The sequence below is a fragment of the Quercus lobata genome, chromosome 1 (genome assembly GCF_001633185.2).
Source record: "Quercus lobata isolate SW786 chromosome 1, ValleyOak3.0 Primary Assembly, whole genome shotgun sequence".
Classification (NCBI taxonomy): domain Eukaryota; kingdom Viridiplantae; phylum Streptophyta; class Magnoliopsida; order Fagales; family Fagaceae; genus Quercus; species Quercus lobata.
Genome location: NC_044904.1, coordinates 6,363,217 through 6,500,527, shown reverse-complemented (window position 1 = coordinate 6,500,527; position 137,311 = coordinate 6,363,217). Strand labels below are relative to the sequence as shown.

The 137,311-nt window shown below is 33.8% G+C and overlaps 7 protein-coding genes across 10 annotated transcripts; 4 read left to right on the top strand and 3 right to left on the bottom strand.

Moving 5' to 3' along the window:
* Positions 1–4,703: 4,703 nt before the first annotated feature.
* Positions 4,704–13,736, top strand: LOC115976324 (beta-glucosidase 12-like). The gene is made up of 13 exons (XM_031097537.1): positions 4,704–4,936; positions 5,060–5,129; positions 8,299–8,357; positions 9,285–9,360; positions 9,523–9,600; positions 9,687–9,774; positions 10,731–10,986; positions 11,218–11,333; positions 11,444–11,664; positions 11,758–11,789; positions 12,944–13,046; positions 13,175–13,283; positions 13,416–13,736. Exons 1-13 carry the CDS (start codon positions 4,781–4,783, stop codon positions 13,582–13,584), a joined length of 1,533 nt encoding a protein of 510 aa, XP_030953397.1. The 5' UTR covers positions 4,704–4,780; the 3' UTR covers positions 13,585–13,736.
* Positions 13,737–21,002: 7,266 nt separating this feature from the next.
* Positions 21,003–30,217, top strand: LOC115976305 (beta-glucosidase 12-like). 3 transcript variants are annotated; one of them, XM_031097516.1, is made up of 14 exons: positions 21,003–21,351; positions 22,155–22,242; positions 22,365–22,434; positions 23,270–23,328; positions 25,532–25,607; positions 25,769–25,846; positions 25,937–26,024; positions 28,078–28,333; positions 28,678–28,793; positions 28,936–29,147; positions 29,241–29,272; positions 29,445–29,547; positions 29,674–29,782; positions 29,920–30,217. In XM_031097516.1, the coding sequence occupies exons 1-14, from the start codon at positions 21,281–21,283 to the stop codon at positions 30,086–30,088; spliced, it is 1,527 nt and encodes a 508-aa protein (XP_030953376.1). In that variant the 5' UTR covers positions 21,003–21,280; the 3' UTR covers positions 30,089–30,217. The 3 variants fall into 3 exon arrangements, with proteins under 3 accessions (XP_030953376.1, XP_030953384.1, XP_030953368.1); XM_031097524.1 differs by lacking the exon at positions 22,365–22,434 and having other exon boundaries at positions 21,006–21,351; XM_031097508.1 differs by lacking the exon at positions 21,003–21,351 and having other exon boundaries at positions 21,358–22,242.
* Positions 30,218–49,122: 18,905 nt separating this feature from the next.
* On the top strand, positions 49,123–50,004 carry LOC115994341. Its single transcript, XM_031118440.1, has one exon. The coding sequence runs from the start codon at positions 49,123–49,125 to the stop codon at positions 50,002–50,004; it is 882 nt and encodes a 293-aa protein (XP_030974300.1).
* A 10,857-nt stretch (positions 50,005–60,861) lies between these two features.
* On the bottom strand, positions 60,862–69,326 carry LOC115976296 (beta-glucosidase 12-like). The gene is made up of 13 exons (XM_031097497.1): positions 69,158–69,326; positions 68,964–69,033; positions 66,811–66,869; positions 65,950–66,025; positions 65,707–65,784; positions 65,532–65,619; positions 63,792–64,047; positions 63,455–63,570; positions 62,107–62,324; positions 61,971–62,002; positions 61,538–61,640; positions 61,309–61,417; positions 60,862–61,190 (listed from the first exon to the last, which is right to left on the bottom strand). Exons 1-13 carry the CDS (start codon positions 69,323–69,325, stop codon positions 61,022–61,024), a joined length of 1,542 nt encoding a protein of 513 aa, XP_030953357.1. The 5' UTR covers position 69,326; the 3' UTR covers positions 60,862–61,021.
* A 7,619-nt stretch (positions 69,327–76,945) lies between these two features.
* Positions 76,946–92,340, top strand: LOC115976333 (beta-glucosidase 12-like). Of its 2 annotated transcripts, XM_031097554.1 has the most exons (14): positions 76,946–77,473; positions 78,292–78,337; positions 78,458–78,527; positions 81,247–81,305; positions 81,970–82,045; positions 82,207–82,284; positions 82,375–82,462; positions 83,407–83,647; positions 83,986–84,101; positions 84,238–84,449; positions 84,545–84,576; positions 91,553–91,655; positions 91,785–91,893; positions 92,038–92,340. In XM_031097554.1, exons 1-14 carry the CDS (start codon positions 77,400–77,402, stop codon positions 92,204–92,206), a joined length of 1,473 nt encoding a protein of 490 aa, XP_030953414.1. In that variant the 5' UTR covers positions 76,946–77,399; the 3' UTR covers positions 92,207–92,340. The 2 variants fall into 2 exon arrangements, with proteins under 2 accessions (XP_030953414.1, XP_030953405.1); XM_031097545.1 differs by having other exon boundaries at positions 76,946–78,337.
* Positions 92,341–95,873: 3,533 nt separating this feature from the next.
* LOC115994335 (zinc finger MYM-type protein 1-like) lies at positions 95,874–98,378 on the bottom strand. The gene has a single exon (XM_031118430.1). It carries the CDS (start codon positions 98,376–98,378, stop codon positions 95,874–95,876), a length of 2,505 nt encoding a protein of 834 aa, XP_030974290.1.
* An 11,515-nt stretch (positions 98,379–109,893) lies between these two features.
* LOC115976254 (linoleate 13S-lipoxygenase 2-1, chloroplastic-like) lies at positions 109,894–122,459 on the bottom strand. Its single transcript, XM_031097430.1, has 9 exons — positions 121,955–122,459; positions 119,742–120,010; positions 117,296–117,533; positions 114,632–114,952; positions 113,783–113,868; positions 112,518–112,628; positions 112,120–112,421; positions 111,404–111,670; positions 109,894–110,806 (listed from the first exon to the last, which is right to left on the bottom strand). The coding sequence occupies exons 1-9, from the start codon at positions 122,304–122,306 to the stop codon at positions 110,047–110,049; spliced, it is 2,706 nt and encodes a 901-aa protein (XP_030953290.1). The 5' UTR covers positions 122,307–122,459; the 3' UTR covers positions 109,894–110,046.
* Positions 122,460–137,311: the final 14,852 nt, after the last annotated feature.

Sequence of the window (137,311 nt, the reverse complement as noted above, 5' to 3'; positions counted from 1 at the left end):
TTAGATGGTCAAACTTTCAAAAGACAATAAAATTAAAAATCAAAACATTCAGAACCTACAAATTATTAAAAAAAAAAAAAAAAGTCATTATTGCGAGACAATTTCAGTAAGGATGGAAAGCTTTTATAAGTTTTTTTTATCCAATTCTTCCTAATTGATGAAAAATTTGGTTCAAACATTGTCGAACACTTTGAAGGTGCAAATAGTATAGGCTTCCAACATAATCTTTAATTAATAAACAAAGAAGCATGACACCATAAGAGAAAACATAAGATAACATATAGTGCATATACCTTACTCCAAAGCTGTGAGAAAATATCCACACAAAAGGAATTGAAAACTTGTACATACGTCTCCATAAGGTAAAGCTTAAGGTTATATAATCTAAAATAATATAGAATATAGCATCTTTGAACCACACAAAAAGTTAGCAAACTTACTACAATACTTGTAGTTATACTATATATTGTAAAGTACTACTCCATACAAAACAAAAGCAAAAAAAACTAAAAAAAAAAAAAAAAAAAAAAAAAAAAAAGCAATAGCAAGCGTACCAAAGAAATTGAAGCTTAGGGTTTTCTCTCTTAGTAGAGACGGACATAGGAGATTGCTTTAGGGTTTTCAAAGATTTTGTCTCTTATATATAAATATATATATATATATATATATATAAGAGACTCCTGTTAGGACTCTCTCACTATTTAGTTTTAAAAATTAAAATTTTTTTAAATTAAAATGATGATGTGGAAAATTATGGGAGTTTCAAAGGTTTCGGTTTTATATATATATATAGATAAGTGGATAAAACAATTTGAAAATCCATAGAAGAGTAGTCCTATTTTTTAGGCAATATTTAAGTGGAAGTTAGAGTTGTATTTTTATCTAATTATCCTTTTTTTTTTCTCTCTCTCTACTTAAATATAGAGGTGTAAGTGAACTAAAAAAAAATGAGGATTCCAAACAGAAAAACCTCTTAAATAATAATAGAAAAAGTAAAACCTATTGTCTAGTGTCTCTAGTACTCTGCTACTCTACTAGTAGTGCGTGTGGGTTACAAAACCAATGAAAAAAAAAAGTAAAACAATTAAGTGTTTTACTAATGTGTGTTCTGAAGGCATACATTAATAAACCATTTTAGGAAATTTTTTATGAAAAAATAAAAAAGTTACAACCTTTTTTGACAGTTGTTTTTTTAATTCTCCATAAAATGTTTCTAAAAATAGATGATTAATGTGTGCTTTAAGTGCATATTAGAGCACTTTTCCTACATTAACTGGACCCAACAATTAAATACCATATTTCATGTCTCCCAACCTACTTTTCCTACTCTAACACGTTTTTTCAACTTTACAGCCCACATATTAGAGCAATGGCATCAATACCTCTATAATAGAAAAAGTGCATCATTTTAGAGCACTTACAGCAGAGGAGGGATAATGCTATATTGCTAAAATTTAACTTCACAAACACAAAAATCACGCAGCAGCAGTGGAGGCAAAAGCTAAAATTTTAGATGATTTGCTACAGTGCACATCTATATATAGATGTGCACTGTAGCCGAGAGCAAAAAAAAAATATATATATATATATATATTTTATTCGGCTAGTTGATTAAAATAATACACCTTCCCTTTTTTTTTTTTTTTTTCATTCTTTCATGCCTCTCTCTCTCTCTCATTCACTCTCTATCTCTCAAGCTCACTCTCTCAACTCCGGTCACCGATCCACGAAGCTCGACTCAAGCTCACTCTCTCAACTCCGGTCTCACTCTCTCAACTTCGATCACCGACCCACGAAGCTTGTCGCCGATCGGAGAGCTTGACTGGGAAACCCATGGAGCTCACCGCTGATCGGAATGCTTGCTTGTGGATATTGGTTCTTTCACGTCGCCAATGGTTGTATCACGCCGCCGATCAGAGATTTGGGTTTTTTTTTTTTTTTTTTTTTTCTTTGGACTGCTGGTTGGTGGTGTTAATGGTGGTTGTGGTTGTGGTTGTTGTTGTGAGGAAAAAGATGGGAGATTTAGGTTTTTTTTTTTTTTTTCCCTGCTGTGGACTATTGGTGGTGGTAGTGTTGATGGTGGTGGTGGTGGTGTTGATGGTGGTTATGGCTGTGGCTGTGGTTGTGGTTGTATCTGATGGTGGGATATATTATTTTATTGTAGTGATTATATTATTTTATTGTGATGTTTCTATTATTTTATTGTGATATTTCTATTATTTTATTGTGTTAAAAGTTAAAATAGATCCATTGCTGTAGCATGTATGTAGGTAAAATAGATAAAGTGACTTTTTGTGTAGCTAAATAGCTAAAATTTTACATCCACTGTTGTGGATGCTCTTACAAATTTTTGCTCAAAATCTACCCACATTAGTCCTTTTATATCACTATTCATTTTCAAAATTGCCACAGTAATCGTGCATATTTACACGGTTACTGTAGCTTCTATTTTATTTTATTTTATTTTTTATTTTTTCTATCTCATCTCTCGTTTGATTATCTGTCCTCTCTCGTCTGATCTCTCTATTCCCCAACCCTCTTTCTTCTCTTATCTTCTCTTAAGTCCAACAACAAATCATCAAAATTTTCAAACTTAATCTAAATCTAGATCCCAAATTCATCAAACCCTCTCCTATAAAAAATAATAAATAAATAAAAAAAAATCACCAAACCCATATAAATAATCAAATCAAAATTGCAAAAGAAGAAGAAGAAGAAGAAGAAGAAGAAGAAGAAAATATAGAATTAGTAGAAGAGCAAGAAGATGCCAAAGAAGAAGCAACAGTAATAGTCTAGTGGAGAGCCCCAAAATCACCACCCAAATTGCAAACCCAAAATCACTGCCCATAATCAAACTTAAATAGAATGAGAAGAAGAAGAAATGCAGAAGAAGAAAGAAGGAGAAGGAAAAGAAAAAAGAAGAAAGAAGAAGAAGGAGAAAAAGAAAGAGAGATAGAGAGTGTTCAAAGATATTATTGGAGTGTGTGGTAAGGTGGTGGGGCTGGATGGAAAGGTGTGAAATAATTAAAAAAAAAAAGTGAGAATATATTATTTAAATAAAAGAGGGTGTATTATAGATAATCTGATGTGGGTGTTTTTGCAAACTAATTGTATAAAATTGAAAAAGTAAGTTTTTATACAAGGAATATAGTACACATATTGATGCTAATGCTCTTATAGTATTCCTTTACCTCCACATGTTTTTATCTCCACTCTTTCTCTCTCATAGTTTCAAATTTTCAGATTCATCTTCTCCTTATCTTAGTTAGAACTTTCAAACTCTCAACCTTGTTTCGCAACATCAAAGAATCTTTATCTCAGTGATGGTGGGAATGTGGCTCTCTAATTTTTCTCTCTTTCACGATTTTTTTTTTCAATTTAGGATATTTACCAGTTGATATCAGTTTTTTGACCAAAAGAAGTAACCTTTGGTTTTGGTTTGGGTTTGTGCTCATGTTTACTATTTTGGTTTGGTTTTGGTTTATGATGGGCTTGTGACATAGTGGGAGATGGGGATGAAAGGAAGGGAGAGTTGATGAGGTTTTTTGGGGGAGGGAGAAGGAGATCGGTAAGAGAGTTTTTTTTTTTTCTTTTTTCTTTTTTCTTTTTTCTTTCATCGGGGTCTAGTTTTAGTTTTTAGAAGAAGTATTGGGTGGAGAAAAAGTGTGATTTTTTGTTTTTGTTTTTGTTTTTGTTTTAAATAGTATTAACATGAAAAAATGTGAGAGCTCCAAACCTGTGGCAAGCTTCACGAAGTAAAAAAAAAAGAGTTAGAGACTTCGGTTTTATAGTTTCCGTTTTATAGTATATGGAGTAATTATATATATATATATATATATAGACTAATCTTGGCAAAAATAAAAAATAAAAACTTCTCTTTATATAATACAACTCACACAGGTTTGATAAAGTTACACACGCGCCAATCTTGGGATTAAGTGCTGTCACGTGTAGATTAATGTAGAACGACATCGTTAGATGGCTTTTCTTTGAAAGGAAGACTTACTGCTGCTATCTCTGTTGCAACATTACTCTCTCAAGGACAACAGGTCCACTTCCCTGAGTCTCTCTATTCTGAACTTGTTACAGTGCTCTATCTTTCTTTTCTTTTTTTCTTTTTTGGGAAATGATTCTCTATTGCATTTTAAAATATAAGTTGGATTCAAGTAACACCTGGCGTGACTCTAAATGATATTATACCATTTAATAACTTATTAGTAGATAAGAATTTTGACAAATCTATGCTTGTTAAATTTAACGATAATTAAATATCAATAGTCATGTTATCAATTAATTGTTTAAATTCAAGTTTTTATAGTTTAAAATAATTCATAAAAAATGAGTTTATTGATTACATGATAAATAACATCTGATTGACATGAAAATTAATATATATGTTAAGCATGTATAGAACATGTGATTCAATGATAGAATTCTTAAAATATGAATTTAATAACAAATAGAAGAGTTTCTAAGTATGCGCAACATGCGTGAAAATATTGTGAAAATAATATGTCTCTCGTCAAAAGTCTTTGAACAGACTAATTAATCAATCAATACAGGGAAGAATCTGTTTTGGTGGATATCTACCAATCTACTGACATCGTCAAACAATCAGTTGAAGGACAGCTACGATGACTAACATATTGCCTGTCCTTTTTCCACTTTTTTTTTATCTCTATTTTTATCCTTCTCTAAATAGATAAGATTATGTAGTGCTCCTCTATAAAAACCACCAGATTACACACAAAAAAGAAAAAAAGAAAACGCATAATCAATTATGGCATCTCAAGGCTATCCAGCGATAGGCCTCTTAGTTCTTCTTGGCTTATTGACTAATGGCATTGCTGTTTCACAAAGTCATGACACTGCTTCACTCAACCGAACCAGTTTTCCCAAAGGTTTTATTTTTGGGACAGCAACAGCGGCTTATCAGGTAACTAAGTCTCAATTTCTTCTATGTTAATTTGTATCATAGTTTTTACAGCAAATGCCCAGAGATGTCAAACATAAGATCAATAATAATATTTTGTGCACGTGTGTTCCTTCAAATTTCCAGTATGAAGGTGCAGCATTTGAAGATGGTAAAGGACCAAGTATATGGGACACTTACACTCATGAACATCCAGGTCTCTTTCTCTCTCTCCAACAATGTATAGAATGTAATGTTATTTAAAATTTTGAATAACATATAACATGATAGTCTATAATATTCTATACACATCTAGATTTATGAATCATTATTATTAAATTTAAAGGAATATAAAATTATGCAATTCTGTCATATAAAATAATGATAAGTAATAAAGTTATGTAAATGGTAGACCCAGGTGAGAAAATTCATAACAACCTGCCTCCTTGGCTTTGTTATGAAATTGTAAATTAAAGATTAGAGACACAATTCCCTAAATGGTAGGGATTTACAATTACAACAAAAGTAGTATCAGGGATACTGCAACTTTTACTGAATAAAACTTACAAACTTATGTGTCACCAATTACCAAAACATTTTTCAAACATTTATTTATTAGGTGATTGAAGTCCACTAATCACATATATTATAACATCCATTGATAAATTTTATGTAGTAAAACCTGTAAAATCCCTATCATTTTCCTACATCAAATCAGCTAAATTTGTAGGGATTTACAATTATAACAAATCAACTAAACTGAAGGGATGTATTGCTGTTTCAAATTAAATAATTGAATTATAACGATGGTTTGGAGAGATATTTGAATTTTTCTGTATTTGAATTTGTTGGCCTATTTTCAGCTGTATTTAAATTTGAATTGGACTCATTAATCGCAGTTTTTGAATTTGTCTTAGACTCATTAATCATATTATTGTCAAAATTGATCCATTTGGACCAATTCAAATGAAGATCGTTTTTCTTACCTCAAGAACCAAAAAAAAAAAAAAAAAAAAACACTGTGCATGTTGATATAAGGCAGAAAAATTGAGATAATTATAAGGATTTCAGGAGATTAACCAGATTTAAATCAAAGCATGTGGTATTATTAGGACCAATTAAGCAAACTAGCTTCTCAATTCTCTGTACAAGCAGTAGCATTATAAAATTCTTTTTACTTCTTCCTGTTTTACTCTGGCCTTGACAATTTTTTGCCAAACCAGCTCTTGGAGGCTAGAAAATACACTCTTGCTTGATAGAGTTTTGGTATATTGTGAAAACCTGTAGGCCAAATTAGTATTGTAAAGGTCCGTCTGGAGGCCTACTGTATTGGAAAATTACCCCAAAAAAAAAAAAAAACTACATTAAATGACATACTAATGCTTTGTTTAAGCTATGTTTTCCAACATTTTCCAAAAAGCATTTAATATAAAACTATCTCAGTTCTCTAGGTTTGGCAACAACTTTAAATGAGTTAAAAAATAATTTCCTAACTTCCTTTATTTAGCTTATTATGAGATAGAGTTGTTTTCCAAAAAAATTTAGTAGAAAATAATTTCTAAAAATAAGCCATACATTTTATGTTAACTAAAAATAGTTTTTTTTTACTCATTTTTTATACACTACCAAACACTAGAAAAAATAGAAAAATATCTTTGCACAAGGTTTTCCATCGAAACAAACCAAAATAAGGCCAAACCATGAACATGTCATAAATAGTAATTAAATTAACCTTCTTTCCATTGAAGAACTAGGAAAATAAGGCATTGAGCGTTGTAATTATTGACAAGGCATTAGGTTTGGATGGTAGCCTCCTTTAAATGTGTAATATTTAAATTGAACCATAAAATATTCATTTTCAATTGGGAGGATCATAGTGTCGTGTATTTAGTCAAGAATCTTGTAGCTCAGTTAGTTAATATTTACTAATATTTCCACTGAGATATTCAAAATTCAAATTCTCTCTACCCAAGTTCCCAACTATGAAATTATCAAATAAAAAAATTGTTTATGGTGGTTTATGTGTAGTAACCGATGTTTCAATTTGTCTTTATTAGTCTATGAATAGTCTAATTTTTTTTATGGGAACTTATAGTCTAATTTAGTAATGGAATGCCTTTTTCTTTTGTTTTTTTGGATACATTAGTAAGCCAAGAGGCCCAAGACTTTGTAAGCCAAGAGGCCCAAGAACTGAGTAAAGATTTTTGTGGGGTAGAGTTTTCCCACGTTAGGAGACAGAATAACAAACCAGCCCACCTTTTAGCTAAACACACTTTGGGCGTTGTTGATTTTGTTACTTGGATTGAGGAGGACCCTTGCTTTCTTGAGCAAGCTCTTGCCCATGATGTAATAAGTTTTGCTAGCTCGTAATAAAACTTCAGTATTTCGAAAAAAAAAAAAAAAAAAAAAAAAAAAAAAAAAAAAAAAAAAAAAAAAAAAAAAAAGAGGCCCAAGACTAGCGTATGAGTTGTAAATGTGGAATTTTTGAATAGAGTAACTAGCTAGTGTCGCATGAAATTGGACGCTGTTGTTAGTGAAAAAAAGTTCTCTCTCTCTCTCTCTCTCTCTCTCTCTCTCTCTCTTAATATATATATATATATATATATATATATAAATAAGGGGACTCAGTTTCTTACTGTGGAATGGTAAATTTATCAAACTTATTGTGGATTAATTTACTAGATTTTGCTACATTATTAGTATGTTAAATAAATATCAAAAAATATTAAAAATGTATAATTAAATATTGTTAAAAAAATTTAACAATAAGTTATTGACAAAACTTATATACAATAACTTATGTGTTGTTCCTTATATTCTCCTCTTAAGATTCTGTCATGTGGTTACTTAACTTAAAAAATACACTTCCATTCACGAAAAAAAGTCACATGGCAGAATCTTAAGAGAGGAACTTAAGGAATAGTACTTAAGTACTATATACCTAAGTCTTGCTCAATAGTTATTTATATTTTACTACAATATTAATAAGTTAAATAAATATCAAAAGTATTAATATTAGTGTTTATTTAAATATTAATGTCCTAACATTATCTACAGATTCTACACCCTTTAGTTGGTTTTAACAAAATCTACGGTGGAGTTTGAGAATACTTCTCCCCAATTGATATTTAAAAAGAACAAAAAAAAAAAAAAAAAAAAAATCACAACAACGACAATGTAAATAGTTAACTTTCATTGGTATTTATTTTTCTTCAGTTTTCCCCCTGTTCCTTCCTTTCTTCCATAACTGACCTCCAAACTAGAAATAAGTTGTATATATGTTATGGTTGGGTGTTTTAAGTACTAGTTCAATTTTTATTATGCCTCTAATTACAAGTTCTTAAATAGTAAAAGGAAAAAAAAAAATCCCTTCAATGAAATTGCAGAAAGGATAAAGAATAGAAGCAATGGAGACGTAGCTGTCGATCAATATCATCGCTACAAGGTAAATATGTTGATCCCTGTTCATAAGAAAAGTTGGAAAGAAAACCACTCATATTAATGAGCTCAAAATTACCAAGAATCTTGTAGCACAATTTTGTTTTCTTTATAGGAAAAAGCATTTAATAGGAGTTTTGCAGAAACTAGTACTTTGAAACTTTTTTAGGACTAGGGGGGTAATATCTCCTCGTCATCGTCTCTCCATAAGTTATATATTTATATTTAGGGCTAATTACATTTTCCTCCCTTATGTTTTGGAAAATGACACTCCACTCCAAAGTTGAAGGATAAAAACACTTTCCCTCATTGACATCTGATTAATTAAAATTTATTAAATAAATAATAAAAATATTGTATACTAACCTGCCTTTTACTTAAGAGAAGATTTCCAAAATTATCTTATTTCTTAATTAAAATGTTTTTAAAATATAAATTGTGAATTTAACTTTTTTGCCCTTTTTCAACAGGTTATGGATTAATGTTTTGGTACTAGATAAATTTTACATTTTCTTCTTATTAATTTATTAAAATTTTTTAACTAACCAAGGTTAAACTTTTGTAATGATATTTTTTTAAAAAATAAATTGAATATTTCATTACTAATATAAACAAAAGGGGCGAGTATTAATTTTTTCGAATTTCAAGGGAGGGAAGTGTTTTTTCCCTTCAAGTTTGGGATGGAATGTTACGCAAACCTCAAGGAAGAGGAGTGTATGTATACACACACACACAAACATGTTAGCTCCTAATTAGCTGTTATTTAACTCATGTTTTTACTTCTTCTTTTTTCACATTTTTAGTGTTCAATTATGTTTTCCACATGATTTTTCCTAATTATTGAGTATATCTAATAGTTTACAAGACAATCAAAACATAAGAAATCCTTAGTTCGAAATTTTCCAATAATATTCTTTGTGTTTATACATTGTAGGGAGATGTTCGACTTATGAAAAAGATTGGCTTAGATGGATACAGATTCTCAATCTCATGGTCTCGAGTATTGCCAAGTAAGATTATCCTTTTCATAATCCCTTAAAAGGTTAGACCCATCCAATGACAAGGACATAAAAAATGGGTACATCAAGTACTCATCTTAGATGAAATAGAATGGCTATTGTTTTGTGACCAAATTATGTTCCTGATAATCTCATTTTTGGAATTAATTTCAGAAGGAAAACTATCTGGAGGTGTGAATAGGGCAGGAATCAAATACTACAACAATCTAATCAACAAGCTCCTAGCCAATGGTCATGAATAATTCTTAAATTCCATCACTTGTCATCAACTTATCATGCACTATTAATTCACTGTTGTTTGCTACAATTGAATGCAGGCATACAACCCTTTGTGACTCTCTACCACTGGGATCTTCCCCAGGCATTGGAAGATGAGTATGGTGGTTTTTTGAGTCCTCATTTTGTGTAAGTGGTTAATTTACATCATGATTGACTATTTTATTCATCTAAATTCTAATTAGTATACTTTCACAAATTTCATTGTGATTATGATGTTTAAAATTTAAACTGATGACTCATTTTGAAGATAAGGAATCAAAGGGGGGCCATTTTGATTATTATTATTTTTAATTAATGACTTATTTGTGAAGTTGCTAACTCGTTGCCTTACAGAATTATTTGGTTTGATATCATTTGTTAAGAATTTATCAATGATTTTTTTTTAATGTAAGATCATGATGTAATGCATTAAGGTAATATTAACCTACAATTTCAATAAGACGTTTCACTGCCTCTTGTCTTTAATATAGTCCAATAATGAGTTATTTGACTTCTTTTTGTTCCCAATGTAAGTATATAAACCTTCTGTCGAATTTGCTCCACTAAAATGACATCTTTTTGGAAAATGAAGATTGGACAAAATTAGATTGAATGACTAAATTGAAAGTATATTAAAGATGAACGATTGAAAATTGAAATGAGAAACATGAAATTTACAAGATTGAATTGAAAATTAGTAAAAGTTAGAAAGTGTTCCGTTAATTTCTAAGATAGTCACTATATATATCAATCACTTAGTATTATTATTATTATCCATTCACAAATGTATTACACCAACAAAGAAAAATTTTAATCTATATAAAAGCTTTTTGCTGTCATGACTTTTATGGATCAACTGGTTGACACCTCCTAGTATTTTCATTAAAGATTGGAGACATTTAGGTTCAATTCTCCCTTTCCGCAGCCATTGAATAAAAGGAAAAAAAAAAAAAAATTAAAGAGCTTTTTGCTATTTGGATGGATAGGCCTTCTAGATCTATAACTGAATCTTGCTATAAATAACGTGCTATGTACAAATGAAAAATTAATTACTGTAATGTCAATTATTAAAAGTTGGGAAAGTTTTGCATGTATATGTTTAGGGATGATTTTCGGGATTATGCTGAGCTTTGCTTTAAAGAATTTGGTGATCGTGTCAAGCATTGGATCACACTAAATGAACCACTGAGCCAAGCCTCTGGTGGTTATGCTGATGGGCTTATAGCACCGGCTCGGTGTTCTAGTTGGCAAAAGTTAAATTGTACCGCTGGAGATTCGGGGACAGAGCCGTATTTGGCGGCACATCATGAGATTCTTGCTCATGCATCCGCTGTTGAAGTGTACAGAAAAAAGTATCAGGTTCGATGCACCAAATTATTTTATGCTTATTTTACTACCCTTTTTTTGCTTGAAAATTGTACTTCATTCAATAGATATGGTTGCCTTGCACCCTCCTTTTTTTTTGAGACTCTGATTCAGAGGTTGCCTTGCACTTGATACAAGACAATATACGGTACTTCATTTACAAATTTGCAGTGAAGATAAACTTAGATAAATTTGCAAGTTAAACTTGTTTTTCGCTATGTGCAGAAAATACAAAAAGGCATTATGGGTATATCCCTAAATTCAAACTGGTATGTACCATTCTCTAACTCAACGCACGACCGTGAAGCTGCGCAAAGATCCCTTGATTTCAAGTTAGGATGGTAAGTATACTAAAACTACATGACTCTTTCTTTTGGACATCTATTGCACAATTTGCTAGTTATTTACAAAGAATAGAAAAACAGACTTAAATTTTCGTTGTTTGTGACAGGTTTATGGATCCCCTAAGCACTGGTGACTATCCACATAGTATGCGAGCTCTTGTTGGTGACCGGTTACCCAAATTCACGAAAGAACAATCCGAGCTAGTAAAAGGGTCATTGGATTTTCTGGGGCTAAACTACTATAGTTCTAAATATGCTTCCAATTCACATCGCCGCAATCCTGGAAACGCAAGCAGTTACTTGACAGATTCTCATGCTGATACTTCTCGTATGAACTCAAACATTTGGAGCCGTGATTTTGATTTTCTTATTTAACTCATAAGTACTAACAAGACTATGTTTTTTTCTTTTGTTGTGGTAGCTTTTCGCAATGGGATCCCCATCGGACCAAGGGTATGTATGAAATTGAATATACATAAGATTGATATAGATCTTAAGATAGTTAAAAGTATTTGAATTAAAAAGAAGGAAGAGAGAGAGAGAGAGAGAGAGAGAAGGAACTTTTTATTTTTTATTTTTTGAGAATCAAGACGAGAAGGAACTTGGTAATCCAACTTAGAAATTGTTTCCAAATAAAAAAATTTCTAAAATAGATCATTAATAGGAAATTATCTTATATTGATTTCAGTTTGATTAGAAAAGTCCATAAACAATTTGATGACAAAGAAGTGAAATCAAATTCTAAGGAAGTCCAAAAATTATAAAAGTAACAAGAAATCATACTCTAAATAATTCAAAAAATTATACTTGTAGGTTATAACACTTCAAAAATTGTAGTATATATATTTTTGGAACCCTTGTTGGATATTCTTATAACAAACTTCATTTTATTTAAGTGTTTAAATTCAGTAAGGATTTCTTTCTCAAAAAAAAAAATCAATAAGGATTTGGTTTAAAACCTCCTTTTACACCCTCTAATAATATAATGGCACATCAAATTTTATTAAAAAAAAAAATGGAAGAATTTGAAATACCACAAACACTTACAAATTACAACCCAGAAAAAAAAAATAATAATAAAAAAAAAAAAGGAAAAACCAAAAACAACCCAATGCTGTAGAAATATAATTGGAGAACTAAACCGGGAACACCAACTAGTAGGATAAGCCGCCAGAAATTCTCTAAAGCTCTAGATTTTGATATTTACATAAATTAACGTCTTTTCATTAGTGCTAAAAATAGACACAGTAACATGCAAAGAAATATAAAAAGCCTTTTCATTTTTTTTTTTTTTTGATGATCTGAAAAGACATTAATTCATGATAACTCTGGAGCTTTTGGGAATCTCTCAGTTCTCTGATGGCTTCTATGGCGTTGGGGTTTTACCTGATTCTTTCTTGTCTTTTTTTATTTTAGTCTAAAAACTGAACAATCAAGATGAATAGGATTTTAAGTTGTTAATTTGTTATTGTGCGTGATATCCCCTGTTCTCCCATTTGTAAAAGAAAAAAAAATGATATAGCATCATTACATTAGAGGGTATAAAGAGAGAGTTTTATACAGAATCTTTATTGAATTTAAACTCTTTCATTGTAATGACATTTCAGGCTGCTTCAGATTGGATCTATGTCTATCCAAGAGGACTTCGAGACATTCTATTATACATAAAGAAAAAGTACCATAACCCGCTAATTTTTATTACCGAGAATGGTAATTTTCTTTTGAACTTTTCGCTTATGGTCGCATAAAGTCATGATGCTGGCCACAGAGATATAAAATTTGAAACGAATGATAGTTTGATTTACATTTGAATCTAAAAATCTGCCTCTATATTATAGGAACTAATGAGTTCAATAATGCTTCATTGCCGCTTAAGGAAGCCCTAGATGACAGCTATAGAATTGATTATCACTATCAACATTTTCAGTATCTGCTTAGGTCTATCAAGTAAGTAGAGAAGACCTCTCTCTTTCAGATCTAATACTAATATGACTTTATTACTACTAATATCAATATGTCGTATTAACAATTATGAAAATTGTTGTGTTTAAAGTGCAATTGATCCATTTTTCGATGTAGGGATGGTGTTAATGTACAGGGATATTTTGCATGGTCATTTTTGGACAACTTTGAATGGGGTGCAGCTTTCACCGTTCGGTTTGGCATTGTCTATGTAGACTATGAACATGATTTGAAAAGATATCCGAAGTTGTCTGCACATTGGTTTAAAAAATTCCTCAAGAAATAAGACGACAAATTTATGACTATGCTCATGTTGAACTATATGGTAGCAATATGCCATCTCAAAAGATAGACTTGAAGATCATTTCTTCTCTATTCTAAATACTGTATGCAATTAATATGTCTTCAATAAATTAAATAAAATTAAATTAACGCCACTATTACAAACTGGAATGCTTCCTTTATATATATATATATATATATATATATATATATATATAATATGTTTGATTTCCCCCTTGGGCGAATCCATGTAGTTACCGAATGCAGTCTAATTTGAGGCCCAAAAGCATAATTTAGAATCTTTGTGAATCATTCATCTGGCTGCTTCAATAAAAATAGGCCGCCCGGCCTTAATTGTTGTCTAACTACAAAGAAGACCTAGTACATAGCCAGTACTTGGTTATGGTTTGAATCACATGACATGGGTCATATTTTGCAGATAGCACTCGATCCCAAAAAGAATCCTTTAGTGTTGAATACATCAATTAAGCTTAGTTGACATTATAATGTTTGTAGGTTGAGAAGCTTTAGGCCCAATCCCTCTCATATTTATAAGTGATAGTTTCGAATCCCTATTATATTAAAATAATGGAAATATTTTTCTACCAAAGTGAAAGTTCAAATAATGTATAAAGCACTATGAACGTTTAGATCCTCAATTTACAAATTACCAATTCAAGCTTAATGTCAAACAATTAATGTGCGGAATATGAACATAAGCTTAAAACAAAATTGATAAACAATTTAAACCAAATAAATTCATATCCACAGCAGAAATTAAATGAAAAAGATTAAGGAAAGAGAGATGCAAACACAAGGACAACACACAATATGTTATCGAAGAGGAAACCGAAACCCTTGGCATAAAACCTCTCCGCCGCCCTCCAAGCGGTAAACAATCCACTAAAGAATGTAGTTGGAATAGATGAACAGCAGAAGACCCTTCAAACCTAATCTACCCAATGTACCTAAGCCCTCCAAGCTCTTACTCCAACGAGGTTACACCGAACCTATTTTTTCTTTAGCTTATCGGATTCCGCTACTTGACCATAACATCAACCATTATGAAATTGGTCCCTTCTTAACTGCTTCTCAAATACCAAATGGCCTTCTCACAGATATGGGTATGGTGAGAAAATGTTTTGGTAATGTACCTCTCAAGGATTTGACAATGGAGAGGAAGAGAGTAGAGGAATTTGAAGAGTTTCTATGTAAAGATTGTAGATGAATCAATCTTGTTTTTCTTTAGGGTTTTTCTCTCAAAATTCTCTCTGGAAACTCTCTACATTTTGTGGGTGTAAGGGTCTATATATAGTAAGGTGAGAAGGAATGCAAAAAGTCAGTTTTTCCCAAACAGGGTGGTCTGGCGACTTGGCCTTGCGACTGGGTTGAGTCATGAGTTCAAGCCACGAGCTAACGGCCTAGCCAATCTAGGACTTTTGTCCTATAGTGCAACAGTTGGCATGACTTTTCAGCTCCCCTACATGCTTCACACGTGTGCCAACTTTGGCGGCTTGCCAGTCGCGAGTCACCCACAAGTTCTAGCCGCGAGCCTCTGCATCCTTGCACAATCTTGAGCATTTCTTCACACTCCCTCACTCACTACCCTTACATGATTCCCACCTAAATACAGGGTTACTAATTGCTAAAATACAAGCAAATTTGGCACGGAATAAAGCCAATAAGATGGTTGATAAAATTCAACCTTACACAAAGTATTGCTAATACAATATATTAAAATTTCTAAACTAAGCTATCTATATTTATTATTTGAGAATGTTTTAAATTCTGTAATTTTTTTTTTCTTTCAAGAAAACATAATGCAATTTATATTTAATCATTAAATAAAGCGAGGGTATTTTGTAGATAATATAAAATTTTGGTTGAAATTTGTTTCTAATACTCCTTACAAAAGATTCGTTAATTGTTTAAATTGTACTGAAGTAAACCAAAATATTACACTAAAATAACTCAATAAGAGTGTACGTAGTAATTATAAATGGCAATGCTACACTTTAGCTATTAGATATTGTATAGATATAAATTATTATTATTACTATTATTATATATGTCGTTGACATGGGTATTAAAAATTCGTAAAGCGCTTGGTTGGTTTACTTTGCATTTGGTTTCATGTATAAGAGATATTTATTGAAAGTTATTTAGAATCTAAAATAGATAAATTTCACCCTACAAAAAAAACATATGTACTATTGGAGAGCATCGTTCTCTTTTCTCTAATTAGATGTTGGCTAGAAAATATATTTGAACTATTGGAAAGCATTATTCTCTTTTCTCTCATTCGATGTTGGCTAACAAAAATAGTAGTGGCACTTCACAAATTGTAATTATGTTTTTTTGGAACATTTCTTTGATATTCTTATAACAAATTCCATTTTTCTTGAAAATGACACTTCACAAATTGTAATTATGTTTTTTTGGAACATTTCTTTGATATTCTTATAACAAATTCCATTTTTCTTGAAAATGACATTTTCAGGAGGCTTCAGATTGGCTTTGTCTTTTTTTTTTTTTTTTTTTTTTTTTTTTTTTTTTTTTTTTGTAGAAAAAAAGAGAGAGGAATATGAGACCTTCTATTATACACAAAGAAAAAGTACCATAACTCACTAATTTATATTAGTGAGAATGTACTTTCTTTTTATAAGGTTGAATTTATTCAATCATGTGATGGCTTTATTTTGTGCCAAATTTGCTTGTATTTCAACAATTAGATACCCTGTATTTAGGTGGGAATTATGTAAGGGTTATGTGTGAGAAAGTGTGAAGAAATTCAAGTGTATGTGCATTTGGAGGTTTCTCGCGACTGACAACTCGCCAAAATGTCACACGTGTGAAGTATGCAGGAAGCTGAAGGATCATGACAGCTGGAGCACTATAGGATAAAAAGTACAGTCTAGCCTGACAGTTAACTCACAACTCAAACTTGTGACTCATTTTAGTCACGAGAGTGAGTCACCAGAATGCCATGTTTTGTAGAAAAATGACCTTTCACATTTCTCATGTACACTACTATAAATACCCTTATACCCACAAAATGTGTAGAGTTTCCAAAAAGAATTTTGAAAAAGAAACCCTAAAGAAAACCATAATTGACTCATCCACAATCTTAGACATTTGATTTTTCAAATTCCTCTACTCTCACCCTCTTCATTGACATACCCTTGAGAGGTTTATTAGCCAATATCCTTATCTCACCATACACATATTAGTGAGGAGGAATTTTGGTACTTGGGAAGCAGTTTAGAAATGACCAATTTACTTGGTTGATGCAATGAGCTTATTGCGGGATCTGGAAAACTAAAGAAGACACAGTTAGGCTTAACCTTGTTGGAGCAAGAAGTTTGGAGAACTTAGGTGCATTGGGTAGATTAGACTTGGAGGGTCTATTTCTATTTGCGTATCCTAACTTTATTCTTTAGTGGATCATTTTACCGCTTGGAGGGCGGCAGAGAGGTTTTTCGTCGAGTTCTTCGGTTTCCTCTTTGATAACATGTGCCGGTGTTATCCTTGTATTTGCATCTCTCTAAGCCTTACTCTCTAACTTTAATTGTTGCTATGTTGTGATTAATTATGTTGTAGAGTTGTTTATTTGTTTGAGTTTTTGCTTGTACTTATTATTCCGCACATCTATTGTTTGGGTATAAGCTTGTGTTGGATAAATTTGAAATTGGGGGTCTAAACTGAAAGTTCAATTAGTGTATAAAACACTATGAACGTTTAGACCCCCTAATTTACAAATTATCAATTCAAGCTTAATGTCAAACAATTAATGTGCGAAATATGAACATAAACTTAAAATAGAATTGATAAACAATCTAAACAAAATAAAATCACATTCACAGCAAAAATTAAATGGAAAAGATTAAGGAAAGAGAGATGCAAACACAAGGACAACACTTGATGTGTTATCGAAGAGGAAACCGAAGCCCTCGGCATAAAACCTCTCTGCTGCCCTCCAAGTGGTAAACAATCCACTAAAGAATGTAGTTGGGATACATGAATAGCAAAAGACCCTCCAAGCCTAATCTACCCAATGTACCTAAGCCCTCTAAGCTCCTACTCCAACGAGGTTACGCCGAACCTATTTCTTCTTTAACTTACCGGATTCTACTACTTGACCATAGCATTAACTAATATGAGATTGGTCCCATCTTAGCTGCTTCCCAAATACCAAATGGTCTTCTCACAGATATGGGTATGGTGAGAAAAGGTTTTGGTAATGTACCTTTCAAGGATTTGACAATGGAAAGGAAAAGAGTAGAGGAATTTGAAGAGTCTCTATGTGAAGATTGTGGATGAATCAATCTTGTTTTTCTCTAGAGTTTCTCTCTCAAAATTCTCTCTAAAAGCTCTATGAATATCGTGGCTATAAGGGTCTATATATAGTAGGGTGAGAAGGAATGTGAAAAGTTAGGTTTTTCCAAACAGGGTGGTCTAGCGACTTGACCTCGCGACTGGGCTGAGTTGTGAGTTCAAGCCGCAAGCTAACGACCTGGCCAGCCTGGGACTTTTATCCTATAGTACAACAGCTGGCATGACTCTTCAGCTTCCCTGCATGCTCCACACGTGTGCCAACTTTGGCAGCTTGCTAGTCGCGAGTCACCTGCGAGTCTCTACATCCTTGCACAATCTTGAGCATTTCTTCACACTCTCTCACTCACTACCCTTACATAATTCCCACCTAAATACAGGGTTACTAATTGCTAAAATACAAGCAAATTTGGCACGGAATAAAGCCAACAAGATGGTTGATAAAATTCAACCTTACATAAATATTCATTAGTGTTTTACACACTATTTGAACTTTCACTTTTGAACAATCCAATTATGGTCACATAAAGTTATGATACTAGCTGTTGGGTTGAAAGTGTTGACCCCAAATAATTTTAATCAATTATCTATGTTGATTAAATTAGTTAAACTATGCAATTATATTGTATTAGGCACAATCATATCGCCAAACTCAATTTCATGCAATGGAAAAGTAAATTTCAAGACACAAAGATATGGTCATAATAAGGAAAACCCTAAAGCAAAAAACCCCATGAGTGGTTTATGGCAACCATCAACTTTAAGAATCTACTAAGAAAGATTGAGGTTACAAATATAAGGAATATACCCAATCCTAAAGTACCTAACTATGGTAAAACATACTGAGTTATCCAACTACAGCTCCAATAACTTTCTTGGACCGGTGTATTAGTGAACTTCTTTGTTATGCACAAATGTGATAAATTATGAATCTAATCATGAGTTCTCATGTGTCTTAAAGTGGCAATTTAAGATCCAGTTGAAGACCCAAAGATTACAAAACAGCTCAAGAAAAATAGAGTTTCTATAGGATCGACTCTAGCCTCAATTCTTCAACCGATTGAGCCTTAGAAGTGAAGTTTAAGTTTCCTTGACTCCAACTCAATTGAGCCTATAAAGTTGTAGAAATTTTTTAGATTGAAACAATAGATAATCATACAAAATTTGAGTGATTTGTAGCAATTGGATTCAACATAATCATGCAAATTTTGGATCATTTTATGGATTCTAATACTCGTCATGTGTTTGTCCTAATCTAAAGTTTTCTGTGATAAAGTAAAAATCATCATGACTTGCTTCTCTTATAATTTTTAAGGGGATTAAAAATCTTAAAATGATTATAATTTAAAATTCTTCATCTCCTCCAAAACAAGAACCTGGTTGTTTACAATATTGGTTTTCATTATGGCAAGTTGGCAACATTGAGCATTGAAGTAATCTTTAAAGGCTAATTCGGTCTTCTTCTCCTATACCTAGCCACCATCACCGTTACAAACTTTCCTTCAATGATAGTCTATCTCCCCCAGTCTTTAATCCTATCACATGGTCCTCTTCTATGCACCATGAAAGCTCGGATTTGTGTTAAAACACAAGAGCTTGTTTAGACCCTCAATTAAAAATTACAGCTAGATTGCTTTTACTCTTACTTAATCAAAGTGCGGAACAAGATTAAATGTGCGCAATGAACCGATACTATTCTAGTGCATAAACATGAACAACAAAAAATAAAAGTAAAGCACAAGAGTAAGGGAAGAGAGATGCAAACACAAGATAACACCAAGACGTGTTATTGAAGAGGAAACCAAAGAACTTGGTGAAAAACCTCTCCGCGACTTTCCAAATCGAAATCAATCCACTAGAAAATAAAGTTGGAGAATGCGAATAACAAAAGACCCTCAAAGCCTAATCTACTCAATGTACTTAAGCCCTCCAAGCTCTTGGTACCAACGGACTTTTTGGAGTCATGTTTTCTCTAGTTTTCCGAATCCCACAATACGCCCGATTGCATCCGCCAAGCCTCATCGGCTTCTTTTGGCAAATCCCCAAAACTTCCCAAGCTCCAAAACACTCTCTACACGCTAAAAAGGTATGAGTTGTGTTTGATTACAAATCTCCTCTCAAGGCATGACAATGGGAGAGGGAAGGAGAAGAGATTAGAATAATTTCTCACTAAGGATAAGTAGTTTTCTCCCTAAAAGATGGGTGTGTGTGTGTTGTAGAAACTGACAACTTGGCATGACTCTTCAGCTTCCAGCATGTGCTTCTCACGTGGCTCTTTCGCGGGTTAGTTTCTAGCGAGACACTCGTGAAATCCACTTGTTCATCCAATACATACTCAATTCTTCATCAACTTAATACTAAACCCAATACAATAAAATCTCACAAAATACAAGGAATAAAATTAAAGCAATTACAACACTTTTGTCCTGGAATAAAACCAACATAAAACATAGTTGTAAATCACAACTTTACACACCATATCATAGTGACATCGAATTCAGCATTGATGAAATATACAACCTATTTTTCTTTGTTGAGTGCCCGTCAAGTTTGCCTGCCTCTTACTCTCTGCAAGGTCAACAGTTCCACTTCCATATGAGTCTCTCTATATTGAACTCTGCTTCCATTTTAATTTTTTTTTAATGTCTACAAATTTGGATTATTTTTACTATTGAATTAGCTAGGATTTCAGTTTATATTTGCTGTCAAATGTTTTTTGAATTTATATAAGTGATTGAGATCCAGAGGCGATTCCAGAAATAGGTTGGAAATAGCAATCTTGAAATAGATGAGTTAAATAATGAACAAAGCTATGTTTAATTTTGCTGTCAAATGTTTTTTCAAGAGAGAAAGCTATGTTTGTCAAAGATTAACAAAGAAAGAAGGCTTATCAAAAAAAAAAACAAAGAAAGAAGATAATGGTTAAATGAAAGCCGTTTGGTTTTTTTCTTACTTAAATTGTTAGTAGTTTTTGTTGAGTGCAAAGCACCGTGTGGGTCCAGCCCACATGCCTTGTGAAGAGCTCATTTAATGAGCATGTGACTCTTGTCTTCGTCAGAAGTCTGACTTAATGAGAAGTGAAGCAAAGCGTGTTGGACACGCTGAAGAAAAAGAACAAGAAGCCAAAAAGAAAAGAAAGGCTATTCGGCCTTGTGGGAAGTTGAAACAAAACGGATAGCCATTTTGGCTACTTTGTGTGAGTTCCAGAATGAGCAAGAAACACAGAGAAAGAGAGAGCTTCAGCTCGAGATGTGCAATCCGAAGAGATAGAGAAATACACTGTGAGAGTGTGAGAGGGTGAAAAAGAAAAATGAGACTTTTTTTTATACTCAAGTTACACACAAAGAAGATAAATTAGTGAAGTTTTCATGGAATTTTTGAGTGCTACAATCATGAAGAGTAAGAGTATTCAGAGGAAGATTTTACTATTGGCTTTGTGGTGAGATTGTATTTGCTCCTTGAGATTTAATTTGTTGTGTATTCAATTTACTGTGAACTCAAGTCTAGCGTAAATTTAATAGTTGTAATCTCTATTTTATAGTGGATATTTTTCAGAGCTGTTTCGTAGTTTTTCCCTTTATACTGGAGGATTTTTTATGTAAGATTTGGTGTTCTTGTGTAGTTGTGTTTACATGGTACTTGCTGAATTTTTTTTTTTTCCATAATATTACTAATGCTTGGTAGTCATTAATTTTAATTCACACATAAATATTGAGGGGATTTAGGATTTTTTCCCCAACAGTTTTAGATTTATTCTAATACCCATGGGTCCAGGCTGTTAAGTTTGTTAGGATTACCTATTAGAGAAGATAATCACAATTTCCTCTGTTTTTACTGTATATATATAAATAAATAAATAAATAAAAATCATTTTACAGAATAATTAATCAATCCAATCAGAGAAATTTTCTCAAGCTAATCAAAGTGACATTGTATTTTGGAGGATAGCTATAGTCCTATGTACAGTGTCAAACAATCAGTTGAAGGACAGCTATGTTGACTAATATTGCCTGTCCTTTTCCTTTTTTTTTTTTTTTTTTTTTTTTTATCTCTATTTTTTCTTTTCTAAATAGATAAGATATGTAATGCTCCTTTATAAATAAATAAAAAAAACCAGCAGATAATACCTGGCTCTACACACAAAAAAAATCCAAAATCGATTATGGCATCACAAGGCTATCCAGTCTTGGGCCTCCTAGTTCTTCTTGGTTTATTGACTAATATCATTGCTGTTTCTTCAAGCCATGGCAGTGCTTATGATACTGCTTCACTCAACCGGACCAGTTTTCCCGAAGGTTTTATTTTTGGGACAGCAGCAGCGGCTTATCAGGTAACAAAGTCACAATTTCCTCTATGTTAATTTGTATTATAGTTTTTACAGCAAATGTCCCGAGATGTCAAGCATAAGATCAATATTATTATTTGCAAATTCGTGTTCTTTCAAATTTCCAGTATGAAGGTGCAGCATATGAAGATGGTAAAGGACCAAATATATGGGACACTTACACTCATGAACATCCGGGTCTCTTTCTCTCTCTCCAACATTGTACCAAATGTCATGTTACTTAAAATTTTGAGTAATATGATAGTCAATATACTTTTAGATTTATAAAATTTATTATAAATCATTATTATTAAATTTAAAGGAATATAAAATTAGCTGTTTTTGTTATTTAAAATAAAAGAAATGCTACGTCCATAATATTTTCATAACAAGTTATAGATAATAAGTTGTTATTGCTTCTAATTTGAATTAACAACTTATATTACTTTTTTGTCCACCTATAATATCCAATAACAATCTACCACATTAGGATTTGTTGTGAATGTACTGTGAAAATGTTATAGACGTAACATTTCTCTTAAAATGATGTTAAGTAATAAAGTAATATAATTGGTGAAAACCAAATGAAAAGTAGTAACAACTTGCATCCTTGGCTTTGTTATGAAATTGTATGGTAAAGATTTGATACTAGTGTTTATTTAAATGTTAATGACCTAACATTATCTACAGATTCTACACCATTTATTTGGTTTTAACAAGATCTATGATGGAGTTTGAGAATACTTATCCCCAATTGATATTTAAAAAGAACAAACAAAAATTCTCAAGAAAAAAGAAAAAAAAGAAAGAAAGAACAAGAAGTCAACAACATTAATGTAATGGTTGCCTTTGGTATTTATTTTTCTTCATTTTTCTTCCTGTTCCTTCCTTTCTTCCGTAACAAATTCCAAATTAGAAATAAGTTGTATATATGTTATGGTTGTCTTAAATACTAGTTCAATTTTTCTTATGCCTCTAATTACAAGTTCTTAAATAGTAAAAGGGAAAAAAAATCCTTTCAATGAAATTGCAGAAAGGATAGTGAATGGAAGCAATGGAGACGTAGCTGTCGATCAATATCATCACTACAAGGTATATATGTTGATCCGTGTTCATAATAAAAATTAGAAAGAAAAATACTCATATTAATTAGCTCATAATTACCAAGTCTTGCAGCATAATTGCATAGTTTTGTTTTCTTTATAAGAATAACCGGGGTTCTTGTCATGGAGCCCATAAGTGGCTCCACATTGAAGTTAGGGTGTTCACAGAACCACCCTAACTTAGGAAAAATGTAATTACTATATATAAATTTTAAAAATTTATGACTTTTTTACCTTTTAAAAAATTTTGTAACCAGCCTAAATTTTTTTTAGGCCCAATATAGTTAAACTTTGGACAAAATTTGGCAATAAACTTGGTTGTAAACTAAGGCTGCAACTTCACTTAAAATATTTTTTTAATGGATGTGAATTTTAACAAATCTACAATTAGATTACATTTTTTTCTTATATTTTCTATGCTTGCAAAATTTCAATAAGATCAAAGATCGATAGTTTTCATCAATCAAATACTTAAATTCGATTTTTGGTAGTCTAAAATTATACATAAAAAAAATAAGTTTATGGATTGAATAGTAAATAACATCCGATTAACATGAAATTTGACATGTGTTTTAAAAACATAAATAACATGCAATTCGACAGTTAGATTTAAAAAATATATAATCATATTAATTTGTTTAGCGAGACAACTAAATTTGTAGTCAAATTTTGTTTTTAAACTTTGTTCCCCTTAACAATATATTAGGCCCTTACAAACTAAAATTTTGAAAGACGTGTAGCTTACAACATTGATAATGATACTAGTATGCAACAATTTTAAAATAAAATCGTAGAAGGAAATTGTAAGATTTTTTATGTATTTGCGTATGTTTTTTTGGTCAACGTATGAAGTTCTTTTTTTATTAGATTTTGTATAATTTAGGTTTACCCTAAATAAAATTCTTAGAATTGCCACTGATGGAGCCAAGATTTCAATTTAAGGGAGCAAAATGTAATGAAAATATTTTTCTTTAAGAAGATAAACCAATTATATATGATCTTTTTTAGAATTTGATTCAAAGTCATTATTATGCTCAGGATTCTCTGTAATTTCAATTAACTACAAATATATATTTCATATTAAAAAAAAAAAAATCAATTTATAGTTACTAACAATCAAAGAAATATATTAATCTAAATACATAAAGTTTAGATATCTAATTGAATTTCTTAAAATAAATTGAGAAAATAAATTAATGTATAAGTGTTGAGAGTATAGCATTATACCTTTAAAGTTATGTACATGTCTTTTGCCTTGATTGCTTTAAAAATATATATATATATATATATATATATATATAGAATTCAACCATTTTGTTCTCTATATTTAAAGTATTTAAATTCGGGTTCACGGCAGAAACCCAGACCCAAAGTTTGAAATTGAAATATCAAGAGATGAATAAGAAAAAAAATAGTGGACATTAGTAAATTTTTTATTATTATTACTATTTATTTTGTATAAAATATAGGACCCACCACTGATTGAATATACATAAATAAAAAAGAAAAAAATGTGGGATAAACATTCGTAATGCCGTGAATTGAAATGCTTAATGTTGTGTAACCTTTTCCCCTTTTTTGGGTATCAGAACTCCGAGCTATTTTAGGGACAGCTTTTTGTTTTTCTCTTACAGTGGGGGCAAACTGGAAAAGCATTTAATAGGAGTTCAGCTAAAATTTGTACTTTGAAACCTTTTCAGAAGTCATTGGAAAAGCATTTTAGGTATTTCTGGAGTATGGTTATATGGTGTTTACTATTGTCACATTTATAATGGATCCTAAGATGAATATAATGAATTTATAATGGATCTTAAGATGAATATAATGAATGGACCCCACTACGAATGTAATAAGAGGAAGCATCGTTCACCATACTCCGGAAGTACCTAAAAATAACTCAGAGTCATTGGGGCAATTCCTCCTTGTCATCATCTATCCACTAGTTATATATGTGTGTGTATACGCGAGCATGTGCTGCTAATTAACTCTTGTGTTTTGACTTTTTTTTAAAAACATTTTTAGGTTCCAATTATGTTTGCTACATGTACTTATAAAAAATAATGTTTTCCACGTGCTTTTTTTTTCCCCCTAATTATTCAGCATATCCAACCAAATACAAGATAATCAAAATATAAGAAATCCTCATTTCAAAATTTTCAAACAATATGCTTTTATTTGATTATACATTGCAGGGAGATGTTCGAATTATGAAAAAGATGGGCTTAGATGCATATAGATTCTCAATCTCATGGTCTCGAGTACTGCCAAGTAAGATTATCCTTTTCATAATCCCATAAAAGGTTAGATCCATCTAATGACAATGACATAAAATGGGTACATCAAGTACACATCTTAAGCTGGAATAGAATAGCTATTGTTTTGTGACCATATTATGTTCCTAACAGTCTCATTTTTGGGACTAATTTCAGAAGGAAAACTATCTGGAGGTGTGAATAGGGAAGGAATCAAATACTACAACAAACTAATCAATAAGCTCCTAGACAGAGGTCATGAATGATTCTTAAATTCCATCATATGTCATCAACTAATCATGCATGCACTATTAATTCATAGTTGTTTGCAATGACTGAATGCAGGTATACTCCCTTTTGTGACCCTCTTCCACTGGGATCTTCCCCAAGCATTGGAAGATGAGTATGGTGGTTTTTTGAGTCCTCATATTGTGTAAGTGGTTAATCTACATTATGATCGACCATTTTACTCATTTGAATTCTAATTAGTATACTTTTCATAAGTTTTATAGTGATTATGATGTGTAAAATTTAAATTGATGGCCCATTTTGAAGTTAAGGAATCGCGGGGGTGGGGGGGACGATTGTGATTATTATTATTTTTAGTTAATGACTTATTTGTGAAGTTGCTAGATCACTGCCTTACGGAATTATCTTTTTTTTTTTTTTCCTGTGAGATCATGATATGATACATTAACGTAATATTAACATAAAATTTCAAATAAGACACTTGACTTCCTTTTGTTTTTAATATAGTCCTATAAAGAGTTATTTACTTCTTTCTGTTCCCAGTATAGCCCTTCTGTCCCCAGTATAACCCTTGTCCAATTTGCTCCACTAAAAGCATTCACATCAGCTCTTTTATAAATGTGTAAAATAAACATTTCGACCACTTTTACACATTTTGAACCGAAAAACACTCCACATCAGTCTGTTTAAAAATGTGTAAAAGTCTTTTAAAGTTTTCAACGAGCTACAGTACCCGTGTAAATTTACACGGGCACTGTAGCATGTGTATTTAATTTTTAAATAGTTTTATCTCTCTCTTGTCTCGTCTCTGCTCTCACTCTCACTCTCTCTCAAGCGCATAGCATAGCTCTCTCTTTCTCTCATCTCATCAATTTTTCTTCCTCCAGCTTCTGTCGATCGCCATCACCGCCGATGAGAACGAGGTCGAGTAAGCCGAGTTGCCAGACGAGTCCATCGCCTACAACACGAACGGAGTTCTCTGACGGGTCTATCACCTAGAATCTCGTGGGTTTTGATCTATTTTTGGATGAGCTTGAGGCCGGCGGCCGTCGCTAGGAGGTGGCGGTGCTGCGAGGCGTCAATCTTGCTTAGGCTGGAGGCCTCGATCTCGCTCCGATCTGTTGGTTGCTAGTTTTTTTTTTTTTTTTTTCTCTGGTTTTTTGGTTGATTGTGGGTGTGGGTCGGTGGGTTTTGATCTTGATCAGCTTGGCTTTTCTGGTTCATTGGTGGGTTTTGATGATCTTGCCGCCGATTGGGTGGGTGATGATTTGGCTTGACTGGGTTTCGGGTTGGGTGGGTGATTAATGGGTTTGGGATTGAATGGGTTTGGGATTGAGTGGGTTTTCCTTGATGATGGTGGTTGGGTGGTGATGATGGTGGTGATGTTGGCTGGGTGGTGATGGTGGTGGCTGGGTGTGGAGTGATCGTTGGTAGTGACGAACTGTTGGTTTGTGAGAGAGAGGGGCAACGAGGGAGGGAATAATAAAAAATTGTAAAAGAATGAATATTTTATTGAATTAATGTGTAGAATAGATAAACTGATGTGAGTGTTTTGTAAAAATTGGTGTGTAAAATAAAAAAAGTAGGTTTTTCCATGTAAAATAGACGAGAATTTTGCATTCACTGATGTGGATGCTCTAAAATGATATCTTTTTGAAAAATGAAAATATTAAAACAAAGAGTGAGATTGGACAAATTTTGATGGAATGACTGCATTGAAAACATAATAAAAATAAAGGATCAAAATGAGAAACGAGGAATTTACAAGTTGAATTGAAAAACTGTTAAGTTAGAAAGTGTTTCATTAATTTGTAACTTAGTCATTATTTGTAGCAATCACTTAGCATTATTATTATTATTATTATTATTATTATTTGTAGCAATCACTTAGCATTTTAAGAGAGAAACCTAAGGAATAGCACCTAAGTACTGTACCTAAATCTTGCTCTATTATTATTATTATTATCCATTCTCAAATGCCAAGAGCTTTATAGCTCAATTAGTTGACACCTTTTGGTATTTCTATTAGAAATTGGAGATATTCAAGTTCAAATCTCCTTTCCCCCTGACTATTGGATTTAAATAATATTAAAAAAGAGTTTTTTCCTATTTGTATAGTTAGGCGTTCTAGATCTATAACTGAATGCTATAAATGATGTGCTAACGTATAAATGCAAACATAGTTAGCTAATGTCAGTTATTAAATAGTTAGGAGACTTTTGCATGTATATGTTTAGGGATGATTTTCGGGATTATGCTGAGCTTTGCTATAAAGAATTTGGTGATCGTGTCAAGCATTGGATCACACTAAATGAACCATTGAGCTACTCCAATGGTGGTTATGTTACGGGGGATTCAGCCCCAGGTCGGTGTTCTAGTTGGCAAAAGAAAAATTGCACTGGTGGAGATTCTGGAACAGAACCGTATTTGGTATCACATAATCAACTTCTTTCTCATGCATCTGCCGTTGAAGTGTACAGGAAAAAGTATCAGGTTCCCTATACCAAACTATTTTATGCTTATTTTACTACTTTTTTTTTTCTTGAAAATTGTTGTCCATTCAATAAATATGGTTGCATTGCACTTGGTACAAGACAATCTAAGGTACTTCATTTAATACTATTTGCAGTGAATATAAACTTAGATAAATTTGCTACGTTAAACTTGTTTTTCAGGATTAGTAATTGAGTAAGCATTTATCTTTTCCATTTGTGTGGGATTGGATTAACTTTTTTGTTGAAAGCATATGAATTAATCTGTCAAAAGTTGATAAAAATACAATTCCACTAGCTTGACTTGAATGTGTCTTTAAATAAGCAAGCTTTCACTATGTGCAGCAAGCACAGAAAGGCTTGATGGGTATATCCCTAGTTGGAGACTGGGTTGTGCCATACTCTAACGCGACGCAGGACCAAGATGCTGCGCAAAGAGCCCATGATTTCAGGTTTGGATGGTAAGTATACTAAAACTACATAACTCTTTGTTTTGGACATCTATTGCACCATTTGCTAGTTATTTACAAAGAATAGAAAAATCCTTTGCTTTTTTAATATAGTAGGTTCAATAAAGACTTAAAATTTCGTGGCTTGTGGCAGGTTTATGGATCCCCTAACAAATGGTGACTATCCACATAGCATGCGATCTCTAGTTGGCGACCGATTACCCAAATTCACAAAAGAGCAATCCAAGCTATTAAAAGGGTCACTTGATTTTCTAGGGCTAAACTACTATACTACTAATTATGCAGCCGATGCACCCAAAGCTGAAAAGCCAAGCTACTTAACAGATTTGCGAGCTAATCTTTCTTGTTCGAACTCAATCATTTGGATCTATGATTTCTATTTTCTTATGTAACTCATACGTACTAACAAGACCATGCTTTTTTCTTTTATTGTGGCAGCTGAGCGCAATGGGATCCCCATCGGTCCAGAGGTGCGTATGAATTGGATTTTAAGTTGTTAATTTGTTATTGTTAGCGGTATTCTCTATTCTCCCATTTGAAAAAGAAAAAGAAATATTGTGGCATCATTTCATTAGTGTGTAAAGAGAGTTTTATACCGAATACTTATTGAATTTAAATTTTTTCTTTAAAATGACATTTCAGGCTGCTTCAAGTTGGCTCCATGTCTATCCCAGGGGAATTCGAGATAGTCTATTATACGCCAAGACAAAGTACAATGATCCACTAATTTTTATTACCGAGAATGGTAATTTTCTTTTGAACTTCTCAATTATGGTCACATAAAGTTATGGTGCAAGCCAGAAATATAAAATTTGAAAGGAATGGCAGTTTGATTTCCATTTGAATCTAATAATCTGCCACTATAATATAGGGATTTCTGAGTTCAATAATGACACATTGTCGCTTAAGGAAGCCCTTGCAGACAACTATAGAATTGATTATTACCATCGCCATTTTCAGTATATTCTTAAGGCTATCAAGTAAGTTGAGAAGACCTCTCTCTTTTGGATCTAATACAAATATGACTTTATATTATTACTAATAATATCAATAGGTTGTATTAACAATTATGAAAGTTGTTATGTCTAAAGTCCAATTGATCTATTTTTTGATGTAGGGATGGTGTTAATGTGAAGGGATATTTTGCATGGTCGTTATTGGACAACTTTGAATGGGGTGCAGGTTATTCCGTTCGGTTTGGCATCAACTATGTAGACTATAAAAATGGGTTGAAAAGATATCCGAAAATGTCTGCACGTTGGTTTAAGAAATTCCTCAAGCCATAAGATGACAAATTTAGGACTATACTCATGTTGAACTATATAGATACTATGGATATACTCATGTTTAAATAATGCCTGTAATCTGTATTCAATAAATTAAAATAAAATAAAATTAATGTCACTGTTTACAAACTCGAATGTTTCTTTTATATATATAATAAAAGCATCTATTGTTTGGTTTCTCCTTTGGGTGAAGCAATGTACGTAGTTTCCAAATGCAGTCTAATTTGAGTCCCAAAAGCATAAGCATAATTTAGAATCATTGTGAATCATCTTATCTGGCTGCTTGCCTGCTTTCACAAAAATAGGCCACCCAGTGGACTGGCCAGTACTTGGCTATGGTTTGGATCACATATATGGGTCACATTTTACATTGTACTCGATCCCAAATAGACTCCTTTACTGGTGTATTGAGCATAGTTGAAATTACAATGTTTCTAGGTCGAGAAGCTTTAGGCCCAACCCCTGTCTCTTCTCACATCTCACCCCAACATTTATCCCACTTAAGGAGTCAGCATTCTTCTCAACCAAAAAAATTAAAATTAAAAAAATTAAAAATAAAAAATAAAAAACTTGAAGTAATTAATATTATTAGTCCCAAACCGCATGATGCAAGGAAAAATTTATCAATTTATTTTAAAATAAAAATAATAGATGAGATTAATTTATAAGTGTTAGTCTCAAACTCTTTTTAAATAATGTGAATATTTTTTAACAAAGTGATATAATAAGATCATTTATTTTTTATTATTAGTTTTTGGATGAATATTATCTTTATTGTTGTTTTATTAATGGCTATAAAAATAATTTTCTTTATTAATTAAATTGTTGAGAACCTTCTATATGGCTGAAACACACAAATTATTGTATTTATATCAGAAAATGTTGAAAATCATTCATAAACCTAAGCTTCTTCAATGGTGGAATGTTCAGTGCACAGAGAAAGAGATGAGAGCAAGAAGCAAAGATTGAAGGAATGAATTTTTCTATATTAGATAATTAGTTTGCTCTGTCTTTATACATCAGAAACAGAGGAGAGAAGAAAAGTCAACTAACTATACAACCTATAGCTACAATACACGTGTCATCTACACTACTAACAAGCTAACTAATTATGTACATTACAAGACTACAGGTCGTTTGCTCACAACTACTACATGTAGTTTTATGTACACACTGATACAAACAAACTAAACTAATCACAAACTAAACAAACTTCAACAGAAAATATATAAACATGTTTTCGCATTTTTTTTTTTTAAGTCAACGTATTGTACGCATACTATGCACATAACGTTCTTTCTCCATTTCCGTTGTTTTTTGCCGACTTTTTAAAATGTACATACTTTTTTGAATAATACCAAATTATTGACGTACGTACATTTACCGCATTATACACGTATCATATATTAATAACTACTTGATATAATATATTATATTTTCTAAATTAATCCATCTATATATTCAAAAGTGTTTTAAATTTTGTAAGTTTTTTTTTTTTTTTTTTTTTTCTTCAAGGAAACATAATATGTATTTGACATTCAATTATTATATAAGGCAAGATAGTTTATAAATAAATTAAACTGTGGTTGACATTTGTTTTTAGTACTCCTTACAAACGATTCATTCTCTAAAACAGTTTAAACTGAACCAAATTGACAGAAATGCTATGCTAATGTGACTTAATAGGAGCATAAGAACAATAAATGCTACACTTTAGCTATTTGGTATTTTTTTTGCTGCTTCTAATTTTGCACAATATTGGTGATTAATTCATGTAACCGGGCTCTAAAAAGTAAAAAACTCTAACAAATTGGAAGACTGCTATGGCTATTAGATGCTGGTTATAAAGTTTTGCAGTACATCAAGAGTTGGGAGGTCAGGGCATCTAGAAATAAATAAATAAATAAACTATCCCATAGTCTCTAGGTCATCAACAGATGCTGAATATTGAGGCATGGCAATAGCTGTTTGTGAGATAACATGGATTTTAGCTCTCTTAAAAGATTTCCAGATTGATCACTCTAAACCAGCTTTGTCATTCTACGGCAATCGAGTAGCACTGGACATTGGAGAGAATCCAATTTTTCATGAGAACCAAGCATATAGAGGTGGACTGTCATGTAGTGAGAGAGAGTCCAAGAAGGTGTATTGATCAAATTGCTACATATTACCTCTCAATCACAATAACCAGACTTTTTAACAAAAGCTCTCAGTTCTCAGGCTTGCTATCCAAGATGAGCCTCATCAATATTCACAGATCTGAAGCTCATATTAATGGCTTAACAACAACCGTCGTCTTTTTTTTATTTTTTATTTATTTTTTATTTTTTATTTATTTTTTATGAACAAAAAGATGGCTTATATGGCACGGTATCGTTACTCTGGCCCATTAAACCCGAATTCTGGGGTGTGAGACCACTGAAGCTACTTGGGCCATCCATGTGGGCACAACATTTTAAACTGAAGCACCACTTAAACCATTTAGTATTTTCCTTGCTTAAATTTTTTGCAGTTTTAGATTTATTTATCCTACAACGTGAGAGGCACATGGACGTTGTATTAATAGTTTAATAGCCGCGGTTCCAAACTGTTAAGTTTGATAGGATTAGTTGTTTGTAACAGTTTAGAGAGAGAAGATTAAGAGAGAAAAAGTTACTTAGAAAAGCTAATCACGGTTTGCTCTGTTTTCATTGTATATAAACAAAGTCTTTGTACAGTCTAATTAATCAATCCAATTAGAGGAATTTTCTCAATCTTGTGGATATCTATAGACTATAGACTATAATTTTACGTACAATGTCAAACAATCAGTTGAAGGACAGCTATGATCACTAACAGATTGCATGACCTTAAATAAATTAGATTATGTAGTGCTCCACAAAAAAATAAAATAAAATAAAAACAGAGTCAATCATGGCATATCAAGGCCTTGCAGTCTTATGCCTCCTAATTCTTCTTGGCTTATTGACTAATGGCATTGCTATTTCATCAAGCTATGACACTGCTTCACTTAACCGGACCAGTTTTTCCCAGTGGTTTCATTTTTGGGACAGCATCGGCATCTTATCAGGTAACTCAGTCACAGTTTTCTTTATGTAAATTTATATCATAGTTTTACTACAAATGTCCTGAGATGTCAAGCATATGATCAATATTATTATGTTCATATGTGTGTTCTTTCAAATTTCCAGTATGAAGGTGCAGCAAATGAAGGGGGTAGAGGACCAAGTATATGGGACAGTTTCACTCATAGATATCCAGCTCTCTCTCTCTCTCTCTCTCTCTCTCTCTCTCTCTCTCTCAATGTATAAACTGTCATGTCATTTAAAATTTTGAGTAACATTACTAACATGATAGTCTATACACTTCGATTTTTAAAATTTATTATGAATCATTATTATTAAATTTAAAGGAATACAAAAGAAGGAGATTATGTCATTTAAAATAATGGTAGGTAATAAAGCGATGTAAGTGGTGAATCCACATAAAAACTAGTAATAACTTATCTACCGCACAGGGGTGTGGCTTGCTGGTAGGAGTCCTCATTCTGCACTCAGAGAGGAGCGGTTCCAGTGATCGCTCCAGTAAGGCATGTGTGGTACATATGGTATTACCCATTACTGTCACGTGGCATGGGGTCGATGAGCCCACACCGGAGACCTCCTTTTTTATTCAGCAAAAAAAAAGTAACAACTTACCTCATCAACTTTTTTGTGAAATTGTATAGTAAACATTACAAACACAATTTAGGGATTTGCAATTACAACAAAAATAATGTTAAGGATACTAAAACTTTTACTACACGAAACTAACAAGCTTCTGTCACCAATCACCCAAACATATTTCAAACATTCATTTATTAGGTGGTTGAAATCCACCAATCACATCCGTTTGTAAACTTTATGTAGTAACACTTGTTGTACCTTTAGCATTTTCCTACAACAAATCACCTAAATTGTAGGGATTTATAAACAAATTAAATCATTGATATGTAACTTTCGAGAGAATTGGAGAGAATTAAGGGAGTAATATATGGTGGCCAATTTTTAGCTGTATTTGAATTGGACTCATTAATTATCTATTACTATCAAAATTGATCCATTTAAAATGAAGAAGATCATTTTTCCTATCTCAAGAACCAAAAAAAGATGATCCAAGCTCTTAATCTGGACAGCACAGATCACTCGACTTATGGCCACATTCTCGAGGATATCCGAACTCAAGTTGCTGCTCTTTCTTCTGTTGAATTTATTTTTAATACTAGGCACTGCAACGTTGTAGCAGATGCACTAGCCAAAAAAGCCAAGAACTGTAGGTAGAGTCGGGTATGGACTGATTTCATGCCTGAGGACATCGCTTCTCTTGTAATCTTTGACATTCATTGAGTTGTTTTTCTTGTGGAATAAAAGCCCAGGCTACTGATAGTCTGGTTTCTCAAAAAAAAAAAAAAAAAAAAAAAACCAAACAAGCAAACACTGTGCGTGTTGATATAAGGCTTGAAAATTGAGATGACCAAGCAAAGCAGGTGGTATTTTAGGACCAAGCAAAATAGCTGCTGAATTCTCTATATGAGTAGTGGCATTATAAAATTATTTTTACTTCTTCCAGTTTTACACTGGCCTTGACTTTTTCTACGGGACCAACTCTGGGAGGCTAAACTATACACTCTTGCTTGACTGAGCTTCTGTATATTGTGAAAACCTGTGGGCCAAATTAGTATTGTGAAGGTCATGCAGGTCATCATCTAGCTTGTGAAAATTTGTGTGATTTTGTGTGTCTAAAGGCTTACTATATTGGAAATTAACAAAAAGAAAACTACGTTAAATGACACACTCAGTAAGGCCAAACTATGAACATGTCAAAATTAGTAAGGAAAATTACCTTCTTTCCGTAGAAAAATTAGGAAAATAAAGGCGTCTGATGTTGTAACTATTGACCAACCATTATGTATGGATGGTTGGCCACCTTTAGATATAAAATATTTAATTTTAACCAAGAAATAATTCTTTTCAAATTGGGAGATCTTATTCTCACGTGTTTAGTCAAAGTAGTTGATTATGCATCGTAAACCCAATGTTTCAATTTGTGGTTATCAATAGTATTTGTTAGTGTGGAAAATTTGGGACCATCAATACTCTGTTTTTTTTTTTTTTTTTGGGTGTGGAGACATTAGTAAGCCAAGATACGTATTGTTGTGCATGAGTCGTAAATATGGAATTTTAGAATAGAATAATTAGTAAACGCATGAAATTGGACATTGTTGTTGATAAGAAAATAACACCCTCTCTCTCTCTCTCTCTCATATACAGGTAAAAATGCACTGCACCTATTGAATTTTTATTTTAACCAATTTAGCACATAAAATAAAAGGGCTCTTAGGGCATTTGTTAATGACCATTTCAGGAAAGTTTGGATACCACTTTTATAGGATATATAAAATAAAATAAAAAATGTAATTTTTTTTTTCTTTTCTTATAAAAATTTGTTAAAAATATTTTTTTTAAACTAATACCCTTAGGGTTATCCATTATCCTTTCCCAAATAAAAGTTAAAGCGGTCTGTTTGTTATAGTACTAAAGTTTATGTATTAAATTGGCTTAAATGACAGTTTAGAGGATATAAGTGCAACTACCTTAAAGACCAGAGGGTATTAGAATAATATATATATGGGAACTCATTGTCTTATTGTGGAAAGAAATTCAAAAACTTACTTTGGAAAGGGAGACAAACTAAACAAGAAACAGGTTGTATGTGTTATGGTTGCGAGGCTTTAATACTAGTTCTTAAATAGTAAAAGAAAAATGAATCCTTATAATAAAATTGCAGGTAAGATAAAGGATGGAAGTAATGGAGACGTAGCTGTCGATCAATATCATCACTATAAGGTACTTAGATATGTTGTTCCACTTTCATGATAAAAATTAGAAAGAAAACCTCATGTTAATTAGTTTCTAATTACCAAAAGTCTTGTAGCACAATTGCATAATTATGTTTTCCTTATAAGGAGAACCAGGGTTTTTATCATCCTCTCTCCAATTGTTTTTATACACACACACATATCTATGCTTGCCACTTGCTTTTTTTAATTATTGAGCATATCTAACCAAATACAAGATAATCACAATATAAGAAATCCTCATTTCAAATTTTTTAAACAATTTATATATGCTTTGTGAATATACATTGCAGGAAGATGTTCGAATTATGAAAAAAATGGGCTTAGATGCATACAGATTCTCAATCTCATGGTCTCGAGTACTGCCAAGTAAGATTATCCTTTTCATAATCCCATAAAAGGACAAATTCATCCAATGTGAAGGACATAAAAATGGGTACCATGAAGTACACATCTTAGGTTGGAATGAAATGGCTATTGTTTTGTGACCATATTATGTTCTTAACAATCTCATTTTTGGGACTAATTTTAGAAGGAAAACTATTTGGGGGTGTGAATAGGGAAGGAATCAAATACTACAACAAACTAATCAATAAGCTCCTAGCTAGAGGTCATGAATGATTCTTAAATTCCATCACATGTCATCAACTTATCAGGCACTATTAATTAACTGTTGTTTGCTACAATTGAATGTAGGTATACAACCCTTTGTGACCCTTTACCATTGGGATCTTCCCCAGGCATTGGAAATTTGGAAGATGAGTATGGTGGTTTTTTGAGTCCTCATATTGTGTTAAGTGTTTAATTTAACTTTTGATCGACCATTTTGTCCATTTGAATTCTGATAATGGTTTTCAGACCTAGGCCGGTCTGACTAGGTTAACTGGGAACTGGCCTAGAGACTTGTTTACATTACACTAAAGTCCATGAACTATCAGTGAACCGTCCGATTTCTAGAACCGGACATAGTTCAAATATAGTTCAGATCATGCTCAATATTTGAAAAAATATATTAAAGTTTCAAATATAGTTCAAATCATGCTCAATATTTGAAAAAATATATTAAAGTTTCAAAAAGTAGGAATAGAACTTGGGCGCACAACTACCAGATATACAAACGTTAACCACCAAGGCAACAAAGCTTCAGATTCACTCAAGTGAAAACATATTAATTCTAACTTAAGTTTGGAAAACATAGATATATTAAAAAAAAAAAAAATCTAATTGTCTGATTATGGAATATATTTTTTGATATATAATTAAAATTATAAATATTTTATTGTGACTAATACATTTAACATTGTTATATGTGAACTATGAAAATCATTTATTTTTTAAGTAATATTTTTATATTTGGAGGATTAAGTGTAATTATACTTTTCATTTTTTTGTGTTGTATTTTTTTATATATAAGTTGTGAAAATGTATTTGAAAATTATTTATTTCTCTATATCTTGCTCTTTTTAATTAAAATTACTCGTTTTTACAAATTTGTTATATTATTTTGCATTTATTAAATTAATTATGACATCATCACAATCCGACCTTAAAAACCTTAAACCCCTTTCTTTTACGTTTTTATAAATGGTCAAAGTCTGAAAACCATGATCTAATTAGTATATTTACACAAATTTCATCTTGATTTTGATTTTTAAAATTTAAATATATGACCCATTTTGGAGCTAAGGAATTAAAGGGGGGACCCATTTTCATGAATTAAAAAAAAAAAAAAAACAAACAAACAAACAAAACAAAAAACAGCAGGGTTATTTGTGAGGTTGCTAGTTCACTGTCTTACAAAATTATTGAGTTTGATATCATTTGTTAAGAATTTATCTTTAAAATTTTTTTTATTTTATTATTATTTTTTTTTTTATGTGAGATCATGATATGATACATTAACGTAATAATAACCTAAAATTTATTTATTTATTATTATTATTTTTTTTTTGGAGAAGAACCTTGACTTCTTTTTGTTTCCAATATAACCCTGCTGTCCGATTTGATCCACTAAGTCCACCTAAACGATATCCTTTTGAAAAAAAAAAATGAAAAATATTAAAACTAATAGTGAGGTTGAACAAATTAGATAGAACTAGTATGTAACTCGTGCTACCGCACGGGAATGGTTAATTATAGTAATACTATTGGTCAATTTCTTTTTTGTCCTTTTGAGTTTATCACAAGGAGGATAGAATTAGATAAAACAATAAAAATATATATTGCATTTTATTATTTAAGTGATGCTATTGGACCTTTTTAAAGCAAACTAAATGTAAAACTTAAAGCAATGGGAAACAAACTGTTTTCCCTAAGTTAATTTTTTCAATCCTCATAAATATTTAGATTCATGATTTTTTTTTTTTTTAATTTGTACTTTCATCAAGCCACTAAACCGCATGATGAAAAAGAAACAGGAATAATAATGAAGTCTATACTGTCATCAATCAAATACAATTAGTTCATATTAATCTTCTCCAAAAATTGCTAAATCCATCAACTCCTTTGGCTTTGAAACTGAACAATGTAGTTAGTGAACCATCCAAAACCCCATGAACCATGACTACCCCTTCCCTTTTTCTTGCTAGCAAACTCAAAGCAAAGTCTCTAGCAAATGCAAAACTCAAATCTCTAGCTATATCTTATGCCCCTCCTGCTGGAACCCCATATACCGTCCGAAAATCAATGTTACCATCAGTAGGAGTACAAAGGGAGTCATCATAAGCATATTCAAAGGGATTTTGAAGTGAAACTTCAATTAAAATATCCTAAACTAATTATCATAATATAATAACATGATATAGAGATTCTATATTAATTTGAAGAAGGCAATAAGACTTATAGCAAAACAATGACTTTTCTATCACTAAGACCCTTTCCTATCTTTATTGCAGCAGCTGCTACTACATCAGATGAAATCCCTACTTGAAACAAACATGCTCTCACATTCACCACAAAATTTGACAACCAAAAGGTCCAACCAGTAGCAACTAAGAACTTTAGAAATTATGTGTTTAACCAATAAAATGAGTAAGGAATTTTTTTAGTTGAGGATTGGAAAAAGGGGCAACTATGGCTACCAAAACTTTTGGAATAAAACCTGAACATAATTAAATCAATGAGTTTAGCATAAAACTCCTAAAAAGCAAAGAAAATAATACTATTGATAATTCGATTCTAACTCTTTATTTAATATCATGGTGTTACTAGATGTGGTTGGTGTATTGGAATCTATTGGAGTCATTGAAATATTCACCTCCAACACATAACAAGTTTTTACACAGTTGCATCATCAAATCTTGTACCTTGAAAAATTACAAAATCCATTACTAAATCTCCTTCATATCATGTTCTATTTTTTATGCATTCTATTAGAGGTAGAAAGAGACTTGCCAAATTTTGTCATAAGCAAAAGAATTGTTGGTGTATTGTGTTGTAAGATAGATTGGTAAACAACCTATTGGGAAGATTTCTGTGATAACTACTTGGGTATCACCATAACCAATGACCCTATGGAACAACAATGGAGAATTAGGAATCAATAATCATAACAATTCATTTTGCAAGGAAAATAAAAAGGATTTTTTTTTTTTTGGTTTGCTAATAATACTTACTGTAACAGCATATATTTCATTCCCTCCAATTTCTCCAATCATGAATATGGCTAAATTAAGTTTCTCAACACAATCTATCAAACACTAAAGAAACAATAAAGAAAAAAAGAAAAAATGTAAATAATAAATTTAACTTTGTATTAAAAGCTTAATTAAAATGATAGGCTAACCATCAACATTGTGATAGACCCCATTGAAATATGTGAACATCCAAACCAATTGAACATTGAGAGAGCTTCTAGTAGCTAGCTATGAAATATTCTTTTTTGCAAGAAATATGTCAGTTATATTTGTTGTTTATGCAATACAATTTATATTTTAGGCATATTCTAGGCATATTTGTTGATAGATCAATTAGGTATTTGTCAATTATATTATAGGCATGTAGTTTATACAATACAATTAAATTTTAGTAATGGCATATTACAAACCTTAATGAAACTAACAACACCTTAAATCTGCTAGGTTTAAAATGGTCTAAAGGAATGTATATGACACTAATAGATTTACTGGTTAATAAGAGAAATCATCGCATATAGCTCAAAAGAACCTTAATCTACTTATAAGTAGAGTATAAGATCTTTTATATACTTAGCAGTGATCAGCAGAATCACTTACACACCTACTAAGGAAGCCTTCAATTGGATGTGGATGCCAAAGATTGATGTACTAATCTAAATAGATAAAATTACATAGAATGTTGTTAACAATTGTATTTGCCAATTAGTTGTACGTAATAGAACTTTTTAAGAACACTGGTAACAAACACGCATAACAGAATGAACACATATTCATTACAGAACAAACAGCATCAAAACTAAATTGCTAAGAATAGAAACTTAAATATCAGCACAATGTTCAATATTATATTGATTTGATCCCAGCAACATCTTTAAGATTAGTTACATATAACTATTTTTAATTCTGTTCATTTACAGTGAAGACCCAAAACTGTAACCAATCTTTTTGTAATTTTCATGATCTATAAAAATGTCTAAGTCTAGCGAGGGAATGGACGGTGGTCTATATCTGTGTCGTAACGTTTTTTTTTTCTCCTTCTCTATCTCTGTATCGCAGTTTTTTTTTTTTTTCCCCTCCTATATTGCAAGCCTTTGCTATGTATTTCAAGCAATTAGTTTTCTTTTTATTGAAAGAACTATAAAACAAAACGGTGTTTTAACATTGTTGTAAGGTTGAATTTAATCAACCATCTTGTTGGCTTTATTCCGTGCCAAATTTGCTTGTATTTCAACAATTAGTAACCCTGTATTTAGGTGGGTTTGTTGTAAGGATAGTGAGTGAGATAGAGTGTTAAATGCTCAAGAGTGTGCAAGAAAACAGAGTCTCGCGGCTGGATCTCGCGGGTGACTCGCAGCTACAAGCCGCCAGAAGCAACTCACGTGCCAAGCATGCCAGAAGTTGAAGCGTCATGCTAGCTGGAGCACTACAGGACAAAATAGGACAACTGGTCGTTCTGTTATCTCACGGCTGGATCTCATGACTCAGTAAAGTCGCGCGAGGCCAAGTCGCGAGCCAGCCTTGTTTTGAAAAACCTGAAGTTTCACATTTCATTCTCACCATAGTATAAATACCCCTTATACCCACGAAAGAATGAGAGCTTCTAGAGAGAATTTTGAGAAAGAAACCCTAGAGTAAAACAAAATTGATTCATCCACAATCTTTACATAAGAGACTCTTCAAATTCCTCAACTCTCTTCCTCTGAAACTGAGAGTGCTTACAATTGTGATGTTTCACAATTTGTACCCCCTATCCAGCACTGGGTATATGAACCTCGGACGTGCCTTGTTTCTTCATGACCTAATCTCTGATGTAGAGATTGACATCTGTGCTCATATCTTTCATGTTCTGTGCAAAACGGTTCTACAAAATGAATCCCGAATATATGTTCCTTTTTGCTGTCTAATTTCAAGGATCTTGAAGCTCAAAGGAATTTATCCAACAGCAGATGAATCTCCTTGCCCAAAACCAAGTCCAATCAACATGCGTACATTCAACGCAAGCATTGGTCATAGTCGGAAGAGAGCAAAACCGGAAACTTCCACATCTCGTAGTGGTTCGCATTTCAGTACTCTCTCCCTTGACGAAAAACTTGACCACATTGTATCATCTGTCTACGAGTTGAGTACCAAGATGTCCGGACTCACATCTACTCTACACCATCACAGCACTCGATGGAATATAAAGTTTACCTCACTACAAACTCAATTGGATCAGATTCAGAGGAAGCTGGAAGAGGATATGTAGCTATTCCATGGCAAAAAGGAGGAGATGATGTCATAAGGGGAATACAATGAAAGGGGGAGTGATAGCTTGATCAGAGGGGGAGAAAATCCTAAGGAGGAGTGTTTCTGCAAGCAGTTTCAATACTTTATTTTAAGTTGTTTTTCAGTTTATATTGTAGTTTGTACCCATGTCGCTTTTGTAAGCTTTTAGGGTTACTTGTAGGCTTTATGGTTTGTACCATGCTTTATGCAGCCTCTATGTTTTTGTTAAATCAGTACTTCTATCTAAATGTCATGCATTTTCTTGTTAAGTACTGTTACTCTTGTGCCCTTGTAGGATTGTTCCTAGATGCATATACTTAATGTATTATGCATTGGTTGAGTGTTGGGCATACAAGTAACTTGCATTGTTTTTGTTAGCTTGTATGTTCAAGTGTTCATTCCAAGTGTGAATGAGCATTGTGATCACTACCTTGTAGTGATTACTTGTTTGATCAAGCCATGGTTTGTTTCTTAACTTCATCTTTGCTTGATCACTTTATGCCTGTTTCATATGCATTTCATGTTTTCTACATACAATGATCATGGTGTATTGTTGTGTTTCAGGAGTTTCATGTTCATATGATTCAAGTGCCTCACAGTTTCTAGAATTAGGTGTGAGTGAGTTTTGCTCAACTGCTCTCAACTCACATGTTAAGTCTAGAGTCTATTTTAGGGTTTTGTCACGGAATAGCCAAAGGGGGAGATTGTAAGGTTGAATTTAATCAACCATCTTGTTGGCTTTATTCCGTGCCAAATTTGCTTGTATTTCAGCAATTAGTAACCCTGTATTTAGGTGGGTTTGTTGTAAGGGTAGTGAGTGAGATAGAGTGTTGAATGCTCAAGAGTGTGCAAGAAAATAGAGTCTCGCAGCTAGATCTCGCGGGTGACTCGCAGCTGCAAGCCGCCAGAAGTAGCTCATGTGCCAAGCATGCCAGAAGTTGAAGCGTCATGCTAGCTGGAGCACTACAGGACAAAATAGGACAACTGGCCGTTTTGTTATCTCGCGGCTGGATCTCGCGACTCAGTCAAGTCGCGAGGCCAAGCCGCAAGCCAGCCCTGTTTTGAAAAACCTGACGTTTCACATTCCATTCTCACTCTAGTATAAATACCCCTTATACCCACGAAAGAATGAGAGCTTCTAAAGAGAATTTTGAGAGAGAAACCCTAGAGTAAAACAAGATTGATTCATTCACAATCTTTAAATAAGAGACTCTTCAAATTCCTCAACTCTCTTCCTCTCCATTGTTAAATCCTTGAGAGGCATTTTACCAAAACCTTTTCTCACCATATCCATTAATGTGAGAGGGCTGTTTGGTGTTCTGGGAAGCAGTTAGGATAGAACCAATTTACATTGGTTGATGCTATGGTCAAGTAGCGGAATCCGGGAAGCTAGAAAAGAAATAGGTTCGGCGCAACCTCGTTGGAGCAAGAAGCTTGGAGGGCTTAGATACACTAGGTAGATTAGGCTTGGAAGGTCTATTACTGTTCATGTATCCCAACTACATTTTCTAGTGGATTGTTTACCGCTTGGAGGGTAGCGGAGAGGTTTTACGCCGAGGGCTTCGATTTCCTGTTCGATAACACATCGTGTGTTGTCCTTGTGTTTGCATCTCTCTTCCCTTTATCTTTGCCTTTTATTTTCTACTGTGGATGTGATTTTAATTGGTTTAGAGTGTTTACCAATTCTGTATTAAGCTTTTATTTCATGTTCCGCACATTAATTGTTTGATATAAAACTTGAATTGGTAATTTGTAAGGGGGTCTAAACGTTCAAGGGTGTTTTTACACTATTTGAACTTTCAATTGTGAAACGATATAATTTATCGTTTTTTAATATAAGCCTATGCACCATAGAACTATGTTAACCACAATATCAAATTACAATAGTTACAATACAACTTAAGAGATGAATGCAAAAGAAAGTAAAGTACACCAAATATCAGCTACAAATCAAGAAGGTAATCAAGAATATATATGCACCTCTCAAAGTGGCTAAGATCAAAACATGTGCATATCTCTAATTTAAGCTTCTATTAAGTCTATCTCAATTGGTAACACTGTGGAAAAAAATATATAGTATCTTCCAAACTTAAGACTGTCACCATTCATCTCTCAAGAAAAAGGAAAAGAAAGGCATGATTGTGTTTCTTTTTCTCTATTTTAAATGTTAGGACATATGCGTTTCACATGTTAAGAACATATGTCATGATTTTATATAAGTGGCTTATCCTTTGACAAAACGCACTTTACTTGTATTTGGGTAGATTTAGGATGTGTTTAAATACTTCAAGAAACGATGATTCCAGATCAAGTGTTGAAGCTTTCAAGTCTGTCCAAGAAAACAAGTTGATAGTGCAAATTCATTAAATCTCGATAGCTGGCTCGACAGCTATATCTATCGAGCTTAAGAAAGCTGTTATAGATTCGGTGTTCTCAACACCTGCTCGACACCTTCTATCTGTTGAGGTTTAAGAATTTCAGAATTCTAATATAATTTTCTTGGGATCTATGAATATGTCTTTGGGCCTTATTTTCTCCTAACCCTAGACATATAAAATGATTATTTTAAGGGCCGTCAAATAGTTCACAAGTTGCACAAGCATTGAGCAAATTCTGTTCAAGAAAATTGTGACTGGAGATGAAGTTCTTGCCCTAGTTCATCTCTTTCTCTTGAAGAAGTTGCTGTGTATATGCACCGTAAGGTTTTGTGACCAAGCATCTTCTTGATCTTCATCGTGTGGATGAACTGAAGAACTTTGCAACCAACAACCTTCTTAGTTGGTGATTGAAGTCGCGTATTGGGATCTGCGCAATTGGTTAGTCATGTACTTGGGAGTCGTGCATCAGAAAGGAGAACTGTCACTACAGAACAAGTCCAATTGGGTATTAGGGTAAGGGTTCAACTGTAGGTTGGTAAGGTACTTGAAATTCCTTTACTTGTAACCGCTTGTTGTGATAATAGTGGAGTTTCGGGAGTGGTGACCTGAAAATCACCCGGTGGGGTTTTTGCCGTTAGGTTTCCCCATTCGTAAACAAATCACCATGTTATTTATTTTCCACTGCATAATTAGTTTATTGGTGATTTGCTTGTGCTACCACGCGTTTGCATGATAAATTAATTAATTAATAACTTGACTAATTAATTAATTAATTTCTATCATAAGGGGTCATTCAGTTTGTGGCCTATCAAGTGGTATCAGAGCAGGCACACTCTGATTAGGGTTTAATCTTTGCTATGTTGATCCATTGACCCCTGTTTGTCATGAATAGAGGACAGTCATTAATCATACCTCCTTTATTTGATGGCACTAACTATGCATACTAGAAAGTATGCATGAGAGCTTTCTTGCAATCTTTAGATGAGAAAGTGTGGCAAGCTGTGGAGATAGGCTGGACTAAGCCTGCAAAAGCGCTAGCCGACTAGGATGATGCTAAGATTAAGGCGGCAAACTTCAACAGCAGAGCATTGAATGTATTGTTCAGTGCAGTCACCAATGAGGAGTTCAAGAAGATATACTCAACTGAAACTGCCAAGGAGGCTTGGACCATTCTCCAGACAACCTATGAAGGTACTAAGGCTGTCAAGGACTCAAAGCTTCAGAGGCTCACTACAAGCTTTGAAGAGATAAAGATGGAGGAGGATGAGTCATTCGATGAGTTCTATGCCAAGCTAAAGGACATAGTGAACTCAACCTTCAATCTTAGGGAAACCATTCCTGAACCCAAGATTGTGAGAAAAGTGCTCAGATCTCTACCCGAGAGATTCCATGCCAAGATTACGGCAATAGAGGAATCAAAGGATATTGACAAGATTCCTCTAACTGAGCTGGTTGGAAACTTGCAGATCTACGAGCTAGGGTTGACAAGAATAGGCAAGTCAGGTAAAAGCAAGAGTATGACACTGAAGGCTAAGAGCAGTGAAACAGATGAATCTTCTGATGATGAAGATTCCAAGATGAAGTCCTACATCACCAGGCAATTCAAGAAGTTTATGAAGAACACCAATGGAAAGGGTTTTGATAAGGACTGCAGGCAATCCAGTTCTTCTCAATTTAAAGGCCAAGACAAAGGGAAGAAGGATGCTAAGGAAGGTGGTCAGTACACTGTTCCCGCAGGACCTAAGTGCTTTGGGTGTCAAGGCTTCGGTCACATGAAGTATGAGTGTCCTACATATATCAAGAGCATTGGGAAAAGCAAGGCACTTGCTGTTACCCTGAGTGACATTGAGCCTGAGGATGATTCCAACAATAAGGATGACGGAATCTTGAATGCCTTCACTGCCATTGTTGATCCTACTGATGGGATTGTTGAAGATGTGGTTGAAGAAGAGGAATTGGTGGAATCAAAATTTGAGAAGATGGATGATCAAGATGACATCCATACAGCCTATGAGAAGTTGTACAAGCTTTCTGAGAAGCATGAGAAACTGTATAGGCTAACCACCAAGAAGCTCAGTGACGTGGAACTTGTTCGTGAGGAGCTTTCCACAAAGTTTAATGAAGTGAATCAGACTATTGGAGCACTGAGATTCGAGAACAATTTCTTGGCTGAGAAGACCAAGAAGCTTGAAGCGAAGCTGTTTCAAGTCAGAGCTCAATTGGAGAGGCCTTTAAGTGCAAAGCTTGATGAGATGCTCAACATTCAGAAATCTACTTTAGATCGAACAGGTTTAGGGTATGGACTTTCTTCCTCTAATACTGCTCCTTCTAGTACTACTATTTTTGTTCCTCCTACTAATAATGTTAAAATTGAGAACAATGAGATTAAAACTAAATTAGCTAGTGAGAACATAGACAAGGGTAAATCTATCTTAGAAGCACCCCCTAAACTTGAGAAGAAAGATGTTAAAAACCCTAGGGCTAAGAAGGCTAATTCTCAAAAGCCTAAACAAAAGAAGCAGCATTTCTGTCATCATTGTAGAGCTACCGGTCATACTCAACCAAATTGCTACAAGTGGCTTGCCACTCAACAAAGCAATGGCATGATAGCATTTGGGAACTAGAATCAGCTTCAATCCTCTCTTGCTCCCCTTGGAGATCTTCTCAAACCCCTCATGTTCCTTTCAAACTTTAACGGTTTTTCTCCCTCACCGCCGGTTCAAGGGTTTAATCAAAGGAAGGGTTCTTCCAGGGTGTGGAAGGAAAAGGGCTCCAAGTGATTCTATCACTTTTCTCTCTATCTTCTTATTTTTGTGTGTGCATTACTTATGTGTTTTGCTTTCAAGTTTTGAGTCAATCTAGTTTTTATGCTTTGGTTATTTAACATGTTTTTGTTTGGTTATTTTTTAGTTTTGCTTTGTTTTGTTTTTCACATAAAAATAGAAAAAAAAAAATTGAAAAATAAAAAAAATACAAAAACAGTGTGTGTTTTGTGTACATTGGTACTTGTGTGGCTTGGATGACCATTGAAACAAAGTCTTCTAAACTTTGTATCATTTGTAACTTAGATGAGCATCTCTATGCACAACTAAGCAAGTGAGTTTTGTGGCTTGTGTTTGTGATGAGTAAGATTAAGTTGTCTCTTATACTTAACACTCATATCACTCTTTTTTACGGGAAGGACTAGAAAATCCTAAGAGAAAGGCATAAATAACCATCTCACCACTATTGCCCGTCAATCATAATATAACACCTGTATGCTTGTTCACGAAAAATAATCTGCAAGCGCATAGAATCGTAACAAGTAGTAAAGTGTTTTTAGAAAACGAATGTCAAATGAGATGTGAAAGCCACCCCACATACCCCAGTTATCCCAATTTTCTTCTAGATTTGATGACATAGTTTGTGTTCTCAAAATTTTCCTGGGAACAAATCTTTGATTTTTAATAAAATAATAAACATAAAAGAAACCAGTCAACTTTCAACCTTTGTTTTTTACTTTTGCTTTAAAAAAAAAAATCAAAAGGAGTAGTAGGATCGGTTTCTTTTAGGAAATTTAGATGTTAGAAGGTTTACATCTTGGCCTTTAGATATTAATGGGCAATGGGGCACTCTATAATTTGGCTTGAATACAGAATACTGCTGGGGGGGGGGGGGGGATGAATATCAGAATATTGAATATGTTTAGCCTTAAGATCACATTACTTTTTTCCCCCCACTTTACAACTATGTGATTTAACTAACATAGTAACTTAACTTGAACAGGTTCATAATGCCTGAAATTGATATAATCCTATACCACGGTAGTCCGCTTAAGAATGCCAATGCGAACAAGGTATTGCCATTTGAAGGGCCAGGTATAAAGACCTATTATACCTAAATTGATCATAGGTTGAAGACCCTTGACGAATTGAAGATGATTGTCATGGAAGAGTTGTTTGAGAATCCTGCTGTGCATAATATACAAATTACTTATCGTATGCCAATTAAATCCTGAAGCACTGGATTAATTACAAGTATATGGTGATAGAAACAGACAAACATGTAAAGATCATGTTTGACAAATTGGAGAGAATACCTGAAGTAACTAACATTGAGTTGTACATACAGTTGAAGCCGCATGTAGTCTGGCAAGAAGATATCCAACAAATAACTACAAGTTTACAGGTTATAGTTCCGGATGCTTAATATGAGTATTCTACACATGTAGAGGATGATAATGTTCATGCCAATGGTGATGATGACGACGACGACGACTATGTTGATGAGACTACTACCATTAACAATGATGATGACGATGATGATGATGACTATGTTGATGAGAATATTGCCATTAACAGTGAAGATTTTGCCGATAGAGATGAGTATGAAGACAGGATTGACAGAGGGGACTTTGGGAACTTTGAGAGGGACATCGATGACGATGAGACATTGGACGGCAGTGAACCTGATGCAGACGATGTTATTAGTGTCTAAAACATTACGAACACAATCCCTACCTACGCACCTCTTGCGCTGTCATTCTCTACAAATACTTGGGAAAATATGGTTGATCCTTCACATATTGAGATGCCATTTGTGTCTACTTGGAGAGAGGGGATGAATTTGTGCAAAGGGTTGACTTTTGCCAATAAAGTGGAGGTGAAGCGCGTATTAACAATTTGTGCCCTCAAGAAAAACGAACATTTTACGATCAGTAGGTCGATGACGAAAAAACTTTGTGCAAAATACATGCATGAGTCATGCAAGTGGTATGTTTGCGCAATTATGAAGCCCAATCTCCACGAACTATGGATGGTCATCGTGTATGTGGGTCCTCACACGTGTATACCGATTGGGGTGTGAAATGATGGTAGAATGATGAGTTGTAATTTTATTGCATTAGACATCCATAAGAAGTTATGTGAGGATCACACTACCCCAGTTAAGCATCTTAGATCTATGATAGAGACAAAATATAATGGTCATAAGCCTTCTTACAATAAGGTATGGGATGCGAAACAAAAGGCGATTGCGAAGATGTTTGGGAATTGGGAAAAGTCTTACCAAAGGTTGCAAAAGTTGCTAATGGCATATATTGATCAGGACCTGACTACCCAGGTGTTCTATCGTATCACACCCACCAATGAAGATGACAACATATTGTTGCATTATGTGTTTTGGTCTTTTGGTCCATGTATATCAGGATTCAAATATTGCAAGCTGGTTATCAATATTGATAGGACCCATCTATATGGTAAATATCAAGGAAAGTTGTTGGTCGCAATGGCAACTGACGCTAACAACAAAATATTCCCTCTCACCTTTGTTGTTGTGGATTGTGATTCAAGGTCTAGTTGGAGGTGGTTTTTACAGTGCCTCAGAGAAACGATTGGCCACGTGATACCTGACGAAGGCATTTGCATAATTTCTGACCAACATCTCGATATCAAAAACGCCATTGCAAACTGGCCTAGAGGGGATGATGGAAGAACATGGGTATTTCATAGATATTGCCTTCGACATGTTGCTAGCAACTTCAACACCCATTTTCAGAACTTGACTCTAAAGTCAACGGCGTTGAAAGTGAGATATGCTAGTCAAGTAGTTAAATTTGATACCATAATGGAGTCCATTAAGCAGGTGGAAATTGAGGCCATTAGGAATAAGAAGAAGGTGACGGGGAAGGATGGCAAGGAAAAAAATCAAGATTATCTTCAATACACATACTTAATGAGCGAGTCTGTGGATATGTGGACCTAGTCACATGATGGTGGGAGACGTTTTGGGGCAATGACAACCAATATATCAGAGTGCTTCAATGGTGTACTGAAAGGTGCACGGGGCCTTCCTATTGCCGCGTTGGTTGAGTTCACTTGGAACAAACTCGTTGAACATTTCCATGACCGGGACAAAGAATACCATTATCAGTTGTCAGAGGGTAAGAAATGGAGTGAATATGCCTTATCCACGTGGGATGGAAATAAGCGTAAATCTGAGAAACACTATCTCAAGCCATTTAGCAATGAAGAGTTGATATTTCAAGTAGTTACCTAACCCAACATGTGTAGCGCAGGAGGGGGAAACTACAGTTATGAAGTTTGGTTATGGGAAAGAACATGCAGTTGTGGGAAATGGCAAAACATAGGGATCCCGTGTTCACATGCAATTAGAGTATGTGACTATTTACATATTGATTCGACCACATATATTCACCCATGTTATGGTTTGAACAATGCCCTTAACACTTATGAGCATGCATTTGTGGTTCCTAATTCACAGTCATTGTGGAGGGATCCTATGGGGCCAAAGTGGTTGCCTAATCCAGCATTGTTGCGGGCCAAAGGTCAACCAGTGAAGTCAAGAATAAGGAATGAGATGGATGGAGTGAGGAATAAGGATCGAGAACCGGGATGGCAGAGGGAGGACGCAGATTTGATAGAGAGTCAACCCAAGCAGACATGTAGACTGTGTCATGCTTCTGGGCATAACCGCAGAAAATGTCCGCAGTCTCGTGGCCCTTCCACAAGTAGTCATGTTCCACACTAGGTAGGTAGATTGCAAAAAGTTATGCATCGGTTAAATAATTGTTGTTCATTCGATATTTACCTAATGTTTACTATCTTGTCTCCTAACATGATTACTCTACGTTTTTCAGGCATGCTTCCATGGATGACGTTTTTGTCGTGCGGACCGCCAATCTTAGGAAAGTGACTACATTGTATTGACTCTATGTGAACTTTTTGGTTTTTGTTGAATGTACTTGTAATTCTCTATCCAATGTACCTCTATGAAGATTGTGATTTGAGTAGTATGGTTAGAACTACAAATTAAGCATGGTTGGGCATGTTTAGAATGTTAATATATTGAGAATGCCTTTTGCTGCGATGTAAGTGCATTTGCATTGTAAAACTATGTTTATGCAGAGAGCATAATAGTTTCTATAGTTTGGTGCCTATTGAGAACGCCTTTTGATGTAATTTAAGTGCATTTACATTCTTAGCTTCTCTGCCTCTCAATGAGTGTTTATGGATTACATTCTCAGCTTCTCTATCTCTATTTCTCAGCAGGTGCATGCACACATTTCAGTTTCTGGTTTGCCTGCATGTCCAGGAAAAAAAAAAAAAAAAATTTCCCAGTGACAAAAATTTCCCAGTTTCTGGTTTGCCTATTGAGCAGTTTTGCACGTCCAGAGGAAAAAAAAAATCTCAATGGAACTCGAGTCTATGAAACTCGAGTTCCACTGGGAAAAACAGAGCAAAACAGAGCAATCTCTTAGCCTAAACAGAGCATTGAGCAGTTTTGATCTTGAGAATTAAATACTCAAGTTTTTGAGTGGAACTCGAGTCGAGTTCCACTGGGAAAAACAGAGCAAAACAGAGCAATCTCTCAGCCTAAACAGAGCATTGAGTAGTTTTGATCTTGAAAATTAAATACTCGAGTTCTTGTCCAAATATTTTTTTTGAGAATCTCAAGTTTCAAACACTAGAGTTCTTTTCTTTTTTTCTCTTGTATTGTGAACATAAGTTTGATGGAGGTGTTTCAAGGATTAAATCACATCTGGCTGAAGTTATTGATCTTGTTATTTGTAAAAAACTACTAAAATTGTTCAAGAAGAAGCTTATTTTTCTCTCCAAAAAAAAAAAAAAAAAGAAAAGAAAATAAGAGGCTTATCTAGCCTTTAAAATTTAGGTGTGTACAAGATTTAATTATATTTATAATATATGTATGTGCTACAGAGTATAGAGAGAAAAAGACATAACATAATTGTATAATATTTTTAAAAAATTAGAAAAAGCTTATTCTTTTTCATGAAAAAGCTTATTTTTATAATTCTATAGATCCATTTATTTTAAATTATTTGTTATTCTTCTATTGATCCAATTTTACTATCAATTTTCATATTCTAATATTATATTCTTTATCTATTTATTGTAAGGCAAAAGAAATATGGTTCGAAAGAAAGATCGATTTTGAGAGTATGTTGAAGAACTAAATGGTCATTTCAAATGTAAGTTTTGTGAATGTAATTTTGCTGGGGTGCTACAAGGATTAAAGCACACTTAGCTGGAGTTAAAGGCCATGATATTGGTATTTGTAAAAAAGTACCTACAAAAGTCCAAGAAGAAGCTTCTCTAAATATTGGACAGCCTAACAAAAAACTTAAAGGTGCATTGACTTCAAGCAAGGCCGAGGAGAGGAAAATTAGCTCAACTTCAATATCGAAGGAAGACACATTAAGTGGACTCTTTAAAAAGGTGAGTGATGTTTGTAATCAATGTTGTAAATATTTTATTGTTAGATTATATTTGGCCATTATTTTGGTTGAGATAACTAATTCAATTAGTGATTTTAAATGTTTGAATCAAGTAAAACATTATACTAAATTTCATTAATGAATTTTTTGTTATAAGAAGATTGGTGTTTGTGGGGGGGGGGGGGGGGGATGTCAAAAAGTCACACACTTCGACACAACTTAGACATGTGGCAAGCAGTGATTACATTACTTTTCTCTGAGTTCGAATGGTGGACTTATATGATCATTTTCAATTTGGTAGTTACTAATAATATCACTTTATCTTTCTTAAGAACTCGAACCAATCACTATAAATTGTTAAGAACTAAATGTAATCACTTTTAGTTTTAAGGACTAAAATTGCTAATGGGCTAAAACTTATAAACCAGCAACATATTTTGCACTAAAATCGAACTATATGAATGGATATGATTATAAAATTTCTATGGAGTTTTTAAGATCTTAATCCTCTTCTTTTTCTTTTTCTTTTTTCCTTCTAATTTTGGTGCAAGGGGAAAGCTCAATTAGAGAGGGAGTGAGAGAGCAAAGTCTAAAATGGCTATATTATTCTCAGGGAGAGAGAGAGAGAGAGAGAGAGAGAGAGAGAGAGAGAGAGAGAGAGATTGGAGAGAAAAATATTAAATTAAACACCAAGGTTGGATTTGCAAATGCACCACACTACACACTCAACTAATCAAATATCCAATCAAAAACTTGCACCACATTAATTTTGACTTGCAAAGAAAGGCTTAATTGCTTCAATAAAAACATCACACAGTTGGTATTGCCACCATGAATACACAGTACTTGCTACATCTGAGAATTTATATGACTCCAAAGCCACAATAGTTTTGAATATGGCTTTGTTTAATACTGAGAGTATCCATTGACAGCTAAATGGCAAGTCGTCTGGATTTACATTTGTGGGTGGAACATAATCATCCCTAAACTTGGTCATAGAAAATCATACAGCATTCCACAATTTATGGAACTACTGATGATACCGCATCCTCTATACTCTTATATAACCGTGTAACTTGTAACATTTATCAATTGTATGTCCAAGCATGTTGCAGTGAGTGCATAAAGGTCTCTCCCTTTTGTTGTTTCCTTTGTTCCAAGTAGGATTACTAGAGCTACTTCCCTTCGAATTAGCTACATTGCTATTGAATTAGGCTTTGTAGTGTAAGATCCTCCATGTCCTACACTCTTGTGAGGCTCTTCTTGAAGAACCAAGGCATAAATCTTGCTAATCAAAGGAAAAGGCTCCTGCATCAGAATTTGAGTCCTTATAGTCTCAAAATTCTCATTCTCACCCATCAAAAACCTCATAGCATAAGTCTTGTCATAAGAAGCATTTAGGGTTTTGATTGCTCCACAGGTACACTCTGGTAATGACTCCAAATTGAGCAATTGATCCCATAGCTTCTTGAATCTTGTGAGGTACTCTGTGACTGTCATCTGGTTCTGAGAGATGTTAGAAATCTCCTTTTGAAGATTGTAGATTTTGGGACCACTACCCTGTGAAAAGAGTTTTTGCAATTCAAGCCACATCTCTTTGGCAGTTTGACAGTACATTATGCTGCTAGATACATTAACGTGCATGGAGTTGATCATCCATGAAATCACCATTGTGTTGCATCTTAAGTCTTAACTGATCTTCATAGAGAGGAGATTCTAGGTCTGGCTCAACAGTTTTGCCATTAATGAAACCTATCTTCTTCTTGGCAGTGAGAGCTAAGATCATAGCCCTAGACCAAGAGTGATAATTCTTCATTCCAAGCAGTGGTTGTGTAACCAAGATGTTGCTTGGATTTTCATTTGAATTGAGAAAATATGGATTTAGAAGATTTGAAGAATTGATTTTAGTGTTTGGTTAAGAGGTACGATTGGTTTAATTGCTCGATTTAGGGGACGCCATGGATGGTGCTCAAGAACTCAATTGAGGGAGATGAATATCAGAGAGAACGAGATTATTTCTCAAGAAAATTCATTAGAAGTTAAAAGAAAGAATTTTCTTAGGAAAATATCTGATCAAAGAAAGAAAATTGAAGAGGGATTGGCTAGGAAATCAGTGAATCTGTGCTAGCCAAGGCTCTGATACCATGTAAAAAGTGAAGGCTCTCTCTAAATAAAACTCTAAGTTTTATTGAAGAAAACTGAGCAATACAACCCACACAATTGAATAAAATACAATCACCTAGCTTTTATATACAAGAGCTATCTAATAAAACTAAAGAAAAACTAATTTCCACTTTTGAAGGGAAAAGTGGTTACAAGCTTATACTACAACTACCTATGATTACAAGAATTTATATCACAACCTTATCTCCCTAAGCCACGTGGCAGCAATTCCTCATAACTGTGTATAAACAAGTCATGGTAAGGGATGGCTTCTATTGTCTCCATTAAGTAGCTCATGTCCATTACCTCATGCTCTACCCTTGGGATCGTGGTCTTGCCTTTCATTGTACTGGTATTAATTCTAGACTTATCTTCCACATCACTAGCATTAGTCCTAGCATCACCAACATTGAGATTGATCTCATCAAGTTTAACACCCCCCCTCAAGAGCAAAGCTCTTGTGGCTTGATCATCCACAATATACTCTAGATATTGAACTTGATGAGCAAAAATATTAATCAATCCCAATTTCTTAACCATTCTAACATAGTTGTCGACACCAAGTGCCTTAGTAAAAATATCTGCCAATTGATTCTTGGATGCAACATGGAAAGTCTTGATGGTACCATCTAGAACTCTGTTTCTAACAATGTGACATTCTCCTTCTATATGTTTTGATCTCTCATGGGACACTAGATTTGCAGCTATATGCAATGCTCCCTGGTTGTCATAGTAAACCAAAACTGACTTTTCATGCTTCACTTGCAAATCTCTTAGTAAGAATAAAATCCAAGTAACTTCATAGGTGGTGCTTGCCATAGATCTATATTCAGCTTCAACTGAAGATCTTGATACCACTGATTGCTTCTTTGATCTCCATGAAATTAAAGCATCTCCAAGAAAAACACAATATCCAATAAGTGATTTCCTTGTATTTGGGCATCTTGCTTGGTTAGCATCACAGTATGCTCTCAATTGTAAATATGAATCACTAGGAAAGAAAATCCCTTGTCCAGGTGTACCTTTGACATATTGCAAGATTCTTGTTGTAGCCTGCCTGTTCATGACATATGTGATATCAGGTCTACTCAGTGTCAATTACATCAATTTACCTATGAGCCTTCTATACTTGCTTGAATCTAATACAAGTTCACCATTGTCCTTTGACAGTTTCAATTGTTGTTCCATTGGAGATTTAGCAGGCTTACAACCTATCATGCCTGTTTCCTTTAAAATGTCTAAAGCAAACTTCCTTTGGTTTAAGCTTACTCCCTTCTTGCTTCTAGCAATTTCAAGTGCTAAGAAGAACTTAAGTGATCCAAGATCCTTAATTCCAAATTTAGCATCCAGAACTGACTTCAAAGTTGCTACACAAATGGGATCATTTCCTGTGATGACCATGTCATCCACATAGACCAATAAAGCTGTGAACAAAGAGCCTTTAGCTTGAACAAAAAGAGAGTTATCAACAGTAGATTGAACAAATCCAAGTTGCTGAATAATGTATGATAGTTTTGTATACCATTGTCTTGAAGCTTGTTTGAAACCATAAAGGGATTTAAGCAGCTTGCAGACAACAGGAGGAGCAGATGAATTTGAAGAAGGAGAGGCAATTGAATTCCTCCCTTATTGTGAAAACCAGGAGGCAATGACATGTACACTTCTTAATCTAAATCCCCATGTAGAAAAGCATTGTTTATGTCCAATTGGTGAAGGGGCCAACCCCAACTGCTAAAGCAATAAGGACTCTAACAATGACTATCTTAGTAATAGGAGAGAAGGTCTTAAGAAAATCAATGCCTTCCCTTTATGTGTACCCCTTAGCCACAAGTCTGGCCTTGTATCTCTCCACTATTCCATTAGGATTCAACTTAGTCCTATACACCCACTTACACCCGATAGGGATTTTACCAGGAGGGAAGGTGGTAAACTCCCAAGTCTGAGTCTGTTCAAGGGCCTAAATTTCTTTATCCATTGCTGCTCTCGAAAGAGGATCTTTAACAGCTTGGAAGAAGAATTGTGGCTCTTGAGGTGATGTGCTAACTGCCAACAGATATGATTAATAATAAGGCTCTAAATGGAAGTAAGTGAGCCCATCAGCCACATCATAAGATGCACCAGAAACATGAGTAGTAGCACAAGCATAATCCTGTAAGTAGACTGGTTTAGTGGATTACCTAGACGATCTTCTGATAGGTGTTGATGGTGGTTCATGAGCTGATGTAGAAGCAGGTACTGATGTGACAGAAGTAGGAACTAAAGAATCAGTAGAATCAAAAGCTACAAGAGAGGAATCAGAATGGAAAGAAGAAACCTGAACTAGAATAGGATCAGGAACAGGATCTGAATAAGCAATAGACTCATCTTGGATAGTAATAGGAGTGACAAAAAAATCATTACTTGAGCTGGAAGATGCAAGACCATCAACTTTAGTAATTGAAGTAAAAGGGTCTGAAATTGAGGCTTTACCATCAATAAAAGGAAATATGTTTTCATGAAAAACCATATCTCTAGATATGAAAACTGCATTTGTGGACAAGTCTAAAACTTTGTAACTTTTTATGCCAAAAGGATAGCCTAGAAAGACACACCTCCTTGTTCTTTCCGTAAATTTGGACCTGTTATGTGCAAGTGTAGAAGCATAACTGATAGGCCAAAAACGAATTGACCCCTTATGATGAATTAACCAATTAATTTAGCCAAGTGAATTAACAAATTAATTCACATGCAAACATGTGGTAACACAAACAAATCACCAATAAACTAAGTATGCAGCAGAAAATAAATTTGACACGGTGATTTGTTTACAAATGGGAAAAACCTATACAACAAAAACCCCACCAAGTGATTTTCAGGTCACCACTCCCGAAATTCCACTATTATCATAACAAACGGTTACAAATAAAGGAATCCTAGTACCTTATACCAACCTATAGTTGAACCCTTACCCCAATACCCAATTAGACTTGTTCTGTAGTGACAATTTCTCTTTTTAATGCACGGCTCCTAAGTATGTGACTAACCAATTGTGCAGATCCCAGTTGCGACTTCAATCACCAGCTAGAGAAGGTTGTTGGCTGCAAAGTTCTTTATTTCATCCCAATGATGAAGATCAAGAAGATGCTTGGTCACAAAACCTTACGGTGCACATACATAGCAACTTCTTCAAGAACGATGAACTAGGGCAAATTCTATCTCCGGTCACAATTTGCTTGAACAAACTTTGCTCAACACTTGTGCAACTTGTGAACTCTTTGACGGCCCTTAAAATAATCCTTTTATATGTCTAGGGTTGTGAGAAAAGAAGACCCAAAGACACATTCACGGATCCCAAGAAAACAAAACAGAAAATCTGTTTTTCTTAAATCTCGATAGATAAGAGCTGTCGAGTAGCTGTTGAGAAGGTGTTGAGCACACGGGCTGAAACAGCTTTCTTAAGCTCGATAGATGTAGTTGTCGAGCCAACTATCGAACTTTAATGAATTTGCACTATTCAGCTTGTTTCTTGGACAGACTTGATGACTTCAACACTTGATCTTGAAACACAGTTTCCTGAAGTATTAAAAACACCTAGATCTACCTAATTACAAGTAAAGTGCATTTTGTCAAAGGATTAGCCAATTACATAAATATGTCCTAACAAGTGAATCACATATGTCCTAACAATAACAAAGGTAGCCAAAGACCCTTAAATGAGCATAGGAAGGAGGATTGCCATAAAGGACCTCATAAGGGGTTTTGTGAGATAGAGGTGTACTAGGAATCCTATTAATCAGATATGCAGTAGTTAAAACACAATGCCCCCAAAGATGTAAAGGCAAATGAGAATGGAACATAAGTGACCTTGCTATATTCAAGATATGTTAATGTTTCCTCTCTACAATTGCATTTTGCTGAGAAGTTTCAACACAGCTCAAATGATGCAAAATGCCCCTTTTAGCAAAGAACTCACTCATGATGAATTCAGTTCCATTATTAGTTCTAATGAACTTTACTTTCCTAGAAAATTGAGTTTCAACCATAGTGCAAAATTTCTCTAATATGGACTAAGTTTGTGATTTGTGCTTCAACAAGTAAACCCATGTACATCTAGAGCAATCATCCACTATAGTGAGGAAATATTTGTAAGAATCAATGGTAGATATAGAAAATGGACCCCACAAATCACAATGAATCAAACTAAAACAATTCTCAGAAATATGTAAACTTTCATTAAAAGGCAATCTTTTCTGTTTGGCAAAAGGACAAACAGCACAAAAGAAATCTTCATTTGAATCATAAATCTATACATTATTTTACTTGAGTAAATTCAACTTGGATTTGGAAGGATGCCCTAACCTCAAGTGCCATATATGTGGCCGAGTTTTATTAACAGAAAAAGCAGTTGAAACAAAAGAAGAGACAAAATTGCTATCTTCCAGCAGGTAGAGGCCATTGCACCCTTTACCTAGACCAAGTGTGCTCCAATGAGCAAGGTCTTGGATGAAACACAAGTTACCAAAGAAAATAAGGCAACATAGGATAGATTCTGGGTAAAAATATCCCATATACTTGGTCCTCTACCTCCTTTTCTTGCTTCACCTTCATACTGGAATTTAAACACACATTAGCACATATGTATCATGCTTGACATCCCAGCCCCAGGACACATGAAGACATGCTTTTTTAAAATACAAACATATAGGAACCTAGGACTAACCTTGTTAGATGATGATGTTGTCCCGAAAGTACTGTGCCGGGCTCGGGACCAAACTCAAGTGGAGTCCAAGAAGCTAACAAGGTTAGTAGCAGGCTCCAAAGAAGGGTTTGACAATGAATTACAAGAAGGTTCTTAATTTCCTTTTTCAGGGTTTGACCTTGTTTCTATGGTATGTAAAACTGGTCCTATGTACTAACATACACCCCCAAACAAAAATTAACCCTGAAAAATCAATAGAAATCTCAACTTAATGGGGAAATTAAACTTTACATACTACCCTAAACTATATCTCATATTACATTTTATATCCTAAACTTTTCAAATACACGTTTTGCACCCTAAACTATGACTCTTGTTACACTTTAAACCCCAAAATAATTAACTTTGTTGTTAACTTGGATGAAAATTCAAAGTTTATGATGCAAAGTGTGTAATCATGAGTATAGTTTTGGTGGTAAAGTACAATTTCTCTTTTGTTTTTAAGGGATCAAGAATGGGCAATTAGGTCTTTTCACTTAATGTTATATTCTTCCGTCCAAGTTAACAGCAAAGTTGATGTTAATGTGCAAAGTGTAACAATGATCATAGTTTAGGATACAAAATGTGTATTTGGAAAGTTTAGAGTGCAAAGTGTAATCAGAGGTATTGTTTAAGGTGGCGAAGTGTAATTTTCCCCAACTTGATAAAAGCCTAATAAAAATAATTATGGATTGGAGAGTAAATTTCCTTGCCCTAATTTTTGAGATTTTCTTAGCTGCCAAATGCAACAATAGAAAAACAGAAAATTTGTTGAATTACATCTTCCATTGCCAGTTTAGGGTTTTCTTGTTCTCTCCCTAAAAGTATGATAATAAAAGATAAAGATATAAATATATATAAATATATATATTTATTGGTGATGTGAAAATTTGTGGGACTTTTGAAGTTGAATTGGCAAGCTCTCATAAGGTTAGCAAAAAGTCAAACTTTTCAATTTTACTAGTTTGTTTGTATTGATAAAAGAAGTTATGTTTAGTATCCATTATTTTTTTAAACTCTTTTTATAAAATAATTTTTTTTTTTTTTTTAAAGAAAAATGAGACACAAATGCTTTTTTTTTTGGAAGAGGTGAAGCATGTTAGAGATGCTTATTAATTAACATGTCACAAATCCCAAAAAATATCATTTAAATAAAGTCCTATTAATGAGTGTCTGAAGACAACAGTTAACATTCAATTTTTAATTATAATCGATCGGATTTTTTGGTACAGTTACATATTTATTAGCTAAAGATTTTTTTTTTGGCAATGGGATCCATTAAATTCCTTCTTAACATATGCACAAATGAACCATTAACAAAAGCAATTTAAATATTCACATAATATGTTTTTTAAATGACACTAATTATATTCTTGAGACATTATTTTATAAGGTTTATATAGTAAAATTTATAATAGTTCTAGCATTTTCTTTTCTTGGAATTCAAAATAGTTGGAGTGTTTTCTATGTAGTATATATAAAATTATATATTATTTAACAATCATTTCTGCATTGGAGTCTTGAGCTCTATACCGATTACATAATTTGAAGAGCGTACAAATGGAAAAGAAAATATATTCAGTATATTGTTTGAAGACAACCCAATGCTAATAGATAGTTCATAATTTCAGCATAGTCTGTGTCTACTTCTTGAGGAACTTCTTGTACCAACGGGCTGAATGTTTAGGGTATCTTTTATTCCCATTTTTATAGTCTACAAAGTTTAGTCCGAATCGAATAGTGTAACCTGAGGACCACTCAAAATTATCCAACAATGACCATGCAAAGTATCCCTTAACATTAGCGCCTTCCCTATATATACCAAAGAAAGAAGTGAAATCCAGTTAGAATTCTATAATTTTGTGTGTGTGTGTGAGAGAGAGAGAGAGAGAGAGAGAGAGAGAGAGAGAGAGAGAGAGAGAGCACTTACTTGATAGCCCTAAGAAGATACCAAAGATGGTCACGGTGATACTCAAGTCTTTGTTGGTCAGCAAGGGATTCCTTACGTGACAAAGTAGCATTATTGAACTCACCCACTCCTACAAATATAGTTGGGAGAATTTAGCTTCAAATGGAAATCTCATAACTAGCAATAACATTCCAATTTTTCATGAGCTTGCGGGATAATAAAAGAAAAAAAATGAGTTACAAGAAATTACCATTTTCGGTGATATAAATAAGTGGATTGTGGTACTTCCTCTTAATATACAGCAAAATCTCCTGAATTCCTTTAGGATAAATATAGAGCCAACTTGAAGCAGTCTGCGATTTTTAAGGGATACTAACATAAGGCAACATGATGTGATTATCTTTAATTGCAAGATAGAATATATATATATATATATATATATATATATTTTATATTTATATAATCGTATTATTGATATGACATCAATCATATTCATTACCTCGTCACTTTATAATTTTTGTTCCCGTAAAATTGATAATAGCTTTACTATTTTCTTTATGAACTTTCTAGAATGCTAGGCCATTGAGTACTTTCAATATACTAAAAAAAAGAAAAAGTTGTTTATTTTTCCTCTAACTACTAGAACAAAAATGTTGAAATGTATTTAGCTAGCTAGTACATACCGCTGGACCAAGGAGGATCCCATTCCGTGAAGCTGCAAAGTGCAAATACAAGAAAAAGAATGACCCAGTTAGTATTACCATATTAGATAAATAAGAAACTCATAAGCATGGCTACAAGTGTTGAATTTGTACTTACCAGTAAGATTAGCGGCAGCATCTGTCGCGTAACTTGCTCTATCACCGGTAGGTTGAGTGGCATAAGTTGCATAATAAGCAGTATAGTAATTTAATCCTATAAAATCAAACGACCCTTTTACTAGCTTGGATTGCTCTTTGGTGAACTTGGGTAATCGGTCTTTAACGAGAGATCGCATGCTATGTGGATAGTCACCATTTGTCAATGGGTCCATGCACCTGCAAAAGCAATAGAAAATTTAAAATTTATGCATATTGTTAATCTATTAAATTTGTACATACATAAGTTGAAAAAATTCTAAAGAAAGCCAACCAAAAGGTGGTGTGATATTTAGTTTGAAAGCGACGATTTCATCTTAACGAAAAAGAAAATTAGAAGAAATAGTGTGATTTTGGATGCATGCATTTTGGTGATTGCTTATTTGCTAAAATTATAATAAAAAGGAAGAAAAAAAATTGGTCATAGTATAGTCCATCAAATTCAGCTCAAAAACCTTAAAAGGTTTTTTTTTTTTTTTTTTGCCAAATGCACAACTGAGTTAAACAACAACAAAAAGGGAAAGAAGAAAAGAAAAGAAAATTTAGGTCATTTAAACAAGCTAGGGAAGTTTCTCAAAGCAGACTTCTTGATTTTTTCCCAATAAATTTTTAATTGGAAAAAGTTTGTCCAAATGGAAATAGTATTTTATATCAAATGATACCACCACGTCATCCATATTAAAATCTAATAAACGATAGATATGTGTGCAAAAAATAACTACCCACTAACAGGTCTTTCATTTATTAGTGGATAATTATTTTTTGCAAACATGTCTCTCACTTATTAAATTTTGATACTGCTGACGTGATATCATTTGATTATAAATAGCTCTTTATAAAAATGAGTTAGCCCTCTAAAGTCCAAAGAGTGATTTTTTTTTTATAATTGTTTCAATATCAAATTAGATAACTTTTGTATGTTTATTAGAATATAAAAATATATTAAGTTCTTTTTAGGATTGTTTAGTAGACGTATGATAACTTATATATTCACTATACTTATGAATAATGATTTTTTTTTGTGAAAAACTTATTTTAGTATTTAAAAAAATTCAAGACTTTATCTTAAAAAAAAAAAAAAAAAAACCATATATATAAGTGCTACCTACCCCCAAGCAAAATTTCCGGATCTTGCCCGACTTCAATATATAATTAATCATTGGGAGATCTACTTTTGATTTTGCCTTCAATAGGGTTGAGAAATTTAGTGATATGGGTATAATTAACAAATTGTACCCATTAATTACATCCTTCAAACGGAAAGGATTAAATTATAAAATGTAAAATAAAAACCATCAAGCAGAACTTACCATCCAAACATAGAATCAAGGTAACGTAGCGCAGCCCCGCGGTCACTCTCTGTATCAGACAGTGGCATTATCCAGTGACTCGGTAACGTTATCCCTATTGCACCTTTCTGTGCTGCCTGCATGGTGAACATCTTTTTTACAATCAAAGCTTATTCAAGGGATTTCTTATATTTATCTAAGTTAAAATTCATTATCATTGTTCAAATTAGTTTTAGAAATTGCTATTTATGTGGAACTGTATCATTTGAAAACCAACCATGTATATTTAGGGTAGGGTTTTTTTTTTTTTTTTTTTTAAAATTATAAATTTAATATGTTAAAATTTTGAAAGTCGAACCTGATATTTTTTCTTATACACTTCAACAGCGGCTGCATGAGCGAGCAGTTGGTTGTGTGTCACCAAATATGGCTCTGTTCCTGAATTCCCGCCAGTGCAATTTAGATTTAGCCAGGCAGAGCATCGACCTGGTGCTAATGATCCTCCTGCATAACCATTATTGCTAAAAGTCCATGGCTCATTTAGTGTGATCCAATGCTTTACCCGATCACCAAATTCCTTGAAGAGAAGTTCCGAGTAGTCCCGGAAATCATTACTGAATAGTAGATGCACATGTTAGAATAATCGCTAAATAAACTCACTTTTTCTTGATAGTTTAACCTTTTGGGACAAATGGTGACTTACTAATTTTATAATGGTATTGAGTTTGAGCTTGTCTTTCCACTCAATGTCCCATTTTTTAAAAAAAAATTAAAAATTTCACCTATTAGGCTCAAGGAAGTCAATACCATACCGGAAGCTGTACCAGTTTGGCCAGCAGTACGATATCTTTCGGGTATTGGTCAATACCGGTGTACCGTTTAGGGATTACCGCTAATATAGATATATATATATATATATATAATTTTAAAATGATAAATTTATGTCACTCATCTAATCAATAACAACAATAATAATATATACTTTAGAGAAACCAACAACGTAAATATATTTTAGTGTGTACCATTGTAGTTATATAATATATATAGATATATATATATATTTATATCCCTCTACGTGACTGTGGGTGCATGGGTTACTATTGGGGTGGCAAGTTAAAAACAAGTCCCATCAATTTACTTAACATTAATAATAATAATAATAATAATAATAATAATAATAATGTATATATACATCAGTACATGTGCCTAATATATTGGTGATGAAAGAAAAAGAAAGTACAGGGGCAAACAAAAAGTTAAGAGCATGGGCCACGTGGTTGGTGGAAATGAATTCATACTAAAGACAAGTTTGAAAAATATTCAACACTTTTAAGTGTTTCATAGTTCCACCTAACCATCTAGCATCATTGACTAAATATTAGATAAGAAATTTTGAAAGACACAAAGTTGAAAGCACACAGTTGTAGTGCATTAGCAGTGAAGAAACCAAAGATGTAGGAAAAAAGAAGAAGAAGAAGAAGAAGGAGAAGAAGGAGAATAAAGAAGTTGCAGTGGCAGCTACAATGGAGAGGAATGGGATCTCAATCATTAGGCACCAAGTCAGTGAGTCACAGACCCATTTTTCTCATCTTCTTCTTCCTTTTATTTTTCTTTTTTCTTCTTGTTTGTACCGGTTCGAAACATCTTTACTGGTCGAAACAACCGGATTTCGCCGGTATGGCAGTTATTTTTTCTGGTACGAAACAAGGGCTGTACCTGTACCGGTGCACTGGCCGGTACGTTATATACTGACCGTACCAGTTGGTACGGTACAGAATTGACTTCCTTGATTAGGCTCCATCATTGAGTTGGGCCCCACTTATTAAGGGGATTTGAAATCCATATATATAATTGTTAAAACAATGGTCAAATTTAATAATTTTAGGTTTTGACACAAATAGTAGGTTATCACTTAATATAAATGTCCTCACTTTTTCTTTTTTCTTTTTAACTATAAATGGTAGTTGTTTAAAATCATTATTATATAAGATACAGTCAATATATACATAAAACATCTATAATCGGATGGAGAATATGCATAGATTATTTGGTAAATTCTTCTTTTTTTGGGTAAATTTTTGGTGAATCATTCACTTACACAATGTGTGGACTTAGGAAACCACCATACTCATCTTCTAACGCTTGGGGAAGATCCCAATGGAAGATTGTTACAAAAGGTTGTAGACCTACATTCAGTAATAGAAAAATAAAGTGTAAATTATAAATGTAAAATAAGTTCTTGATATTTTGGAATTTTAATATTGAATCCTAACCTTTTTGTAGAAGCCTATTGATGAGCTTGTTGTAGTAATTGATTCCTTCCCTATTCACACCGCCCCTTAGTTTTCCTTCTGAAATAATTAGATTAAAAAATGAGATTGTTAAAAACATAATATGGTCACAAAACAATAACCATTCCATTCCACCTAAGAAGTGTACTTGATGGTACTCATTTTTATGTCCTTTTCATTGGATGGATCTAAACTTTTATGGGATTATGAAAAAGATTATCTTACTTGGTAGTACTCGACTCCATGAGATTGAGAATCTGTATGCATCTAAATGCATCTTTTGCATAATTTGAACATCTTTCTGCAAAGTATAATCACAAAACATATATAAATTGTTGGAAAAATCTGAAATGAAGAGATATATTGTGAATATCTTATATTTGGGCCTTGAAAATGTAGAAAAGTCGTTAACGGCTAATTACGAATTTCACTACCTTGTTTGCTTTTTAGAAAATTTTTAGAATTCAACCTTTTTGTTCTCTTTTCTTCAAAGAATTCAAATTTGGATTGATAGAAAAAAAACCGTAGTATGAAACAAAATGGTCAAAGAGATGAAGGAGAAAAAAAATATGTGGTAAATTAAGGCTTTAGTGTTTGAGTACGGTACAAGGACAATTAGTTATTTTTTCTAAAAAATTATTTTGATTAAAAATAATAAAAGGTCCACTATCAATTGAAATTCAGTGAAATTAAAAAGAAAAAGTTTTGGATAACATTCAAAATGCCGTGAGCTAAAATTGTGGGATAAGATAAAAGTCGGTATAAACAAATGTGATGTTAACTTGGTTAAAAAAAGTGGGGTGAATGAATCCGTCAATTTTGTATTACTGTGTAACGCTTTTCCCTTTTCTGGTTATCAAAGCAGTTTTCTTGGACAACTTTTTGCTTCATTTTTTTCTTTTCTTTTTTTCATACTTCAGAATATATATATGCGTGTGCATGTGTGTATATCCGCGTGCATAAGCACTTGAACCCTCGGTTATCAAACTATGTAATTGTACCACAAAACTCTTGGTAATTAATTACCAATTAATGTGAGTGGTTTTCTTTCCAGTTTTAATTATGAACACGAAAAAACATATATACCTTGTAGCGATGATATTGATTGTTAGCTACATCTCCAGTGCTTCTATCCGTTATCCTTTCTGCAATTTCATTGTAAGTTAATAATGTATTTAGAGAATACCAAAGGATTCTATTTTTTCTTTTACTATTTAAGAGCCATAAGAGAAATGGAACTAGTACTTAAGCCTCTCGAGTCACAACCATAACATATACAACTTATTTCTAGTTTGGAGTTCAGTTATGGAAGAAAGGAAGGAAGAAAGGAGAAAATGAAGAAAAATAAATACAAAAAGATAGGAATGTGACATTTTACGTTCTTCTTCTAATTCTTTCTTTTTTCTTTTTAAAAAATCAATTGGGGACAAGTATCCTCAAACTCTGTCATAGATCTTGTTAAGTCATCAATATTTAAATAAATATTATTTTTATATTTATTTAAAAGTTTTAACTTATTAATAGTGGAGCAAAATCTATACGACTTATTGTTAAAAAATTTTAGAATCTTTTAATGAAATTACCCTAATAATTTTAAAGAATCTCAATAATGATCCATTTCCCATGTCAGTTTTTTGAATTTACCATTCCACACTAAGACAATGAATCCCCTAATATTCAAATTAGGCCATATATGGGAGAGTTGTTATTATTTTACCAACAACAATGTCCAATTTCATGCGTTTACTAATTAGTCTATACTAAAATGCCACATTTAATTACTTCATGCATGACTGCATGTGTCTTGGCTTACTAATGTATCAGCCAAAAAAAAAATCTAAAGTGAAAGAAAGAGTACTAATTAGTCTATATAATAAAATGTCACATTTACTTCATGCATGACTGCATAAGTCTTGGCTTATAAGTAGGTTTCAGTTAACTCAACTGGTAAAGTCTTTAATGATTGAATAAGAGATCTGAGGTTCAATTCTTGCCTATATTAAAAACCAATTGGTGTCTTTATCTAATAATAAAAAGTTATCATCAAGAGAGGACACCATAAATTAAAACTCTCCAAAAAAAAAAAAAAAAGTCTTGGCTTACTAATGTATCAACCAAGAAAATAAATAAAAGTGAAAGAAATAGAATCTTGGCTTACTAAATTAGACTATCGGTGTTTGGCTCTGAATTTTCACACACTTATAAATACTATTAATAACAACAAATTGAATCATTGGCTTACGCATAAACAACCATAAACACAAATATCAAATGACATTTAAAAGTAATGGTAATTTGATAGTTGGAGAATAGGAAATTTGAATTGTGAATAGGAAAAGGTTTGATTTCAAACATGTTTAGTCTAAGGATCTAACCACTAATAGAAAGATGACATGTGTCCAGTCATGTACAACGTGCATGACTCACTTAGTTGGTTGAGCTAAGTTAGTCATATTCATTGCACATAATTAGGACAAATGTCATCTTCTTATTGGCGATTGAAGCCTAACGCTCCAAACATGTTTGGACCAAAACTTTGTACTTCTAAATATCTCTTTTGGAAATACCGGCGAATTTCAACCAATGGATCAAGCTACAAAGGTTTGGACTAAATACAAAATATTAAGATCCTCCCAAATAGAAATGAATTATTTCATGGTTAAAATTAAATATTACACCAAAATTTTCATAATCTAGAAGATGGTTAAAATTAAATACAAAATTTTCATGAGCTTTACAATACTAATTTGGCCCACAGGTTTTGACAATCTACAAAAGCTCTGGCAAGCAAGAGCGAATACTCTAGCCTCCCAGAGCTAGTTCCGCAGAAAAAGTGAAATCCAGTGTAAAACAGGAAGAAGTAAAAAGATTTTTATAATGCCACTACCTGTACAGAGAATTGAGCAGCTATTTTACTTGGTCCTAATACCATATGCTTTGATTTAAGTTGAAATAAAAAGAAAAATTATTTTCATTTGAAATGGATCAATGTTGATAATATGATGAGTAATGAGTCTAATTCAAATTCAAATACAGATAAAAATAGGCTACCAAATATCACTTCATTAATTCTCTCTAAACCATCCGTTACAAATCAATGATTTAACTGTTGTACATTCTGTGGAGAGGACTTGAAATAATTTTTCCGAAATTAAATTTCATCTAAATATTGCACAATATTTCATTGGTAATTCATACTTTCGAGTTTCATATTGTTGGGGAGAGAAAGAAAAAGAGACCTGGATGTTCATGAGTGTAGGTGTCCCATATACTTGGTCCTCTACCATCTTCTTTTGCTGCACCTTCATACTGCAAATTTGAAAGAACGCACATGTGCACATAATAATATTGATCATATGCTTCACATCCCAAGACATTTGAAAAATAAAAATTATAATACAAATTAACATAGAGAAAATTGAGACTTAGTTACCTGATAAGACGCTGACGCTGTCCCAAAAATAAAACCTCTGGGAAAACTGGTCCGGTTGAATGAAGTGTCATGACTTGATGAAACAGCAATGACATTAATCAATAAGGCAAGAAGAACTAGGAGGCCTAAGTCTGGATATCCTCGAAATGCCATAATTGATTTTGGCATTTCGTGTAGCACTAGGTATAATCTGCCGGTTTTTATAGAGGAGCATTACGTAATCTAATTTATTTAGAAAAGAAAAAGATAGAGACGAAAGGAAAAAAAATTGGAAAAGGACATGCTAATGTAAGTGATCATAGCTGTCTTTCAACTGATTGTTTGACATTTTAAGTACCATGTAAATTTATAGATACCCTCTAAATTACAAACTTAGACCATCCACATCAACTCGAGAAAATATTAATCTATTTTAGCATAAAAATTTATTTTTTTTCTATTTTATTTTTAATCATGTTTTCAAAACACTCATATTAATTTTAATTTTTTAATTGTCTATCTCTTCATACTCTATTAAGATAAAAATAGGATTATATTAGAAGGTATAATCTGTCATCCACTTATCTTTTGTCTTCACTTAACAAAAAAAGAAAAACAAAACAGAAAAACTTATTAAGACTTATTTAAGTAAGCCTAGTTTTAGTATATATTTTTTGGCCTCCAGGGCATTCAAGTACATGATTGCCAAAATAAGTCGGAATGCCTTCTCATGCCTATTTTATTCTCATGCATTCAGCATACGTGAGTACCTCACACCTTCCCACGACATAATTTGACCCCAAACTTATCTTTGGTGGACATAGATCATTTTTCTTATCCATTGAGTCAATCAAATAAAAAAGAGTTTTTATTTTTTTGTTTTTTTTCCGTTAAAAATAAAATAAAATAAGTTATGACACCTTCACTCTTCAAAACCCATGATTTTTAATAAAAAATCTCAAACACGTCTTCTTCTTTTTTTCCCCCTCTAAAAACCCTTCTAGAGGGGTGTTGTCTTGTGGTGGGTGTCCACAATTAGCTTGTGAATTTGTTATGTAGCTTGCGTTTTCAGCTTTGGAGTGATCTGAATAAGCTACATAATTAGCAGTATTGAAGGTTTAGACCTAGAAAATCAAATAACCTATTTACTAGTTTGGATTGCTTTTTTGTGAACTTGGATAATCGGCCACCAATGAGAGATAAAAAATAAAAATCTTTTGTTTAAAACTCATAAAATAATATCTTATTTAACAAGCATTTTTGCATTAGATTCTTGCGCTCCCTACAAGTTACATAATTTAAAGAGCGCAAAAATGGAAAATAAATTATCTTCAATTCATTGTTTGGAGACTATCCATTGCTAATAGATAGTTCATAATTTGAGCATAATTCGTCTACTTCTTGAGGAAATTCTTGAACCAACAGGCAGAATATTTGGGGTATTTTTTATTCTCATTTTTGTAGTCTACAAAGTTGATTCCGAATCTAATAGTGTAACCAAAGGACCACTCAAAATTGTCCAACAATGACCATGCAAAGTGATGATGTTCAGAAATCGTCAGTGAGTTGTAGGCTCCAAGTCACTTTAATGGGTATCTGTGAATAAGAACAAAGGGACCAAACAGAAGACACCGGTGTGGTACCGGCCAAAAACCCTCCGAAGGTCAAGTGAGTGAATGAGAAGTCTCTATGAACTCTATAGTGAGAGAGCTAGAGAGTTTTTGTATATCTGAGAAAAGTGGAGGTCTAGTGTTTATATAGTAGCTAGTGGGAACCAAGATCCCTTGAAAGTGGAGATTTTTCCTTATGGAGAAGATCTAGTACTAAGGTTTCCAAGATTTTTGGGTGTCTTTCCATATGAGGGAGATATGAATCTATAGCAGGTCCATCTTGCATGATTAGCAAGATGTTTCCTTGTGTGAATTTCTATGAGGGTCAAGGCCATGCCAAACCCGTCAGCTCTCGATTCTCCTCATCGGCCTTCCGTTTGCCCTTCAAACAGTCCGCCTCATCAGGATTCAGTGTGGCCTCGTCGCTTTTTATGTTGACGCTCTAGTCCGTCTATCTACTCTTGAGGGACCGACGGACTTGTAGGCATCGTCGATCACTCTTGTATGATGTGTTTGGTCCTTAGTAAAAACATCCCTATCAGCTGCCTCCTGCTCCATGGCTTCGTCGGTTTCAGCTGATAGGCTATGGAGTATTGTGAGTATTTTATGGTCAATAATTACAATTTTATGAAGAGAAAGTCATTAAATGGCGCCAGCAGCTCTAGGTTTTAAATGTTAGGTGACACATGGCGCTTACTGGTTAGCCTCATTTCTAATCATGAGCGTCGTTTCGTGTACCGCATCTCTTCTCTTTATATATAGTTCCTCCCTCTCTACTCATTTCTTTTACTTCACTTTATTCTTCATCTCTTGAGAGCTTTGAGATCATAATATACATGCCAACCCGTCGCCTTTGCCTCTATCAGTCTCGTGAGCCCCGTCACTTTTACAAAGCCATCTATTTATCCTGTAAGTCTTCTTCTCTCCCTTTCTGTTTTCATTTTATTTATATCTTTTCCACCTAGTCGTCACCTCTATAGAAACCCATCAAATAGTTTCTTAGAATACCTTCATCACTTGTAGGTGAATAGATGTCAGGTGATAAAGAAGCAATGAGTGAACAATCTTCGTTAGTCCGTGAGGGTGCAAGCTCCTATAAACTCTACCCGTCAGGCCATGAGTCTGAGGAATATTTAACCTCATCCCTAGAAAGGGAACCATCTACTCACTCCCCTGCTGAGGAGGAAGAGGAGTATGAAGAAGACGAGGGGGAGGCTATGGGTGATGAGGATAAGGAAGGAGAGGAAGAGGGAGAAAGTGAAGGGAATGATGAAGGCAACGAGGAGTGGTTGACGAGGAAGGGGAATGTCAAGAGGTTGGTGACGGTCCTAGGCCCTTCATCCTTCCTCTTATATGGACGGTGAATGACTTCTACCCAACCATGTCACCAAACGTTTTTAACAAACTTTGCGACCGTTTCCAAATCCTAGATAGTATTCCCATTCGTTTACCAAGGAAATACGAGAGGTGTTACTCTCGGAAGACAGCAGAAGTTGGTATGTATGACACTATGTTTGGTATAGATTTAAGGTTGTCATTGATGGAGTTGCACCGTCAGCTGGCTAACTATCTTGGGTTATCCGTCAGCCAAATAGCCCCAAATGCGTGGAGGATATTCTTAGGGGTAGAGGTGATATAGAGTCAGCTGAGCGGTGGCAATCGTCGCCTTACCCTTGACGAGTTCTTTCTTCTACTGTTATAAGCCCCAACAGATTACCTCGTCAAAGGGCATTTATCATTTCTTAGCAAGGAAGACGTTGCTTAGGTTGGTGTTGAACATGCATAATTTGAATAGAAACTAAAAGAATAGATATTTTTTCGTTCAGGGAACAGATTGGGTGTGTAAACCTAAGGAGTGGGATAGCATGCCCAATGGGTTCGATAATACCTGGGGCATTGTTAGGGAGTCAAATGTGTCGTCCACCCCTTTTTCTTTTTTTACATCGTCTGCTTCTCCAAATACTTATATATATTTCTTATTGTTTCTAGCCTAGGTCCGCCCAGAGATTACTGATGAGGAGGAGAGCTTCATTAGGGCTGTCTTGGAGATCCCTTTCGAGTAGAGGAAGTGGAAGGATTTAGTTACACTTGATACTATCCACGCCTTTTGTGGTGGTCCAGTGCCGACACCAGAAGCCCGTTGGCTACAAGCCTTCTCCCACCGTCGTAAGTTCTCTTTCTTTGCTTACCTGTTGTGCATATCTACTTTTGTTTTACTCCCATCTTCTTTATTTGTTTTTTGTTCTTCAGAGATGGATGCAAGAAGGCAGAGAGTGTTGGCAAGGAAAGCTACCACTGCGAGCAAGCAGAAAGAGCAGGCGTTGGGGTCAGCTCCTAATGTGGCCCCTAAAGCCACACTTAAGAGAAAGAATAACGCCAAGGAAGACCATCCGTCAAAGACGGGGACAGGTCAACCGATTGGAGAGCAACAGTTGAAGGCTTCGTTGCCTCCTCCTCCCCTTCATCATGGAGCCGAGAAGGGTTTGATGACCAGGAAAGGACCCGTCACTCCTGGCCCCATCCAAAGGCTGATCACCCATAAGGATTACGCAATGAAAATGGTCACCTCGATCATTAAGGAGGCGGACTTGGATCCTTATAGTGAACACTCTTCAGAGGATTTGGGGGCTTCTGGCCTCTATGACCTATTAAGGGTATGTCCCCGTCACTTACATTTTATACTTCAAAATATTTCCTCTCAATTTTAACTACCATGCTTTGTTTTACGCATTGGTGCGTATGAAGGCCCTTCAGGACAAGTGTGTGGCCAGCGGTACCACAAACATCAGGAGATTGAGAACAAGGAGCGAGCACAATACTCGGAAGCCGTCTTTACCCTCAATCAGGAGTTAACGGCCAAGACTAAAGCGCTTGTGAAGGAGACCCATCGGCTTGAGGAGGTGGAGAAAGCGAAGACCAACTTGGCAACAAAGTGCTACTCTTCGTGAGCAGATAGAGAAAGCCAGAGTCGATGCTGTGGCGGAGTTCCATATTTCTCAACCCTTCTTTGATGCGTGTAGTGTCTACTATGGTGATGGGTTCGAGGATTGCTTAAAGCAGGTGAAAGCCACTTAGCCCAACCTCAAATTTTCCCAGATCGTAATAGACGACACAGTCCCATTGACGCTTGGAGAAGATGACACCGTCAGTGATGAGACCGTTGACTCTGTTCAGATGATTGAGCAAGAGGTGAAGGACACCGCCGGTGTGGCCATCGCCCAACCTGCCCTTGACAGTCCTGACATTGTTGTGGTCTCATCCGCCGAGAATCCAACTGCTGTTGAAGGTCTGTCCACTGTGAACCCAGCTGCTCTTAATACTCCTCCGTCTTGATTTTTCTTTTCCTTTTTATTTAAGTTTTTTTTCCTTTTTTTTGTAGAATTATTTGTCAAACAGTAATTAATGCTCCCTTCTTTTGGGGTTTTTATGAAAAAACATTTACTCGTTTAGGCTACATTTGCTATTTCTATCCGTTGCCCATACTTATATTTTGTCTTCATTTCAATCGTGTATGACTCTGTTGTATTGGTACCGTTGACATTTCATTCTATCCGTCTACCCCGTAGGTAGGGCTTAACGTAATTTTGGGACTAGGTACCCGTCGGTATCCTTGATCCTCTGTCCATCCCAAAGATAGGACTTAATAAAAAATTTTAAGACCAAGTACCCGTTGGTATCCTTGGTCGTCCTTGGTCATCCGTCTACCTCATAAGTAGGACTTGGTAAAATTTCTAAGACCAAGTACTCGTCGATATCCTTGGTCGCCCGTCCAATCCGTAGATAGGACTTGGTAAAATTTCTAAGACCAAGTACCCGTCGGTATCCTTGGTCATTCGTCCACCCTGTAGGTAGGACTTAGCGTGGTTTAGATGGTCCACTGAAGGGTAGAGAGTAGAACAACGTTTCTGATAATGCATCCTAGTCTTATTAATAATAAAAAGAGCTAAAAAGAAACTCAACATATTTAGAGGCTTGACATCTTTTGACATTCAACTTTTGATATAAAAATGGAAAAACAAAAAGAAAGCGATAAAGTAAGCTGCATTTAACTACTACTGGTAGTACTTCCTTAAGTACTCGATGTTCCATGGGTGACGAAGCCTCAGCCTGTTGAGGGTTTCCAAGTAGTAAGTGCCCTTCCTATGGCTTTCGGCGATCATGTAGGGTCCCTCCTAATTGGGGCCTAGCTTACCTTGTGAGAGATCTCTGATGGCCATTGTTACCTTCCTTAGGACCAAGTTCCCGATCTGAAAATGACAAGGTTTGACCTTAGTGTTGTAGTGCTTTGCCATAAAGTCCTGATAATGTACCATCATCTATTCTGCCGTTGCTCTAACTTCGTCAAGAAGATCTAACTATAGGCGCATCCCTTCTTCGTTACTTCATCATGATGGGATACTCGATGGCTGGTTAGCCTCACTTCCGCTAGGATGATGACCTTGTGTCCGTATGCAAGGCGAAAAGGTGTTTCTCTTGTAGGTGTGCGAACTTTTGTCCTATAAGCCCACATGACACCGGGTAACTCATTTGGCCATATGCCCTTTGCCCCTTCAAGCGGAGTCTTGATCATCTTGAGTAGGGATCGGTTTGTGACTTCAACTTGTCCGTTGGCCTGGGGGTGAGTAGGAGAGGAGTAATGATTCTTAATCCCCAACTGTTGGCAAAAATATCTGAATGCATCATTGTCAAATTGCTTTCCATTGTCAGAGACGATGACCCTGGGTGTTAGGACATATGTGGATCATGTTAAAAACATGTCATTTAGAATTGACGAATCCTTTGACAAAACACACTTTACTTGTAATTGATTTCTGCTACTTCCTCAAATCATGCAGAGATTATCGCAATTCATGAAGCGAGCCTCTTGGTAAGTCTCTAATCCCTCATTCTTATGCATTTCATACTTTGTAACCTAAGTTTTTGGGATTTTTGCAAAATTTGGGGTTTTTCAAAATCAAAGAGGTTTTTGTGCAATTTTTGGGATGGGTTTTGAAGATTTGATCTTAAAAACTTTATACATTGCATTTCATGTACATTATAACTATGGTTTCATGCATTTAGATGTGTGTTATATATGTTAAACTGTTTGTGTGCTGGTAGGTTTGGATTGGGCTGAGCCCATGATGATATTACTATTGCATGTCACATGCTCATGCATTTTCATACATATGTACCTTACATTCAATATATTTCTATATATTTGAACTGTTTGGGACTTTTCTGAGTGTTTCTTTCTCCCCCCTCACTCTCTAGTTGACGTTAGTACGTCCATGGCACCAAAACGTAAGTTTGCTTCGACCTGGAACCCTCTTCGTTTCGGGGCATCGTCTTCTTCTGATCCTACCCCTTCTTCTATTCAGTTTCGTGATGAGGATGCCTGAAAGGACTTCTCAGAGAACTTTTCTCGACGAGGTGTTCATTCGCAACTCAAACATTGTGCATGGAAAAGTGCCAATTCAGTTACAAAGCCTTTGACAATATTCATAGATCTAAAGTTCGTCTTGAGGGGGTTATAAATTACAATAGTTAGTCTTTTCCTTAAATTATTTGTAGTTTCATATTTAATCCCCCTACACTTAAGCAATGGCGACTCCAGAATTTTTTTTCAAGGTGTTCCTTAAGAATTTCTAATTTAAAGTCAACACAAATTCGCTTAAAAGATGAAGATGAATTTTGCACAAGAGATGAATCTTGGGTACGTGGTTTTTTTATCAAATACTTGTCCATAATTCTAGCAAAGAATAAACAATAAACTATAAATTCATTTAAAATATTAATAAAATTATTAATTATTGTTGTTTAGTTGTTTCATTAATTTGTTTGTCTTTTATAAACTATAATTTATTATATTGTTGTTTCATTAATTATAAAATTATTATTTATTTTTTAACCTAATATGGTAACATAATTTAATTTATTTGTTTTTTTATAATATATTGATTAATTAAATTATTAATTATTATTTATTAGTTGCTTCCTTCAATTAATTATTGGTTAATTAAATAATTACTTATTAGTTATATTGCTGCAGGAGCACACACCCACAAAACCATGTGCATTTACCCCGGCCCCATGCCCCCCCATCCACCCCCCCAATTCCAATGCCCCATGGCCCCTATAAACACAACACCAACACTAAAAGACAATTAATTTATCCCACCACACCAACACAGTGCAAATATTAATAAATACACCATCGGATAACTCCAAAAACAGGGCAAAACTTAATAAAAATTTATAAAGTAAACTAAGCAAAAGGCAAAACAACAAGCAAATGACCATCACAGTTCAAAGTCTTAGAGAGAGAGAGAGAGAGAGAGAGAGTCTGAGTCACACCTGTGTACAACTCCTCAAACTCCTCCTCCGACAGATCGAGGAAGGGAATGACTTCGTCTCCGTGGACCGCCGTGGGGTCCAGCACTTAGTGAGATCTGGCGATCTCCTTCTCCGTCGATTCCGTTGGTCGTCTCAAGGGAAAAAGTGAGTGACCCAAGGCCAGCCGCAACGGATCCCAGTTGTCCTTCGTCATCCATGCCAAGCGCATCGCCTCCGAAGCCGCCGTCGTGTCCAAGAAGCTCCTCTGTAGCATTGGCAAGGCGACGTGGATCGCCGGCACCACCTTCCTGATCCTGGCTGTGCCACTCATCATTGAGATGGACCACGACCAACAACTCCCCGAAATCGAGCTCCAAAATGCCAGCCTCCTCGGCACCGCTCCCACTCCCAAGTGAGTGTGACACAGAGAGAGACCCATTTGCTTCTTTCTTTTACAATCTGAGTTTTCGAAAAGTTCTAGACTTCTTTTAGAGATAGAGACAGAGAGAGAGTTTTTAATTTGGGTTTTGTTTGAGGCCTGATCTGATTTCAGTATATTAGGTTAGGATTTTTTTATTGTCTCTTGTTCTGTTACAATTTTTTTTGGGCTTGAAAGTAGAACAAATAAAATTTTTTTTATTGAGAGTGTTCCTAAATTTCTTACTGAGGGTGTTCCTAATTTTTTTTTAAAGGATAAGCAAATAAAAAAAATTTAATTAATATGTATAAATTTTTTTTTTTTTTTTTCAGTTCAGGGTGTTCCTGGGAATACCCTGAACATAACGTGGCGTCGCCACTGCACTTAAGAGGTGCGTGCTGTATTATACCCGTGGTTCCAGGCTGTAAAGTTTCTTAGGATTAGCTTTTTGTAACAGAGAAATTTTCTAAATCTTATGGATTTTGATAGGGAAAAATGAAAATCTATTTAGGAGGATATCTATAATTGTACGTACAATGTCAAACAATCAATTGAAGGACAGCTATGATCACTATAAATTAGCCTGTCCTTTTCTTTTTTTAATTTCGCCTTCTATTTTTTTCTTTTCTAAATAAATTATATATGTAGTGCTCCTCTATTAAAAAAAAAACCTAGTGCTACACAAAAAAACAGAAATCAATTATGGCTTTTCAAGGCTATCCAGTCTTGGGCCTTCTAGTTCTTCTTGGCTTATTGACTAATGTCATAGCTGATTCACCAAAATTTGACGTTTCTTCAATCAACCGGACCAGTTTTCCCAGTGATTTTATTTTTGGGACAGCATCATCGGCTTATCAGGTAATTCAGTCACAATCTCCTCTGTTAATTTGTATCATAGTTTTTTTTTCAAATGTCCTGAGATGTCAAGAATATGATCAATATTATTATGTGCACATGTCTGTTCTTTCAAATTTCCAGTATGAAGGTGCAGCACATGAAGATGGTAGAGAACCAAGCATATGGGACACTCTCACTCATGAACATCCAGGTCTGTTTCTTGTAAACTTTTAGATTTATAAAATTTATTATGAATCATTAATATTAAACTTAAAGGAATACAAAATAAGGAGATTTTGTCATTTAAAATAATGGTAGGTAATAAAATGATGTAAATGGTGGACCCAAATAACAACTAGTAATGCTTGCATCCATGGCTTTGTTATGAAATTATATAGAAAAGGTTACATACTCAATTCCCTAACTGCCTCTGCTTCCGCCTTCTTTTCTGAAGCGGCTTTCTCAATACGAAAGAAAAGGCCTAGCATAAATGCATACATACATACATAGCATTACATTAGCTGTTTATAAGGATTTACAATTACAACAAAAGTAATGTTAGGGATACTGTAACTTTTACTACACGAAGTTAACAAACTTATATATCACCAAAACAAATTTTAAAGATTCATTTATTAGGTTGTTGAAGTCCACCAATTACATATATTGTCACATCTATTTATAAATTTTATGTAAACTTTAGGGATTTACAATTATAACAAAACAACTGAACTTAAGGAACCTACAGCTGTTACAAATTAATTTATTGATTTGTAAAGGATAGTTTGGAGAGAATTAATGGAGTGATATTTGGTGGCCTATTTTTACCTGTATTTGAATTTAAAATTTAAAATTGGACTCATGGTGGTCACTCCACAAGTATAAATGCTTGTGAGGTGTGAGGGGGCAAGGGTTAAGGTTCAAGTCTCTAGGAGGGAGTTTCGCACACATATGCACTTAAATTAAGCTAGAGTAGAAATTCTACCTTGTATCAAAAAAAAAAAAAAATTGGACTCATTAATTGAAGCATTTGAATTTGAATTAGAGTCATTAATCATTTATTGTCAAAATTGATTCATTTTCAAATTTAGAAGATCATTTTTCTTACCTCAAGAACCAAAAAAAAAAAAAAAAAAATACTATGCGTGTTAATATAAGGATGGAAAATTGAGATAACTACGAGGATTTCAGAAGCATGTGGCATTAGGACCAAGCAAAATAGTTGCTCAATTCTCTGTACAAGTAGTGGCATTATAAATTATTTTTACTTCTTGTTTTACACTCTGCCTTGACTCTTGCTTGACAATGCTTCTGTATATTGTGGAAACCTGTGGGCGAAATTAGTATTGTAAAGGTCATGCAAATCATAATCTAGCTTGTGAAAATTTTTGTGTAATTTTGTGCGTCTGAAGGCTTACTATATTGAAAAATAACAAAAAGAAAACTATGTTAAATGACATACTCGGTAAGGCCAAACGATGAACATGTCAAAATTAATAAAGAAAAATACCTTCTTTCCATAGAAAAACTAGGAAAGTAAAGGTATTGAATGTTGCAACTATTGACAAGCCATTCCGTATGGATGGTTGGCCACCTTTACATATATAATATTTAATTTGAACTATGAAATAATTTATCTCAAATTGGGAGGATCTTAATGTCATGTATTTAGTTAAGACTTTTGTAGGTCAATTGATTGATATTTGTTGGCGTCCAAATGAGATATTCAAAATTCAAATCCCCTCTCCCTCAACAATCATATTATCAAATAAATTGTAGGTTCCAGTTAGTTCAATTGATAAAGTTTCTGATAATTGAATAAGAGATCTGTGATTCAATCCTTGCCTATATCAAAAATCAATTGGTGTCTTGGTCTGATGATAAAGAATTATCATCAAGAACGAGCGTCATTGTTTATAACTTTCTAAAAAAAAAACAGTTTGTTTATGATTATTTATGCATCATAAACCCGATGTTTCAATTTTGTCGTTATTAGTATTTGTTAGTGTTTGAATTCTTTTTTTGAAGAAAATACTTATGGTCTAATTTTCTGATGGGAAATTATAGTCCAAATTGTCTAATTTTTTTTTTTATTTTTTATTTTGATACATTAGTAAGCCAAGGCTCATTCACGACTCACTACTCGTAAATGTGGAATTTCAGTATAGAGTAATTAATTAGTAAACTCATGAAATTGGACACTGTTGTTGGTAATAAAAAATTCTCTCTCTCTCTCTCTCTCTCTCTCTCTCTATATATATATATATATATTGCTTGATTTGAATATAAGGGGACTCATTGTCGGTAAATTCAAAAATCTTACTGCGGAAAGGGAGCATCATTGAGATTGTTTGAAATTTTTAGGGTAATTTCATTATAAGATTCTTAAAATTTTTAACAATAAGTTACTAGATTTTTTTTTTTTTTTTTTTACATTATTAATATGTTAAATAAATAAAAAATAATATTTAAATTTTTTAAAAAATTTTAACAATAATTTGTTTATATTTTGCAACATTAATAATAAGTTAAATAAATATCAAAAGTATTAATAATGTTTATTTAAATATTAATGACCTAACATTATCTACAGATTCTGCACCATTTATTTTGTTTTAACAAGATCTAAGACGAAGATTGAGAATACCTATCCCTAATAGAAATTATAAATAAAATAAAATAAAAAAGAAAGAAAGAAGAATGACAACGTATACAGTAAACCTTCACATTCCTATCTTTTGGTATTTATTTTTCTTCATTTTCCCCCCTAGAAATATGTTGTATATGTTATAGTTCTGACTTGTGAGGCTTAAGTACTAGTTCCATTTCTCTTAGGGCTCTAATTACTAGTTCTTAAATAGTAAAAGAAAAAAAAAAAAGAATCCTATGGGCTTCTCTAAATACATTATTAACTTACAATGATATTGCAGAAAGGATAACGGATGGAAGCACTGGAGATGTAGCTAACGATCAATATCATCGTTACAAGGTATATATGTAAACTGGAAAGAAAAACACTCATATTAATTAGCTCCTAGTTATCAAAAGTCTTATAGCACAATTGTATAATTTTGTTTTTATTATAAGGAGAACAAAGTTTGGCTACAAAATTGATTGTAACCTAAGGTTACAATTTTACTCAACAAAATAAATATTATTACATATTTAGAAAATCTGACCGTTGAATTGCATATTCTTTTAGCTCTTAATACATATATCAAGTTTTGTATCAATCGGATATTATTTACTATATGATCTATAAACTTATATTTTATGCAGAATTTTAAACTTCAAAAACTTACAATTTAAATAATTTATTGATAATATAGGTATTGATTTTTAATTTTTCAATAAATTTTGCAAGTATGGAGGATATAGGAAGAATATGTAATTTAATAGTGGATTTGTCAAAACTCACATCCGATAAAAAGATATTGAGACAAGCTATAACTTAAAGCTACAAACAATTTTGTAGCTAAACATTTTTAGGGTCCAATTATATTTTCCACATGTACTTATCAAAAAAAAAAAAAAATGCCACATGCTTTTTTTCTAATTATTGAGCATATCTAACCAAATTCAAGATAATCACAATATTAGAAATCCTCATTTCAGATTTTTCCAACAATTTGCTTTGTGATTATACATTGTAGGGAGATGTTCGGATTATGAAAAAGATGGGCTTAGATGGATACAGATTCTCAATCTCATGGTCTCGAGTATTGTCAAGTAAGATTATCGTTTTCACAATCGCATAAAAGGTTAGATCCATCCAATGACAACAACATAAAATGAGTACATCAAGTACACATCTTAGGCTGGAATTAAATTGCTATTGTTTTGTGATCATATTATGTTCCTAACAATCTCATTTTTGGGACTCATTTCAGAAGGAAAACTATCTGGGGGTGTCAATAGGGAAGGAATCAAATACTACAACAAACTAATCAATAAGCTCCTAGACAGAGGTCATGAATGATTCTTATATTCCATCACATGTCACCAACTTATCATGCATGCGCTATTAATTCATTGTTGTCTGCTATGATTGAATGCAGGTATACATCCCTTTATTACCCTCTTCCATTGGGATCTTCCCCAGGCATTGGAAGATGAGTATGGTGGTTTTTTGAGTCCTCATATTGTGTAAGTGGTTAATTTACCTAAAGTTCAGCCAATTTATTCATCTGAATTCTAGTTAATATACTTTCCACAATTTTCATTGTGCTTATGATGTTTAAAATTTAAATTGTTGACCCATTTTGAAGATAAGGAATCAAAGGGGGGCCCATTTTGATTATTATTATTATTTTTAATTAACGACTTAAGCTCATTGTCTTACAGAGAATTTCTAAGTTTGATATCATTTGTTAAGAATTTATCTTTGATATATATATTTTTTTATGTTAGATCATGTTATGATACATTAACTTAATATTAATCTACAATTTTTAACTTCCACACGTTTTTAATATAGTCCCATAATGAGTCATTTGATTTCTTTTTGTTTCCAAAATAACCTTTCTGTCCAATTTGCTCCACTAAAATGAAATCTTTTTTAGAAATGAAAAATATTAAAACTAACTATGAGATTGGACACAATTAGATAGAATGGCTAAGTTATAAATGTATTAAAGATAAAGAATTGAAATGGAAAATGTGGAATTTACACAATTGAGTTGAAAATCAGCAAAAGTTAGAAATTGTAATTTAACTAGTTTATAATTTAGTTGTTATTTATATCAATAACATAATAATAATAATTATTATTATCCATTCACAAATGCATTACACTAATAGAGAAAATTTTTAGTCTACGTAAAAAGCTTTTCACTATCAATATCTTTATAGTTCAATTGGTTGTCACTTTCTAGAGACTGGAGAGTGGAGGCATTGAAGTTCAAATCTCCCTTCTCCCAACTATTAAATTAAAAAAGAAAAAGAAAAAAGAAGTCTTTTTCTATTTGGATAGACCTTTTAGATTCGTAGCTAAATCATGCTATACATGATATGCTCACAAACAATGCACAGTTAATTAGTGTAATGTCAAGTATTAAATTGCTTTGATACTTCTGCATGTATATATTTAGGGATGACTTTCAAGATTATGCTGAGCTTTGCTTTAAAGAATTTGGTGATCGTGTCAAGCATTGGATCACACTAAATGAACCATGGAGTTACGTCAATGGTGGTTATGTTACGGGGCAATCACCACCAAATCGATGTTCTAGTTGCACGGTTGGAGATTCTGGAACAGAGCCATATTTGGTGTCACATTATCAGCTTCTTGCTCATGCATCCGCTGTCAAAGTGTATAGGCAAAAGTATCAGGTTCCGTTTTGAAATTTTTTTATATTATTTTACTACATTTTTTTCCTTGAAAATTGTACCCCATTCAATAAACATGGTTGCATTCCACTTGATATAAGACAATCTAAGATACTTCATTTTAATAACTATTTGCAGCGAAGATAAAATTAGATAAATCTGCAAGTTAAACTTGTTTTTCAGTATTAGTAATTTGGTAAGCATTTCTCTTTTCCGTTAGTTTGGGATTGGATTAACTTTTTGTTGAAAGCTTATTTATTAATTTGTTAAAAGTTGACAAAAATATAATTACATTAGCTTGAGTGTGTCTTTAAAATTAAGCAAGCTTTCGCTATGTGCAGGAAGTACAGAAAGGCATTATCGGTATATCCCTAAATGCACCCTGGTTTGTGCCATTCTCTAACTCGAGGGCCGACCATGATGCTACACAAAGAGCCATTGATTTCGGTTATGGATGGTAAAACTACATGACGCTTTGTTTTGAATATATCTATTGCACTATTTGCTAGTTATTTACAAAGAATAGAAAAAACCCTTTGCTAGTTTAATATAATAGGTGCAATAAAGACATAAAATTTCATGGTTTGTTGTAGGTTTGTGGATCCCCTAACCAATGGTGACTATCCACATAGCATGCAATCTCTAGTTGGCAACCGATTACCCAAATTCACAGAAGAGCAATCCAAGCTTGTAAAAGGATCATTTGATTTTCTTGGGTTAAACTACTATACTACTAATTATGCAGCTGATGCACCCAAAGCTGAAAATGCAAGCTACGCTACAGATATGCGAACTAATGTTACTGGTATGAACTCAAACATTTGGAGCCATATGATTTTGATTTTCTTATGTAAATCATAAGTACTAAGAAGATCATGCTTTTTTATTTTGTTGTGGCAGCTGAGCGTAATGGGATTCTCATCGGTCCACAGGTGCGTATGAAATTGAACATACATAAGATTGATATAGATCTCAAGATGGTTACAAACTTACAATAGTTTGATTCAATTTTTTTTCTTTTATGCAAATTCTGAAATGGTTTAATTTTCACACAACTTAAAGATTAAAAAAAAAAACAACAACAACAACAAATTGACATCTAGAAACAATGCATAAAAAAAAATAAAAAAATCAAATTTCTATGGATCGAATGGTAAATATACTAGTTAGGAGGGCTTTACACACATATACTTAGATTAAGTTAGAGTAGAATTTCTATCTTGTAAAAAAAAAAAAAAAAAAAAAAAAAAGATTATTGAATTCTAAAATGTCAAATGTCAAATTTTATTAAAAAATTGAAAAAAAAAATAAAAGATATAAAAAGTTAAAAGCCTTGTAATTCAACTAATTGACATTTCCTGGTTCAAATCCTTTCACCCTCAACTATTAATGTATAAAAAATAAAAATAAAAAAGGATATAGAAGGAAAGATGGCTAAAAATCTTTGAATTAAATAAATAAAAATAAAAATAAAAAGAACTTTGTTATCCAATTAAGAAATTTTTTCCAAATAAAAACATTTCTATAGAGATCATAAAAATAATAAATAATTTAAAAAATTGTCTTGTAATGATTTCAGTTTGATCAGAAAAATCCATAAAAAATCTGACAACAAAGAAGTAAAATCATATTCTAAATAAGTCCAAAAATGATAAAAGTAACAAGAAATCATATTCTAAAGAATTCCAAAAATTATAGTTGTAAGGACGCGATTCGTGGCGGACCGTAACAGTGTTGGGTTCGCACGTAAAAAGGCCCTTAACAATATCATTTGTAGAGCGTGGGTTTGGAAGGCTAGGCCTTGATAGACAGGCGGCGGGTTTTCGCGGTGTTCGTACGAGTTTAAGTTTTCCTTCACCCCTGGAGTCTTTCTCCTGGAGGTGGGCTGGGAGGCTCTGGTTTTTGGCCATTTTTCCCAACTCCTCCTTTAGGTTACTTATTTTTCCTTTTATCTTTTCCTGCGTTCATTGTCCTTCGTCCACGTATAGGGTCAACCTTTCCAAGATTGATACTTGTCCCATCAGCCCATATTCAAAGTCGTTGGGGGTGGTTGTAAAAGCCAAAGAATGCGGCTCTGTCAGGTTCAGAGCATTAAATGGCAGTAACAGCAGCTTTCCTTGGATATTTTAGATCTTTCTTCCAAGTTTCAGTCCTATTCCGTCTTTACCCTTATTTCTTTTTGGGGGGACTTTGGGTCTGCCGAGGACTGAGCTGTCCTCGGCGGCATCCATAGGCTATTATATCGAGCCTGGGCCATAGCCCTCCTCGGCTTGGGCCTTCGGATTTCCCCCGGTAGATGGGCCTGGCCCATAAATCATTTGGGCCCCACAATAGCCCCTCAAAACCCGGCTGTCCAACCTCTTGGTTGGAAAGGGGGGTTTTGGTGATGCCGAACCTCTTCTCGCGGCCCAGTCAATTTGGCCTATTAATAATGCTGGCGGCTCTTCATCTGTCCAAGAAGTGCACCGGTCTATGAGACAGTTTTTGATTTCGCACTTGATGCGTTCTTATCGTTTGGGTATTCCAAAACGTGCTTTTAATGACCACTATTTACGAGACTACTTTAATTTGGCGGTTTGTTTTGATGGGGTGGAGAAACGGAACCGGCATGTTTGTGTTGGCAGATTCCTTTGGAGATCTGAACCTATTAAATGTCTCCCGCTCCACCCTCTGTATAAGAAGGAAGGGAGGAGGTTATTGTTTTTGTAAAGAATCCCTTTTCATCCTTTTGAAATACTTGGCCTCCCCTAGGGTTCATTTTACCCACTAGTTTATACACTAAATCGTGATACACTTTACCATAATAACGCGTGATGCAGGAGCCAAACCCTTCCCATAAACGCCATGTTCCAATAAAGCTTGAAATGGCTCGGTCGGGACAAGGATGGCGAAAACTCAAAATCAACCTCATCCTTCTTTCAGTCAAAATCCGAAGCAGGGACTCGTCACGTCAAACTTTTGGCGTGACCGAGTCGAGAACATCCATTATCAGTACTAACCGCTCTCCTATGAGCATACCTAGTATGGCTCCAGTGTGTTGGGAGTCAGGATCGAGGCAGGGACTAAGTGTCTCTACTTCTTCCTCTCTTCCTTCACTGGTGCTATCCTCCGTCTCCCTTTCTTAGTCTTCCCAGCACCAGTTCCATCCTGGTGCTTTCAATTCTCCCTCTTTTGCTCCTTTTTCTTTCTTTTCATCTCTTTTCTCTTCTTCTCCTCCTTCTTTACTCATGTCCTCCATCTTCTTCGTTCATCTCCTCCATCTTCTTCATTGATTTCTTCCTTACTATTTCCTTCTCCTTCATTTTTTCCCAAAGAAGGTTCTTATCGTAATATGAGCAGTATTGAGGCAGAGATTGGAGAGACTTTGAAGACGAGTTTAAAAGACGCCCGACAGTTTACTTATCTGTACTACGAATGTAATTGTTGCTTAGGCAGTTCACATTTTGTATAGGCTCGTTTGAGCCCCTCTTTGTACGTTGTAATAATTTTTTGTATTAATAAAAGTTGTTATTTCGTTTCGCATGTTTTGTCTCTATGCCTTTTCTTTTCTTTTTTTGTTTAAAATTATAAACGCTGCTCGGCACAATAATATAGCATCTAAATCAATGAAGACTAAGACCAAAATACTTGATAATAGAAAGATGTCGCTATAACTTTAATAGAAACGCTTGGCACAATAAGGCCGACCAGTGAAAAGTAGTACTTACCCCATGTTGGCCGAGGAGTAAAACGAAGGTTTGATGCCGTGTGAGGAATAACCATTTGAAGATGTATCACCCACCAAATGAACAGCCTTCTTATACGACTAAATGCTGTGGCGTTTCACCACCTTCCTCACAACTTTATTGGTCTTGACCCCCCTTTTTTTTTTTTTTTTTGGTGTTTAAGCCGTGGATGAAGTGACCTGACATTTTTATCAAGTAACCCTTCTTACGAAATTCAAACCTTCTCTTATCAAAGTATTTGGTTTCCCCATTGGCTTGGGTCCGAGGACCATACAAGGCCTTGGTTCTGTCCAAAACTTGTCATTTTTTCTTTTTTTGTACTTGGTTTCCCCACGGGCTTGAGTCCGAGGACCATGCAAGGCCTTGGTTCTGTCCAAAACTTGTAATTTTTTCTTTTTTGTACTTGGTTTCCCCACAGGCTTGAGTCCGAGGACCATGCAAGGCCCTGGTTCTGTCCAAAACTTGTAATTTTTTCTTTTTTGTACTTGGTTTCCCCACAGGCTTGAGCCCGAGGACCATGCAAGGCCCTGGTTCTATCCCTGGGCCCATATGCTGAACGGGCTTGGGCCGCGAATTTACTGGGCCCACAAATTAAGAGGTATTTCCATAGTCTTTGATCACGCGGTACTTTTTGGCACCCCAGTGTTCGAGGTGCGCCTTCTCGAGACTCCTCTAGTCTCAGGGTTGCAGACGACGTTGGAAAGCGAGTCAGAGACGTTTTGTCTGTAGCGTTCCTTGGGACGCTGCGTGAATTAAATGCCACCACCCCATCTTTTTAAATAAATAAGAGAGGAAGTTGCTTTACCTATGCACAAATACTTCAGCTTCCTCCCTTAGCGCATCATGTTTGAGGCGAGGGTTGGGGAAAAGGAACTTTCTCCGCCACAGAGGCACCATGTCCTCCTGAGGCTCAAAAGAGTGATGTACGGGCAAAGGAGGCATAAATTCAAGAGAATACTCCAGTTCGTCAGAGGGGAAAGGGTGTTTCTCCCTCTTTTAGTCAAAATCCGAAGCAGGTTCTGGTCATGCCAGATTTTTGGTATGTCAGAAGAAGGAATTTCCGCCATCAGCACCGTCTACCTTGTAGCAGGCAAATTTTTGCGGGGGCTTCCCAACTTCCGGTTCCCTGCACCTTTTCTGTAGATGGTGTTAGCCTGAGGTCAGGTTCCCTGCACCTTTTCTTCACCGGTGCAGGCCCCAAGTTGGGTTCTTTGGCTGCCTGAGTTATGGGCATGTAGAAGCGTCGAGGAATAGTTTCCTTAGACGACATCTTGGAACAGTAGCCAACCTCTCATCTGCGCCTTTTTTCTTCGGCTTTTCTTCATTCTATTGTATATTTTTTCTTTTCACTTGCATAGTTAGTTGTAATGTAAGCTTGTTTTAGCTTTTCACTGTACACTGTACTGTTCCTTTGTCTTAATAAAAGATAAGTTCATTTCTTTACCCATACTTTTCTTCTCTGCAACAACTATTTTGCGCATGAATATTAAATGTAAGCTTGCCCTTAATAATATTCCGGGCAGAAAAATGCCTTAACGCAAACTCCTACCAGTTTAAACTCACAAATATTATCAAGTATAACAAGGGTAAGCCTTAATAAATGAAACTCTTGGAACTAACCGGGATAACCGCTGAGTGCTGCGCGATGCATGCTAAAGCGATATCCGAGAACGATAAACTCTAAATAATTCGTCCGAGAGGGTAGCCGAGTAGCGAGGGACTTTGGTTGTACTTTTGGGTAATATGTTGAGCCGTATCGCATCAACCCCTTTGACACTGGGGATCCGAGGGTAGACCGAGGAATCCGTGCAATCAAGGTATTAACCCATCTGCTAACGCGAAGTTCTCTTCGGATGGATTTCGAGGTTTACGGGCCATAGTTTTTTCTTTAAATAGTTGGTTCCTCATCCAAGTAGTTGGTTTCCCCAAAGGCTTGAGTCCGAGGACTATGCAATGCCTTGGTTCTGTCCAAAACCTAGTTTTCCATCATCCAGGTAGTTGGTTTCCCCAGAGGCTTGAGTCCGAGGACTATGCAGTGCCTTGGTTCTGTCCAAAACCTAGTTTTCCATCATCCAGGTAGTTGGTTTCCCTATAGGCTTGAGTCTGTGGACCATACAATGCCCTGGTTTTGTCCAAAACCTAGTTTTCCATCATCCAAGTAGTTGGTTTCCCCATAGGCTTGAGTCCGTGGACCATACAATGCCTTGGTTCTGTCCAAAACCTAGTTTTCCATCATCCAGGTAGTTGGTTTCCCCATAGGCTTGACTCCGAGGACTATGCAATGTCTTGGTTCTGTCCAAAACCTAGTTTTCCATCATCCAGGTAGTTGGTTTCCCCATAGGCTTGAGTCCGTGGACCATACAATGCCTTGGTTCTGTCCAAAACCTAGTTTTTCATCATCCAGGTAGTTGGTTTCCCCAGAGGTTTGAGTCCGAGGATTATGCAATGCCTTGGTTCTGTCCAAAACCTAGTTTTCCATCATCCAGGTAGTTGGTTTCCCCAGAGGCTTGAGTCCGTGGACCATACAATGCCTTGGTTCTGTCCAAAACCTAGTTTTCCTCATTGTGTGGGATCTTGGCTTTAGGGGAGTTAGCTCCTCAACCAAGCCCCTAGAGTTTATCCATACGATTAACGCTATCAAGTGCCTAGTTTGCTCTTTACGGGAGACCTTGGCTTTAAGGGAGTTAGCTCCTCAGCCAAGCCCCTAGTCAAGAAACGTAGCCCCTAGCAGAACTTTATACTAGAACTCTATAACCAACGGTTAGAAATAACGAAGAAACTCTATCGACCCACATCCTATACCAACACACAAGCCCTCCCCACAGACGGCGCCAATTGTAAGGACGCGATTCGTGGCGGACCGTAACAGTGTCGGGTTCGCACGTAAAAAGGCCCCTAATAATATCATTTGTAGAGCGTGGGTTTGGAAGGCTAGGCCTTGATAGACAGGCGGCGGGTTTTCGCGGTGTTCGTACGAGTTTAAGTTTTCCTTCACCCCTGGAGTCTTTCTCCTAGAGGTGGGCTGGGAGGCTCTGGTTTTTGGCCATTTTTCCCAACCCCTCCTTTAGGTTACTTATTTTTCCTTTTATCTTTTCCTGCGTTCATTGTCCTTCGTCCACGTATAGGGTCAACCTTTTCAAGATTGATACTTGTCCCATCAGCCCATATTCAAAGTCGTTGGGGGTGGTTGTAAAAGCCAAAGAATGCGGCTCTGTCAGGTTCAGAGCATTAAATGGCAGTAACAGCAGCTTTCCCTAGATATTTTAGATCTTTCTTCCAAGTTTCAGTCCTATTCCGTCTTTACCCTTATTTCTTTTTGGGGGGACTTTGGGTCTGCCGAGGACTGAGCTGTCCTCGGCGGCATCCATAGGCTATTATATCGAGCCTGGGCCATAGCCCTCCTCGGCTTGGGCCTTCGGATTCCCCCCGGGTAGATGGGCCTGGCCCATAAATCATTTGGGCCCCACAATAGTTGTAGCACTTCACAAATTGTAGTATTTGTTTGTTTTTTTTTTTTTTTGGGAACCCTTGTTGGATATTCTTATATAACAAACTTCATTTCTTTAAGAAGCTGCCAGAAATTCTCTAAAGCTCTAGATTTTGATATTTACATATATTAACGTCTTTTCATTAATCCTAAAAATAGACACACAGTACGAAAAATGCAATGAAATATGAAAAGCCTTTTCTAAATCTCATCTCTTAGTTCTCGAAACCCGTTGCCTCAGACTAACCAAACCCTTGAATGCCCGGAAGAAAAAAAAAAAGTTCATTTACATGGTATAATATTTTAAGAAGATGAAAATTATTTCATTTGATGGACATAAAATACAAATTAAAGTGATTAATAAAAACAATTTCTTTGAAGGGAATTGACCACAATGTCAGGTTGATGAACAAGTAACAACATTCCGTAGTATTTGAAAAAAAAGATATCCATGAGAAAATATATGAATCCCTAATGGTTAACGAAAAGAGTTTTTTTTTTTTTTTTTTTTTGACCTGATCTGAAAATACATTAACTTGAGATAACTCTGGAGCTTTAGAGAATCTCCAACAGCTTCTCCTACCGGTTGGTGATTCCGATGAGTTCTTCAATATAACTTCTATTGCAATGGGCCGGGGTTTTAACCGATTGTTTCTTTTCTTTTTCTTTTTTTTCTTTTTTTAAATGAAATTTCAGGCGGCTTCATCATGGCTCCATGTCTATCCAAGAGGAATTCGAGACTTTCTATTATACACAAAGACAAAGTACCATAACCCACTAATTTTTATTACTGAGAATGGTAATTATCTTTTAAACTTTTCAATTAATGGTCACGTAAAGTTAAGATACCAGCCTTAGAAATATAAAATTTGAAAGGAATGGTAGCTTAATTTCCATTTGAATCTAAATATTTGCCACTATATTGTAGGCATTGATGAGTTCAATAATGCTACATTGTCACTCAAGGAAGCCCTTGTGGACAACTTTAGAATTGATTATTATTATCATCATCTTCAGTATCTTCATAGGGCTATCAAGTAAGTAGAGAAGACCTCTCTCTTTCAGATTTAATACTAATATGACTTTATTACTACTAATAACAATGTCATATTAACAATTATGAAAATTGTTATGTCTAAAGCCCAATTGATCCTTTTCTTTTTCCTTTTTTTGGTACTTAGGGATGGTGTTAACGTGAAGGGATATTTTGCATGGTCACTATTGGACAACTTTGAATGGAATTCAGGTTACACCGTTCGATTTGGCATCAACTTTGTAGATTACAAAAATGGATTGAAAAGATATCCCAAGCTTTCAGCCCGTTGGTTTAAGAGATTCCTCAAGCCATAAGATGACAAATTAATGACTATGCTCATGTTGAACTACATACTAGAGAAGACTATAAGATCATTTCTTTTCTATTTTATGTTCTTTAAATAATGTATCTATTTTCTTCTCCAAAATTTAAAAAAAAAAAAAAGAGTATGTATTCAATAAAAGATAATGACACTCTTTACAAACTCAAATTTTCTTAATCAAATTACTATATTATTTATTTTTTTTTATTTTTTTTTTGTTTTTGGTGAGAAACAAGCTATGTAGTTATCATTGTGATTAATCACACTCTCTGTTGAGGCCCAGAAATAAGAGATTTAATTGGACCAGGCGTAGTCCAATTTGAGGCCCAAAAGCATAATTTAGAATCTTTGTGAATCACCCATCTGGATCCTTTCACAAAAATAGGCCACCCAGCCTTAATGGTTGTCCAATTACTTACAAGACCTAGTGGTCTGGCCTATACTTGGCTATGGTTTGGATCACATGGGCCATATTTTACAGATAGCACTCGACACCAAATGGAATCCTTTCGTGGTGAATACATTGGGCTTAGCTGATATTACAATGTTTCTAGGTTGATAAGCTTTTGGCCCAACTCTTGTCTCTTCTCGATCACTCCAACATTCATCCCAACTAAGTAGGAGCTATCACTCCTCAAAAAAAAAAACAAAAACTAGAAATTATTATATTGGTTGTCACTTGTCAACATGGGTGTAGAAATTCTTAAATCACTTGATTCATCGATCAGCTTTATGCAGTCCTCTATCTCACACAAACGAGTGGTAACTAAAAAAAAAAAAAAAAAATCTAAGGAATGACCACTGGGTGTTGATTAGATAATTTGAATTCAAAATATCAAGGATTTATAAAAATAACTAAACCAATCCTTTGAGGTTGAGTTTCTTTCATTTGCCAGTGGAACAAAGATGACACATACAACATATCCTATGAAAGGTACCAACCGCAGAAGAACATGTTACATCTACTTCATTTTTCTAAACTTATACTGTAATTAATAGTTCAAAGATCTTTTGTAGGCTAATCTAAGACTGTATTGTTTAAGGATTTTCATAAATTATGTAAAAGCATAAATATATTTTGAAATGATATATTTGGCATAGGCGAGGATCGAATTCTTGATCTCTTATTTGAGTATAAAAAACTTTACGAATTGAGTTAACTGAAACTCACATACCAACTTTGACTTGAATGTTATAAAATTGAGTAATAAAAATGTAATTTCCCTCATATTTGAGAGAGACAAAAAAATATATTACAATTTATCCTCCAAAAAAAAAAAAAAAAAAAACCCAAGTTCACATATTTGGATAAATGCATTAACCAAATGCTGAATATGTACTAGGCAAGGCAGAAAGGCACCATAGGGATAACACTTGTGACATTTTGGATGGTGCCATTCTCACGAGGCATCATCGTAATGCTGCGCTACAAGCACTTGATTTTATGTTTGGATGGTAAGTACTACTTGACCTTTGTGCTTTTGATTGAACTTCATGGCTTATGAATTTCAGTTAGCTCAACTGATAAAATCTCTAATAATTATATAAGAGATCTAGGATTTAATTCCTACCTACATCAAAAACTGATTGATGTCTTAATTTTATGATAAAGAATTATTATCAGGAGCGGACATTATAGGTTGAAACTTCATAGCCTCTTATGCTTTATACTTAATTAAGAACTCTACAATCAAATATGTAACTCATGATTGCCATCTATGTAAATATTTCCTAGACTAATAGTAGGTACAAAATTTCAGGATTTAAATGAATTATGATGAATATATTATCGCAAGTTCATGGACCCCTTGATAAATGGTGATTATCCACATAGCATACGATCTCTTGTTGGAAATCGATTACTCAAGTTCTCGAAAGAGCAATCCAAGATTGTAAATGGGTCATTTGATTTTATTGGGTTAAACTATGATACCTCAAGATATGCAGCCTATGCTCCTCAGCTTAAAGCCGGAAATGCAAGCTACCTAACTGATTCACTAATGAAACTTTTAAGTACGTACAAAATTACACACTCTACAACTCTCTCTGTTATGATAATGATTTGCTTACATGACTCATAATAACTAGACAATGATTTTCATTTTTTTTTAGCCGAGCAAAATGGGATCCCCGTTGGTCCCAGGTGTGTACCAGATAATTTTCTTTTGCTGGCTTATAGCTATAAGAAAATAAGCTTAAACTCGGTCCATTGTTGGCGTAAAAGGTCGGTTTTATGCCAGTCAATGAGGAGACGCCATGTCATCACCTTAACAAATTCCCAATTTAAAAAAAAAAAAAAAAAAAACCATCGCTTAACAGTTTTAGAAGAAAAGATATACCCAAACATCGTCTGCCTCTTCTTAAAACCAAACCTCCATGCCTCCGCTGGATTCAGTGTTGGAACTTGGAAAATACGTTGGAGCCGTCATGATCGTGGTGTTGCGACCTTAAGGGCATTGGTGAAACGTGAAAGTGTTTTGGCATAGCGGTAAGAAGAAAAGTGAGACAGAGTATCTACCAGAAATCTTCCTGGTAAAATTATTGAAATATATGGGTTCCACTTCTGCTTCTATAATAACTAAAGTTATTTTCCATTCTAAGTCAAAGCGGCGTATACATGTCTGTAAATAAAGTTGAAGTGGGTGTCCTTGCCACTAACACCGAGGAAACATCACAGTAATGAAGTAAGAAGAGTAGCTAGGAAGACCTGCAAACAAATTTCAGATTCCAGCACTGAATCCAGGTGAGGCGTGGAAGTTCAGTTCTAAGAAAAGGCGGATGATGTTTGGTTTTGGTGTTTGGGTATATTGTTTCCTCTGAGACTGATATGCGATGGTTTTATATAAATATATATAAATTGGAAATTTGTTAAGGTGATGACGTGGTGCCTCCTCGTTGACTGGCATAAAACCCTTCAGACCGAATTTAAGCTCTATGAAAATAGCTTGTACTGTTTTGCATAACAGCTAAACTTTTGACCTTTTATGAAAATACCTTTAACCTTTGGTTTGCTAAGGTGGATTTATTGGAATTGTTTACTTGAAAAGGCTGAAATGATTGACACAAATATCAAAATAGTTGCTCTTTGATTGTTGCAAGGGCATTTGCAGCAATGGCACTAAAAAACGATAATACTATTTTAGCTCTATTAATATATCAAAAAAAGTTTGTAATAATGGAGGTAAACCTATAAATTTTAGCTGATTTGTTACAGTGTACATCTATCTATAGATGTGCACTTTAGCACACATCTAAAAAAAAAAAAAAATTTATTCATTCCTCGGATTAAAATAATGCTGCTTTGTATATTTTTTTTCATTTCCTTTTCTCTCTCTCTCTCTCTGGCTTCTCCTTTCTTCTTTCTTCCTCAATTTTTTTTTTCTCTCTAGCTCGTCGGCTAGCTCCCTCATCTCCAGTGGCGGAGCCAGGAATTTATATTTGGGGGGGCCATGTCTAAATTTTTTTTTTTTGTGTGTGTATGAAATGTCAAATAGTAATATACAATATTTCATAACTGAGTATGTATAAACCAAAGTATATTTAATTAAAATTAAGCAATCATGAGACAAAATTAAAAAAAATGATTTAATATCTTTAATCAACTATAAAATGGGCAAAGTCACAAAACATACAATAACATAAAAGCTAAACATCTTTGTTCAAAACTGTAACCTACGCTCTTTAAGAGATCTAAAGTCATCAAGTATTGAGTCAGTAGTGAAGTTCTCAGCAATTTCCTTTTCAATGTAGACAACTAAGTTATCTGAGAGAAACTCGTCCTCCATTTTGTTGCGCAGTCTTGTTTTAACAATTTTCATAGCTGAAAAGGCTCGCTCACCAGTTGCTGTGGACACTGGAAGAGTTAAAACAAGGCGAATCAATCGATCAATAAGAGGATATACTTGTGACTTTTCTGTCTCTACTAACCTTCGACATAATTCTGCCATAGATGACAAATTATGAAACTTCAAATGATTTTGCACATCATGCTCAAATAGCTTCAATTGGATTTTCAAACCAGTCCTATCACGCTCAGAAAAATCAAGAGTATAATATTTCTCAACAAGACGACATATATCATCCACATTAAAGGATTTGTAAGCATCCTTTGGATCCAAAGCAGAGCAAAGTGTCAAGAGTTCTATTGGTTGTTCACCAAACCTATTGTCAAGCTCTTGCAGTTGAACATCTATTGTAGCATTAAATATATCAAAATGATAATGATGCTCCACTGTAACATGATCCCTTTTCTTACGACTTCTACCTTCAACATATTGAGCACTTAGATCTGGAATATCAATTTCAAATATTTTGGAGAATCCTATGACATTCTCAAGAAAATTATCCCAGCCATCTACTCTTAAATTTTGGATGAGTGCCTTTGTTGCTGAAACTAAATTTTGGGCATTTGAGATGTCTTGAGATTTCTGCTGTAAAGCTTGACAAAGAACATCAGTAATACCCATGATTTCCTTCATTAGATGTAAACTAAATATAAACTCAAATGAATTAATCATTTTATGAGCTACATTTGCATCTCCACGTTGCAAGTAGGTGGACCCGTCTTCCTTTATATTTTCAAGCACCAAACAAGTTGGACCAAACATCCTTATTAGGCTACAAATAGAATTAAAATGAGACCCCCAACGAGAATCTCCAGCCCTTTTTAGAGTTCCAATTTGGTTTGCTCCTGTTCCTGTTTCAAGTTCATCAATAGCTAACATTCTAGCAATTTCTGCAGCTTGAGCAGCTCTTAGTTCATCATTACGTTTACACGAAGAACCAACTGTAGTGATAATGAAATTTAAATTCAAGAAGAATTCATGGATAGGGATTACCTCTCTTGATGCAGCAACTAATGCTAATTGTAACCGATGAGCAAAGCAATGCACATAGTATGCATAAGGACAATCATTAAGAACTAAGGCTTGCAATCCTTTCCATTCACCACACATGTTGCTAGCACCATCATATCCTTGTCCACGAATATTTTGAATGTCAAGACAGTGACGAGAAAGAATAGCATATATTTCATTCTTCAGGGTCAATGCAGCAGTGTCTTTAACATGAGAAAGATCAAAGAAGCGTTCTTGTATAAAGCCATCATAGTCAACAAATCTCAAAACAAGAGCCAGTTGCTCTCTCTTTGACTCATCACGTGACTCATCAACAATAATACAAAATTTGGAATCCCCAATGTCTTCACGAATCTTATTCCGCACTTTACTTGCAATAACATGCAGAATCTCCTTCTGAATTGTAGGTGAAGTGTACTTAGCAGATTTAGGAGCATTTTCCAAAACAACTTGTGCAACCTTATCATTATAAGATGCCAAAATTCTAATCATCTCAAGGAAATTTCCTCGGTTTTTTGATTGAAGGGTTTCATCATGACCTCTAAAAGGACACCCTTGAAAGGTGAGCCACCGAACAATATCAATAGAAGTTTTCACCCGCAGTCGATTATTTAGAATTTGTTCAGAGCTTTGCACATTCATCACTTTATCTATATGCACTGATTCATTCAATAGATCATCACAATATTTCATAGCATTGTTGTGGGGTGAGCAAGGATCTTCTCCAACATGATTCAAAAAGGCACAATTCTTTCCATTATTGACTTTTTTCCAATTTCTAAATCCTGTGAAAGTAAATGCATCACAGCCAGGGCGTCTACTTCTTTTCATGGTAAAGAGATAACATGGCAGACAGTATGTAGCATCTTTAGTAGGAGAATACTCCAACCAAGAAGAAAATTGAGTGAACCAAGAAGCTTGAAAGCGACGAGGATGCTTTTCTCTAGAAAATGGATAGTTTGAAAGACGAATTTGATATGGTTTAGCTTTTAAATAAGCACGTCTAACTTCATCACGTATATTGGCTGGATAGTTACACATTTCAATGCGCTCTCCTGGATCTCGTTTTAAAATTCTAACATCAACTTCATTGGAACTAAGTGGTGAAAATTTTAAATGAATTTCTTCAAGTTCCACTTCCACCACTGACGGTCTAGAAGGATGTTTTTCGGGATCAATTCTTGGAGATTTGGAAGGACGCTCATTGGAAGTTGACGCTTCAACATTAGAACCTAAAAGTGTACTATTTTCTGAATTACTGTCTTCATTTTTTTTGAAGAATGAGTCAATAGTCCTGAACTTGCCCATGACCTAAATTATCAAATTAAATTATCACTTATTAAATAAAAGACAAACAATCATTTAAATGTCAATACATAAAAAAAATATAGAATAAACAACAACTAAATACATGAATATATATATATATATATTGTCTATAATATATTGATTATTATAATAATAAATAATATATTAAAAGAAATTTAAGAAAGAAAGCAATGAAAAAAAAAAAAAAAAAAACAAATACCTGGAGCACGGTGACACAGCACACAAGCACAAGAAGCTTCACAATCACAAAATTGAGTCACAAATTGAGGGGCCCACAGCTGTAGCCTACTGACAATTGTAATAAGAATGGTACAAAATTAGTCACTTTTTATGGCCTCAATTCAACACATATCACGTTTACCCAACAAAAATTGAACACAGTACATATATATTTAACTACTACAATTCTAGAAAGTGCAGAATAAAGAGACAAAATACCTTTAAACAAAGAGACAAAAATTTTACTTTTAAACAAAGGGATGAGAAGGAAAGATCTAACATCTGAAAAGATTAAAAAAAGAAAGAAGAAGGGGGCAAAGACAGTGCAGTGGCTGTGGCGAGAAGGACTGAAGGAGGCTGAACCGCTGAAAGAAAAGAGAAAGAACTGAAAGAAGAAAAAGAAGAAGAATGCAAAGCCCAAGTCCTCAACGGAGACAGATAGAGTGAGAGAGAGAGAGTCACCTGTTGAAAGATTTTTTCTGTTCTGCAACTGCAAGACTGCTGCAACTGTGTGGCGGCGTGTGGGAGAGACAAAGTTTCAGACTTTTCAATTTTTTTTGCCATGTACAAGTAAGACCTAGATACATTGGGATGAAAATTAGAATTTTTTTTCTCTTTTATTTGTTGAGATAATTGTTTTTTTGGCCTAATATGTTGTGGTAATTGTTAATATATCTGTATTCGTTTTAAAGATGCTAAATTGTAATTTGTTTACATGTATTTGTGGATTATATTTTATTGTACTGAAAATTGTATTTATTTTTAGACTTTATATAGGTATATTATCAGGGATGGGGGGGGCCAAAATGACAATTATTTAAGAGTCTTTAAATTATTTAAGATATTTTTTTAAAAAAAAAAATTTAGGGGGGCTAAGCGGAAAAATTTTGGGGGGGCCAAGGCCCCCCTCGGTCCTCACATGGCTCCGCCACTGCTCATCTCCCTCATCCCTCAGCTCGCCGGCCAGCTCCCTCATCGCAGATCTATTTCGCCGACCCAGCTTGCCGACCCACCCCAAGCCCCATCGCTGATCTCCCCAAGCCCCATCGCCCAGCTTGCCCAGTCCGTCTCCAAGCCCCAAGCCACCGCTGGGTTTCATCGTCGATCGTCGTTCCAAGCTCTGGGTTTCATCGGTGGTGGTGGTGGTTGTGGTTGTGGTTGTGGCTGAGGAAAAAGATTGGAGATTTGGGTTTTTTTTTTTTTTTTTTTTCCCCTGCTGTGGACTACTGGTGGTGGTGTTAGTTGTGGCTGTGGTTGTGGCTGTGGCTGATGGTAGAGGTGGTTGTGGTTGGTGCTGTGGGTTTTTTTGGTATTGGTATATATTATTTTATTGTAGTAGTTATAATATTTTATTGTGATATTTATATTATTTTATTGTGTTGAAAGCTAAAATAGATTCACTGCTGTAGTATATGTATAGATAAAATAGATAAAGTAACTTTTATAGATGCCAAATAGCTAAAATTATAGATTCACTGCTGTGGATGCTCTAATGTGCCTTGTTAGTTGAATACTTGTAAAATGTTTAGTATCATAGAGTAACTTTATATAATTATGTTGTATTTTTCATATAAATTTAAGGTTTGATTAATGTGTATCTATAATATATATTAATCATTTATTTTAGAAAAAATTTTATAAGAAATTGAAAAAATTATCTAGAAAGTCCATTACTTTTTCATTTTTCAAAAAAAAAAATTCCTAAAATGATATTACTAATATATACACTAAAGGTATACATTAGTAAAACACATAACTTTATACTGTAGATACAAAAAAATGGTAAGTGTTATATATATTTGTAAAAAATGGTAAATATTGTATATTTTTTGCAGTTGTGAACAACATGTCACTTTTTGCATGTCTACATTGTAAGTTTACATCACAAGTACAATGTAAACATAAAATTTTTCTATCAAAGAAATACTTATATTTTTCATAAGAGTTGCATAATTGTTTATAATTGGAATACAATCACTTTTAGCAAGATTCATCACTGTCACCTTAATTATGCATCAATTAGAATTGGACATGTTAAAAATTATGAAAAAATTGTAAAAACTATTGTCCACTTAAACTTATTGAGCATTAGTATTGGTAGTGCTAAAAAGTCATATCGATTTTTTTAGCTCCACCAATACTAAAAAGCATGTTACAATGGTGGAGGGAAAGCCAAAAAATTTGGTTGTTGAGCTACCGTACACAGCCAAAGATGGTTGTGCACTGTAGCTAAGAAGGTAAAAAAAAAAATTATTAAAAATTATATTATTTTATTGTATTTGTGGTGGTAGATATATTATTTTATTGTATTTTTTATTTTATTTTATTGTGTTGAAAGTTAAAATAAAATCACTGATGTTGGGTGTTTTGTAAAATGAGGTGGTAAAATAGATAAAGTAGCTTTTTGTGATGTCCAATTGCTAAATTTATGGCTTCATCAATGTCTATAAAAATTTTTGGTGTTTACATGACCAAGTGATTTGAATCTCAAAAGCTAAAATAGCCATTCCCACCATATATACTTAGTACTTCGATCATACGTGGTATAAGTAGTTTGTAACATTTAATTGGTTAGTTAAACTTTGAGTGAAAAGGATTGAGTAACTTCTCTTATACAATTCATAACTACCTCCATTACTTAAAATGATCAATGTTGCAGGCCAGACTGGCTCTATATCTACCCGAGAGGTATTAGAGATCTTTTCTATACGCAAAGACAAAATACCATAATCCAGCAATTTACATCATGGAGAACCGTAATTTCTTTAAAATTTCTCAATTATTAGTCCATAAGGTCATGATACTAATCTTAGAAAATTGCTCAAATAGAATGATTGCTATATGTCATTATAAATTATTTTAAGCTAAATATCCCTCACTATGTCACAGGAGTTGACGAATTCAATAATGCCACCTTGGCGGTTGAGGAAGCCTTTGTGGACAACCATAGAATTGATTATCATTGTCGCCATCTTTGGTATCTTCATCGTGCTATGAAGTAAGTGCTTGACATTCTCATAAATAAAAATAATAATAATTGCTTAACAAGATTTCCCTCTTCTCTGTAAAATACACATTGTTTGTACAAACATAAATGAATTTGACTTTCATTGTTGGTCTAGGGATAACTTAATGTTAAGGGATACTTTGCTTGGACAATGTTGGATGACTTCGAATGGATTTTTGGATACACTCTTAGGTTTGGCGTCAACTATGTAAATTTCAAGGACGGATTGAAAAGATATCCTAAACTCTCAGCCCGCTGATTCAAGAATTTCCTTAAGAAATACTAGTCATGATGGTGCTCGAATTTTGAAGTAAAAATCCAATAACAGTACGTGGACAGTCTTACATCAAAAGGCAAAAGATCATTTCCTCTATCTATATGTTCCTTAAATATATAATGTCACTTTAGTTTATGTATGTAGACACATAAGCTTGTTCAGTACTGAATTGCTTATAGATATACTTCATGAGAAGTGGCAACATATGTGATTTTTTTACCATATAAATTACTCTTATTAAATATTCTTTATCTATATATATATATATATATATATAAAAGTTACTCTTATTGGATATTTATACACACCATAGAAAGCCTTGGATATAAAAACCAACATATACTGTACTTCAAAACACTAGGGAGACAAAGCAATAAAAACGTATCACCTACAAGTTGAAAATGTTGAACGCATGATAAAGAAAAGTCGAGAAATGCAACTCCTCATCATCTTGAACTCTTTCCACCTTGCTAGTTATTTCTTCATGATGATTTTTAGACCCCTTAAAACACAATTGATTCAATCTAGGTAATTAGCCAAGTTGTTACTTAGTCCAATTTAACAAATCTAGGTTATCACAATTACAATGATCATATCATGCAAAGCAGCGGAAAGATAAATAACACAAGATATGATCACCCAGGAAACCAAACCGATAAAAACCTGGAGAGGATTTGACCTAACTTTCCTCAAGATAAACTTGAATCCACTATCTTGAAATAATCGAAGTTCATACAATAAGACTTACAAGCCCCCACGCTCGACTTCTTATTGCTACCAACCAGTAAAACTTACTGACACGACCACGTGCAAGCTCCGAATCCACGGACTCCTTCTTTCTTGGATTCACCACCAGATACAAGCACACCCGCTTGTGTTTTCTTTAAACTTCAATGGCAGCAACCGAGTTGATCATCAAGGTGTAGACAATATCTTCTCCTTGAAAACCCTAAGTTTGTGTAAAGGGAAGCTCCTCTAGATCTCACAAGAGATTTACACAAACCGCAATATGAGCAACACTAAAGCGTGACTAGAGTTTGCCTTTTATACTTAGGACAAATTAGAAAATCCTAAAACGTTTTAAACAACTAGGGCTGAGTTGGAAATCTGCAGAAAAAAACATTTTGCTCGAGTTTCGATCGCTTCGATCGATCGAGCCTAAGCTTCGATCGATCGAGCCAGGCTGAAATGCATAATTCTTTCTGCATTAGCTCGATTCCAACTTTACATAAAATACACAACTTTGAGCAAGACTAAAACACTTCTAAACACATTGTTTTGATCATGGTTTGCTAACAATACACATTAGAGTTCTAAATACATAAATACCTAAGTCTTTAAAGCCTAACAAACACCCCATTTGGCAATCTGTGATAAAACACAACTAGAAGCTCAAAGTTTACAAAATAAAAGCTCTTTACACAAATAATGCTCATAAAACAAATTCAATCCTAACTACTATCCATCAGTTGCAAGTGTAGACAACAGCTCAATTGAATCAACCTGTATATTTCCTGAAACATTAAACAAAATGCATAACCGCATGTGTGGAAAAAATACAAGTAAATAAAGTAAATTCTTGATTTCAAACAACACACAATAAAGACATATATCAATGAATAACTCATAAATATAAATCAATAAACAGTTTAAAACAAGAAACATATAAGGTACCAAAAAAAATAACACTCCCCCTAACATGAATATCTCATAAAAAACATGGCAAGAGCTAAAAAGATAAAATACAATGTGAAGCACCTAGATACAATCTAAACTCCACAAGCTCCGACCAACAAAAATACTCTCCCCTTGAAAACAAAAACTCTACAATGTACTCCCCCCTTTTGTGACGGAATGCCAAAGGGCAAACAAAATCCATCATCAAAAGGGAGGCGGTGTGGAAGAGGGCCGAAACTGTGCCAACTCCGCACGCAAGGCACGGATCTCATCGAGCACGTCCACCAAAATCTATCCATGGGCCACCTGAACAGTCAAGACATGATCCAACATACGTCGAATGTCTGAATCATCCAAAGTGGTCGGTGGAGGAACATCAGCATCAACAGCAGCAGCACCAGACGTCTCAGCAGCATCTGCACCTGTAGAAGAAGGAGGAGGGGGAACAACACTAGATGACGCACCTCTAGGACGTGAAGGAGCAACTCTCAAGTGAGCAGCCCTCTGTTTAAGAAAGGTGGCACCTATGGGAACAATAACATAAACAGGCTCACCAGAAGGGAAACCATCTAGACCCAAAAACAGCAAAATCCTATGAATGAAAATAGGATGAATAAGCGCATGCCCTACGACAGAACTCCTATGAATCTCGTTCAAAGAACGCATGAACAAATGAGGGAAACTGATAGACGCACCAGAAACGAACGCATACAAAAACACACATCGCTCTAGAGGGATGGTGTGGAGATGAAAAATAGGCCACAACAATGACACATTATCCTAAAGAAAAGATAGACAGTCTCGGTAAGCTCAGCGGACATGATCCGAGGATCAGAACCCCACTGGATAGATGACCCAATGATGTATGACATGACAACATCTAAGGGAGGAGACTCATCATAGGGATAGTCAGGCTCCCGAACCCGGAACTCCAAGAGCCTCAGCCACTACTCGAGGGGTAATGGTGAACTCAACACCTCGTATCCAACTCCTAACAAGGGTGTTGGAATCATAGACGTGGTAAGAGACGTTTGAGAAGAACTCTCTAATCAGGGCGGTCGGAGGTGGATGATCTATCTCTAAGAGAGGCAACCAACCTCTAGACTCAAAGTTAGCCCTAATGGCTGGATCAATCTCATCTAAAATCACAGCACGCTCAGCCTAAATCTTACGCTTACGGTTCAACGTCTCAAAGGCCTCTCTGCTTCTATCATTCCTAAACACCTCACTCCTAAACACCTCACTCCTAAAGGGAGACTCAGAGGAAGTGGAAGGAGTCCTATGGGCTCTAGTTTTCCTAGGCATGGTGCTAGGAGAAGGACCAAAACACAAAAAAAAATACCAAGGGCAAACTGCAAGTTAGCACACAAAAAAATATAGAACAAAACTATATGATGCATGAACACATTAAATGGCATGATGCATGTCCTAATGCAGTGCAATTAAGTTCAAATAAGTTCAAATCACAAAATTGGCTTGAGCATAGAGTTTTAAACACAAAAACCCCAAAATTTTGAAAAACCACTTGATCAATTTGAAAGATATTGACTAATTGATCATCATACAAGAAAGAGTTTAGTAAATAATGACCAATTACATCAATTGAACAAGCCAATTTCATCAATTTAGCCAAATTTGAACAAAATCCCCAATTCGGGTTAATTGCAAGCCCTAGAATTTTCAATTTTTCACAAAACCCCAAATTGATCAAATTAACCACCACATATCATGAATATAACAATAAAGGAGCAAAACCCAATGATCAATTTCAAAAAAAGAGGATTGATTCAACAAAAATCCCAATAGTGAAAAGTTCTGAAAATCCCCTTAGAATGCATGAGTTTATGCATGAAAACATGAAAATAAATGCAAAAGGAAGGGTATAAGGGTCTTACCGGCCTTGGGAGAGAAAAACCTTGCAAAAAGTTTGGCTGAAAACGACAAAAAATCCTTAGTGGAGCCTTGCCAAGTCAGAGAGAGAGATGAAAGTTTGAAAAAGTAAGTTTGAAACAGTCCAATTTGAGTTTTAAAAAAACTTGATTTACAAGTTTCGATTGATCGAAAAACATCTTCGATCGATCGAAACAAACAGAGACTCTCAAAAACATATTTTAAAATTTTCGATTGATAAAAAAATAGAATGGATCAATCAAAATGGGCAGAGGCTCACTAAATTTGAGGAAAAACACAGTTTTTGAAAAAAATTCAAAAACAACTCAAAGCATTGAAATTGAAGAACAAAATACATGAGTATGTGATGATGTGATTTTCAAAAACAAGAATTTAAGCCCAAAATTCCCAAAATCAAAATTTCTTGCATTCTCCATAAATTTTCAAGTATCAAATTGATTTTGCACAAAATTCAAAGTATTTTCAAAACTTGGTTGGTCAGACCATAAACACACACAATAACATGTACAATGTTTAGCAAAGAGTAACTTGTGTAGTGTGTGCAACTAGCAAAAGCTTGAGATACATGTGAGGTGATATGTGAATAGCAATCAATCACAAAGTCTACAAAATTCATCACAAAGAATTTAAAAGAGACTATCACCTAAAGAGTTACATCATATAACTCCCACATCTCCTAGATCATAAGCTTGCAATCATGTAAGTTTCTTGAATTTATGCCTCATAATATACACACCAATTTTAAGTCATGTGATTTTGGCATCAAGCCTAATAATACACACCAATTTTAAGTATTAAGAAATTTAAACCGAGGCTTCACCTTATGCTCTTTTTATGCATGTGCTACACTTTCTCGAGTACAAAATCTTATGGTATGCACTAAGGTATTCATGATTGGCTAGTGAACAGTGGTGAGATGGTTATTTATGTCTTTCTCTAAAAGTTCAAGTTCGACAGTCAAAAACATGTGACTTCAAGATTAAGACAGTGTAATAAAAAACCATAAACATCTTTCCCACACAACATGCACTACAAAACTTCAACTAGTAAAGTGCAAAAAGCAAGCTCATCAAAGCTAAACAAGGTACAAACGACATGTTATGTGAAAATAAATTGACCAACCTTGTTCTCAAAAACCAAGAAGAATAGTACAAAACACAATTTGCTTCCTTTTTCTTCCCCTTTTTCCTTTTTTATTTTTTATTTATAAAAAAACACACCTAGAATGAAATGCATGAATGTTATGCAATGCAAATCCTAAAAAAAAAAAAAAAAAAAACAAAACCAAAGAATAATGGTCACAAAGAGTAGAACAATAAAGTACAAGGACCATGTCAGAAAGACTCAGTTAGTTCGAGTCTTTTGCATCTAAAACCTTTTAGATACACCATGAGCATTGGAGTTCTTATTCACATGGGAATGATTACTAACTCCAGGATTGGAATAAAGGTTTAAAGCCTTTAGCAATTCACCAATAAGTACCATAGGATCTTGTACTTGAGGTACATGTACTTTTGGTTTGTTTGCTCTCTTTGCAGCTTACAGCTTGTAACAGTTTGGACGTATGTATCCAGACTTTCCACAAAAGTGACAAACCCATGCAGGCTTATCATGTGTCTTGTCCTTAGATAAGGTAGGCTTCTTAGACTTAGACTCTTTTAGATCAACCCTAATCTTCCTAGATGATGAAACTTCTATGGGTTTGACAACCTCACTCACAGGAGGTTTGACAGTTTCACTCACAATCTCACTCACAGAAGGTTCAAAAGAAGATGAATGGACAAAGTTTGTGGAATGGGGAGCAGACACATAGATGCTTTCAACATAACCTAAATCAGATTTGTCAGAAGGAGACTTTTGAACACTCAACATTTGATCAAGTTTAGAACTAGCAAATCTAGCAACAGATAAATCAAGTTCTAAAGATTTAACCTTATCAAGTAAAAGCATATTCTCAGTTTTCACATTGTTCAAAAGTTCATTAGCATCAAACAGTTTTACAAGCAAATTCTTCTTATCAAGCTCAAGAGATTCAATTTTCTTCAGGCCAAGTTCAACATTCATAGCATCCTTTGCAGCAACTTTGCAAAGTTTATTATAGGCCTCTTGAAGATCTGTATCTTCAGAGAGTTCCCCATCAGAAGGGTTCTCTTTAACAGATATGCTCTCATTGACTACAGCAGTAGTAGTGAAAGCAATGAAGTTTCCATCCTCATCATAATCAGACTCATTATCAGAAACTTCACCATCACTAAGGGTTACAGCCATAGCCTTACCCTTAGACTTCAAATAGGTAGGACATTCAAATTTCATGTGACCATACCCTTGACATCCAAAACACTGAGAACCCAAAGAGTTATTAGAAGATTGACCTACTTTTTCTCTAGGTTTATCATTATTGTTAACCTTAGTGGGATCATGCTTCCTAAAGTTTCTAGGTTCAGCAGTGTTCGTGCCTCTTGCCTTTCTGTTACTATTCCTGAGAAAGTTTCTAAAGTTCTTGGCAAGGTAAGCAATCTCTGTAGCAGAAAGCTCATCATCAAATCCACCTCCTTCAACATCATCAACTGACTTAAGAGCCATTGATTTGGATTTGGTAGTTTTGGGTAGATCCAACTCATAGGATTGAAGAGATCCTACAAGTTCATCAACAGGGATGGAGTCCACATCCTTGCTTTCAATAATGGCAGTTACCTTGAGTCTAAAGTCTTCAGTTAAAGATCTAAGAATCTTCCTAACAATTTTAAGTTAATCATAAATTTCACCCAAGTTAAAAGCAGAATTAACAATATCATTCAATTTAGCATGGAATTCATCAAAAGATTCATCATCAAACATCTTAATGCTTTCAAATTTAGAAGTTAATTGCTGCAATTTATTGATTTTGACAGCCTTTGTGCCTTCATGCACAGTCTGGAGGATATTCCAAGCAGTATGAGCGACCTCAACATTAGAGATTCTCTTAAATTCCTCCATAGAAACAGCGTTAAAGATAGCATTCATAGCCTTGCTATTGAACGCAGTTGCTTCTTTTTAAGAAGTTTCCCACTCACTAACAGGAGTAATGGACTTCTCCCATCTGTATTCAACGAAGTTCCAGACTCTCTCATCAATCAATTTCAGGAATGCTTTCATCATTACTTTCCAATAAGTATAATTATTCCCATCAAAGTGTGAAGGAATAACTAGAGAGTGTCCGTGTTCCATAACAACAGGGGTTAAGGATCAGCTCAGTGATCAAAAGATCAACAACAAGAGAGCAACCCGCTCTAATACCACTTGATGGTTTTTAGACCCCTTAAAACACAATTGATTCAACCTAGGTAATTAGCCAAGTTGTTACTTAGTCCAATTTAACAAATCTAGGTTATCACAATTACAATAATCATATCATGCAAAGCAGTGGAAAGATAAATAACACAAGATATGATCACCCAGGAAACCAAACCGGTAAAAACCTGGAGAGGATTTGACCTAACTTTCCTCAACGTAAACTTGAATCCACTATCTTGAAAGAATCGAAATTCATACAATAAGACTTACAAGCCCCCACGCTCGACTTCTTATTACTACCAACCAGTAAAACTTACTGACACGACCACGTGCAAGCTCTGAATCCACGGACTCCTTCTTTCTTGGATTCACCACCAGATACAAGTACACCCGCTTGTATTTTCTTTAAACTTCAATGGCAGCAACCGAGTTGATCATCAAGGTGTAGACAATATCTTCTCCTTGAAAATCCTAAGTTTGTGTAAAGGGAAGCTCCTCTAGATCTCACAAGAGATTTACACAAACCGCAATATGAGCAATACTAAAACGTGACTAGGGTTTGCCTTTTATACTTAGGACAAATTAGAAAACCCTAAAACGTTTTAAACAACTAGGGCTGAGTTGGAAATCTGTAGAAAAAAACATTCTGTCCGAGTTTCGATTGATCGAGCCTAAGGTTCGATCGATCGAGCCAGGCCGAAATGCATAATTCTTTCTGCATTAGCTCGATTCCAACTTTACATAAAATACACAACTTTGAGCAAGACTAAAACACTTCTAAACACATTATTTTGATCATGGTTTACCATCAATACACATTAGAGTTCTAAATACATAAATACCTAAGTCTTTAGAACCTAACCCTTCACGATTTGAATGTGAAACACAACAATCTACCAAGATGCAAATACCACATGCAAAATGCTTTAAGACAAATCACCATCCTATATATTGCCAAGTTGGTGATGAATCTTATAAAGTGTGTGTCGTCCAGTAAAAATCTGAACCTATCTGACCCTACCTGTTTGTCAAGTTTAAAATTACAAATGCTAGGTATTCATGTTAAATAATTTTCCTTAAATGTTGGTAAATCGAAGTAACAAAGTTGGGGGGGGGGGGTGAAATTAGGATTGATTATAAGCTTCAAACCTTGTCTAGAAACTCGCGTTAATGAACCATTGTGATCGAGGCATTTGAATATTACAAGTTATCCCAAATTTTATTGTTCAGGTTTTTCCATTAAGCACCACTAAGTTTGAAACTATAAAATGCACATTTCAAATTCAAATGGAGATGCTATATGGTACTCCTTTTCCAGTCACACCAGGCTGAGAAAATGGCTTCAAAAGTTCATAGGGCACAATCCCAGCTCCGTTTCTATTCTTAAACCTACTGTTGGAATTTCTTTCATCAATAATCCTTTCAAGCTCCTTCAAACTCTCATGAAACTTTTCAAAGGCAGCTTTTATGACTGGATCTTCAGCCCAAGAAGGCTCAATCTTCTCTCCAAGATACTCCTCATCCGGTGAATGATTAGACAATATGTCTAAAACAGCCATTATTCTTGTTGCTTGAAGTTGTGAAGGGAAGCATTGTAATAATGCACGTTCAGGTTTCTTCAAAAAGGTTTCCCATTCTTTATCAGAAGGGTCTTCTGTGGGCATATTGGTTCTAGCAATAGTAGGTCGGTTTGGGAAGTAACCTCCATAAGCATATTGTCCAAAGTTCACCGCTGCATGGTGACCAGAGGTCACCCATACCATTGTTGTGAGGATGTTGATTAGGTCTTTTGGGGTTTTGAGGACTGGCCACCACGGTTCATCTTTCTTGTCAGCGTGACCTAAAGTTCGAATCTCTGTCCACCATGCTTGGAGCTCTTGATCAGACTCTACAAGGCTAGGGTCTGGATAGTAGTGGTTGACATAGTCAGTGACCCATGTTTTGATAGCATCCCAAAGGATGAGACCGTCATTAGCAAAGGGATAGTCTTCAATTGCTAGTTTTAGGCCATGAGGAGCAGTTGGATCCTCAACAGCCATTCCCCTGCACATACAAATAATAGCATAATAATCAATTAAAGGTGAGCTTAAAAATTTTGCTAGACGAATCAGTTTGTTTTAAACACGACTAAAAACCATCATGAACATAATCCTCTCCATCCAACTTGAAATGGAGAAAGTTGCTTTTATGGTTAAAATTTTATTTCTTTTATCTAATAATATATAAAATGTCACGTTAAGTTGTCAAGAAACTGCAACAAAATAAGGAAGAAAAGTGGAGGAAATATTTAAAATTTGGTACCATTACCAACAAGTTATAATCAATAATAAGTCTTGTGAAACAAAGATTTTCACAATAGTTGATGCAGAATATTGTAATTGATGTATAATAAATATAGTATTAGCCGACTCAATCACAATAGACCTCATCTTAAAAAGTTATGAGAACATAATTGATTAATGATAGAGGTATGAAATTTTTTCATGATTGTTTATAAATGACCATTTGCGATTAGAGTAATATTATTTTAACATGAATCTACTTCTTACACAATTTTTACTAAGTATCAATCACAATAAACTATATCAACCTTTATGAAAAATATTGTGTTTTTAAATTTATGGAAGGTTATGATGTTACCTGGTAATTAGGTCAGCAGGGAGTGACTGTTGATCAAACCGCCACTGGAGTGCATAGGCGGCAGAGCAAATCTCCATGGAATATTTGCCTGGAGTGAATGCGGATTCAATGATGCCACCTGCATTGATAAGTGCTTCTCTAGCAAGAGCGTTGATCTCTATGGTGTAACGAAAATGAGGGTGCAATAATGCATAGATTGGATGCATCCCACTAAGTTGCCTATTTGTCGCAATTACATAAGGTTCTGTTACACAATGAGTTCTTAACCTGTAAAAATAAATAAATAAATAAATAAAGACAGCACAAATTTTCGCTTCTCAAATATAGATACTTCAAATTAAAGTCCACTCAAAATATTAAACTTCTGATGATATAATAAAATTGGCTTTGAATTTAGCTTAAATAGAAATTTTACTCCTCTTTATTGGGTAATACTTGTTACACACAAGTTACATAGTTCAAAACAACTTCAAGTCACAATTTCAATTAAAAAAATAGGATGTGTATAAAACTATGTAAGTGTAATAAACGCAGCCCTTGTAATTTTGGTGAAATGAATTCAACAAAAATGAACCTAAAAATTGCAATTAAAATATGTTTTTGGAGTATGATAATGATATATACTACAATCTCCAGATATTATTTAGCAAGCTAAGTCAACATCGATCACGAAATCATTACATAAAAATCATAGCATATTATAATGTGGGACATACCAGTGACTGACGAGTTGGTGATAGCCAGAATCATGAGCAAGGACATGAGCTTTAGCAATCCTCCAAAGCCAGACATCTGTTGAATTCCAAGAAGGTCTAAAAACTTGCTTCCACTGCGGCTCTCCATCCATAGGTGGCCGAGTCAGCTCAATAGCCAATGGTCTCAAAGTGCCATCTTTGTTTAGGAAGAACAATGCTCGTGAACCATAAAGTGTAGTGCCTTCAATCTGTCTTACTTTGCTGACGAATTGTAATAGTAAGTCATGGTAATCTAGTATGAACAACTTCTTTTGTTTTATGGCCTGCTTGCATTGAAATTATACAAATTTCTATGAGAGAAATTAAATTGAATGATGGGAATTATTCTTGAATGAAATTTATATGATATTGTTGCTAACCTGGTCGACACTCATTATACCTCCAATTTCTTCCTCAATCATTTCCGTGGTGATGGCTGATTCTGGTGGGCCATAGATCTCTGGGTCAAGTGCACTCTTCAATGGCCATTCCTGTTCCAGCATAAATTTATTCCAGTGTTCTTCAGGTTCATGTGTATCGATCTCTCTTATATATACATTAATATGACCAAAGGAAAGGCATTTTACATCAAATGATGGAGAGACTTCTTCATGTGTTTACTCAATTAATTAATTCAGTATACAAATTTATTAATGGTCATATTAACGGGTCTCCTTAAGACAATTATTAATAAACTATATTAGGAAATTTGACAACACTTACGTGGAAAATATAAAAAATGGTAAAAAAAAAAAATTATTTTATCATTTGCCTATAAAATATTTTTAAAAAAAATTTCTAAATTAATGTTCTTAGAACATTTGTTAACATTTCTCATTTATTAATTGGTTGTTGTAGTTAACTATTCAAGGTTACAGTATCAAATATTCCTAAAAATATTTAGTATACAAATTAAAATATTTCAAAAAATTTCAATACCATTCTGTCTTATATATGCAGAAACAAAATCTTTGCTCATCCTTTATGATGATACAAGTCCCTATGTAAAAAAATAAATAAAACATGTGTGCCTACTTAGCCCCTCGCATTTGCAATAAACTCATCAGCAAAGCTAATAATAAAAGGAATTGACTCCACTTTAGAAACTTTAATTTAGGTTGGTCTCCTTTCCACTCTTGAGTCTTGAGGGACTATGAAAATTCTCTTTTCTTGTCGCCAAAAGATATAAATATTCTTTCTACTCTTACAGGTTGCATCTACATCATATTGCTAAGGCATTCCCAATAAAATATGTCCATATCTACTACATGATAAACTATATCATTCTTATATGATTTTATAATTAAAATAAGGACATATATAACATATCTCAATTACTTCTATAGATGGACCATTCTTTGAATCTTTATGATCCGGTCAATTTGGTAAGGACAAGGATGCAACTCAGTTAGCAATTGTAGGTGTTTAGCAAATGTCTTTGAGATGATATGATATTCTCATAGATATTACTATCAATGATCAAGTGCTATAAAGGTGTAGATGGAAGGACAAGATTCAAAGTGCTATATAAGGTCACAATGAAAACCAAATTCTAATATATTAGGTGAAAAAAATAAATGACCTCAAAGTTAAAAAGTATAATTTGTACTTCAGTAAAAATAAAAGTTGTGATTACAAATCATACCGTGACCAACTGTATGCTATATGGGTTGAGACCAGCAAGAGTTTGTCGAGCGAATTCCTCATCCCTAAACCAAAAGAATTTGTCCCCTACAAATCCAAAAAACCATATATTTTGAGAGAGAGAGTCTATAGTATAAGCAAATAAGATGGTAGCGTAATTGCCAAAGTAAAAAAAAGGCCCCTAAATTTGAACCAATAGGGTTTTTTTTTTTTTTTTTTTTGCATTGTAATAATATTAATTAAGCTAAAATATTAGTAAATAAATAAAATAATATTTTTTATCAAAAGAAAAACAAAAAAAGAAGAGAGAAAAATGCTACGCCTACAATATTTTTCACAACACTTTTACAACAAATCATAAATTGCAAATTATTAACTATTATTGGTAGGCAAAAAGGTAATTTCAATAGTATATTCAAATTAGAACTAATAACAACTTAATACCTTAAATTTATTGAGAAAATATTGTAAATGTAGAACTTATCAAAAAAAAAGTAATACACAAAAATTTCACAACATTTTTAATAACAATTAAGTTGACAAACTTATACAAGTTCTCATCTAGGTCTACCATTAATATCATTTTTAACTTTTTGTTATCAATTTATCATATCAACCATTGTGAAAAATTTTGTCAAATTCTTTGTGTTTATAGACTTTTTCAAAAGAAAAAAAAAATTCTACATGGTCTATGTTAATTAGTAATTTTGTATCTAAGACAAAATAATAAAGTTTAACTAATATTTAATTTTTTTTAAATCATATTTAAATCTATAAAATGTTTTGATTTAATTTTTGTCTTAGGCAATCAAATGCGTCAAGCCACTCAGAGTGAGAGAAGTTTTCTCACTGCTCATTGTATCTGGGATCTCAAAGTGCAGCACAGCTCCTCCTTTGTCAGCGATGGATTTTACAAGTCTAGGCATGATGGCTTTGAGAAACCCTTGTTGGTTTTCTTCCGACACCAAATCAACTCCTTGAGTGAAAAGCGAGTCTATTGCTGTGAAGTATGGGAATCCAAGGTCCTTATCTATCGTTTTCCCCAAGGATGGGACCAATACTTTCAACACTGAGTACAAGGTCTTCGCTGAAAAAGTTAGTTGCTTTATCTCTGAGAAGCATTCATCTCGAGGTACATAAAACCTGCTACTCTTTTTCTCTGACAGTTCATCTGCATTAGTGGTGTTTTTCCAATTACAATCAAAACAAATGAAAGCAGGCATTAATTAAGTCCATATGCATGCTTTCGTTTACATTATGCATCACTGTAATATTGATATTCACCAAGCATCCCCGATACACGTCTTAACCCAATTTCATTTCATTCTCTTACTTTTTTGTGTAAGTAGTAAATTTGAGTACATACTCTTGAGTTGAATAGGTGGATTTGAAATGAGAGGAATGATTAGGAGTATCATAAATTTTACTACATACTATAGATTTAATATACAAACTTTGGAAATTGTCATGTAAACATTAAACAAAAAATTTAAAAATATATATATGATTGATATAACAACAAAAACTAAAGGTAGTGCCAATTATACTATAATAGACTTAAAAATTATTATGCATGAAAATAAATGTGATGATATCACAATTATATTTTATAAATAAAAATTTTAATAATTATTTAATTAATTATCTTTAAAAGTTAATCTATCATTTTGTAAGGTTGGTGTAGTAAAAATTTGTACCACCCTTTACATCGCTCAAACAAAAAATGTAATTTAAAAAACTTATTCATTAAATCACAATACCTCTACATGAATTACAAAAAAGTAATTAAAAAACTTATTTATAAAATCACAATACCTCTACATGAATTACAAAAAAGTAATTAAAAAACTTATTTATAAAATCACAATACCTCTATATGAATATTCAGCAAAAAAAAAAAAAAAAAAAAAAACCTCTATATGAATTATTGGGGAATCTGAAAAAGATAAGGATTGGGTACAAGAAACTGATTTGCATGTGCCACCGTATCATGTCATATATTATTGTCAGAGATGTGTATCAGAAAAAATCCCAACTCATCATATATAAGGTAACAATTATATGCCTAAAATCCTGTCCAAAATTAGGTGATGAGTCTAAAATCAGGCCCGTGGTGGTGGCAGGTATGCCCCCCATCACGGGTCATCATGGCCATAATGATGGAAATGGCTAGAATTAAAGAAAATAACTACCATTCCCATCTATTGAGAAAGTGAGACTACAAACAGGTATTGATATTAATCTTAGGGATCCGAAGCTCTCCCACCGAGACTCAATCTAGTGATTCCTTCGATCTCATCTCTCCTTTTTGTAAATACTCAAGCCAGATTGATTGTGCGAAATTCTTGCATCAACAATCGTTGGAATAAGTTGCATCATGTGAAAGATTCTAAATCGTTCACGTTGTTATGTTATGGTGATAATTAAGTTGTGATTAGTAAAAGATTATTTTTACACAACCACACTACTAATTTCATGGGCCAGCACTATAGCCAATTCAGGGGGTTCAAATGAACCCCCTCACTTCAAAAAAAAAAAAAAAAAAAAATTATATATATAATATTTTTTAATTAGTTTAATACTTTAATTTATTCTTAAAAATATTTTTTTTTGCACATCTTGACTTAAATTTTGCACACCGTTATTACAAGTATTTTCAACTCTAAAAGTAAAGAGTAAGTGTTTAAGAATTGGAAGTGTAATTTTTTTTATAAGTTTATATTATATGTGTGTGAGTGTGTCTAATATTGATTGTGTATATTACATTTTGTTATAATGTTATTTATATAAATTGTGATGTGTGTGGATGTTTGTGTGTATAATATAAATATAATATAACTTTATATAATTTAATAATTAGGAAATAAAGAGGGTTTTTTTACATGTGTGTGTATTGTTATCATGTGATAGTAACCTTTTGCTATAAAGTTAGTAAAATTCAAGAAATTTTTAAAAATTTTAGTGATTTTTCAAGCATTTGATTAGTTAAGTAGACACAGTGTATACTTTTATATATAAATAAGTGTGACTGTATGCGTCGATAATTAATACGGAGCCAATGAGTTGAGATTAGTAATTTAGTCTAAAATCTTTTTATAAAAATAAAATCAAATAGATAATAACAACTTTATAAAGTTAAAAATGTTAGACAAATTTAACAAAATAAAATGGTCATAAGCTCATAGCTACCCACATTGGCAATAGATACTCATAATGAACTATCATGTAACATTCAAAATTTAAAAACTTGTAGATTAAAATTGTAAAACTTCAAGTATTATTATTATATTTTTTGTTAATAACTCGATATATTCAAGTTTTCTTTTTATTAAAATTTTTTAATGAATCCCCTAAAAAAAAATTTTGGAGCCACCACTACTAATTTCAGCATTTATTATATATCAATCATAATATATCTTTTTTAAAAATTAATTATAAAAAAAATTTAGTGAATATTTTTTTTTCTTTGATCCTCATTTGATTTATAGTTTATTCATAACAAAGAAAGTTGAACCTGCTTCACATCTAGGGCGCCCTGTCCTGCAACGCCTGGGATACGGGTACTCTTCGCCACCAAATACTGGTCTTTGAAGTTCAAGGCTCTTATCAGGGTCTCCAATATCATTGTACACATCATAATCGTATATCCTCTCAAAGTGTTTGCGCTCTCCTTCCCCATTACCTCGCAAATTCCTTAGTTCTTCTTCTCTTAGCCTCCTCAATGCACTAGGTGTTTGTGATGGCAAGTATGGCTGCTCCACACAAACCAACGAATTGTCACAATCTAAAAGGAAAACCCATGATATATACGAGTCTAAATCTTCTATCTCACTTTTCCTGCTCTACTCTATGCTCCACCAATAAAAACTTGCCACATGTTCACCTAACTAATTAAATACTACCATTTTAATTAATGGTAGTATTTAATTAGTTAGGTGAACATGTGACAAGTTTTTATTGATGGAGTATAGGGTGAAGTAGGAAAAGTGAGACAGAAGATTTGGACTCTGTGTCAAAGATATGTCACTATCACTTTCACGTGCATGCATGCATGAATAAAATGATAAAATTATCTACCCAATTTGGCAATATGTTCTGCCCACCTCCATCAGAAAGAAATAAAAGAAGGATTTTGCTAATGTGTGTCCTAAGAGCACATAATAATTAACTATTTTTGGAAAAAAATTTCTCAAGAATTGAAAAAGTATTGATAACTTTTTCAATTTCCGAACAAATATTTCCAAAAATTGATACCTTAATGTATACCCTTAAAGCACTAATTAACCGGACCCATAAAAGAAAAAGAGAAATCCCAATGGTGATGATGATGGATTAGACTTATCATATATAGCAACACAATATAAATCCCAATCGTGATGATGATGGATTAGACTTATCATATATAGTAACTCAATATAAATCAATATTGAAATCACCAATACGACTCAAATTCCAAGTTGGACCATATCCTGTTGGAATTCTTGAATTTTTTTTATAAATATTTTTGGGTCAATACTTGAGCATTATACAATTGTGAATATAATTCGTGTGGATAATACTAAAGATGATGATCAAATCAAATTTTCAAGTGAATATAATTCGTGAATTTTCATTTAGTCAATATAATTGGAAAATTTGGATAATTAACCCTACAGGCAACTATGATTTTCAATCATCAATATTAACGCAATAGAGTTTATTTAGGGTTTGCCAATATATATATATTGGGAGTTGGGACAAAAATTAATTAATCAGAATGCTTTAATAAATATATTTGAACCCAAAAAAATAATACTTTAGTGTATGTTTGGACAAAATTATTTTTGTCAACTTATTTTACTATTCAGTTTATTTTTGCTACTATCCATGGGTTTCACTGTACTTTTTGCTACTATTTATGAATCTCACTGTACTATTTCAATTAATTTTTATCTTTATCTAAAATATTTTTAGCAAAAAGTTTTCAATTTCAACAAAATAAACTGATCCTAAATAGACTCATAATTACTTATAATTATACATAGTACTACTAACAAATGTTGGTCAACTACTCAATCAATCACATCATTTACAGGTGAGTATTCTAATTTCTAACAATATACATAAAAATTATAAATAAATAAAAAATAGGACCAACATGTGATGCCTTATGTACACTTGCCCTTCACATCTCCTAAATCCAATTACAAAGTGCCAGTCTTCCAACCTAGATAATGAGATTTTGTTTTTTTTTTTTTTTTTTTTTTTTTTTTTTTTTTTTTTTTTTATATGAGATTTTGTTTGATAGTATAGTACTAGTTGTGACGACATCTATGATGACATTTTTTTTGTTTTTTTTTTTATAAGCATCTATGATGACATTAATCACCAGTACTCCATGACATGAAATTTCATTGTTTTAGGTGAATATGTTGCTGTACACGAGGACCACAAGATAATTGAGCAGAGATGTATACTTCATGAGACAGCTAAAGGTCCATCTGAGGGCAATCTGTAAAGGAATCTAAGTGGCCAATATATCCTTGCCAGTTGAAATACCAAAGGAAATCTTAAAAAAAGAAAAATGGACCATTTTTTACGGTAAGGATATATAGTATGGATCCGGTTAATCATTCACTTTAGAAAAAATTAATTATTTTTTTAATTTTTTATAAAAATATATGTCTTAAGAAACTATACGAACACACGTTAGTAAAACCCATATAATAATAACTCGTACCTAAAACAACTTTTCAAAGCAATTGAAAACTGTTCAAAGACTTGGTCTAACCTGGTACAAGCTTCACATTAATCGAGTTTATATATGCGAAGGTGCATTTCTAGCTGTGTATTTTTATGTATCATCTATGTGAACATGCATGAGTGCTAATATTCATGCTTTAAAATTAATCATACTTTCTAAGGAAAAAAACAAACACACACACACAAACATATATGCCTTAAATGAGAAAGTGACTGACCTTGTTGGTGAAAAATACCCTCTTCACTGGACTGTCGAACTTTGAGTGAACCCAAGAGCGACATGTCACACTTACGGGGCCACAAGGCAACCCATCAATGACAATATCTTCAAGGAACATCTCTCTGTGGTGCTCATTTTCAACCAAGACAGCACCAACCTCTCCAAAATCAATTGGAACTTCAAAAATTGTCTCATACCTAACCCCATTATCTCCACGCCCCACCTTGTGAGCATAACCTTCAATTGTATCCTTCTCTAATCCCGTCTCTTCAAAAACATGTTCACAAATATAATCCAACATCCATAGTGTTTATTATTGTGTAGAATTAAGATTCTAAACTTACATCTATCAACCTTGAGATGCGAAAATAGAGAAAATAGAGAGAAAAAAAAAAACAAAAAACAAACAAACAAACAAATACGCAACTCAAAGTTTTACATGGTTTGATAACGTGCTTAAGTCTTTGGAGTTGCAGTAATTTCACCATGTCAAGCAGAAAAGTACAAAGATGGCTATAGTACAATGATACAGCCACCCTAATTTTGAAGTAACAAACATATACCCCCAAACAACAGATCCAAAATGAGCCAAAAACAAGCCAAAAATATATCGGTCCAAGCTTCCATTGAATAAATCTCATAAAATATCTCATTTAAAATCGTCATGGTCAGATCAGATCACAAACTAAATCGAATACATATATGAGTACAATGACAAATTACTGTAGAAATTTTCCAATGGTACGTAATTCTAGAAAGCATATCCTAACTTGTCCTTCCTATGGTCATCCTTAACTGTTATAGCTTTTATAATTTGGATTAATTAATTTAAATTTTTTTTTTGGCTTAGAGTCGGGACCATAGTCTGATAACGTACAGTTGCGCCTTTCTTTAAAGTTCAGTTTCTTGGGACCGTTTATAGATGGACTAGAATACTAGATGCTCTCTAATTCTGTCTCCATGTTGCTTGTGGTTCTGACAATTAAAGATCTTATTTTTCAACCTTTTCATTGTTATAAGTAATGACTGTAAATTTCTACATAATTAGCTGATAAAAGAAAGGGAGGAAAATGTTGAATTACATTGCTTATATTGGCAATTCCATATGACAAAACCTTCTTAACCTTTTTTATGATCTCAATGTTTAAATATGAAAACACTGAGTTGAAAGTTTCTATGAAACAAAAATAATGTCACATTTTTAGGGTTCCACTTTATATTTTATCATTCTTGTTAGAAACATGCTTTTATCAATTATAATATATCATATGTTTGAATTTTTTTTTATTAAAAAAAAAATGGTTACTTTATAAATAAGTAAAGACATGGGAAAGATTTATGCCTTCCAAAGGAACTTTTCTATAGCCGGTTTTCACAGGGAAAAATAAAATGGTAAACTAGGCCCAAACTGGTTGCTGTAGGTAACTTGGCTAAAAATATTTATTAAAAAAAAAAAAAAAGAAGAAGACAAATTTGTATTCAGCTTTTAGTTCGAAGTTTATCATTTTTTTATGGGATATTTGGTGCGAAATTCATTATGGCAAAACCTTTTTTTATGGAATTGCTTATATTGGTAATTCCATATGGCAAAACCTTCCTAACCTTTTTTATGATCTCAATGATTAAATATGAAAACACTGAGTTGAAAGATTCTATTAAACAAAAATAATGTCACATTTTTAGGGTTCTACTTTATACTTTATCATTCTTGTTAAAAACATGCTTTATCAATTATAATATGTCATATATTTGATTTTTTTTATCAAACAAATTGGTTACTTTATAAATAAATAAGAAAAGAAGACATGGGAAAGATTTATGCCTTCCAAAGGAACTTTTCTATAACTGGTTTTCACAGGGAAAAATAAAATGGTAAACTAGGCCTAAATTGGTTGCTGTAACTTGGCCAAAAAAAGAGACAAATTTGTATTCAGCTTATAGCTCGAAGTTTATAATTTTTTTTTATGGGATTTTTGGTGCGAAATTCATTATCATACCAAGGCAAAGTTTCATTGTGTACCTCAGACAAGTATAAAAAATTAAAAAAAAAAAAAAAAGACTTTTTAATTTGTATTGCAAAAGAGAATGTATATTTGAACCGAAACTTAATAAAACCAATATGTTCGAAACTACACACACACCCCAACACCAAGAACAATGTAACCATTAGGGTTGGTTGCTTATAGCTTAGAGCCCAAGACGAACACTTACCTGGATCAAGCTCAGCGCTAACTAGTTCCAGCAGGAGTGTTTTACCAAGTAAATCTTTTATATCATCCAGCCCTCGTTGTATCCCAAGGTTTGACAAAAATCCACGAACCGTGGGTTGTACAGTCACAACGGCTTTAACTTTAATGGACTTCTCGGTGGCAGTGCTAGCTACAGCTTTTATGTTGCAAGGAATAAAGCCAGTGTGAATGTTTATGTGTTTTTTTATGAATGAGGGTTTTGACCAGATTGGAAGTGAAGCACTGCCATTATTGCCATGGATGAATGACTTGTGTAATAGGAAGAGGCAAGTTTTGGAACTGTACTGTGATTGCTGAATTCCAGGCTTCAACATTTTGGTGGAGGGGTTTTGATGGAGAATGGTAATACTTGAGTGTAAGCTAGAGAAGAGTGTTTGAGGTTTCTTTTTCAGCTCTTGGATAATATACTTGAGAATTGTGGTGCCTAATAAGTAAGTAATTCTCTGTCAATACGTCTACTAGCAAAATATATTTCACAATAAATTTGGTAGCTATCTGAAGAGTCGTCATGATAAAACAGCGCTAGTAATGGGACCATATAAAATTAATAATAACCCATCAACTAAATTGTTAAATATTAGCAACGAGATGTGTTATACCATGTTATGTATGCTAGAGTGGATGCGGAAGGGGAAGCATAGCAGAGGAACACCGAGAACACGAGGGTTACGTGGTTCAGCCTTGACGGCCTACATCCACGGAGGAATCCCTTAAGGGCTACATCTTTATTGTATGAGAGTGTAGTACAATAACTTCCTGTGTTACAATGAACCCTAACATGAGTATATATAGGCGACTAAACCCTAGACTACTAGTACAAGCAGGAATGGGCTTGGGCCTATTACATTGAGCTAATATGTCTAATATATATCTCTAACACCCTCCCTCAAACTCAAGGCGGAAGCTCGATGAAGACTTGAGGTTGGATAAGCATGAGAAGATCACTTGGAAATGCCTTGAAGAATGCCTTTGAAGAAACCATAATGAAGAATGTGCCAATTGACTAATTTCGGAGTCTCAAATGCAGAAACGGAGCCCAAAATCGGAATCTACGCGAAAAACTGAGCAAGATAGGCCATTTTGGAAATTTTGACTTTTGGTCAAAAGTCAACGCAAAAAAGTCAAAGTCAACTGGTCTAGAGTCAAAGTCAACAGTCAAATTGCTCACGGGTCAGATCCGGGTGGTCCGGGTCGGGTCGGTCCGGGTCAACGGTCAGCAAGGTGACGTGGTGCTGACGAGATGACACTGCTGACGTGGCTGATGACGTGTCGCTGACATGGACGTGCTTGCGTGGCTGATGACGTCATCTGATGACGTCAGATGACATCAGCTATAGTTTCCGGCGCGTGGAAGGCGCGTGAAGCATATGCCAAAATCATGGAGGCGCGTGAGAGTGCATGTAATCTCGGATGCGGGCCGGAATTCGCAGGTTTCGTAAATCGGCGGACGAGGATGCCGATAGGGCGACGCGTGAGCCTAGCAGACGATCTAGAAGTCAGGAATCAATGGCGGCACGTGGGAGATTTTCCTTAGGCTACGGTCGCGCGTGGAGGCGCGTGGCAAGGTTTCGGGTGACCGGATTTCTGGGTTTTGGTCGCGGGAGATCTTGGAGCACGTCTGTGGTGTTGGTTTCATCAGGCGAAGCTTGGAGTTGCGCAGATCTGATAAGTTAAGTCACGGCTTTGCTTGAGTTTGTGGACCTTAGACACAGCACAGAGCCATGGTGGCTGCGAGATGCCGTGGAGTCTAGATCCAGCAGAGAAATATGTGTGACTTCAGATGGTGGTATGCACGTGTGAATCTTCTTTGCTGTGAGAGATATTTGTTTGATGCCAAGAACGGAGTTTGGCTCTGATACCATGTTAAATATTAGCAACGAGATGTGTTATACCATGTTATGTATGCTAGAGTGGATGCGGAAGGGGAAGCATAGCAGAGGAACACCGAGAACACGAGGGTTACGTGGTTCAGCCTTGACGGCCTACATCCACGGAGGAATCCCTTAAGGGCTACATCTTTATTGTATGAGAGTGTAGTACAATAACTTCCTGTGTTACAATGAACCCTAACATGAGTATATATAGGCGACTAAACCCTAGACTACTAGTACAAGCAGGAATGGGCTTGGGCCTATTACATTGAGCTAATATGTCTAATATATATCTCTAACATAAATAATTGTGAAATTCTTATAAAAAAATAAATAAATAATTGTGAAATTTGTTAGGAAAACTATAATTTCTGTGAAATTACACGATTCTCGTGTGAGAGAGAGAGAAAAAGAGAGGAGACAAGATTTAGCTCTAATGTAAGTTAAAGTTATGTCACGTGAAAAGCAAGGGGAAGAAATGTTAATATTAGAAAAAGGAAAGGTCGATTCTCCAAAAAACAGAAAAAGGAAAGGTCCAAGTGCCTTACGTCAATTCAATATGATGAGTGTTTTGAATACTAGCGAGTCATATATCCGTAGACCCTATATAGCTATATTAGTGTAGTTTGGTCCCTTATAGTTTTTCGTTAATATAAAGAATGACTGGCTCAGAAAGACATGATCAACTTTGGGCATTTCTTTCGCGATGTATAGTATATGTGATTCCCTCATACTTTAACCTTTCTTTTTTCTTGGAAGTAATTATTACTAGCTTGAATCCTGAATTCCTCCAATGATTTTGATATTACAATAGTATGATTCAAAAAAATAAAGTTAGCGGTTATACAAGAAAAATAATAATAAAGTTAGGGCTTGTTTGAATTTGAGAGGGAGGGATAGAGAGTAAAATTAGCTAGTAATTAAGCTAATTTTCAGAATCATGAGGGAATAGTGTCTTTATATATGTTGCTACTCAATGACCATGACCATGCCAAAACGGGTTACCTTTTTTTTAGAGTTTTAACCTATGACGTCCACTTTTGATGATAACCATTTATTATTAAACTAAAACACTAGTCGATTTTTGGTGTAGGCGATGATTGAATCCCAAATCTCTTCTTTAACTATTAGAAGTTTTACCAATTGAGCTAATTTGATGGTCATAAAGTTCCACTAACTAATAATCAGAAACTTTACCAGTGAAGCTAACTAGTGGAACTATCACACAATTGAAAATTTTTGGATTATGAACCTATAGAATTATTATGATAGTTTTACTAGTTATTGAACTCTTGTATTTTCATTTTGAAATGAGTGGATTTGATTTTGCCACATTAATAAATTCTAGATACCAAAATCATGATGATCAACATTTAAATATTTATGAGTACAAGAACCCCAACTCTTATTCTCCCAGCCTATAAGAACTTTGTACTTGAGTAACCATCTCGCCAAGGGTGCACGATAGTAATTGAGAGCACTTAAAATGCTTTAATTATGAGAACTACGAAATTTATATAAACAATATATAAATATATATACTTGCCTTTTCTATCAGGGCATCTTTGATGATTTTAATCCAATAATTTTGGCCAAGAAAGAAAAACTGGAAAAGTACATTTACACTTAGCCAATAGCCATTTGGACTCAATGGTAAAACATGAACCTCCCTTAACCATTTTGTTTTAATTTCCCTCTTACGAAATAATAGAAAACAAAAGTCATTTTTTTAAGGAAAAATGTTACTTATTACAAAATGACTACCTTCCAAAAAAAATGAATTCAATTCGGTTCAAATAATTATAAAAATAAAAAAATTAGTCTACAACACAATACAAACATGTCAATACTTTTTTTTCCCCTTGAGAATAGATAGAGAATTATTGAGAATCAATAAATTGTGAAACAAACAAATCCAAAATCAAATAAGGAAAAAATATTCCTCTATAAAAATTAATAAATAAATAAAATAAAATAAAAAAAAAATTGGTTAACCCAACCCAACATTTTAACGGGTCAGGTCCGGTTCTAATGTAATAATATTGTCAAATTTTTTTTTTTTTTTTGATGAGAAATGCATTTTTTATTAAGATGAAGATAAAAACATTACATCTTGAATCAATGCAAATTCAATCATAATAAGATTTTCCTTTATCCAAGTTATATAATCTAAAATATTCTTAGCATATATAATGAGCCAAGAGATGAGCAGGGTGCCTTGACGCTTTACATGAGAGACTTGAAACCTTATAAAATCTTGTATTTTAACCCGGATCTCATCAATAATGATGCTAATCGACACAGGTGGGTCACGAAATCCCTCCACCACCTCTGATACTATTTTTGAGTCACATTCGGGAATAATGTCTTGGATCCCAACGTCTTAGTTTAATAATATCATCTTATACTTTCTTTTTTTGAAACTAGTTAATAATATTGTTAGATCTCTGTGTAAAATGGTCTACATGAAATGCATTTAAATATCATTAGTGAGCTCATATAACATTTAAAATTTGGTAAATACTATTTTGGTTTCTAGATTTTATCAAAAGTTTGTTTTTCATCTTTAAATTTTAAAAAATTCATTTTTCGTCTCTAAACTATTTAAATGTTTGTCTTATGTCCCTAAACTACTGGAAATATGTTTTTTTTGTCCTTAAACTTAAAAAAAAAAAAAAAAAAAAAAAAAAAAAAAAAAAAAAACTTTTTTAAACCATTGAAAAATGTTCTTTAATTTTTATCCTCATTGTTGTTTCTAAATTATTGAAAAAAAAAAATATTGCTTACAAAGTTTAAGAATAAAAAAAAAGAAGTTTTTAAAGTTTAAAGACAAAAAACAAACGGTTAATAAAATTTATGAACCAAAATTTAAATACATTAGGAAGTCAATAATAAGAGTACTATTCATTACATTTTTTTTTTTAGGATAACAATTCATTGCAATTAATTAAGGTGAGCTTTTCTTTCTCAAAAAAAAAAAAAAAAAAAAAAAATTAAGGTGAGCTTTTAGAGTACTGCTTGTTGCTTTAGATTCTTATATTGTTCATCATCACACACTCTCTTGGTACGATGGTCACTCTACAGGTATAAGTACTTGTGAAGTGTAAGAACTGAAAGAGTAGAATTTTTATCTTGTATAAAAATAAAAAATAAAAAAAATAAAAAGATTCTGATATTGCTTTCAGCTGTCACACTCTGACGATCACAACTCATGAATGGTGTGTCCGGAAAAATATACACGTATACAGTAAACTACCACAACCACAATAAGCTCCAAATGATCGCAAATAACCTCAGTAATTTGGAAAGCATAGGTTTCTCCTAAACCATTTTCAGACAACAAACCGAAGTTTGTAATTTTGTTGAAAGATTCTTCAGTAAAGGACTGCGTCACGTGGACGTGAAGACTAGTGCCGCATGAGTCCATTTTTGCTGTGCAAAGGTTGTGTTCCACGTTTATAGAAGGGACTTATTTTACATTGACACTTTTAAGACATTGATATCGACCTCGCTTGCAATTATTGCAGCAATTACGTGCACTTGAAAACTAAACCAAAGTTAAGTGGCCACAAATGACAATCCAAACCAAACCCCAGTTTTAAAGGACAAAAAATCAAACAGACCCCACAATTTAGAGACCAAATCCAAACTTTTAAATGTTAGAAAAATGAACAAGTTTAATCCTTTAAACTCTTTTTATATCTTTTTATTAAATGTGAATTTTTAAAATCTAACTGTTAAATTATATGTTCTTTATGTTCTTAACATGCATGTTAAATTTTGTTCAAATTAGATATTATTTATTATTCGATCAATAAACTTATTTTTTATGCATATTTGAAAAAAAAAAAAAAAAAAAAAAAAAAAAACCTTAAAAATTCAAACATGTCAAGGGCGGACCTAGGTGGGGGCCCGGGCCCCTTTGATCCAAAATTTTTTTTTTGTTTTTTTTTTTTTTTACTTATTATATTTTTTATTTTTGTAGTTGGGTTCTCCCTCCCAAAACCTTAGTCCTCCTCCTCTCCAATCAACCTAGCCAGCTTAATCCAACTAGCAACTATTCAACCCAAAAACTTAACGAAAACAATAAAAGTATTCACAATGGTGATTTTATTTTAGTAAAAAAACTATTTTACCACCAAAAAACCATGTGTTATTGGAGAAGTTAAAGCAAAATTTTTGCAACTACAATAAACTAGGGTATAAATATCAATTGATTGTAGCAAGTTGTTAAAAATTATTAAGATTATCTCTCTTCCTTCAATTAAAAAACTCAAATTATCTCTCTTCCTTTATTATTTTAATGAGTTATTTATATTATTTTAAATGAAGTGATAAAAAAAATAGAACATTAGATCTAGAGTGTATTGTAAAGTGGAGTGGTAAAATGGATAAAGTAATTGATAGACCAATAATGTATGAACCCACTGTGATGAATTAACTAATTAATTAGTCGAGTTAATTAATTAATTCAATTTGCAAGCAATAAACGTGGTAGCACAAACAAATCACCAACTAAGTTAAAGTGTATCAAAAAATAAATTGACATGGTGATTTTTTTATGAATGGGGAAAACCTACACGGCAAAAATCCCACCGGGTGATTTTAAGGTCATCACTTCCGAGAATTCACTATTATCACAACAAACGGTTACAAGTAAAGAAATCTCAGTACTTTATACCAACCTATAGTTGAACCCTTACCCCAATACCCAATTGGACTTATTTTGTAGTGACAGTCTCTCCTTGTAATGCACGGCTTCCAGTACATGACTAACCAATTCGATGCACAAATCCCAGTACGCAACTTACTCACCAACTTGAAAAAGATGTTGGCTGCAAAGTTCTTCAGTTCATCAACACGATGAAGGTCACGAAACTCCTTAATTACAAAACTCTACAGTGTACAAACACAGCAGCTTCTTCAATAGAAATATGAACTTGAGCAAACTCTATCATCAATCACAATTTGCATTAACATAACTTTGCTTCATACTTACGCAACCTTTGACGGCCCTTAAAAAAATCCCTATATATATTTAGGGTTGTGCGAAAAGAAAATTCAAACACGTATTCACGGATTGAAGTGAAATCGGCTCTGAAAAACTGATTTTCATAAACCCCGATAGATAGCTTATCTATCGAGAGAGCTGTCGAGTATCGGGTTTCAACAGTCTTTTAAACCTCAATAGATACTAACTATCGAGATTAAAAATCCAGCACTTCTTCACTTATTTCTTGGACAGACTTGCATGATTTTAACACTTGAACTTGAAACCTTATTCCTTGAAATATTAAACACATCTTAGATCTACCCAATTATAAGTAAAGTGCGTTTTGTCAAAGAATTAGCTAATTCTATATTGACATATGTTCCTAACATTTAATTACATATGTCCTAACAGTAAATTTTTTGAGGTGCTAAAAGTTAAATTTTTTAGCACCACTACTATAAATACTCTAACTTCAAAAGCAATAAAAATTCTAGCTAGCCTAGTATTAAAATACAACATTTTTTTTTTTATCTTTGTTGGTAGATAATTGCATCTTAATACAATGAATTTGTGTATTTATAATTTGTTAATATTATATGTGTTCGTTTTTAGACCCCTGTAAAACTACATTGTTTAACCTAATTAATTAACCAAGTGAATACTTAGGTTTATTATTCAGATCTAGGTTAAAAAAAAACAATCATATCATGCAAATCAACGGAAATATAAAGAACACAATGATATGATAACCTAAGAAAACCAAAACGGTAAAAAACCTAGGAAGGATTTAACCTAGCTATCCTCAATGTCAAAAGCAAATCCACTATGAAAGAATTGAAGTTTACACAATAGCGACTTAGACCACTAACATCCTATTACTACCTCGAGTAAAAAACTTACTATCACGACCTCATAATAGCTCCAAGTCCACAGACTACTTCTTTCCTTGGCCTTTGCAATAACACAAGCTCACCTGCTTGTGACTTTGAAACTCCACTCAAAAGTTTTGGATCTCCTTAAACATTGATCTTGTATGCAGCAACTTCTACAACACCGGATCTTGAGATTCTTCAAGAAATAACATCGGTATAAGACATTAGAGAGCTTTTGGGTACAAAACCCTAGATCTACAAAAGAGGCACAAGATGCACTCTAATCTCTCTAAAAAATTTTGAAAACCCCGCCTAGGGTTAGCTTATAATGTCCTTTAAATATTGGAAAAAACTGTTCGTGATTTGGGTTTCAAATGGTCAAGTTATGGGCTTTTTACGTTTGCTGATTTTTGCTGATATGCGATTTTTGACTGATTGAGTACCAATTGAACCAAACAGCTTGTAACTCATTTTTTTCATCCTGAACTTGAGTTTTTTGTCTTGGACTTCAAGGTAGACCATTCTAAACCAATGAAAACCAATGAGACTTGGTTTTTGTCATGTTTTGTCATGATTTGCCAACATTACAAACTCAAAACCTAACAATCTTCCCCTTTAGCAATTCGTGACAAAACACACATACAACATAATGCCCATATACAATAAAATGCCCAAATACATCACAAATCCCAATCTAAGACTCTTAACCTAGAAGTTGCAAGAAGAGGTAGAAGGTCTTGATCAAAATGTATTTGTCTTTCCTGAAAACACTCAAAAGAACACATCACCGCATATGTGGAAAGAAAGACATATAAACAATAATATGAAACACAAAATAAAAACAGAAGTAAACTAACTCTCCTCCTAAGTTAGATACATCAAAAAGTTTTCATATTCTCCCCCTTTCAAAAAAAATTTTAACTCCCCCTAAACAAAACAAACAGGATTCCCACATTTCATCTATTTCTCCCCCTTTTTGTCACGTATTGATAAAGACAACTCAAACAAAGAGTAAATAGAAAACATACGCAACAAAAGATAAGAGAAAATAGAGAATTAAGAGACACAAAACAATTCAACTCTATAAAAAAAAAAAAAAAAAAAAAAAAAAAAAAAAAAAAAAAGACAACTCCCCCTATGAAGAGCAACAACTCCCCTATAAACAACAAAGGTAAAAAAAATAAAATAAAAAAATTTTCTCCCCCTATAAAAATGGAAAAAACAAAACATGTTTTGGGAAAAACAGTTTTGGAAAAAATTTAGGAGGTAGGGAAAATAAAGACACACAAACCAAACTTAAAAACTAAGTTGAGGATACATATGAACATAAATATTCTCTCTTTTAATAAATGCAAACTTGACATTGATACCACTTGTTTGTTTTTAGACCCATAAATAGATGGTGTTTGAACTCAAATCAAGTAGAGAAAATATTTGCACATTGATTATCCATCATATCTCTTAAGGAAAAATATTTTCTACAGTTCACACATAAAAATAGCATATACTAAAAAGTACATAACTCAAAAATTAATCAATTAATTTTTAAATCAAGTTGAGTACCCAATTTAGCAAAGTGTATGCATATTATGTGTGAAAACAATGAGAGATATGACTACAAAACTACAAGATGGATATAGAAAACAATGCAATGCATGTGAATCCTAAACATAAATGATGCATGAAAAAAAAGTTTGGTCAAATACTTAAAAACTGAAAATGTTTCAGTTTCGATCGATCGAGCATTGATCAAATACCAATCGAGTCAGGCAGAAAGTCATGATTAAAAATCAAGGGATTTTCAATCGATCGAAAATCACATTCGATTGATCGAAATTCTGAAAATTTGAATTTTTTGAAAAACTGCAGAAGATTATGCAGAAACAACTCAACCCAAGTAATTTTATAAATGAAATGCATGAGAATGGGTTTAAATGTTTTTCAAAAACATGAGTTTTCAAGTCAGAACTTCAAAACAAGGTTTTTAATCATCAAAAACACAATTTTTGCCAACCCTTAAACATATTTTGCATCAAACACTATAGAAAACATAATCTTGGATGGCCAAACCAAATTCACACATAATTTCATGTACTAAGTTTAGTAAAGAGTAACTTGTGTAGTGTGTGCAACTAACAAGAGCTTGAGATACATATGAAGTGATAAGTAAATAGTAATCAATCACAATTTCTACAAAATTCATCACATAAGATTAAAAGAGACTATCACCTAAAGAGTTATATCATATAACTCTCACATCTTCTAGAATAAAAGCTTGCAATCGTGTAAGTTTTTTGATTTGTCTCATATTGTACACACCAATTTTATTTGATCAAAAACTTATTAATAATAGTCAGGATAATGTACACACCAATTTTATTTGATTGATTTATTTAAACTCCAATAATGTAGACACCAATTTTAGCATTTAATCTAAGGCTACACCTTATGTTCTTTTTGTGCATATGCTACACTTTCTCGAGCACAAAATTTTACGATATACACTAAGGTGTTCATGATTGGCTAGTAAACAGTAGTGAGATAGTTATTATGCCTTTCTCAATAAGTTCAAGTCCAACAATCAAAGACATGTGACTTTAAGATCAAGACAAAGTGATCAAAAACTATAAATATCTTCCCACACAACATGCACTACAAAGTTCAAACTAGTAAAGTGCAATAAATAAGCTCATCCAAGCTAAACAAGGTACATAAACATGTTATATAAAGATAATATGACCAACCTTGATTTCAAATCTAAGAAAAATAATGCAAAATACAAAAAATCTTTTTGGTTTAAAAAAAATTTATAACCAAAAACGAAAAGCACACATTATGCTAAATGATTAAAAATGCAATGCATGATCGTGTTTAACTAAGTTATAGAAGGTACACAAATAAGAAATATCAATTTCTTAATTAACCCTTGGGTACATGTAAAAACTAGTACATACTCATACAAAATCAAAAATAACTTAGCACTTATATAACTCATACTATTCAAGTTTCTCCACAATGTCAAGCATGTTATAAATCAAAAGAGAGATATCATAACTCATGTAATCCTTAAAGCATCCACATCCTGAAATGCCATCCTATCCCATTTACCATCTGAAAAAGCTACTTTATTAATTATACAATACCATTTTACAATATATCCAACATTCCAACTTTTATTTTCCTATTCTACTCATTAAAATAATATACCTACACAATAAAATATATTTTTCCATTTTTTGTTTTTTCCCAATTTTCTCCTTCCCTTCCCTCAACCTCTATCACTGTGCCTCCACTGCCCAGTCACCACCACCATGCCTCCACCATGCCCAACACGCCACCACTGCCCACCAAAATCCCACCAGAACAAAAATGCATAAAACCAAAAAAAAAAAAAAAAAACCCAGCATCACAACAGAAAACCAGAAACCCAGCAACACCGGACCCACGCCAATCTCCACCAAACCCAGTGAGCCTACACAAAAACATAGTGGTGCACGATAACGAAACGGTGCGTCGTGGAGTCAAGGACTGGGAGAGAGAGCCAAGGCTTTTTCCGTTGGGGAATTTCGACGATGCAATGATAACAATGGGAAGTTCGTCAAGATTTCTGATGTATGATAACGATTTCGGGTGGGGCAAACCTTTGGCGATTCAGAGAAACGGAGCTAATAAATTCGACGGTAAGATTTCGGCTTTTCCGGGAAGAGAAGGCAATGGAAGCGCACCGATCTCCACCAAACCCAGTGACCCACGCCGAGCTCCACCAAACCCAGTGACCCACGCATGCCAATCTCCATCAAACCCATCGCCAATCTGAGCAACCCAGAAACCCAGCCATACCCACCTCTTCCTTTAAGCATCGGTCACAGCAAAAAAAAAAAAAAAAAAAAAAAAAAACACGACCCAGATCGCAACCCACTAGAAAAAATAAACTACTGTGATGTGTGATGTTGATGTTGGGAGGAGGATGGCGTTTGAGTTTGAAGAGAGGAGAAAGCAGATGAGAGAGAAGGAAGAGAGAGTTGAGAAAGATAGAGAGCCTTCCGGAGTTGAGAGAGATAGTTGAGAATAAAATATTATTTAAATTTATACAATAGTGCTACAATGCCAGCATTGTAGCACAATTCTAAAAATTTTTACAATTCTTCAGTTTTACAATTCCGGATGTTGACTCTTTTAGGCTTGAAATGCCAAAATTTCTTTAGATATGGCATATGAAAGTCCCAATGCTGATGCTCTTAAAACAAATAAAACAAGACTCAAAATAAAATATTTTTGTCTTTTTGAAAATGTTTCAATGTTTTTGGATTTTTTTTTAAATAAAAAAAACAACCTAAAAAAAAACAACCAAAAACAAAAACAAAACATGTCCATAAACAATTGAAAAAATTAAATCAGGGACAAGTAAACAATACTCACCTTAGCAAGTCTTTTCTCACCCATATAGCACGAGTCTTCGGCTTTGTAGGTGAAAATCCATGAGAAGCAAAGTGTATTTGAGGGATTACACCAATCTTTTAAGAAAGACCAAAATCCTGCAAATTCCTTTCACAAGCCAACAAGCTCAAATTTTTCAAAAAAATATGAAACAATTTATATGGACTTATGGCAAGAGAAATATCATAACAAATCCTAGACTGAAACACAGAATGCTTAAATTTCAATTTATGACTATTAGAACGAATGTGACTGGAGACACCCCAAAAGTGACAAACAGGAACAAATTTAGGAACATCAGTATTCCTAACCCCAAATCTAGTCTCAGATTTTGGTTTTTGCCTCAATAAAGAACAATTTGGTCTAATATGACCAACAACACCACAAAGGTGATAGACAGGCACAAAAACAGATTTATTATGCTCTCTAACAGTAGGTTTAGACATAAGTTTAGAAACATTAGCGTCTACATCAGAACTTTTACCTTTGTCTAACCTAGCTAAATAAGCCTTTTCTTTATTATTCCTCTTGAAATGAGGGATACAAACTTTCTCAGTTTTAGGCTTAAGAGAAACAGAAACACTTCTGTTATCAATAGCAAGCTTGGTACTAGTCAAATTTTCAATTTTAGCTTTAGATTCAACTAACTCTTGTTCCAAGCTTTTCATCTTCTCATCTTGAGAGGAAATTTGGTTTCTCAAAAATTCATTCTTTTTATTAGATTCATCTAATCTAACAACCAATTCATCTTTTTCAAGATTAGTCATTTTTAACTCTTCCTTAAATTTCTTAGAAATTTTCATAGATTTCAATAATTCCTTACGAAGAGTTTTATAGGCATCAATAAGATCAACAGAAACAACAGTGTCCTTTTTATTCAAATCATCACAATCAAAAACAGTAAGACACTTAAAATTATTCATGATAACAGGGATCAAAGATCAACTCTTAGATCAAAAGATCTAACACAAAAAAGCTACCCGTTCTGATACCACTTGTTCGTTTTTCGACCCCTGTAAAACTAGATTGTTTAACTTAATTAATTAACCAAGTGAATACTTAGGTTTATTATTCAGATCTAGGTTAAAACAAAACAATCATATTATGCAAAGCAGTGAAAATATAAAGAACACAATGATATGATAACCCATGAAAACCAAAACAGTAAAAAACCTGGGTAGAATTTAACATAACTATTCTCAAGGTAAAAAGCAAATTCACTATGAAAGAATTAAAGTTTACATAATAGCGACTTAAACCACTAGCATCCTATTGCTACCTCGAGTAGAAAACTTACTATCACGACCCCATGATAGCTCCAAGTCCACGGACTACTTCTTTCCTTGGCTTTTGCAACATCACAAGCTCACCTACTTGTGACTTTGAGACTCCACTCAAAGGTTTTGGATCTCCTTAAACGTTGATCTTGTATGCAGCAACTTCTACAATACCGGATCTTAAGATTCTTTAAGGAATAACACCGATAGAAGACATTAGAGAGTTTTTGGATACAAAACACTAGATCTACAAAAGAGGCACAAGATGCACTCTAATCTCTCTAAAAACCCCCCACTTAGGGTTAGCTTATAATGTCCTTTAAATACTGGAAAAAACGGCTCACGATTTGGGCTTCAAACGGTCAAGTTATGGGCTTTTTACGTTTGCTAATTTTTGCTGATATGCGATTTTTGATTGATCGAGTACCAATCAAACCAAACAGCTTGTAACTCATTTTTTTCATCTTGAACTTGAGTTTTTTGTCTTGGACTTCAATGTAGACCATTCTAAACCAATGACACTTAGTTTTTGTCATGTTTTGTCATGGTTTGCTAACATTACAAACTCAAAACCAAACAATATGGATGCATATTTAGAATTTTTTTTTTTTCTTTTTGCTTATACTCTGGCCCCCACTAACTTAAAATCTTGGGTCCATCCCTGAAACATGTCATAGATAACATAGCTATTGATCTTTGATTTTCTTAAAATTTTGCAAGCATGTAGTATATAATAAGAATATACAATTCAATAGTTAAATTTTCAATACTCACATCCAAATCTAATAAAAAGATATAAAAAGAGTATGGAACTTTTTTCTTGAAAAACCAAACTTGAACTTATGACAAATTTCATGGATCTAATAATTTCCTCGCTTAATCACTTACGTGTGAAGTATAGTTTGTCTTAAGAAGTTCTTACATGTTCTGCAATTTTGTTAGATATAGCTTTAAGAGTAAGGACCCTTTTTAAGCTGAAATTTCAAACCTTAGCATCAAAACTCGTACACTATTCTAAATTTCTAACTCTTAATACACATAATGAATTGATATGAAATTCCACTCTTATTTTTCAAAATAAAACTTAATGCCAACCCTTTTTTTTTTTCTGATGAAAGCCAACCCATTTTTAAGAGAGAGTGGGAACTAATACTAATAAAATGATGATGATAATATAAAGTTTGGTCAATATATAATTGAATTAATTAGGTTCAATTATGAAAAACAAGACGCTTTTATTATTTCGTTTTCCATCATTTGGTTACCAAACAAAGGTAACAACTTCAAAAATTTAGGAAATGTTTGGTACATGCACTTAAAAACTGAAAATTGTTATTTGAAAACATGTGTGAAAATACATGCAGGTAAAAAAATGTGAAAATATGTATAATATTGTTTAAAACTGAAAATTGTTATTTGAAAACATGTACCAAACACCCCCTAATCACTATATTTTTCCAAACACTCTAAATGCTAAAATTATTACAACTAAGACTATGTTTCCGAGAAATAAGAGTAACATTTTTAATAATTTAGGAAAAAATAATTTTTTTAAAAAATTTAGGAACGAAAAATAAATAACTTTATAAAAACTTTAAGGATGAAAATACCTTTTTTTTTTCATAAATTATAATTTGGAGGTATAAAATTATATATACTATATTTAGTCTCAAACAAATCTTAAATAATTTTTTATCAAGTGATATTTTTCAAATCTCCTCCTGAATATATCCTTGCTTAAGAAGTGTTTTGTTTTATTTGTTTTAGCTTCCATCACATTACATTTTATATGGACATCATATTTATATGAAATTTTGTTTAATTGCTTTTATATATATATATATATATATATATATATATTGTTACTTA

Coding starts and splice junctions, on each gene's coding strand:
- LOC115976333 (XM_031097545.1), top strand. CDS start 78,182: ATGGCTTTTCAAGGCTATCCAGTCTTGGGCCTTCTAGTTCTTCTTGGC. Junction 82,046..82,206: donor ATGGTCTCGAGTATTGTCAA/GTAAGATTATCG, acceptor GACTCATTTCAG/AAGGAAAACTATCTGGGGGT. Junction 84,450..84,544: donor TATGCGAACTAATGTTACTG/GTATGAACTCAA, acceptor TTGTTGTGGCAG/CTGAGCGTAATGGGATTCTC.
- LOC115976296 (XM_031097497.1), bottom strand. CDS start 69,325: ATGCCAAAATCAATTATGGCATTTCGAGGATATCCAGACTTAGGCCTC. Junction 66,870..68,963: donor CTACACTCATGAACATCCAG/GTCTCTTTTTCT, acceptor ATGAAATTGCAG/AAAGGATAACGGATAGAAGC. Junction 66,026..66,810: donor ATCAATATCATCGCTACAAG/GTATATATGTTT, acceptor TATACTTTGCAG/AAAGATGTTCAAATTATGCA.
- LOC115994335 (XM_031118430.1), bottom strand. CDS start 98,378: ATGGGCAAGTTCAGGACTATTGACTCATTCTTCAAAAAAAATGAAGAC.
- LOC115994341 (XM_031118440.1), top strand. CDS start 49,123: ATGAGTTGTAATTTTATTGCATTAGACATCCATAAGAAGTTATGTGAG.
- LOC115976305 (XM_031097508.1), top strand. CDS start 22,075: ATGGCATCACAAGGCTATCCAGTCTTGGGCCTCCTAGTTCTTCTTGGT. Junction 22,435..23,269: donor TTACACTCATGAACATCCGG/GTCTCTTTCTCT, acceptor ATGAAATTGCAG/AAAGGATAGTGAATGGAAGC. Junction 29,548..29,673: donor AATTTTTATTACCGAGAATG/GTAATTTTCTTT, acceptor ACTATAATATAG/GGATTTCTGAGTTCAATAAT.
- LOC115976254 (XM_031097430.1), bottom strand. CDS start 122,306: ATGTTGAAGCCTGGAATTCAGCAATCACAGTACAGTTCCAAAACTTGC. Junction 120,011..121,954: donor TAGCGCTGAGCTTGATCCAG/GTAAGTGTTCGT, acceptor ATGTTTTTGAAG/AGACGGGATTAGAGAAGGAT. Junction 117,534..119,741: donor GGGTATTTTTCACCAACAAG/GTCAGTCACTTT, acceptor TGTGTGGAGCAG/CCATACTTGCCATCACAAAC.
- LOC115976324 (XM_031097537.1), top strand. CDS start 4,781: ATGGCATCTCAAGGCTATCCAGCGATAGGCCTCTTAGTTCTTCTTGGC. Junction 9,601..9,686: donor CAACAAGCTCCTAGCCAATG/GTCATGAATAAT, acceptor AATTGAATGCAG/GCATACAACCCTTTGTGACT. Junction 13,284..13,415: donor TATCTGCTTAGGTCTATCAA/GTAAGTAGAGAA, acceptor TTTTCGATGTAG/GGATGGTGTTAATGTACAGG.